The 136,022-nt window shown below is 55.6% G+C and overlaps 9 protein-coding genes across 18 annotated transcripts; 6 read left to right on the plus strand and 3 right to left on the minus strand.

Moving 5' to 3' along the window:
- Window positions 1-4,496: 4,496 nt before the first annotated feature.
- Window positions 4,497-13,699, minus strand: LOC135459041 (basic salivary proline-rich protein 4-like). Its single transcript, XM_064734644.1, has 6 exons — window positions 13,504-13,699; window positions 11,576-11,810; window positions 9,096-9,208; window positions 7,424-7,576; window positions 5,642-6,099; window positions 4,497-4,763 (listed from the first exon to the last, which is right to left on the minus strand). Exons 1-6 carry the CDS (start codon window positions 13,697-13,699, stop codon window positions 4,611-4,613), a joined length of 1,308 nt encoding a protein of 435 aa, XP_064590714.1. The 3' UTR covers window positions 4,497-4,610.
- On the plus strand, window positions 8,377-25,683 carry GALNT6 (polypeptide N-acetylgalactosaminyltransferase 6). 3 transcript variants are annotated; one of them, XM_064734989.1, is made up of 11 exons: window positions 8,377-8,504; window positions 14,600-15,171; window positions 16,066-16,238; window positions 18,136-18,285; window positions 18,890-19,124; window positions 20,465-20,582; window positions 20,682-20,882; window positions 22,498-22,629; window positions 24,109-24,210; window positions 24,307-24,459; window positions 24,835-25,683. In XM_064734989.1, exons 2-11 carry the CDS (start codon window positions 14,684-14,686, stop codon window positions 24,946-24,948), a joined length of 1,866 nt encoding a protein of 621 aa, XP_064591059.1. In that variant the 5' UTR covers window positions 8,377-8,504; window positions 14,600-14,683; the 3' UTR covers window positions 24,949-25,683. The 3 variants fall into 3 exon arrangements, with proteins under 3 accessions (XP_064591059.1, XP_064591057.1, XP_064591058.1); XM_064734987.1 differs by lacking the exon at window positions 8,377-8,504 and adding an exon at window positions 11,467-11,603; XM_064734988.1 differs by lacking the exon at window positions 8,377-8,504 and adding an exon at window positions 11,635-11,772.
- Window positions 25,684-26,631: 948 nt separating this feature from the next.
- CELA1 (chymotrypsin like elastase 1) lies at window positions 26,632-28,505 on the plus strand. The gene is made up of 8 exons (XM_064734990.1): window positions 26,632-26,671; window positions 26,763-26,845; window positions 26,940-27,040; window positions 27,295-27,420; window positions 27,506-27,642; window positions 27,886-28,031; window positions 28,118-28,267; window positions 28,386-28,505. Exons 1-8 carry the CDS (start codon window positions 26,632-26,634, stop codon window positions 28,401-28,403), a joined length of 801 nt encoding a protein of 266 aa, XP_064591060.1. The 3' UTR covers window positions 28,404-28,505.
- Window positions 28,506-33,077: 4,572 nt separating this feature from the next.
- On the minus strand, window positions 33,078-34,952 carry LOC135459188 (chymotrypsin-like elastase family member 1). The gene is made up of 8 exons (XM_064734905.1): window positions 34,913-34,952; window positions 34,739-34,821; window positions 34,544-34,644; window positions 34,163-34,288; window positions 33,941-34,077; window positions 33,552-33,697; window positions 33,316-33,465; window positions 33,078-33,197 (listed from the first exon to the last, which is right to left on the minus strand). The coding sequence occupies exons 1-8, from the start codon at window positions 34,950-34,952 to the stop codon at window positions 33,180-33,182; spliced, it is 801 nt and encodes a 266-aa protein (XP_064590975.1). The 3' UTR covers window positions 33,078-33,179.
- Window positions 34,953-36,366: 1,414 nt separating this feature from the next.
- Window positions 36,367-42,663, plus strand: BIN2 (bridging integrator 2). The gene is made up of 11 exons (XM_064734801.1): window positions 36,367-36,467; window positions 37,819-37,899; window positions 38,003-38,057; window positions 39,170-39,264; window positions 39,350-39,445; window positions 39,525-39,632; window positions 39,718-39,803; window positions 40,597-40,672; window positions 40,957-41,039; window positions 41,297-42,200; window positions 42,475-42,663. The coding sequence occupies exons 1-11, from the start codon at window positions 36,390-36,392 to the stop codon at window positions 42,580-42,582; spliced, it is 1,770 nt and encodes a 589-aa protein (XP_064590871.1). The 5' UTR covers window positions 36,367-36,389; the 3' UTR covers window positions 42,583-42,663.
- Window positions 42,664-43,005: 342 nt separating this feature from the next.
- Window positions 43,006-50,749, plus strand: SMAGP (small cell adhesion glycoprotein). 5 transcript variants are annotated; one of them, XM_064734811.1, is made up of 4 exons: window positions 43,006-43,066; window positions 46,986-47,058; window positions 47,150-47,224; window positions 49,047-50,749. In XM_064734811.1, the coding sequence occupies exons 2-4, from the start codon at window positions 47,028-47,030 to the stop codon at window positions 49,208-49,210; spliced, it is 270 nt and encodes an 89-aa protein (XP_064590881.1). In that variant the 5' UTR covers window positions 43,006-43,066; window positions 46,986-47,027; the 3' UTR covers window positions 49,211-50,749. The 5 variants fall into 5 exon arrangements, with proteins under 5 accessions (XP_064590881.1, XP_064590884.1, XP_064590885.1 ...); XM_064734814.1 differs by lacking the exon at window positions 43,006-43,066 and adding an exon at window positions 44,120-44,260; XM_064734815.1 differs by lacking the exon at window positions 43,006-43,066 and adding an exon at window positions 44,361-44,552.
- A 525-nt stretch (window positions 50,750-51,274) lies between these two features.
- On the minus strand, window positions 51,275-57,291 carry DAZAP2 (DAZ associated protein 2). Its single transcript, XM_064734809.1, has 4 exons — window positions 57,195-57,291; window positions 56,138-56,238; window positions 54,723-54,950; window positions 51,275-52,801 (listed from the first exon to the last, which is right to left on the minus strand). Exons 1-4 carry the CDS (start codon window positions 57,205-57,207, stop codon window positions 52,676-52,678), a joined length of 468 nt encoding a protein of 155 aa, XP_064590879.1. The 5' UTR covers window positions 57,208-57,291; the 3' UTR covers window positions 51,275-52,675.
- An 8,870-nt stretch (window positions 57,292-66,161) lies between these two features.
- Window positions 66,162-98,852, plus strand: POU6F1 (POU class 6 homeobox 1). Its single transcript, XM_064734816.1, is given in 16 exon segments — window positions 66,162-66,291; window positions 67,317-67,401; window positions 67,453-67,488; window positions 68,093-68,179; window positions 68,403-68,446; window positions 68,449-68,481; window positions 69,014-69,108; window positions 82,848-83,016; window positions 85,618-85,712; window positions 86,348-86,573; window positions 88,909-89,081; window positions 90,660-90,785; window positions 91,422-91,664; window positions 92,022-92,151; window positions 94,164-94,335; window positions 96,617-98,852. Coding segments are annotated over 16 exon segments (2,184 nt in total). The 5' UTR covers window positions 66,162-66,227; the 3' UTR covers window positions 97,023-98,852.
- Window positions 98,853-99,233: 381 nt separating this feature from the next.
- Window positions 99,234-120,894, plus strand: TFCP2 (transcription factor CP2). 4 transcript variants are annotated; one of them, XR_010442974.1, is made up of 16 exons: window positions 99,234-100,966; window positions 104,279-104,430; window positions 107,113-107,189; window positions 107,424-107,529; window positions 107,599-107,705; window positions 108,727-108,879; window positions 111,110-111,220; window positions 112,276-112,364; window positions 113,190-113,238; window positions 113,567-113,660; window positions 114,946-115,036; window positions 116,805-116,911; window positions 117,974-118,116; window positions 119,158-119,209; window positions 119,331-120,096; window positions 120,210-120,894. XR_010442974.1 is itself a non-coding variant. In XM_064734803.1 (16 exons), exons 2-16 carry the CDS (start codon window positions 100,845-100,847, stop codon window positions 119,366-119,368), a joined length of 1,491 nt encoding a protein of 496 aa, XP_064590873.1. In that variant the 5' UTR covers window positions 99,234-100,164; window positions 100,212-100,844; the 3' UTR covers window positions 119,369-120,234. The 4 variants fall into 4 exon arrangements, 3 of the variants coding, with proteins under 3 accessions (XP_064590873.1, XP_064590872.1, XP_064590874.1); XM_064734803.1 differs by having other exon boundaries at window positions 99,234-100,164; window positions 100,212-100,966; window positions 119,331-120,234; XM_064734802.1 differs by having other exon boundaries at window positions 119,331-120,234.
- Window positions 120,895-136,022: the final 15,128 nt, after the last annotated feature.

Here is a 136,022-nt window from a genome sequence, read left to right on the forward strand (position 1 = left end):
AAGGTCATTCTGACTCTCCAGATCCATCCTGACCCCCCAGCACCATCCTGATCCCCCCCAAACCATCCTCAATTCCCCAGCACCATCCTGGTCCCCCCAGACCCATCCTGTTTCTCCCAACGCCATCCTGACACCCCCAGCCCATCTCCTCAGGAATCTCCCAAACCCCACAACCTCGCCCTCAGCCCCCCTCATCCCCTCCTGGCCCCCTTCACCACCTCCCACCCCACTTCTCCCCCAGCTGAGGCCAAACCCGGCTCTTTGCTCCCCAAAAATGCCCCTGAGCCTTTTTTCCTCCCTAAAAATCCCCTTGGCCCTTTTTTCTCCCCAAAAATCCCTTTTTTTGCTCCCCAAAAATCCCTCTGAGCCTTTTTTTCTCCCCAAAAATCCCCGTCCCTTTTTTGCTCCCCAAAAATCCCCATCCTTTTTTTGCTCCCCAAAAATCCCCGTCCCTTTTCTGCTCCCCAAAAATCCCCTTAGTCCTTTTTCTCCCCAAAAAATCCTCCTGTCCCTTTTTTTCTTCCCAAAATTCCCCTTGGCCCTTTTTTTCTCCCCAAAAATCCCCTTGGCCCTTTTTTGCTCCCCAAAAATCCCCTTGGCCCTTTTTTTACCCCAAAAATCCCCTTGGCCCTTTTTTTACCCCAAAAATCCCCTTGGACCTTTTTTAACCCCAAAACTCCCCTTGGACCATTTTTTCTCCCCCAAAATCCCCTTGTCCCAGCAGGAAAGGTTCAGAAATTGGGGAGGGTTGAGCTGTCCCCTCCAACTCTTCCCCAAACACCACCTGGAAGTCTCTGACTTCCTTGGAAATTCATTTTTTTTATCCCATTTCCAGTCTCTGCCTCCTGAGTTCGTGTCCAAACACAGCAGGATCACGGAACATTTCCCTTCCCCTAATGAGGGATGAAATCGAGGGGCAGTTATTAATTAACAGAGGCGTTAATGACTCCCCATCCTCGCTGGTGGCACAGATGGGCTCCTGCTGCAGATGATTCCTCCCCTCCCATCCCTCATTTCCAGCAGCTCACAGAAGATTTGGGGCAGCCACAGCAGCCAGAGAGAATTTCCTTAGAGAAATTCTATTCCTGGGCAGGAAATTTCCCTTGTTCCTCACTCTCCCATCAGAGGGATGAAATCCCTGCCTGCCCCACCCTCATTTCTGTTTTCTCCTCTGAAAATGTGGCCCCAAAGGAGTTGGATGTTGGAATTTTGGGCTGTTTGGGCACAGATTTGTACCCAGGGATCAGTGTCAGCACCTGGGCAGCCCCTTCCCCCTCCCACAGCCCAAACCCTGAATTAGAAACCCCCAAAAATGAACTTTTCCCACCCAAAATCCCATTTCCAGCTGCGTTTTTGCTGCTGTGGCTTCCCCAGGAGCACCATCACCATCCCTGAGAACAAGAATGGGGCTCCCTTCCCTGAGTTCTCCTGGCACAGCTTCACCCACTCGTGATTTTCCAGCCCTGACCCAGCTCCAAAACAGCTCCCACCCACCTGGAGGCCAGGCTGGAGCCACAGCCCACCCACGGCCCCACAGCACCCTGCAATTAAAGTTATTTTGGAGCCAGAGGCACCTTCCTGCCCTGCAGATCCAAAAGGGAAGCTCCACATCCCTGGGGAACATCTGGGAGTGGGGGATTAATTACCCCACACTAAAAATGTCCTTGAGGGAGGCTGGGCTGGTGGAGCTTCCACTGCTGACCCTCCCAGAGATGGAAAAACTCAAAAATTCCCTCGTTTCTCAGCCCAAAGGCTCCCAGAGGGATTTTCCACCACATTTTGGGCATTTTGGAGCTGCACCAGCCCCACACCAGCAGCTTTAACTCTGATAAAAACCATCTCTGTTTCTGCTTTGGGAATTCCATTTCCTGGGTGAGGATGGATCCCTCCCCTCCTGGCCAGCTCCAATCCATGGGAATGAATTGGTGGGGTCCTTGCTCCAGCTTTGGGGCTGCAGCTTCCAGGGATTCGCCTGGGAAATGAGGATTTTCCCCCTAAGAAGAGCATCAAACACTCAAATAATTATCAAATAATCCAAATTAATTTGAGGAGCCACAGGACGAAACTTGGAGCAGGAGATGGTGGTGGGAAAGTTCATTGTGGTGTGGAGAAATCCCAGAGAAAATCCATAGAAAACCTTGAGAAAATCGAGAGAAAACCCTGAGAAAATCACAAGGAAATTCCAAGAAATCCCTGAGAAAACCCCAAGAAAACCTCGAGAAAATCAATTTTCAGTGAAATGGAGGCCCTGGTTCTACCCAGGGCTGGAAGCAGCTCCAACATCCACATGGGTGGAGAATCCAAGGTCAAAGCTGCTGATGCAAATAAAATTGTGGGATTTCTCTTGGGAAATGGTTCCAGGGACCCTGGGGACACAGAGGAGTTTGTCATTAATAAATCCATTAATGTGGCTCTGTTTTGGGGAAGAAACTTCACTCCTGGCTTTTCTGGCTGCCAAAGAGGAGATGTTTGAGTTGAAGATTCCAATTCTTCCCAATCCTTGGAATTGGAGGAGGACCTGGCTCTTCATTTCAACACAAGTTTCCTCAAACAGGAGATGTCAAATCCACTTTGGGAGAAACTTGCAAAACAGAAAAGCCTGAGATGAGATTTTTTCCAAAGGAAAAGAAGGATTTGGAGCTGATACTTTGTGCTTCAATTTCATCAGTGTTGCAAGTGAATTCCTTTGGATAATTGGATACCACTGATGGAAATGCTATAAAACACTCAAATTCCTCTTAATGAATTAAAATACCTCTTAGTGATCCCAAAAACCTTGAGATTCTCCCACCCAACCTTCCAAACTCCCAGAAAAAGCCAACGTGCCTTCCCAAGCATCCCTAAATGTTTATGGAAAATTCATTTCCACTCAGTCAAAGGTAAATTTTGAGGAATTCCCTTTTCCCAGCAGTTGCAGCTCCTCCTCACACCTCCAGACCCGAAATGGGATCAGCTTCAATATCCACAGGGATCAATAACAGAACACACCTGGGGTGATCCAAAGCTGGGACCACATTCCCAGGAGAATGGAGAAGGATGGAGAACGCGGAAACTGCTCCCAGGCCAAACAGCAGCAGCACTCCAGAACCCTGATCAGCCCCAGGGCTGCAGGAGCTGCCAAGGCCATCGAGTCCAACTTGGAAATGTCCAGAGTGCGTCCCATGGAAATGGGAAATGTCCAGAATGCCCAGGGTCTGTCCCATGGAAATGGGAAATGTCCAGAGTCTGTCCTGTGAAAACACCCAGAGTCTGTCCCATGGACATGGGAAATATCCAGAGTCTGTTCCATGGAGGTGGGAAATGTCTAGAATGTCCAGGGTCTGTCCTGTGGAGATGTCCGGAGTCTTTCCATGGAAATGTCCAGAGCCTGTCCCATTGGAAATGTCCAGAATCTGTCCCATGGAAATGGGAAATGTCCAGAGTCTGTCCTGTGGAAATGTCCAGAGTCTGTCCTGTGGAAATGAGAAATGTCCAGAGTCTGTCCCGTGGCTCAGGGTGCAGATCCATGGATTTCCCTTTGGGAAGATGAGTCCTACTCGAGGTGGAGCAGCAGGTGGCTCAGATATCCCGTGTGTCCTGCTGCCTCCGAGGGCAGAATCTCCTGGCACAGCTCACAGCCTGGAGCAGTCTCAGTGCTAGGGCTGGTCCATGGAGATGGGAAATGTCCAGAGTCTGTCCCGTGGAGATGTCCAGGGTCTGTCCTGTGGAAACATCCAGGGTCTGTCCCATGGGAAATGTCCAGAGTCTGTCCAGTGGAGATGTCCAGAGTCTGTCCCATGGAAACATCCAGAGTCTGTCCTGTGGAAATGGGAAATGTCCAGAGTCTGTCCAGTGGAAATGTCCAGGGTCTGTCCCGTGGAGATGTCCAGAGTCTGTCCCCCATGCAAATGGGACATGTCCAGATTCTGTCCCATGGCTCAGGATGCAGATCCATGGATTTCCCACTGGGAGGACGAGTCCTACTCGAGGTGGAGCAGCAGGTGGCTCAGATATCCCGTGTGTCCCGCTGCCTCCGAGGGCAGAATCTCCTGGCACAGCTCACAGCCCGGGGCAGCCTCAGCGCTGGGGCCGGTCCATGGAGATGGGAAATGTCCAGAGTCTGTCCTGTGGAAATGTCCAAAGTCTGTCCCATGGAAATGTTCAGAGTCTGTCCCGTGGAAATGGGAAACATCCAGAGTCTGTCCTGTGGAAATGTCCAGAGTCTGTCCCGTGGCTCAGGGTGAAGATCCATGGATTTCCCACTGGGAGGACATGTCCTACTCAAGGTGGGGCAGAAGGTGGCTCAGATATTCCGTGTGTCCTGCTGCCTCAGAGGGCAGAATCTCCTGGCACAGCTCACAGCCTGGGGCAGCCTCAGCACTGGGGTTGGTCCATGGAGATGGGAAATGTCCAGGGTCTGTCCCGTGGAAATGGGAAACATCCAGAGTCTGTCCTGTAGAAATGTCCAAAGTCTGTCCCATGGAAACATCCAGAGTCTGTCCTGTGGAAATGTCCAGAGTCTGTCCTGTGGAAATGTCCAGAGTCTGTCCCCCATGCAAATGGGACATGGCCAGAGTCTGTCTCATGGCTCAGGGTGCAGATCCATGGATTTCCCACTGGGAGGACGTGTCCTACTCGAGGTGGAGCAGCAGGTGGCTCAGATATTCCGTGTGTCCTGCTGCCTCCGAGGGCAGAATCTCCTGGCACAGCTCACAGCCCGGGGCAGCCTCAGCGCTGGGGCTGAGCATTCCCTCCTCCAGCACCCAGCCCGGAGTCCAGCAGGTCTGTGAGGAAAAGGGAGATTTTGGGACAGAGAAGCCCCCAGGAGCGCCCTGGGCCAGCCCCCAGAGCCTGATCCCACCCAAAAAGGGCTGGGCTGGAGCTTGGGGAGCTCGAGCTCACCCCATCCCATAAATCCCACTGGACAATCCCATGTCTGTGTGGCTCCTGAACCTCCCCCAGCACTTCCCATGGGCCAAACCAGCAGGAAAAATGGCTTTGAGCAGCAAACTGGAGCACATTTGTCACCTGTCCCTGTGCCATTGTCATCTGACACTGATGGGGCCCCAACAGGCACAGCCCCACTTCCCCCTTCTCCTTCAAAAACCCCCTCCCAAATCCAGCCCAAAATCAGAGTTACCCCCGGGAATACCCAGCCCCTGAAGCCATTAAAGGGATTTTTAAGGGCTTCATTTGGGAAAAGGAATGAAAGGAATTGGCATCCAGGGACCCTGGGTAGGAAGGCCAGGATTGGGGTGGAGGTTCACCAGGAGGGACCAGAACTCAGGGAGGACTTTAAAAATCCTTTCAGAATGACAGGAATTGTTTGGAATGATTTGGAAATTTGAGATCAGAGAGAATGAAGGAAATACTTTGGAGCTGTTTAATTGGAAGATTCAAAGGAGGTTGAGAGAACTTTCCCCAGCTGACTCCTCCAAGGGATCCCCAAAGCCTCCCTGAGGGTCACGGGAGGGATGTCCTGGCTGGACAGCTGGACCTCAGGGGCTTTTCCATGCCCAAACCCCCTGGGAAACAGAAAATGGGGTGGCCAGAGACTTTTTAAGGAAATAACACCACTTTGCCACCCTTCCCATGTGTCCAGGGCTGATGGAGAGCAGGGTGAAGGGTCCCTGATGCCATGGCTTGAATTCCCCCCCATTACCTTCACAGGCCCTCGGATCTCCACCAGAGCCACATCCCTGGGAGCCTCTTCCCTCTCAAGTGCTTCAGGGGCTTCGTAGAGATCCAGGAGATTTGGGAAGGAGTCCCCAGGCCCTGGGTTTAGTGTCTCCATCTCCTGAGGGCTGTGGGGAGCGCTCCCTCCTTCCCAGGGCACTGGGAGGATCCAGGTTCTCCTCTGGGCGGGCGCTTCCCCCTTGTCCTCCTTGGTGCTGCCAGGACCTGCGGCTCCTGCGGCTGCTGCAGCTCCGGTGCCGTGCCCAGGGCTCAGGGGGAGCCTCTTGGTGGCCCAGGGCTGTCCCATGGGACAGGCAGAGCCCTCCAGGTGGGGTGTGGAGGAGGTCGGAGCTCCTGGGGGGTTTTGGTGGCTCTCAGGTGACCTCTGTCCGTCCCCTGTCCCCACATCCTCCGTGCACTGGACAGGCAGCGACACCGGGATGTCTTTGGGAGAGAGGGAGGCAGAGGGGTCATTGCTGGGGATTCAGAGAGGTTTTTTCTCTTTCCATTGCTCTGTTTTCCCATTGGACTTGGGGAACCCCTGGGCTGGCAGAGCTCTCCAGGGACACCAGAGAAAGGACACTGAGGACAGCCAGGGAGGGCTGAGGGATGGGGGACCATCATCTCCCTCAGGAAACCAGAACATCCCCATGCTCCCAAACTCCAGGTAGATCCCAGAAATGCTTTGGTTTAAATCCTGGCAGGACATAGGTGGAAAGGAGGGAGCCCCCCTGGCTCATTCCTGGAATTCATTCCTGGGAATTCAAAGGGGTTTTTATCTCTCATTCCATTGCTCCATTTTCCTGTTGGGCTTGGGAACCCCTGGGCTGGCAGAGCTCTCCAGGGCCACCTGAGAAAGGACACTGAGGACAGCCAGGAGAGCTGAGGGACCATCATCTCCCTCAGGACACCAGAACATCCCCGTGTCCCCAAACTCCAGGTTCATCCCAGAAAATGCTTTGGTTTAAATCCTGGCAGGACATGGGTGCAAAGGAGGGAGCCCCAGGGTAGGGAGGCTGCAGTTTCCCAGCACACCTTTGTCCAAATCGATCTCTCCCAACCACAAAATTCCCATTTTAGGGTTGGGGAAATGATGCCAGACCCCGTGGGGGTGCTGTGAGTGTCTGGGGGGGGGAGAGGAGAGTACAGAGAGGGAGAATCCTTGGAAAACCAGAGGGTTCCTGGGTATTTTCTGGGCTGTAGATCCTCCCCAGCCCTGCTCCCACCCTCTCCAGGTGATGGTCCCAGGATCAGGAGCATCCCTGAGCAGCAGCACCCAAAGCCATGAGGGGCTCAGGGCACGTTCCTGCTCCAAGCCCCTTTATCCCACCAGAGGAACTTCTGAGGGCACGGGGATAAATGTGGGAATGATCCAGCCAGGATAAAGCTGGGAATGACCCTGCCAGGACAAAAATGGGAATGACCCTGCCAGGATAAGAGTAAGAATGACCCTGCCAAGACCAATGACCCTGCCAGGACCGAGGTGGAAATGATCCTGCCAGGACCAATAACCCTGCCTGGATAAAGCTGGGAATGACCCAGGCAGGATAAAGCTGGGAATGACCCTGCCAGGACCGAGGTCGGAATGACCCGACAAGATAAAAGTGGGAATGACCCAGCCAGGACCAACAACCCTGCCACGACTGAGGAGGGCATGACCCAGCCAGGACGGAGGTGGGAATGACCCTACCAGGACCCGTAACCCTGCCAGGATAAAGATTGGAATGACCCCAATGTGCAGTCTGGGCACCCCGCAGGTCCCACTCACCCAGGACCGGTCCCTTCCTGGCCCTCAGCCTCTGGAGAAGCCGCCCCTGCTCCGAGCACAGCTCCTGCAGCCGGGCCAGCTCCCCCCAGAGCTGCAGGAACACCTCCTGCATCTCCATCGCACCTGGGCAGCGGGAGGAGAGGCCACGAGCACCTGGAACAGCAATAATGATCACATTAATCATCATCCTCTGGTACCTGGGGTTATCCCAGGGCAGGAGGAGCTGCAGGGCCATCCCGAGCTGGTGGCATGGGGAGGATCAGGTGCTGCAGGTGTGTGGGATTGCACAGAGAATATTTCCCAGTTCTCTCATAATTTAGGGAAAAAAAGAAAAGGGAAGAAGTTCTTCCTAAGAGGAGCTGAGCTGGGTTATTTCACCTCTCCCCCACAGCTTCCACGAGCTCCAAACAGCACAAAAATCTTGTTTAAATTAAAAAAAAAAAAAAAAAATCCACCTGGAAAAATTGTCTTTCCAACTCAGTACCAAAGGATCGAATTTTTTGGGCATGAAAGCAAAAAAGTCCCAAGAACAAACCCATCCAAGGAACGATGTCCACGGGTGGGGACGCAATTCCCTTTTTTGAGCTGCTCAGCCCCTTCTCCTCCCAAAAATACCCCAGGAAGCACCACCCAGCATCCATTAACCAAATATTGGCATTATGGAGGAAAATTGTGTTCCCCACACTAGCCCCCTCTTTAACAGCTGTATTATGGATTAAACTTCCCAGTTTTCCCATCTTGCACCAATTATTACCGGGCGAAAAGACAACAAACGAGCCCAAAGCTGGGCACAAATCTGCAAACCATCTGCAGAGGGGATCTGAAAGTTCGCGCCATCCTAATTAGCATAATGAGCAAAAAAAAAATCAGCCTGGCTTCCTGTCAGCTCCTCCAGGTTTGCTGCCGCTCAGCGCCGCGAGTTTCAGCTCGGCTCGGTTAAATTTAAGCTCTGGCTCAAATTGGGGGTTTGGCTGGAGGGTTGGATGGAGCCGCCTCCGACGCTGTGGATTCCCCGGGAGGGATGAAGGGCAGAAATCCCCAAGGAAATGCGCTCGGAGCCAGGAAAAGCCCAGAGGCGATGGTAAGGTTTGCTCCCGGCGCAGGGAATTGCAGTGCTCGCAATTGGGGTGACTTCACCCCAATTTTGGCTCTTTGGGGTCCTCTGCTCCTGAAGACCTTTAAAGTAAACATTTTTCAACCCCCTCCCTCCCGAGGCAGCCAGCTCCACCTCTAATTCAAGTTTTGTTTTGTCTATGAAGACGCCAATTAATTATTAATTGGAGTGTGACACCGAGTCACCTCTCCCTAACAAGCCTGGGAAGATTTTGTTATTGGATTGTTATTTGGATTTCAGTTGGATTTGGTTATGGATTTTGTTATGGATTTCATTCCAGCCCTGCCAGGGTTCTTTGGGTCTCGACTCCTCATTTCCCCAGACTGGTGCCACCAGGACGAAGCTGCAGGAGATTTTTTATGTCCCAAAAACGCTTCTCCTCTCCCAGACTGCGATTAAAAGCAGCAATTTGGGAGCACAAAATTCCCTTTTGCGGGGTTGGCAGAGCGGCTCCGAGGGGCAGAACCCGGCGGAGTGGGGGGAACGGGACCCCCAAAATCCCATCCCCACCACCCAGCCCACCCCAAAACCCTTCTCTTTCCCCCAAAAGTGACTTACCGTGCGGGGACCGCGCTGGCCCTGCCCGGTGGCCGCGGTGGCGCCGAGCTGAGAGCGGCGGGCGCCGAAAGTCGAGCAGCAGCGAATTTGGGGGTGGGAATTTCCCCTTCGGGCTGTGAGCGAAGAGCGAAACCTCCGGAGCAGGAAACGAAAGGGGCGAGAGCGACGGGCTCGAAATGAGCTCGGAAAAGCCCCGGGGAGGGCGATGGAGGCCCCGGGGGGCTCGTGGGGACCGAGGGTTGGCTCCAATCCGTGCCTCAGTTTCCCCTCACACCTTATTCCAGCTCATTAGCGTTTTAATTTGGGGCTGAGGGGTGTTTGTGCCCCCGAGACCTCATCCCTGTGAACCAGTTAATATTCCTGCTAATGTCCCAATAATCCCGATTAATCCTCGCTCTGCTCCAGCTCACATCTCCCAAATCCTCCGCGCAGCGCCGGAGCCAAGGGAAAATCCTGGGCTGGGTGTTGGAGCCCGCCCGGGCCCGTCCCCCCGGGGCTTTCCCGTGCGTGCCCTGCTTCTCCCAGCACGCCCAGTGCCGGGCGCTTACTGGTGCCAGCACAGCTGGAGCCATGGCCTTGGCACCGCCATAAATCCCTGGGACCCCCAGTGACAATTCCTTAACTGGCCCCCAGTACATGTGGGGTCCTACCCGTGCAGCCCCAGTGTCCCCAGTGCCAGTCCCTTACTGGTTCCCAGTGTTCCCAGTGTCCCCAGTGCCAGTCCCTTACTGGTCCCAGCACACCTGAATCCAAATGGACCTTAGCACCCATCAGTCCCCTGGCCACCCCAGTGAATCCTACCGTCCCCAGTGCCAGTCCCTTACTGGACCCCAGCCAGTGGTCCTCAGTGCCCCTTCTCTCTTACTGGTTCCCAGTCTCCCCAGTAGCCAGTCCCTTACTGGTTCCCATGGTTCCCCAAATGGGACCCAGTACCAATCCTTACTGGTCCCCAGTAAATGTGGGGTCCTATCCTGCGGCTCCCAGTATCCCCAGTACCAGTCCCTTGATGGTTCCCAGTATCCCCAAAACCAGTCCCTTACCGGCCTCCAGTACACATGGAATCCTACCCATGCAGCTCCCAGTGTCCCCAGTGTCAGTGCCTTACTGGTCCCCAGTACATGTGGGGTCCTACTCGTGCAGCTCCCTGTGTCCCCAGTACCAATCCCTTACTGGTTCCCAGTGTCCCCAGTATCCCCAGTGCCACTCCCTTACTGGTCCCCAGTACACGTAGGGTCCTACCCTGCAGCTCCCAGTATCCCTAGTGCCTGTCCCTTGATGGTTCCCAGTATCCCTAGTGCCAGTCTCTTACTGGTCCCCAGCACATGTGGGGTCCTACCCTGCAGCCCCCAGTGTCCCCAGTGCCAATCCCTTACTGGTACCAGCACACCTGGAGTCATGATCTTGGCACCTCCATAAATCCCTGCGGCCCGCAGTGACCCTAGTGTCAGTCCCTTACTGGTCCCCAGTACACGTGGGGTCCTACCCTGTGGCTCCCAGTGTCCCCAGTACCAGTCCCTTACTGGTTCCCAGTGTCCCCAGTGCCAGTCCTTTACCGGTCCCAGCACACCTGGAGCCATGACCTTGGCATCTCCATTAATCCCTATGGCCCCCAGCACGCCCAGTGCCAGTCCCTTACAACTCCCAGTACACGTGGAGTCCTACCCTGTGGCTCCCAGTATTCCCAGTACCAGTTCCTTACTGGTCCCCAGTATACGTGGGGTCCTACCCATGTGGCTCCCAGCATCCCCAGAGCCAGTCGCTTGCTGGTTCCCAGTGTCCCCAGTACCAATCCCTTACTGGTTCACAGTACTCGTGGGGTCCTACCCTGCATCTCACAGTGTCTCCAGTGCCAGTCCCTTGATGGTTCCCAGTATCCCCAGTGCCAGTCCCTTACTGGTCCCCAGCACACGTGGGGCCCTACCCGTGCACCTCCCAGTATCGCGAGTACCAGTCCCTTACTGGTTCCCAGAACACATGGGGTCTTACCCTGCAGCTCCCAGTGTCCCCAGTATTAGTTCCTTACTGGTCCCAGCACACCTGGAGCCAAGACCTTGGCACCTCCATGAATCCCTGCGGCTCCCAGCGTCCCCAGTACCAGTCCCTTACTGGTCCCCAGTGTCCCCAGTGCCAGTCCCTTACTGGTCCCAGCACAGCACCTCCGTTTCAGGCTCGGGGCCGGCCGGTGGCTCCAGGACCGGGCGTTATTCCCGAGACGGGCGGGCGATTCCAGGACTCGGCATTTTTCCCGGGCCGGGCACCTTTAAGACCTAGCGTTTTTCCCGGGACGGGCGGCTTTAGGACCCGGGGTTTTTCCCGGGCCGGGCACCTTTAAGACCCGGCCTTTTTCCCGGGCAGGGCGGATTTAGGACCCAGCGTTTTCCCCGGGCCAAGCGGCTTTAGGAGCGCGGCGGCCCCGCCCGTGCACCTGCCCGGGAGGCGGGGACAGGTAGCGCAGGTGGCCCCGCCCCACCCGGACGCACCTGCGGCCCCGCAGCCGCTGTGGAGCCGGTGAGAGGGGAGGGGACGAGCTGGGGGTTCCGTTTTGAGCCCCCCTCTGCTCTAAGGGGGTCCCAGTGCCGAGCTCCTGCCGGGGAAGGGGGTCCCGGTGGGCAGCCCCCGCCCCAGGGAAAGGAGGTCCGGTGGTCCTGGGGGTCGTGGTGCGGCGCCCCTCTCTGCGGTAAGGGGGTCTGGGGTCCTGGTGCGAGGTCTTTGCCCCTGGGGAGGGGGTACGGGGATGCCGGGGGTCCCGGTGTGGAGCCCCCACAACGGTAAGCGGGTCTGGAGGCTCCCAGTGTGGACCCCCCTCACGGTAAGGGGGTCTGGAGGTCCCGGTGTAAAGCCCCCCTCTCGGTAAGGGGCTCTGGAGGTCCCGGTGTGGACCCCCCTCACGGTAAGGGGGTCTGGAGGTCCCGGTGCGGAGCCCCCGGCGCGGGGTAAGGGCGAGCAGGGTGTCCTGGTCAGGGACCCTCCTGGGGTTGGGTGCAGAGACCCCTCCGTGCAGGGGGGTTCAGGTGGTCCTGGGATGGAGCCCCCCGGGCCGGGGGGTCCGGATGGAGCCCCCGGAGCGGCTCCAGGGGCTATGGCGGCTCTGGGCAGGGCACGGGGAGGACCAGGCTCCCATCACCCCCATGGGGTACCCCATGACCTCGGGAGGGGCAGGGACCCTCATAGAGCCCCCATCTCCGGGTGCTCCCATCCCACACCCCGGGAGCGGCTCCGGGACCCTCTGGGCTCATCCCACCTGGACGGGGGGGCCCGGCAGGATCCTGAGCCTGTGAGCTCCCAGCACATGCGGTTCCTCCCGCTGGCACTGAATCCCGCCGGGAGCGATCCCGCTGCACCCCAGCTCCCCGTCCCTGCCCCTCCCGGTGTCATCGTGGCTCGCTGCCACGTGGAGCCGGTGGCCGCCTCACCTGAGGCAGTGTGGGTGTCAATCCGCTTGTATTTTATTTATTTCCCTTTATTTCCTCCACGAGTGTATCTCTATTTCTGCCTCTTCCCCACAATCCCTCCCTCCCACATCACGGGGGACGCTCCTGGAATTCCCACTGAACTTTTCCCCATTCCTCCCCCCCTTTCCCCGCTTTTTTTCCTCCCCATTTTTCTCTTCTTTTCCCCCCTTCTTTTTTCCCCTTCCCCCCCTTTTCCCCCCTTTTTTCTCCCCTTCCCCCCCCTTTAATTCCCCCTTTTCCCCCTTTGTTCCTCTCCCTTTTCCCCCCGTTTTTCCCCCTTTTTTCCAGTTTCTCCCTCCCCTTTTTTCCCCCCCTCTTTTTCCCCTTCCCCCCTCCCCCCCTTTTTTCCCCCTTTTCTGGAATTTTTGGGATGGGACAGAGCAGAATCCACCTGGGAGTTCGCAGGGCAGGTAGCAGAGGGTGCAGATGCACCAGGAGCTCACCCTGGAGCTCCATGCCAAATCCACCCCAGTCCTTCCTTCAGAGGAGAAATTTTTATTTCTATTTGGCTTTTTGGCCCTTTTTGGGAAGCGGTTATGGCCCCCTGGGAGCGGCAGCTCTTGTTGTGCACAACCTGTGCCCCCCCGCACACCTGAGTGTCCCTCTGGTGTTAATTAGCAACGACACCTAACGAGCTTCATTAGCAACGTGGCATGAAGGAAGCTCAGAGTGGTGGGGTTGATGGAAATGGGGTTTTTTCCCCCCAAAATCTGTTTCTTGTCCCTCCCCCTTGTACAGCAGCGCCGTGCAGTGAAAACCTCGGGGGTAGGAGTGAAGCGGGGGCACCTTCGCCCAGCTTGGGGCAGAAATCCCCGGGCAATGGCAGGGAACACCAGGGGATTGATGGGGTTTTTTCCCCCGATTTTGCTTTTCCGCTCTGGATGGGGCCGGGCGCTCTTGGCAGTGAAGCGTGGTCCAGCTTTGATCCCGCGGCGCTCAAAGCGGGGACCCCGAACCCTCCTCCTCCTCCTCCTCCTCCCCAGCCCGAACCTCCTCGCCCTTGAAGTTGTGGCAGGTGCCCTTCCCCGCCCCATTGCCGAGAGAATGAAAAGAAAAGGGGAAAAAGGAGCCGGGGGAAGGGGGGGGACCCCGAAGTGGAGGAGGAGGAGGAGGAGGAGATGGCGGTGAATGGATCCCGCCGGGCTCGTCCATGCTCCGGCGGCCGCGGCTCACAAAGAGGAGCCGCGGGAAGTTTGGGGGTGGTGGAAAGCTCAGAGACTCCGGCGGATCCCGGGGCAAATTCTGGAGCTGGCGCCGAGCTCCCTGCGGCCGTGGCACCGGACACGGCACCGGACACCGAACCTGCTGCTCCAGCTCCGCCGAACCCGGAGCGCTGCATGGTCTGCTCGAGTTTTCTTTCGCAGGCAGGAAAATGCCCAGGAAAAAGCTTTTTTTTTCCCAGCGGCCAAAAATACTTTGGCAAATTTTGGGCTCTATTTTAACTTGGGCGTGCGAGGGGCGGTGGCGGGGGGAGGCTGCAGCCTCCGGATCAGCCCCAGGAGAAATTTTTGGGGATGTCTTGTGTGTGATGCTAGGGGTGGGTGGCGCAGCCTCTGGCATTTTTTGACCTGCAATTTTCCTGGTGTTTTAATTTCGGGATGGATTTAGGGGCTGAAAGTGCTGGGGGGATTGAATTTTACAGGTGTCACTTGTGCCAAACTTTATATTAATATATTGCTAATATTATATTGCTATATTAACATATTACTAACATTGTACTGCAATATTGATATGTTAATATGTTGCTAATATTACTTTACTATGTCGATATAATAATGTGTTGTTTTGCTATTGTATTATTATGTTATTATTTGTTGTTAACCTGGTTTAGTGGGAGGTTCCCTTCCCGGGGCAGGGGGTTGGAGTGGACAATCTTTAAAGTCCTTAACATAACTATTGCATGAGCTGATCATATTTATACATTATATTTTAGGTACAACATGATCTATTTTAAATTCAATATATTATCTCTTCAGTGCAGTATTTCTGTTTTGACAGCAAGGGGATTCATCCAGGCTGGGAATTCACTGCAGGTGTTTCTCCTTCCCCCAGGTCACTGGAGCAAAGCAGGACACCGTGATGCACCCGCAGCCCCCACATTCCTGAACCCTCCAAAAACGCCCCAAACACCCCAAAATGAGGCTGTTCCGCCGCCGCTACAGCGCATTGAAAGTGGCCTTGGCGGGCGCCGTCTTCGTCCTCTTCCTCTTCATCCTCCAGAAGGACGTGGGCAGCAAGGAGCCGGGCGAGGAGCCGTGGCTGCGGAACATCGTGCCGGGCAAGGGCCAGGTGCTGGACCTGATGCTGGGCGCCGTGCGGGACCTGCGGGACTCGATGCCGCGGCTGCAGATCGGGGCCCCGGAGCCGCCGCCGGAGCCGCTGCCCAGCGGCCGCTCCTGCCTGCCCGGCGTCTACACCGCGGCCGAGCTGCGGCCGCTGATGGAGAGGCCGCCCCAGGACCCCGCCAGCCCCGGCGCCGACGGAAAAGCCTTCAAGAAGGATCGCTGGACTCCCGAGGAGACCAAGGAGAAGGAGCGGGGCTATGAGAAGCATTGCTTCAACGCCTTCGCCAGCGACCGCATCTCCCTGCAGCGGGCGCTGGGCCCCGACAGCCGCCCCCCCGAGTGAGAGCCGGGCCCGAAACTCCCCGGGGCCGCTCAATGGCTTTAAAATGGCCACTCACCCCCTTCAATCTGGTCACTCACCCCCTTCAATCTGGCCACTCACCCCCTTCAATCTGGCCCCTTACTCCCCTTAAATCCGGCCACTCACCCCCTTAAATCTGGCCACTTACTCCCTTCGGTCTAGCCACTTAATCCCTTCAACCTGGCCGTTTATTCCCTTAAATTTTAGGGAAAGTTAAAACAGACTGGGGGCAGGATGTCACCCAGCACTGGCAGAGGATTGAATGCAGACAGAGCTAAAAAAAAAAAGGAAATTATTTATTATTTTTCTCCCTAATTTTGGCCCCTTGGGGGCGGGTTTAGTGGCAGCAGGCTCTTTGTGTCTCCCTGTACCTGCTTGGTGGCTCCGGCGCCTCCCCGCCTTTCCCTCCTCTCCCTCCTTTATCCCAGCGGCTCCAGCGGTCAGACTTTTTCTTTTCTTAGCGGAGTGGAACAGCCTCGGACCCCGCTGGGGTCGGGGGCAGGGAAAGAGGGAAACTCCAGAGATTTCCCCGCCTGCCCTCGGCCAGGGGCTGCCGGATTAAAGCGGGGCCCGCGCGGAGGGGTGGGATGGGGGAGACATGGGGGGGAATTCGGGATGGAAAAAGCCTTGAAAGGGATGGAGGAATCCAGCCCCCCGCGCTGGCAGGCGATTATCCGTGCTTAGCAGGTGTGGCGGTGACAAAGGGGGGACACGGAGGCCGGCAATGGGGCTCGCTCAACCAAAATCAATGGGAATCAAAGCAGGGACGAGTCGGCCAGAGCTGCTCCCCTGCCGCTGTGGGGTTTGGGGGTGGGATATCGGGGGTCTCTCCAGTCGTGCCTCCCCCTTCACCCCCCCATTCTGCCCCCCAGGTGCATCGATCAGAAGTTCAAGCGCTGCCCTCCCCTCCCCACCACCAGCGTGGTGATCGTGTTCCACAACGAGGCCTGGTCCACCCTGCTCCGCACGGTCTACAGCGTCCTGCACTCGTCCCCGGCCCGCCTGCTCCGAGAGGTCATCCTGGTGGACGATGCCAGCACGGACGGTGCGTGGGGGACACGGGGACAGAGGGGTGCAGGGAGCACCGTGGGGTGTGGGCCAGAGGGGTTCAGGGAGCACGGTGGAATGTGGGGTCAGAGAGATGCAGGAGTTGTGATGAGATGTGGGTCAGAGGGGTGCAGGAGTTGTGGTGGGATGTGAGGCCAGAGGGACACAGGGAGCATGGTGGGAAGTGGGTCAGAGGGATGTGGAGCCAGAAGGATGTGGGAGCTGTGGTGGGATGTGGGCCAGAAGGATGCAGCAACAATGGTGGGTTGTGGATCAGAGGGATGCAGGAGTTGTGATGGGATGTGGGGTCAGAGGGATGCAGGGAGCATGGTGGGATGTGGGTCAGAGGGATGTGGGGCCAGAAGGATGCAGCAACTATGGTGGGCTGTGACAGAGATGCAGGATTGTGTGGGATGGGGGTCAGAGGATGCAGGTTTGTGGATGTGGTCAGAAAGGTGCAGGGTGCATGGTGAAATGTGGGGTCAGAGAGGTGCAGGAGCTGTGGTGGGATGTGGGTCAGAGAGATGTAGGAGCCCTGGTGGAAAGCAGGAGCCAGAGGGGTGCAGGAGCCATGTGGGATGTGGATGCCAGAGGGAGATAGGATAAGCTGTGGTGGGATGTGGATCAGAGGGATGCAGGAATTGTGGCGGGATGTGGATGCCAGAGGGAGGTAGGACAAGCCGTGGTGGGATGGGGGAGTGACAGGGATGCAGGAGCCACAGGGAGCTGTGAGGGAGCAGTGAGGAGATTCAGGTGCCAGAGGGAAGCAGGATGTGGGATCAGCAGGATGCAGGGGACACCAAGCCCCTTTCCAAGCCTGGGAGCAGCAGCTCTGAGCCACTCACACTCCCAATATCCCGGGATCTCCCAGCAGCCGTTCCCCATTTCACATCCACCCCTGGGATTTTCCCTTTCCCAGCACCGCTGTTATCCCTGCCCTGGGGACAAACCAAGCGCCCCACAAACCTCCACCCTCAGCCAGCTGTAATCCTCGTTAATTAGCACCCAGAGCTAATTGACGCGGAGTTCAGTGTCAGGGCACTGGGAGGAGCGGACTCTGCCCTTGTCCCAGATAAATTCTCCCTTTCCACCCACGGGCTCCCGAGGAGCAGGAACCTCGTGGTGCCCCAGGGTTCCTCTGCCCCAGAGCTCGACTCCCACTGGGGCTGGATGTGGGTTGGACTCATATTCCCTTCCCAGGACACTTTTCTTGGGGTCCCAGCTCCCACCTGGCCATTTCCAGCTCCTGGCTTGGCTGCATCTGCCAAGAAACCCCGGGTTCCTCTGGTCACTCCTTCCCCCAGGACCAGCTTGGTCCTGGTGACACTTCAAGTGCAGGGATGTGACCTCCTCACCCACCCTGCCAACCCCCAGTCCCTCTCCAGAGAGGGATTAGACAGGAGGGGCTTAGACCCTTATAAAACTCATTTTCTTTAGCCAAAAATACACTTGGGTTTGGGGCAAAGGCTCAGGTGTCCCTGAACCCAAACCCAACTGCAGAGTCTGAGCAGCAGGGGATGGGGATGGGATCAATGGGATTTATGGGATCAATGGGATTTATGGGATGGGATTTATGGGATCGATGGGATTTGGGAGATGGGATGGGATTGATGGTATTGATGAGAGAGATGGGATTTGGCATGGGATGGGAGAGATGCAATTTGGAATGGGATTTATGGGATGGAACAAGATGGGATCAATGGGATTGATGGGATGGAATCTGGGAGATGGGATGGGGTGGGATGGGTTTGATGGTATTGATGGGATTTGGAATGGGATTTATGGGATGGGATAAAATGGGATTGATGGGATGGGATCAATGGGATTGATGGGGCAGCAGGATGGGCTGGTGGGATGCAGGGACTGATGGTTCCAAGTGGTTTTCCCACCCTCAGAGTACCTGAAGGAGGAGCTGGATCGCTACGTGGAGCAGCTGCAGATCGTGCGCGTGGTGCGGCAGCGCGAGCGCAAGGGGCTCATCACGGCACGGCTGCTGGGGGCCAGCGTGGCCAGCGGGGAGGTGCTGACCTTCCTGGATGCCCACTGTGAGTGTCCCCCCATGACACCATGAGTGTCCTCCCAGTGACTCCCTGTGGCACTGTGAGTGTCCCCCCGTGACACCCCATGACACTGTGAGTGTCCCCCCATGACACCCTGTGACACTGTGAGTGTCCCCCATGACACCCTGTGACCCTGTCAGTGTCCCCTATGACATCCTGTGACACCGTGAGTGTCCCCCCATGACACCCTCTGAGTGTCCCCCCAAGACCCCTCGTGACACCCTGTGACACTCACTGAGTGTCCCCCCCATGACACTCTGTGACACCCTGTGAGTGTCCCCCCCGTGACACCCTGTGACACCATGAGTGCCCACCATGAGTGCATGAGTGTCCCCCCATGACGCCCTGTGACACCCTGTGTGTCCCTCCATGACACCCTGTGATACCGTGAGTGTACCCTCATGGCACCCTGTGATTGTCCGCCCCGCAACACCCTGTGACACTGTCAGTGTCCCCTTATTCCCCCCGTGACACCCTGTGACCCTGCGAGTGTCCCCCCGTGACACCCTGTGACACCATGAGTGTCACCCATGCGTGCCCCGGGCGCTGTGGATTTCCCCGGCCCCGCTCAGCCCTGCCCGTGTCCCAGGCGAGTGTTTCCACGGCTGGCTGGAGCCGCTCCTGTCGCGCATCGCCGAGGAGCCCACGGCCGTGGTGAGCCCCGACATCGCCACCATCGACCTCAACACCTTCGAGTTCTCCAAGCCCGTGCAGAACGGGAAGCAGCACAGCCGGGGCAACTTCGACTGGAGCCTGACCTTCGGCTGGGAGGTGGTTCCGGCGCGGGAGAGGCAGCGCAGGAAGGATGAGACCTACCCCATCAAGTAAGCCCAGCACAGGATGCTTTATTCAGCTGGGTTTGCTCTATTTTCCAACAAATTGGTGTTTGTGACGGTGTTCACAGGGGTCTCAGGTTGAGGGAAGAGATGAGGATCTGACTCCATGTTTCAGAAGGCTTGATTTATTATTTTATTATATATATTACATTAAAACTATACAAAAGAATAGAAAAAAGGATTTCATCAGAAGGCTGGCTAAGAATAGAATAGTAAAGAATGATAACAAAGGCTCTGTCTTGGACTCTGTCTGAGCCAGATGGGCTGTGAGTGGCCATTAATTAGAAATAACCAACATGGGCCAATCACAGATCCACCTGTTGCATTCCACAGCAGCAGATAATCAATGTTTACATTTTGTTCCTGAGGCCTCTCAGCTTCTCAGGAGGAAAAATCCTAAGGAAAGGATTTTCCATAAAAGATGTCTGCGACAGGTGTTCTTGGTTTTGGTGCCTCTGGGTGGGCAGTGCTGCCCTTTCCCAGCAGGGTTCTCCCCTGGGATTTTGGCATAGGAGATGTTGGGAATTTGTGCCTGAGCACGGTCAGAGCTGGGGGGTTGGTGGAGGACAAACCTCCCTTGGGGCCAAAATGGACCTTAGAGTCTCCTCCAGCTGCCTCTCGCTCCAGCATTTAGGATTTCATTGCTCTCCCTTTGGCATTTAGGATTTCATTGCTCTCGCTCCCATTAAGGATTTAATTGCTGTCTCTGCCTTCTCACCCTCGGTGCCCAGGTGCCCCCGCACAGAACAGGTCACCTGTGGATCAGGCTGTGCCAAAATCCCCCCTCTTATCCCTCTGTTTGACATGCAGACAGAGCCTGGGTGGTTTTCCCACCTCTCCCCGGTGCCCCCACTGGGAGACACCGGACACCCGGCCCCACCCCGGCCGCGGGGCTGGCTTTGTGCTCGGGTCACCTGGGCGACGCTCCTGTCCCCATAAAGGCCCCTTTCACCTCCAGCCGGGCGCTTGGCTCCCGCCGCTGCCTCGTCCCCAGCAGCTCAGCGAGTCCTTGGCGTTCATTATTTTTCCTGAATAAAAGCAAGGTTCTGTTCCAGCCTCAGATGGAAAAGATTAGGGAAGCGGGAGGAGGGATTGGGGCACCGAGCTCTGACCTCCTCCTCTTTTTGGCAACAGGTTTTTGGTAACAATATCCTCTTTTCACTTTGAATCCAGCCGGCGGCGAGGCCCCTCCGTGTCACGCTGTCACCTCTGTCCCCTCCCAGCAGCCCAGCCAAAACCACCACAGCTGGATGGAGGGGCACTTTTATTTCCCAAAACTCGGATTTCTCCTCTTTTATTTGTGTTTTACCCCTTCTTTCCCCCTGCAGATCCCCGACCTTCGCAGGTGGCCTCTTTGCCATCTCCAGGTCCTACTTTGAGCACATCGGCTCCTACGACGACCAGATGGAGATTTGGGGGGGTGAGAACGTGGAAATGTCCTTCAGGGTAAGGACAGGGGTCACCTTCTGAGGGCACCTCCAGGGAGCTCCCTGTTGGGGGGCCAGGGGGCCAGACCCCCCCACCTCAGGTGTGGCTTCCCTGCAGGTGTGGCAGTGCGGGGGACAGGTGGAGATCATCCCCTGCTCCGTCGTGGGCCACGTGTTCCGCTCCAAGAGCCCCCACACCTTCCCCAAGGGCACCCAGGTGATCTCCCGCAACCAGGTGCGCCTGGCCGAGGTCTGGATGGACGATTATAAGGAGATCTTCTACCGCCGCAACCAGCAAGCCTCTCAGATGGCCAGAGAGGTACTGGGCACACTGGGGGCTGCTGCTTCTGCTGGGAGGGTGTCTCGGTTTGGAAAGACAGGTGTCAGCTAAGGGAGGCAGGAGCCTCCCCGGAAATGCAAAATGTAAACCCTCCCCACCCCTCTAAATTGCTATAAATTTTAAATTAAGAGCTCTCAGGCAACAAATATGGGAGCAAGAAATAACAGTTCTTTAATAGGGAAGAAAATAAAAGGATAAAAGAAACAATGCAGTAAACCAAAACAACACTGAGAGAGTCAGAACCAAACCTGACACCCAGTGGGTCAGGGTGTTGGCAGCAGTCCCATTGGAATTGTGGCTCAGCCCTCCTGCAGTGTCAGGGGTGGTTCTGCTGGAGCAAAGGGGTTCTGGAGAAGGGTGGAGTCTTCCTCTAAAGATCCAGTGGAAGAAGCGGCAGCTGCTGTTCCTCTGGGAAATCCCATGGAGAAAGCCATGGTGTTCCAGAGTGCTGGAAGACCAGGTGAAAACCAGGTGGAACACCAGGTGCTGAAACCCATGAAACACCAGGTGCTGGTGTTCCAGAATCTCAGATTATATCCAGGCAGGAATGCTTGGCTCCTCCCTCTGGGCTCACATCTCCCAGTGGGATGCTGTAGCTCTTATCAGCCATGCAGTGACATTCAATGGCTGTTATCAGCAGATGTCCCCTCCCAAGGGAGGAGTGATTGTGGAGGAGATGAGGAAAAAACTGCAAAACTGCCTACTTGACAAAAGACAACTGCCATAGGGATGGTGATAGAACACATCTTGCCTTGCAATCTGGGACAGAGGGCTGGTCCTGCTGGGAGCTCCACCTGAGCAGCAGGAGCGAGTGGGAGACCAGACAGGTGGACAGAAACAGCCAAAAGCTTTATTTTTCTTTCCCTCTCTGACCAGAATGTTTCCTAGTAGGAAAACATCAGAGTTTACTAATTCCTTTTTTTTCATTATTATTGTTTATTTTAATGCCAGTATTGTAAAGCAGGGCACCCCTGATGTAGGGAGTAATTTGTGCCTGACTCTATTGATTCAGAAGGCTGAACAATTGCTTCATTAAAACTATTTTATATTACATTATACTATACTATACAAAATATACACACTAAAGAAAGATTTGCGACTGTCTGAGACAACCAGGACACAGCTTTGAGTGATTGCCTAAGGAATCAAAACAATCCTCAGTAGAATCCAACTGACAAATCACGTCAGGTAATCCTCCTAACACGTTCCACATGTGCAAACCAACAGGAGCAGCAAGTACATAAGAATTGTTTCCTCTTCTTTTCTCTGTGCTTCTCCAGGAAAAAAAGCATGGGAGAGAGAATTGTCTCTCTCTGTTCAGAGAATGTGAATGCACCAAAACTTCTTATTATTTTCTTTTTTCAATATCAGAACTTCTTATTCTTTGCCAAAAGATCTCCAAGCCCTTGGTGGAGCCTGTGGGTACCTGCCAGATGTCCCCCCCACCTTGTCTCGGTGCTGGTCACACCCGGAGGGATGATGACAAAGCTGGGGGTGACTCCAGCTCTGAGCCCCAACCTGGAAAGGGTTTTTTGAGATTTTCCCTATTGTTTTCTGAAGTGAATTTAATTTTCGCCTGTGACTTTGTCGATAGAAGACATTTGGTGACATCACAGAGCGGCGGAGGCTGCGGGAGCGGCTGCACTGCAGGAATTTCACCTGGTACCTGCAGAACGTCTACCCCGAGATGTTCGTGCCCGACCTGACCCCGACGTTCTACGGAGCGGTGAGTGCCGGGAACGGCCCGGGGAGCACCCGGAGGGTGGTTTGGGGGCTTTGAATTGAACTGGGGAGCTGGTGCTGCCACATCTGTCACCGTGTCTGTCTGTCTGTCACCTCATCTGTCACCGGCTGGCGGGGCCGGTTTGGGCTCCGGCCGAGCTGGAATCCGGCAGAGCTGGTTTAGGGTGAGTCCCGGGGTGGGGAATCAGTGGGGATGCGGACTTGGGTTAAATTCGGGGGAAGAGCTGAAAACTTTCTTGAGCCCCAAACACCATCCTGGGACAGGGAGGGCTGGAAAAACTGAGCTGGGGATGGGATGGGATGGGATGGGATGGGATGCTCCATCTCCATTCCGAGGTAATCTGGGCACGGCTGGGAGGCAGGACCCCATCTCCAGCCACCCATCCACAGGGAAATGGAGACAGGCGGGATGTGGAGGGCTGGCTCCGTCCCTGAGGGAGCTCGGGACAGCAGGGCACGGAGCTCTGGCTACGTCCCCGAGGAATTGAGGGCAGGCAGGATGAGGGGCTCCAGCTCCATCCCTGAGGATGGGATTCCCCTGAGGCTGGAAAAGCCTTTTCCCTCAAGCTGGGTGTTGGATCCTGAGCCTGCCCCTCCTCAGCCAGGGCGATGTGACAGCAGCTGGCACGGCCAGCACCCAGCCCAGCGACAGCCGGGTGACAGCCATGTGCTGGGTGCTGGCTCCCATCCAGCTTTTAATTCACCTTCATTTCCTGAAACCTCCGCCCGGTGCCTTTCCCTTTGCTCCGCGTGCCGGAGGCGATGGCTCGGGCGTTCCTCATGTCCTGGAAAGGACACGGGACCCGGAGCCGGCTCTGGGTGCCTAGATGGTGTTTGCACAGCGATAACCCAGAGCCCTGCACGGCCAAACCCGAGCCGGTCCCACCCTGGCTCTTCTGAGCCCTTCTTTCCTCCACTCTCCCAGACTTTTTCCTCATTCCTGCCCCTTTTTCCCCCTACCCCGTCTTTTTGCCCCTCTTCCCCCCTCTCCTCCCCTATACATCCCCGGTCCCGTCGCCTTCCCCCCCATCATCTCTTTTTCCCCCCATCATCTCTTTTTCCCCCCCCCATCTCTTTTTCCCCCCCCCATCTCTTTTTCCCCCCCATCTCTTTTTCCACCCCATCTCTGTTCCCCCCATCATCCCTTTTTCCCCCCCCATCTCTTTTCCCCCCATCATCTCTTTTTTTCCCCCCATCTCTTTTTTTCCCCCCATCTCTTTTTTCCCCCATCCTTTTTCCCCATCTCTTTTTTTCCCCCATCATCCCTTTTTTCCCCCCCCATCATCTCTTTTTCCCCCTTTCCCTCTCCTTTCTCTTTTCTCCCCTCTCCTTTTCCCACCACCACCTCTTTTCCCCTCCCCTTTTCCCCCTATCTCTTTTTCCTCCCCTTTCCCTCTCCTTTTTCTCCCTCATTTTTCTCCCCTCTCCTTTTCCCACCACCACCTCTTTTCCCTTCACACAGATCAAAAACGAGGGCACCAAGAGCTGCCTGGACGTTGGGGAGAACAACCACGGCGGCAAACCTCTCATCATGTACCCCTGCCACGGGCTGGGGGGCAACCAGGTGCGCCCCCCGAACCACCCCCATCGTTTCCCCCTCTCCCACCCCCGGTTTTCCCCCGGGGCCCGGCGGTGACCGCTCCGTTGTCTCTCCCCGCAGTACTTTGAGTACACGAGCCAGCGGGAGCTGCGCCACAACATCGGCAAGGAGCTGTGCCTGCGCGGGGCCGCGGGCACGGCCGAGCTGGGCGAGTGCCAGTTCCGGGGGAAGCCCGGCCGGGTGCCCGCCAGCGAGGAGTGGGACCTGGCGCAGGTGAGGAGCCCCCAGTTGACAGTGAGCTGCGAGCTCATGGATGTGCATCCATTATTAGCTTGTTGGTTAGGGCATGTAGCTGTTAACTACAGCGTCATGGGATCAAAGCCCATCCGTCCAGTAAATTGGAAGGTCCTAGCTTAATTCAAGCATTTAGGGGATGCAGGGTAATGGCCAGCGGATTTTAGCAGAAATTAAGAGGGTTTAACTCTTGTTTAAGGCTTTGAAGGCCTTCGGTTTAGGTAATCCTAAATTTCTTAGGGTCCTTACCATTAGACAATGATAATCGCCCCTGGGCACGGTGCGGCCCCTCCGGTGCTGTTTCCCCTCGCTCGCACCCCACTCTCGCTCATGGTTTGCCTTGTTTCCCCGCAGAACCGGCTGATCAAGAACTTGGCCTCGGGGATGTGTCTGACGGCCCGGGGGAAGCACCCGGCGCTCGTTCCCTGCGACCTCACGGACCCGCACCAGCTCTGGTCCTTCACCTAAACGGGAGCGGAGCCCCCGGCCGCGCTCAGGAAACCAGGATCCAAAAAAACTCCCTTGTTCGCTTTAATTTAAGAACTGAAAGCCTTAAATATGCTGCATTTCGTGGTTGCCTTGAACGGAATCCCGTGCCTTTGGGAGCCGGCCTCGGCCGGGGGCGCCCCAGAGACCCCGAAACGCAGCGAGGAGGGCGGGGACGCTCCTGCCGATGCTCCTCGGAAGCCGCTGCTCGTCCTCCCCATCCCGGCTCCAGCCAGAGCCTGTTCCAGGCTTTAAAAACGTGGATGCGCCTCCCCAGATGGGGAATCCGAGCGGGAAAATCTGGCGAGGAGGAGGATGGTGACCGTGGGGCTGCTCCCGTCGAGGGGGGATCGGGGTTGCGGTGGCCGCTGGCGGGCAATGGGAGAAGTTGGGATCTGTGCCTTAGGAATCACGTGGATTTGGAGGGGGGAGGAAGTTAGATTCTTGCTTTTGTTATTGTTATTATTAAATGATGATGATTCCTGGGTGCGATTCTGCTTGTGCTGAACAGGAGGAGTTTTCCCTGGATGGCACCAGAGAATCCTTCTGAACGGGATCCTGGGTGCCAGATCTCCTCTGTTCCAGATTTTTTGTCTATCCCAACTTCTGTAGCTGCCACTTTTGTTGCCATATCATTTACAGTGGGGAAAAATCCTCCCGAACATGGCAGAAGGGAGGAGAATCTGTCCTAGACACTGAACGTCAAATAAAGAGATGATTTATTTTACACAAATCGTGTCTCTGGCATTCTGAGCTCCCAATGTCCCTCTCACATTGCATCCTTCACACTTCTCGTTCTAGAAACTCCCTATTTAGCCCAAAAATGAGTGTACAGCCCTTTGTGCCACAGCTGGGGGTTCAGCTTGGCCCTGGGGTGTCCCTGTGTGGGGTGGAGCCGTTGCCACTGTCCCTCGCCTTCTGCCCTTGGTGCTGATAGAACAAACACGGGATTATCTGGAGATGGTGTTCCTGTGAAATCTCGTGTTTTCCTTGGAGATAAGTACAGAACTGCAGCAGGTGCTTTTGATTTCCATCACTTTTTTTGACCTGGTTGACCCCATGATCCCAAATCAGAGGGACCGAGGGTCGAGGGCCAATGTTCTCCCCCAAAATAATCTCCATTTGGAGATCAAGGGGCAAAAAATGACAGAGTTTTGGCCAAAACTCCAAGATATCTTTAAACCCTATCTCTGCTTCATTCTACCCTAGGGAGGCCGAGCCCGGCCCTGCTCCAGTGCTGCCTGTGTTGGGGGCTTGGGGACAGGCTGAAGGTCGTGCCCCATTTCTGCCTCGGTTTCCCCATCCCGGTGCCAAAGTGGCTCCATCCACGTGTTGGATCAAGCCCCGGAACCATCCCACGAACCGAGGCCCGGCAGAGCTGCAGCCAAGGCCTGCTGGGGCTGAGAGCGGGAGCCAGCGGTGACACGGCTCGGGGACACGGGGACAGCAGGTGCCAGCGCAGGGCAGCGTCTCCCAGGGCTGCAGCGCCCAGGGGGGCTCGGGGTGTCCCTGGGCTGCCCGGGCACCGAGTGTGCTTTGGCACAGGGGCCAAGGCCGCTCGGCGGGGCCGCGGCACCTGCTGCCCTTCCCGCGCCGCCTCCCGCCGCCCCGTTAAAACGCCCGGGGCCCGGCGCTCGGTCCCACCGCGGACAGCGCTCCACCATGATGCTGCAGCTCGTGCTCCTCGCCGCGCTCGCCCTGTGCGGTGAGTCCCGCCCGGAGCCTTCGGCCTCGGCACCCCCGAAAGCCGCCTTGAGCCAAGCCCGGCGGCACTGACGCCGTCCCTCTGTCCGCAGGGCGCTGCTCCGAGCTGGATCTCGATGGCATGCAGAGGGTGGTCGGCGGCACCGAGGCGCGCTCGCACTCCTGGCCCTCCCAGGTGGGTCGTGCCGGCGTGCCACGGCCGGGCCCGGGGCTCTGCCCGCGCCGGGACCCCGCGCTCAGCCCCGCGCCGTCTCTCGCCCCCTCCCCAGATCTCCCTGCAGTATTACTCCGGGGGCAGCTGGCACCACACCTGCGGGGGCTCCCTCATCCACAGGAACTGGGTGATGACCGCTGCCCACTGCGTCAACAAGTGAGCGCCCCGGGGACCCCTCCTTCCCTTCGCCAAACCTCCTTTCCCCGAAAACCCTTCCGAGCAGAAATTCCGGCTGCCCCAAGCCCCAGAGCAGCCGCCCTTGGGGGGCTTTTGGGCTCCTCCTTTTTGGCCGGGCCCCCGCGGGGCAGCTCCGGGAGCGCCCTGGTCCCGCTCGGAGCCTCCCGGAGCCGCTCCCGCTCGGGCTGCCCGCAGCTCGGCGCTGACGGAGCGTTTGCGCGCCTTGCCGCCAGTAACTTGCAGTACCGTGTGGTGGCCGGCGAGCACAACCTCTACAGCAACGACGGCACCGAGCAGGTCTTCAGCGTCAGCAAGATCGTCGTCCACCCCTACTACAACACCAACAACGTGGCCGCAGGGTAACGCCCGCGGGACGGGCACTTGGCGGGAGCCCGGCCGGGGTTTGGGGGGCTCCTTGTAACATCCTCTCCCTCCCGCCGGCAGCTACGACATCGCCCTGTTCCGCCTGAGCAGCTCGGCCACCCTGAACAGCGCCGTGCAGCTGGCCGTGCTGCCCCGGGAGGGCACCATCCTGTCCAACAACTACCCCTGCTACATCACGGGCTGGGGCCTGACCCGCAGTGAGTGACGGGCTCCCCCCGACCCGAATTGCCCCGGGCAGCGCCCGGAGTCCGGCACGGCCCCGGGAGGCTCCGCTCGGGGCTGCGCTCGGGGCTCGCAGGTGCTCAGAGCCGGCCGCGGCCGTGCCGAGCCTCGGGGGGACGGACGGGGCCGGAGGGGCTCGCAGGGGGCCGCGGGCTCTGCTTTGGCCGGGCCGTTCCGGCGGCTCCGGGCCGGCGCTGACCGGCGCCCGCTCCCCGCAGCCAACGGGCAGCTGTCCAGCGTCCTGCTCCAGGCCTCGCTGCCCGTCGTGGATTACCAGATCTGCTCCAGCGCGTCCTACTGGGGCTCCACCGTCAAGAACACCATGGTGTGCGCCGGCGGCGACGGCGTGCGCTCCGGCTGCCAGGTGCGCCCGCGGCCCCCGCGCTGCCCCCGCCGCCCCCGCCGCTGCTGCCCCCGCAGCCCCGGCTCACGCCGCTCCTCGCTCCGCAGGGCGATTCCGGCGGTCCCCTGAACTGCGCCGTCAACGGCCAGTACCAGGTGCACGGCGTCACCAGCTTCGTCTCCAGCCTGGGCTGCAACGTCGCCCGCAAACCCACCGTGTTCACCCGCGTCTCCGCCTACATCTCCTGGATCAACAGCGTAAGGCGGCCGTGCCGTGCCGTTCCGGGCCGTGCCGGGCTCAGCCCCGGCGCTCTCGGGGCTCCGCTGTGCCCTCCCCGGCCCCGCGCGGCTCAGCCCGGCCCTTCCTCCCTTCCAGGTCATCGCCCAGAACTGAGCCCAGCGGGACAAGCGCTCGCTGCCCCGAGCCCATGGACAACCCCTCGCTGCCCCGCGCCGCGCTCCGGGCTCCTCGCCCCCGAGCCGGCCTCAATAAAATCTTTCCTCCCTAAAGTCTCGGAGCCTCCGCGCTGCCTTTTCTTGCCTCCGCCCATCCTTCCTCCTCCAGCCCGCCATCCTCCTCCTCTTCCCCAGCTCTCACACCGACCCTTCCTCGCCTCCTCCACTTCCTCACTCCTCAGGGAACAGCCCTGCGGAGCAGGAGCTGACTCCGAGCTCTCGGGGCAGCCCCGACGTCCGTGGGATACTGGAAAAGGGGCAAACGCCGCAAATCCCCTTCCTGGGCTCCAAGGCACTCGCCCCTTGGGAGAAAAGGAGGCTCAGGAGGGACCTTCTGGCTCTGCACAACTCCCTGGCAAGAAGGGACAGCCGGGGGGGTCGGGCTTTGCTCCCAGGGAACAGGGACGGGAGGGGAGGGAAGAGTCTCAGGCTGTGCCAGGAGAGGTTCAGGTCGTGTATCAGGACATCCGGACATCTCTGGGTACACAGAGCGTTCGTAGCAATCCCATCGGGATCTCCTCTCACTCTTGCTCCATTTCTCTTCCCCAAATTCCCTCCTTGGCCATGAGAGTGCCGGATTCGGGGACTGCCACCCCCTCGTCCCTCAGCTGCCACAACCTCACCCGTCCCGGGGCTGTGCCACAACCCCCCAGCCTGGGGACACAACACCAGCACCACGTGCCCAAAACACCCGGTTTGCACCCAAACAGACCTTGCTGGGTGGATCCAGTGGCCGCTGGGAGTTCCCCTCACCTCTGGGTCGTGTCCTGCTGAACAAAACACCCACGAGTGACAAGACAAAACCCCAAACACACCCTGGACACATCTGTGTGAGGAGGTGCCCACTCGAACACCTGATTTCAGGGGTCCCCTCTGTGGAGAGGTGGGTTTTGGGGTGAAGGAGCCCATTCAGGACCTGGATCTGTGGGGGGTTGAGCTTGAGGGGGGTCCCACAAAGACAGAGATGGGGGCTGAGGACTCCCTGATCCAGGAACACTTGAGGGGCCGGAAATGTCTGTCTGAGCCCCCAGATTTCGGGGATCCCCTCCAAGGGGAGGTGGGGTTGGAGGAGAAGAAGCCCATTCGTGGATTTGGGCGGTCTGAGCTTGGATGGACCCTCAAGGGGGGGAAATGGGGGTTCAGGTTCCCCAGCAGAAAAATCTGGGGGATTTTGAAACCCCCAAGTCCCCCGGGCCTGACCTCATCCTCAGACACAGGGGGACCCCCAAAGGGCAGGAACCCCCACATTTCCTCCATCAGCCCTCAAGAGGCCCCAGAACCACTCCCAATGGTTCAGCACCCCCAGCCCTGGGGGGGTCGTGAGCAGTGGCTGTGCCTGGCACTGCTGATGCCCCCCAGGGCTGGGTCCAGGTCTGCCCCTCCCAGCAAGAAAAACACCGAGGGGCTGGAGCGTGTTCGGAGAAGGGAACAGAACTGGGAAGGGGCTGGGGCAGCTGAGGGAGCTGGGAAAGGGGCTCAGCCTGGGGAAAAGGAGGCTCGAGGGGGACCTTGTGGTTTGCACAGCTCCTGACTGGAGGGGGCAGCCGGGGGGTCGGGCTGTGCTCCAGGGAACAGGGACAGGAGGGGAGGGAGCGGCCTCAGGCTGGGCCAGGAGAGGCTCAGGTTGGACATCAGGAGATGGACACAATCCCTCCCTTGGCTGGCTGTGGTCCCAGCCCTGGTTTCCCACGGCAATCCCAAATGTCCCATTCCACAAGGATGTTGATTCCCTGTGCAGTGACACCAGCACAGCCCCAGCCGCAGCTGGTGCCTCTGAGGAGGAGCCCTCGGGTTCATCCCCTCACAGTCCAAGAGTGCAAGATTTGCTCTTCCTCCCAAATCTTTGGCTCCTCCTGTCTCTCCCAGTGTCCAAGCAGCTTGTGGGAATCCATAAAATCAGAGGGTTTTGGGAAAGATGCAAAAGACAGGCCTCAGACACAGCAGAACTGTGATTGGACCCATGAGATAGGTCAGCAAAACCTCCAAAGGGTCAGCAGCTCACGGCCTCTTGTAGCACCCAGAGCTCAACCTTCATCTCACCCACAAACTGAGCTCTTCCTCGGCACACCAAGCACAGAATCCCAGAACCCCTGAGGTGGGAAAAGCCCTCCCAGACTATCGAGTCCCAGCTGTGCCCAATCCCCACCTTGTCCCCTGAGCCCTGAGTGCCACATCCAGTCCTTCCTTGGGCACCTCCAGGGATGGGCACTGCAAACCTCCCAGGGCAGCCCCTGTCAGTTGCCAACCACCCTGTCCGTGTGTCTTAGGTGGCAAGATGTGGCTGGAGATGTGCAATTTATTATCACCTGTCAGAGGTCGGGCAGTTATCTTCTGTTAGTTGGGCAGTTTTCTTTATCTCTGCCACAACCAATCCTCCCTCCAGGAGATATCGTCTCTTAATGGGCCATTAATTATCATCTGTTCATGAGCCATAAATTATTAATTATCTTCTCTTCATGGGCCAGTGAGTGTCGCTGCATGGCTGATAAAATTCCATCATCCCATGGGGAGATGCTCTGCCCAGGGGAGGAGCCAAGCATTCCTACCTGGATACAACCTGAGCCTTGGGACACCCCAGCAGCCTTTGCCCCCTGCATTGCCAGAGGAGCAGCTTTCTGCTGCCCTGCATTGCCAGAGGGAGCCCAGGCCCATCTGCAGCAGCCCTGGAGCTGCAGAGGAAACTCCCTGCTTGTACAGGATCCCTGCTGCAGCAGAACCACAGCTGGCACTGCAGGAGGGCTGAGCCCCCATGAATGGGGCTGGGACACCGCCCTGACACACAGGGGGCAGGGTCTGCTCTGACCCTGGTTTTTGTTTGGTATTACTGTTTTTCATTTTAAAAAATTTTCCCTAATAAAGAGCTGTTATTCCTATTTCCACATCTTTGCCTGAGAGCCCATTAATTTCAAAATTATAATAATTTGGAGGGAGAGGGATTGCGATTTCCATTTCAAGAGAGGCGCCTGCCTTCCTCAGCAGAAAGCTTTTCAAACCAAGACACCATGAAGAAATTCCTCCTGATGTCCAACCTGAGCCTCTCTTGGCACAGCCTGAGGCCGCTCCTTCCCCTCTTGTCCCTGTTCCCTGGAGCACAGCCCGACCCCCCGGCTGCCCCCTCCAGTCAGGAGCTGTGCAAACCACAAGGTCCCCCTCGAGCCTCCTTTTCCCCAGGCTGAGCCCCTTTCCCAGCTCCCTCAGCTGCCCCAGCCCCTTCCCAGTTCTGTTCCCTTCTCCGAACACGCTCCAGCCCCTCGGTGTTTTTCTTGCTGGGAGGGGCAGACCTGGACCCAGCCCTGGGGGGCATCAGCAGTGCCAGGCACAGCCACTGCTCACGACCCCCCCAGGGCTGGGGGTGCTGAACCATTGGGAGTGGTTCTGGGGCCTCTTGAGGGCTGATGGAGGAAATGTGGGGGTTCCTGCCCTTTGGGGGTCCCCCTGTGTCTGAGGATGAGGTCAGGCCCGGGGGACTTGGGGATTTGTGTTTCCCCCCAGATTTTTCTGCTGGGGAACCTGAACCCCCATTTCCACCCCTGAGGGTCCATCCAAGCTCAGATGGCCCAAATCCACGAATGGGCTTCTTCTCCTCCAACCCCACCTCCCCATGGAGGGGATCCCCGAAATCTGGGGGCTCAGACAGACATTTCCTGCCCCTCAAGTGTTCCTGGATCAGGGAGTCCTCAGCCCCCATCTCTGTCTTTGTGGGACCCCCCTCAAGCTCAACCCCCCACAGATCCAGGTCCTGAATGGGCTCCTTCACCCCAAAACCCACCTCTCCACAGAGGGGACCCCCGAAATCAGGTGTTCGAGTGGGCACCTCCTCACACAGATGTGTCCAGGGTGTGTTTGGGGTTTTGTCTTGTCACTCGTGGGTGTTTTGTTCAGCAGGACACGACCCAGAGGTGAGGGGAACTCCCAGCGGCCACTGGATCCACCCAGCAAGGTCTGTTTGGGTGCAAACCGGGTGTTTTGGGCACGTGGTGCTGGTGTTGTGTCCCCAGGCTGGGGGGTTGTGGCACAGCCCCGGGACGGGTGAGGTTGTGGCAGCTGAGGGACGAGGGGGTGGCAGTCCCCGAATCCGGCACTCTCATGGCCAAGGAGGGAATTTGGGGAAGAGAAATGGAGCAAGAGTGAGAGGAGATCCCGATGGGATTGCTACGAACGCTCTGTGTACCCACAGATGTCCGGATGTCCTGATATACGACCTGAACCTCTCCTGGCACAGCCTGAGACTCTTCCCTCCCCTCCTGTCCCTGTTCCCTGGGAGCAAAGCCCGACCCCCCCGGCTGTCCCTTCTTGCCAGGGAGTTGTGCAGAGCCAGAAGGTCCCTCCTGAGCCTCCTTTTCTCCCAAGGTGCGATTGCCTTGGAGCCCAGGAAGGGGATTTGCGGCGTTTGCCCCTTTTCCAGTATCCCACGGACGTCGGGGCTGCCCCGAGAGCTCGGAGGCAGCTGCTGCTCCGCAGGGCTGTTCCCTGAGGAGTGAGGAAGTGGAGGAGGCGAGGAAGGGTCGGTGTGAGAGCTGGGGAAGAGGAGGAGGATGGCGGGCTGGAGGAGGAAGGATGGGCGGAGGCAAGAAAAGGCAGCGCGGAGGCTCCGAGACTTTAGGGAGGAAAGATTTTATTGAGGCCGGCTCGGGGGCGAGGAGCCCGGAGCGCGGCGCGGGGCAGCGAGGGGTTGTCCATGGGCTCGGGGCAGCGAGCGCTTGTCCCGCTGGGCTCAGTTCTGGGCGATGACCTGGAAGGGAGGAAGGGCCGGGCTGAGCCGCGCGGGGCCGGGGAGGGCACAGCGGAGCCCCGAGAGCGCCGGGGCTGAGCCCGGCACGGCCCGGAAGGGCACGGCACGGCCGCCTTACGCTGTTGATCCAGGAGATGTAGGCGGAGACGCGGGTGAACACGGTGGGTTTGCGGGCGACGTTGCAGCCCAGGCTGGAGACGAAGCTGGTGACGCCGTGCACCTGGTACTGGCCGTTGACGGCGCAGTTCAGGGGACCGCCGGAATCGCCCTGCGGAGCGAGGAGCGGCGTGAGCCGGGGCTGCGGGGGCAGCAGCGGCGGGGGCGGCGGGGGCAGCGCGGGGGCCGCGGGCGCACCTGGCAGCCGGAGCGCACGCCGTCGCCGCCGGCGCACACCATGGTGTTCTTGACGGTGGAGCCCCAGTAGGACGCGCTGGAGCAGATCTGGTAATCCACGACGGGCAGCGAGGCCTGGAGCAGGACGCTGGACAGCTGCCCGTTGGCTGCGGGGAGCGGGCGCCGGTCAGCGCCGGCCCGGAGCCGCCGGAACGGCCCGGCCAAAGCAGAGCCCGCGGCCCCCTGCGAGCCCCTCCGGCCCCGTCCGTCCCCCCGAGGCTCGGCACGGCCGCGGCCGGCTCTGAGCACCTGCGAGCCCCGAGCGCAGCCCCGAGCGGAGCCTCCCGGGGCCGTGCCGGACTCCGGGCGCTGCCCGGGGCAATTCGGGTCGGGGGGAGCCCGTCACTCACTGCGGGTCAGGCCCCAGCCCGTGATGTAGCAGGGGTAGTTGTTGGACAGGATGGTGCCCTCCCGGGGCAGCACGGCCAGCTGCACGGCGCTGTTCAGGGTGGCCGAGCTGCTCAGGCGGAACAGGGCGATGTCGTAGCTGCCGGCGGGAGGGAGAGGATGTTACAAGGAGCCCCCCAAACCCCGGCCGGCCTCCCGCCAAGTGCCCGTCCCGCGGGCGTTACCCTGCGGCCACGTTGTTGGTGTTGTAGTAGGGGTGGACGACGATCTTGCTGACGCTGAAGACCTGCTCGGTGCCGTCGTTGCTGTAGAGGTTGTGCTCGCCGGCCACCACACGGTACTGCAAGTTACTGGCGGCAAGGCGCACAAACGCTCCGTCAGCGCCGAGCTGCGGGCAGCCCGAGCGGGAGCGGCTCCGGGAGGCTCCGAGCGGGACCAGGGCGCTCCCGGAGCTGCCCCGCGGGGGCCCGGCCAAAAAGGAGGAGCCCAAAAGCCCCCCAAGGGCGGCTGCTCTGGGGCTTGGGGCAGCCGGAATTTCTGCTCGGAAGGGTTTTCGGGGGAAAGGAGGTTTGGCGAGGGGAAGGAGGGGTCCCCGGGGCGCTCACTTGTTGACGCAGTGGGCAGCGGTCATCACCCAGTTCCTGTGGATGAGGGAGCCCCCGCAGGTGTGGTGCCAGCTGCCCCCGGAGTAATACTGCAGGGAGATCTGGGGAGGGGGCGAGAGACGGCGCGGGGCTGAGCGCGGGGTCCCGGCGCGGGCAGAGCCCCGGGCCCGGCCGTGGCACGCCGGCACGACCCACCTGGGAGGGCCAGGAGTGCGAGCGCGCCTCGGTGCCGCCGACCACCCTCTGCATGCCATCGAGATCCAGCTCGGAGCAGCGCCCTGCGGACAGAGGGACGGCGTCAGTGCCGCCGGGCTTGGCTCAAGGCGGCTTTCGGGGGTGCCGAGGCCGAAGGCTCCGGGCGGGACTCACCGCACAGGGCGAGCGCGGCGAGGAGCACGAGCTGCAGCATCATGGTGGAGCGCTGTCCGCGGTGGGACCGAGCGCCGGGCCCCGGGCGCTTTAACGGGGCGGCGGGAGGCGGCGCGGGAAGGGCAGCAGGTGCCGCGGCCCCGCCGAGCGGCCTTGGCCCCTGTGCCAAAGCACACTCGGTGCCCGGGCAGCCCAGGGACACCCCGAGCCCCCCTGGGCGCTGCAGCCCTGGGAGACGCTGCCCTGCGCTGGCACCTGCTGTCCCCGTGTCCCCGAGCCGTGTCACCGCTGGCTCCCGCTCTCAGCCCCAGCAGGCCTTGGCTGCAGCTCTGCCGGGCCTCGGTTCGTGGGATGGTTCCGGGGCTTGATCCAACACGTGGATGGAGCCACTTTGGCACCGGGATGGGGAAACCGAGGCAGAAATGGGGCACGACCTTCAGCCTGTCCCCAAGCCCCCAACACAGGCAGCGCTGGAGCAGGGCCGGGCTCGGCCTCCCTGGGGCGTGAGGTTGGGGCAGGAGGAAGCAGCGATACAATCTGAAAGAAACCCTCGAGTTTTGGCCAAAATTCTGTTATTTTTTGCCCCATTGAACTCCAAATGGAGATTGTTTTGGTGAGGAACATTGGCCCTCGAGCCACAGGCCCTCTGATTTGGGATCACGGGTATCATGGGGTCAACCAGGTCAAAAAAAGTGATAGAAATCAAAAGCACCTGCTGCAGTTCTGTAGTTATTTCCAAGGAAAACACGAAACTTCCCAGGAGCACAATTTCCAAGTAATTCCGTGTTTGTTCTATCAGCACCAAGGGTACACAGCGAGGGACAGTGGCAATGACTCTGCCCCACACAGGGACACCCCAAAGCAAAGCTGAGCCCCCAGCTGTGGCACAAAGGGCTGCACACTCTTAGTTTTGGGCTAAAAAAGTGGGATCTCTGGATTACTGAGATTTTGGGAGTTTCCTGTGTTAGACACAAAACTTGTGTACTGTCCAACTCCAGATGTTCCACAGTTCTTTGTTCCCAGTGGGTCTTTTCTACCTCAGGATATCCATTATTCCCGCAGTCTGGACATCTTGGAGCTCTTGGACAACACTCCTGGATTTTGGGGATCTTTGGGGTTGTCCTTTGCAGAACCAACAGGTTTCCTTTATCATCCTTGTGTGTCCCTTCCACCTCTGGTGATTCCACAACCCGAGAGGTCAGGGACCTTTTGACAACCTTGAACTTTGGGGTTTTGTCGTCAGTGACCTTTTGTCTTGAGCAGGGCCAGGAGCTGTCCCAATGATCCTTTGTGTTTCCCTTCCAGCTGGATCCCCCATGGCCCCCCGGCCCTGTGGCCTGGCCGCGTTCCAGGAGAGCCTTTTGGGGGTTTGGGGGTTCCGGGGTGCGCAGCGGATGCTGCCTGGCCTCGCCTCCAACTTCCTCCCTCGAAGCCTCCAACGGCAGCTGCGGGGCCGCTCTGGGGCCGCGCCGGGGCCATGGCCGAGGGCAGGGGCGGCAGCGCCGGGCTCTTCGCCAGGCAGGTCCAGAAACACTTCAGCCGCGCCCAGGAGAAGGTACGGAGGTGCCACCCACCCCCACACCCCACCTGTGTCTGGGTTTGTCCTTCTGTCCCCCCTCAGCAATCCCGGGGTGGCCCAAAGGGCACAGCCCAGCTCCTTTGGGTGCTCACAGGGTGGGAGTTTGGGGGTTTCTGTGTCAGTGTCATCGTTACTCCAATGCTTTGTGGGATGGCATCTCCCAAAGCTCCCCGAGACACTTTGGCTTCTCTAATGGTGGGGGGTTCTCCACCCAAAATGCTCTGCAGGGGTTATGGGGGGCTGTGGGGTGGTGGCACAGGGTCCCTGGGCTGGCTGGCACTGGGGGTGCCCAGCAGGACCCAGCGTGGCCGGGGGTCCCAGGAAAGTTGGAGAGATCAGCACAGGAAGCGAGGGGGAAGGGCTGCGGAAACGGCACGAGCGGGACAATTCTCAGCTGCTTTTGCGGGGGCCTCCTTCCTTTCCTCTCCCCTAAAAGTAGCTGTGACTCCGCTTTTGGGGGTGACACAAAGACCCCTTTCAAACCCTCACCCTCCCGGGTTTCTTGGCCGGGGCTCGTTGCTAAATTTGGCTTTCCCACGGCTCAATCATCCCAGGCCAGGCTCTGGCTGCTTCCTGCACGCTGCAAATCTCCCTCCCAGCCGGTCCTGGCCTGTTCCCAGGGGGCCCAGCCTCTTCCTGGACATCCCAAATCTCCCTCTGACCCAGCCCCAGCCTCTTCCTGGACATCCCAAATCTCCTCACTCCCAGCCCTGGCCCCTTCCTGTGGGGTTCAAGCTGTTTGTGGGCACCCAAAAAGTCTCTCCTGCCTGGCCCAGGCTGTTCCTGGGGGTTTCAGCCTCTTCCTGGACACCTTAAATTTCTCCTCATCTGGCTTCAGTCCTTTTCCAGAGGGTCACTCTCTTCCTGGGCACCCCAAAACTCCTCCATGCCTGGCCCCAGCCTCTTCCCAGGGGAGCTCAATCTCTTCCTGGGCACCCCAAAGCTGCCCCAGTCCAGACTCAGCCTCTTCCCAGGAGGTTCAGCCTGGACACCCCAAATCTCCCCCACTCAGAGCAGCCTCTCAGCTCTTCTTCGGCCTCCTCATCCTCCTCATGGTGTCCCCTGTGCCCCACAGTTGGGGCTCGGGGTGTTTTGGGGTGCACAGGACTGTACCTGCGGGGTTTAGGGGGGGAGGCAGATTGGCGCCCAAAAATTCACCGTTTTCCTGAAAGAAATAAAAGTGCCAAGGAACACAGTGAGATTTTGCATTTCCACATCAATCCTGCCCCGCTGGCTCCTCGGCCCCCCCTTCAGGGGGGTTTTGGGGGGCACAGCCCGGGGCCCTCGGGGTCTGGCAGGGGCCTCTTCCCCTCTCTCCCCATCACAGGTTTTGCAAAAATTGGGCAAAACGGTGGAAACCAAAGATGAGCAGTTCGAGCAGAGCGCCTACAACTTCCAGCTGCAGCAGGTGACAGGGGGACACTTGGGGACATTGGGGACACCGGGGACACTGGGGACATGTCCTGATCCCCCCGATCCCCCTGATCCTCCCTCACTGCCCTGTTTTGCAGAACGAGGGTCACAAACTCTACAAGGAGCTCAAGGGGTTCGTGGGAGCCGTGAGAGGTGAGGAGCAGACCCGGGATGGACCCGGGAGAGCCGGGAACGGGGAGGGACCCAGGGCAGGACCGGGATAATAAATCAGGAATAGCAGATGAAATAAATCATACTACAATAAATGGATTATTCATTAAAAATCGGTATTAAATCAAAAGAAAGAATAAATAAAAATAAATATTGAGAATAAATAGATTGTAAGGTATGAATGGATAATAAAGAGAAAATAGTTAATAAAAATACTATACATGAGATAATAGATAATATAGATGAGATATATGGCATATATCTTACATATATGACATATGCAATATTTATTTTTATATCTCATTTATTAAAAGCATATGGGAGAATAAAGGGATAAATATGACAGAGAAATAATGAAGAGATAAAAATAATAGATATTAAAACTATAGAAAAGATAAAATAATAACATTAATAATAATAATATATTAATAAATAAATACTATTTACTAATAAATACTATTAATATAATAGTATTAGTAATAAATAAATACTATTACTATTCATAATATTGAATAATAATATAACGATGTTATATAAATTATTATTAATAATGTTAATAAAATAATAAATACTGTATGTGGGATAGTTGATAATAAATATATATGGGATATATATTATATATAGTATATTAAATAGAATAACAGATAATACCTATGTTATATATTGTGTATATATGGGATGATAGGGACAATAAATAATTTATAATAACACACCCGGGCTAATAAACAACAACAGACAGCAGTGAATAAATTAATAACGATCAGGACTAAATGCTAATGACAATGATAATGATCGTGATAATGATAATGATAACGACAATGATAATGATAATGACAATGATCATATCATGATAGTGATAGTGATAGTGATAGTGATAATAATAATATAGTAATGATAATGATAACGATAATGATAACTATAATGATAGTGATAATCATAATTATAATAATGATAATGACAATTATAATGACAATGGTAATGATAATGGTGATTTATCGTGATAGTGATAGTGATAATGATAACGATAATGATGGTGATAATATAATTATAATAATGACAATGATAAGGATCATGCCGGGTGTCTGTGCCCGCAGTGATGCACGAGAGCTCCCGCAGAGTGGCCGAGACGCTGCAGGACATTTACAGCCCTGAGTGGGACGGGCACGAGGAGCTCCGGGCCATCGCCGACGTGAGCCCCGGGTGTCCCCAGGGTCCCCTTGAAGCCCGGGGGGGCTGGAGGGTCCCGGCTGTCACTGCTGTCCCTGTCCCCCCAGAGCAATGACCTCCTGTGGGAGGACTACGAGGCCAAGTTGGTGGACCAAGCCCTGCGGCTCATGGAGAATTACCTGGCTCAGTTCGGCGACTTCAAGGTGCCCCCTTGTGCTGTCGGGCGGGGTTGGGGACAGGGGGCCCCGGGGGGGTCCTGGCTCACCTGTGTCCCCCCACCAGGAGCGCATCGCCAAGCGGGGCCGAAAGCTCGTGGACTACGACAGCGCCCGGCACCACCTGGAGGCTCTGCAGAGCGCCAAGAAAAAGGACGAGGCCAAAATCGCCAAGGTTGGCACTCCCCGGGACAGCTCCCGCTTGGGGACAGTCCCCCGGCCGTGGGGACAACGCCACGACTCCCCCGTGCCTCCCCCAGGCCGAGGAGGAGTTCAGTAGAGCCCAGGCGGTGTTCGAGGAGCTGAACAGGGACCTGCGGGAGGAGCTGCCGGTCCTGTACGGCAGGTACGGGCTGTCACAGGCCTGGGGACACCGCGGGGGCTCGGGGACCTGCGGGGAGCTGCGGGACACTGCGGGGATTTGGGGACATGGCAGGGATGGAGGTGACCGTGAGGGGTGTCAGGGTGGGGATGTCATCAGGCTGGAGGACACCACAAGGGCTTGGGGACATCACGGACTGAGGGGTGGGGGACACTATGGGGATGGGGGACATGGCAGGGGTGGAGGACATCACGGGGCAAGGGGACACTGCAAGGGCTTGGCGACGTCATGGACCAGGGGGTCGGGCGACATCGTGGGGGCTGGGGGACATCATGGGGCTGGGGGACACAGCAGGGACAGGGGGACATATGAGGCTGGGGACATCGTGGGGCTGGGGGACACGGCAGAGATGGGGGACACGGCAGGGATAGGGGACATCGTGGGGCTGGGGGACATTGTGGGGCTGGGGGGACATCGTGGGGCTGGGGGACACGGGCTGGGCATGGGTGCCATTGGGTGGGTGAAGTCCCCCCATGCAGGGAAGGACTTGCGTGGGTCTCTCCTCAAAGTCCGCCCTGGGGACACATCGGGGGTCCTGGGGGGACATCGCCCACGGGGTCCTGTGACAGTGGGAGGTGACAGCTCTGTGACATCCATGGGGTGGCCCTGAGGGGACATTCCCTTTCCGTGTGGGGCCCACAGAGTTGAGGACTCAGGGGGAGGGACGGGTGGGAGGTGGCTGAGCACCCCCAGACCCCTCCCTGTCCTCTCGGTGGACACCGTGGGGCACCCCCAGACCCCTCCCTGTCCCCCACAGCCGCCTCGCCTGTTACGTCACCGTTTTCCAGAACATTTCCAACCTCCGTGACGTCTTCTACAAAGAGATGAGCAAGGTGGGGAAGGCACCCCAAAACACGTCCCCCGCCACCTGGCATCCCCAGGTGTCCCCAGGCATCCCCGGGTGTCCCCCCGGCATCCTCAGGTGTCCCCAGGTGTCCCCAGGTGTCCATGCCTGTGCTGTTCCCCGCCCCTCTGGAGTCCTTGCTCCTCATTTCATTCATTCATTCAGAGCAGCCCGAGGATGTCCCCAGGTGTTGGGGGCCCTGCTGAGCCCCCGGGTGATGGGGAGCACTTGGGGGGACCCCCTGAAGTGTTTCTGTGTCCTCCCCCTCCCCAGCTCAACCGGGACCTGTATGAGGTGATGAGCAAACTGGAGAAGCAGCACTCGAGCAAGGTGTTCATCATCAAAGGCGTCCCCAGGTAACACCCGCGGAGATGAGGGGACGGGGGGGTTAAGGGGACATTTTGCCCCGCAGCCCCCACAAATGTGATGGAGGCTCCGGTCCCACAGTCCTGGGGTGGGCGGGCGCCTGCCAAAGATGGGCTGGAGGTGCTTCTTGGTGGGCCTGGGGCATTATCGGGGTCCTGCTGGATGGGGAAGCGCCCCCTGCAAGCTGGGACGGTGACACCCCAAGGATGAACCCCAAGCTGAACCCCTCTGTCCCCCCCGCCCCCAGCAATCGCCGCTCTCTGGTCATCTCCGCCCCCGTGAGCCCCCCGGCCATGTTCCCCTGCCCGGACAAGGCGCCCGTGCTGGACGCGGAGGTGACACCGGGGTCCCCCGGCGGGGACAGCGCCGCCACCGACACCGACAGCGCCGCCCCCGCGGAGCCGGGGGCTGTGTCCCCCGGGCCCCCCCCGGCTTCGCCCGCCAGCTGCGGCTCCCTGGACACGGCCTCGGTGTCCAGCGAGGAGAGCGCGGAGCAGGCGACAGCGGTGACAGGGTCGGTGTCCAGCGAGGGGACCCCGGAGGAGGCGACAGCGGTGACAGGGTCGGTGTCCAGCGAGGGGACCCCAGAGGAGGCGACAGTGGTGACGGGGTCGGTGTCCAGCGAGGAGAGCGCGGAGCTCGGTCCCGGCCGCGACAAGGAGCCCTCGGAGGAGGCGACGTTGGTGACAGGGTCGGCGTCCATCAAGGAGCCCCCGGAGGAGGTGACATCGGTGACAGGGTCGGTGCCCAGCGAGGAGCCCCCGGAGCCCATCTCCGACCCCGACTCTCTGTCCCCTGATCCAGAGCCACCGGCGACAGCCGCGGAGCCCGGGGGTGACAGCGGGGCGCGGGGAGGGGTAGAGGGCATCGCCACCTCGCTGGCGTCACTGATTTTATCCGAGGCCATCGCCCAGGCCGCTGGCGTCCTGTCAGCAGCGCCGGGGACAGCGGCGGGCACGGCAGGGGACAGCGGGGCCACCAGCGCCGAGGGTCGGGCGCGGCCCGCGGTGTCGCCGTCCCCAGCCTCAGCTGTCCCCTGCCGTGTCCCCGGCCCCGCGGAGTGTCCCCGGGAGCCGTGCCAGCTCGGCGGAGAGCGCGGAGAGCGCGGGGACAGCGGGGACAGCGCGGAGGCGGCGGATGCCGAGCCAGAGGTGCGCAGGGCTCAGGGGGGAAAGTTCTGGGGGACGCCGGGGTGGGAGCGAGGAACGCACCCAGGGCTGGGGACACCCGGGAGGGATGTGGGGACACGGGGACAAAGCCAGCCCGTGGGGCACCCTGTGCCGCAGGTGGGGCCGGACCTGCCCCTCCCGCGGCGGCCGGAGCCCCCCTGGACCCCCAACCCAGGGTGGGGGGCTCGGTCCCTTTTGGGTGGGATTCAACAGAACCACAAGGTGACAGCGTCCCCCCCCACCGTGTCTCTCCCAGGGCTGTTCCGGGACACCGGAGCAGGACACGAGCCAGGACACGAACCGGGACCCCTCAGGTGCTGCAGACCCCCCCCAGGATCCCCCCGAGTTCCTCAGCGCCCTCTGATCCCAGGGAAATGCGGCTTCTCCCCCAGATTCATTCCCCACAAAGTATTTTCCAGCCCCCATCCCGTCCCAAATAAAGATGGAAAAGGCAGGAAAAGCCCAAATCTCCATCTGGGATTGCGGAGGGGTCCGGGGGGATCCCACCGGTGGATTTGGGGTGGCTGAGGAATGTAGGGGAGGGAGATTGGGAGGTGTCGCTCTCTGCCCCGCTCCAGCACCCGTGACTCAGGGAAAAGGCGTCGAACCTGTTCCACCAGCTCCCGGAAAATGCGCTGTCATGCCAAAAAACCCCAAAACACCCCAATTTTCCCCTCCCGTGATGCATAATTCCCCCAATCTCCGGGATGATGAGTTTATCCCGCAGCCAGCGAGGGGTTAAACGGGGGAGGGATCCTGGGGAGGTTGATCCTCATTCCAGCCGAACTGGAAAGGTGAGGTAGGAACAGGGCAACGCCTTCACCTGGAGCCGCACATGGTGCCGGCAGGTAAGAGCTGCAGGAGTGGGATCTTGATCCCGGGATGTCCCTTCCCCCGAAATTCCCGATCCTGGGGGGCTTCAGGGGGCAAATCCCCGGCAACAGGGATCCGGACACGGCGGCACCGCAGCCCTGCAGTGAGGGACGGGCTGTGCGGCCGGTCCGGGGTGAAGCCGGAATGTCGGGGCTCGGCCGGGCGTTTTCCAGCTGGATTTGGGGTGGGAGGGGAGGGAAAGGCCGGATCCTGCCACAGGGAGAGGCTGAAAGCAGGAAATCCGGCAGGAAAGCTGAGGGGGAAACAGCGGGAGCAAAGTGCTGCTCCCAGGGGATCATCCCGAGGTGAGGGACAAGAAACGAGGGCGAGCAGCAAATCCCGCAATCCACCCGCTGGGGAGGGGAGGGGGCGGCTATAAAGGGGCTGCGGAGCATCCCGAAAGAAGCCTGGGGGGATGGTTTGGTGATCCCATCCTCCATCCGCCGGGAATGGGAATGGAGGGGCTGGAAATGCGCTGCCGAGCACACCTAAAATTCTGTAGGGACGGTTTGTTCCTCTCCCCTCATCCAGGCACCGGGAACGGGAATGGGGATAGGGATCGGAATGGAGGGGCTGTAAAAGCGCTGCCGAGCAGCCCCAAAAATCTGTAAGGACAGTTTGCTCCTCTCCCATCATCCAGGCTCTGGGAACAGGCACGGGAAAGGGAATGGAGCGGCTGTAAAAGCGCTGCCAAGCACCCCAAAAAATCCGTAGGGACAGTTTTCTCCTCTCCCGTCATCCAAGAACCGGGAAAGGAAATGGGGATAGGGATGGAGGAGCTGCATCCCCGGCGCTCCTGGAAGGAGGTTTTGGGATCAGAGCAGCCGCGCGGGGCAGGGTTTCCCTTGGGAACGGCTCTGGAGCCGCTCGGCCGGAGCGCAGGAATGAGGAAGATGAGTTTTTCACAAGCCTGCTGTAAAAACACATTTAAATGCATTCGGATGGGAATGATTCACTGTGGCTGCCAGCCCCCTCCTTCCGGGCTGGATCCCGGCCTGGCACTGCCAGAAATTCCGGGGTTTTGGGAAGCACCGGGGCCTTCCCGCAGGGAGGGATCCGTGGGGAGCATCCCTGTCCTGGAGAGAGCAGGAGGAGCTCCCCTTCCACCACCACGCGTGGTTGGATGGAAATCAAACCCTTCCCTCAGATAAATTCGGGTTAAACCTTTGGTGAGTCCCAGCACTCCAATCCTCGGGTGCTGTGGGTCCTAGGGTTGCGTTTTTGGGGTGCTGGGGCCCAGAACTGGTTTGTGCTCCTCACTGGCAATGCCAAACTCTTCCCAAAAAACCTTTCCCAAAGCTCAGCCCAGCCCCTGTTCCACCCAGCAGCGCCTTTTTCTATTATTTTCTTAAACCCCAGTTTATTTTTGGGGGATTTAATCCCGGTTTTTGCTCCGAAGCCGCCCGGGAGCAGCAGCTGCTCCGTGGGAAGGTCGAGGTTGGCTTTGGAGAGCTCTGTTGGGTAAGCTCGACAGCAAAACTGGGCTTAATGAGGGGCTGGGTTAAAGCAAAACGGGATTTAAAGCAAAACTGGACTGAAAACGAAACTGTTTAAAGCAAAACTTGGTGTCATTCAAAGTTGGGTTTAAAGCAAAACCGGGTTTAAAGCAAAACTGAATTGAAAATGAAACTGTTTAAAGCAAAATTTGGTGTAATTCAAAGGTGGATTTAAAGCAAAACCGAGTTTAAAACAAAGCTGGGATTAAAGCAGCTCTGGATCTAATGCAAATCTGTGTTTAAAGCAAAATCGTGTCCAAAGCAAACTCGGTTTAAAGGAAAGCTGGTTTTAAGGTAAAATCAGCTTTAATTCAAAGCTGGGTTTAATGAAAAGCTGGACCTTAAAGTGAAATTGAGTTTAAAGCAAAACTGAGTTTAAAGCAAAACTAAGTTTAAAGAAAAGCTGGGTTTAACATAGGACTAGACTAAAGTAAAGTCAGGCTTAAAGAAAAATTGTGCTGGAAATAAAATTGTGTTTAATGCAGAGCTGGGTTTAAAGCAAAGGTGGGTTTAAGAAAAAAAAATCAGGTTTAAAACGAAATTGGGATTAAAGCAGAGTTTGGTTTCAAGCAAAACTGGGTTTAAAGCAAAACAAGGTTTAAAGTGAAACAAGCTTAAAACAAAGCAAGGTTTTAAAGCAGGACTGTTCTTACAGCAAAACCGGGTTTAAAGCAAAGCTGGGTTTAAAGTACAGCTGGGTTTAAAGCGGAGCTGATTTAAGTAAGACCGAGTTTAAGGAGCGGCTGCTGCCGGCCCGAGCCGGGCTCTGCCTGCTCGGGTCCCGCCCTCCCTGAGCCCTGCGGGAGGGAACGGGCACGGCCCGAGCTCCCGGGGACCCCAGACCCGATTCCCATCGCCCCCAGCCTCAATTCCCGGCGCCCCCAGATCCAATTCCTGCCTCCCCCAGCCCCAACTCCCTGTGCTCCCCCAGCCCCAATTCCCGGGGCTCCTCCAACCCCGACTCCCGGAGCTTCCCAATCCCAATTCCTGGGGCTCCCCCAGACCCAATTCCTGCCTCCCCCAGCCCCAGTTCCCGGCTCTCCCAGCCCCAATTCCCAGCTGGCCCCCAGCCCCAATTCCTGGCCCCCCCCCAGCCCCGATTCCCAGTCCACCCCCCACCCAGACCCAACTCCCGGGGCTCCCCCAGACCCAATTCCCCATGGTCCCCCACACCCAATTCCCAGCTCCCCTAAACCAAATTCCCGCCTCCCACAGCTCCAACTCCCGGCGCTCCCCTAAACCAAATTCAGGGTACCCCAGGCCCAATTTCCGGCTGGCACCCAGCCGCAGTTCCCGGGGCTCCCTCAGCCCCCAGACCCAATTCCCGGGGCCCTCTCAGCCCAAATTCCTGCCTCCCCCAGCCCCAAATCCCGGGGTTCCCCCAAACTAAATTCCTGGCACCCCCAGCCCCAATTCCCTCCTCCCCCAATCCCAATTCCCGGGGCTCCCCCAAACCAAATTCCTACCGCCCCCCAACCTTAACTCCCGGCGCCCCCAGCCCCAGTTCCCGCCTCCCCCAATCCCAATTCCCGGAGCTCCCTCAGACCAAATTCCCGGCGCCCCCAGACCCAATTCCTGCCTCTTCCCAGTCCCAATTCCCTGCTCCTCCAGCCCAAACTCACAGGGGTCCCCTAATCCAAATTCGGGATGCCCCAGTTCCCGGTGCGCCCCCAGCCCCAACTCCCGGGGCTCCCCCAGACCCAATTCCCCCAGCCCCAATTCGCCCTCCCGGCCCGGCCGTGGCCCCGCCCCGCTCCTGCCCCGCTCCCGCCGCTCGATTTCCTCTTTTTTTAAAAAAAACCCCAAACAAACGGGATCGGATTCGCTCCGACCGCGCTGAGTCACGGAACCCCCGCGCCCCGGAGCCGCCCGGCCCCGAGCCCCGGAGCCACCGCCGGGACATTCGGGGGGCCCGGGGGTCCCCATCGGGCGCGGCCAAGGTGGGGCGGGCAATTCCCTAGCTCCGCATTTTGGGGCATTTTCAAGGACTTTCAGGCACTTTGAAGCTCTCAAAATTTGGGAGTGTATCCAGCCAGGGGCTGGTTCTTCCCTGTCCTGGCTGCGACCCCAGCCCCAGTAATTCCAGTGCTTTACTGGTGCTGCGACTTTTGGGGTGGTTTGGGGGGAAATCGCGACTTTTATCGCTATTTTTGGTAATTCCGAAGGAATCCCGAGCCTCACCTGGAAGGAGGCACTGGAAGGAGGGATCTCATCCCCACCTGAGCACAGGTGATGGGGCACTGAGTGGGAATTCACCCAAAAATAGCTTTTATCGCTATTTTTGGCAGCTCTGAAGGAACACGGAGCCTCACCTGGAAGAAAAGATCTCATCCCCACCTGAGCACAGGTGATGGGGCACTGAGCGGGAATTCACCGCTTTTATCGCTATTTTTGGCAGCTCCGAAGGACCCCAACCCTTCCCCTGGAAGGCGCCGATGCGATGGAGGGAGATCGGCCCCACCTGAGCTCAGGTGAGCACCTGGAGCGGCTCCTCCGGGCCCTCCCCGCCTTCTCCACCCGCTCCGCCCTCCCTGACCCCCCTCTCTCCCTGTGCCGAGGAAGACCCGACCACGCCGTACCTGAGGAAGGCTCCGACCCCTCCTGGCCATGAGGACGCCGACACCGCCGTGATCGCAGGTGAGGCCGGGCTGCACCGGCTGTGCTATGAATTAATTAAACAATTTGATTAATAAGGAGAATTTATCTCAGAATTAAAATACAATGGTAAAAAGGCCACAAGCAAAGCTCAGATCGGGGCTGAACCAGGTTGGGTGACACCGGGGAGGCACTTTGGCTCCTCTCCTCTGGGCATCACGAGAGAAAACTCTCACAAAATCTTTTTATAAATTTCCAAGGTCCCAGGGTTTCTTACTTTCTTATCATTGATCTTATCTTTTCAGCATCTTCATGTAGTTTTTCCTTTCCCACTGAGTTTTCCAAAACTGGTAAATAATTCACCTTGTTAGAGGGAAATCTCCTGCAAAATACATTCTAGGAGACACGGATTTATCTTATTGATGGTGCACAATGAATGGGGTTTAGTCAGAGGAATAATCCTATGGAATCAACATTTCATTCAGGCTGGGATTTTGGTGCATATCGCTGTAACCTCATCAGAGGGAATTTTCTCACCCTTCCTTTGGTGTGCCAGGATTTTCATCAGGTGACATTACTGTAGCCTGTAATGGATGATATGTGTAAATTCCTGCTGAGGCTACAGTAATCTCCCCTGATGAAAATCCTGGCACACCAAAGGAGGGTTTGGGCAATTCCCTGTGTTAGGAAAATTCATCCACAAACACCAGAGGTTTATGTCCAAAAAGGAGCCAGAGGAACCCTTTTGCTTTATTCCAATAAAGGGAGAGGCCATGGGGCATTGCCCTGGGTCTCTCAGATTTTTGGAGGACACAGCCTCATTTTTATCCCAGCTTCCCTCTCTTTTCCCCATTTCTGAGGTACTTGAGAGGTTCAGACTTCCCAGAACACCTGATACCAAAGATTCCCCTCTGATGTATAACCCTCCCTTTTAATTTTTAATTCTTATGGAATTTAGGGTTTTTTCTTCCCTGTTGTTTCTTTCATCTCTCAATGTCTAATTTCATTTATCAGCAAAACTGAAGTTTATTTGTAAAAGCAAATATCCTTTTCCATTCATCAGTCAGTGGAATCCTTCCCATTGTTTCTTTTATCTCCCAGCTCTGGTTTTATCCACCACCAGACTCACAGCTTGTTTGGAAAGACAAATCCACTATTTCTCTCACCTCTGATGAGATTACAGCGATATGCACCAAAATCCCAGCCTGAATGACCAAACGTTTCCCCTCTTGGAGCCTTTCTAGGCTGGGATGGAGCTGTGGGATGTGGAGTTGGGACTCCAAGGCTCCTGCCCAGGCTGGGCAGCAGAGCCCTGGGCTGTGACCGTGCTCACAGGGGTCTGAGGGTGAGGGAAGAGATGAGGATCTGACTCCAGGTTTCAGAAGGCTTGATTTATTATGTTATTATATATATTATATTAAAACTATAGTAAAAGAATAGAAGAAAAGGTTCTCATCAGAAGGCTGGCTAAGAATAGAATAAGAAAATATGATAACAAAGGTTTGTGCCTCGGACAGAGAGTCCAAGCCAGCTGGGCTGTGATTGGCCATTAATTAGAAACAACCACATGAGACCAAACACAGATGCACCTGTTGCATTCCACAGCAGCAGATAATCAATGTTTACATTTTGTTCCTGAGGCCTCTCAGCTTCTCAAGAGGAAAAATCCTAAAGAAAGGATTTTTCATAAAAGATGTCTGCGACACACCACACATCTACATGGCCAAAGGTGTCTCTGGGGTGAAATCACCACAGTTGCCACTTTTTGGTTCAGCACCCAGGGCCAGACAAGCTCAGGCACATCCCATGGGGCAATATTGGTAATTATTCCAATTCACCTGTCACACCTGTGCTTGCCCTGCAGTGGTGATCACCCTGGTGTTCCTGACCCTGCTGACCGTGCTGGTGGTGATTGGGATTTACCTGTACCGGAACCAGGGCTCCTACCTCACCTACGAGCAGCCCGAGTCCGACGCCACCCCGAGGGAGGAGCCTCCGGCCAAGGACAAGGAGGAATATTTCATCTAAGGACACGCCTGGGATCCACACAGATCCCGAAATCCCCTGGAGATGGAGGCCTATGTGGATTTTCAGGAGTTAGGATGCTACCTGAATTCCCTGTCATCAGGGATCTGCCCAAATTTCCTGGAGTTGAAATATCCCGGAGCTGAGGATCTGCTGACATTTGCTGCAGGTGGAGGATTTTCCTAAGTGGGAATCTTCCTCAATCCCCCAGAGGGATTTAGGGGCTTTACCTGCATTTCCTGGCTTTGGGGCTCTCCCTGAATTCCCTGGATTTGGGGATCCACCTAAATTGGAAACCTGCCTGAATTCCCTGGGGTTCTGCCTAAATATCCTGGAGCTGGGATCTACCTGAATGCCCTGGAGCTTGTGATCTCCCTAAATCCCCTGGAGCTGGGGCTCTACCTGCATTTCCTGCATTTGGGGTTCTCCCTGAACTCCCTGGATTTGGGGATCCACCTAAATTGGAAACCTGCCTAAATCCCCTGGGGTTCTGCCTAAATATCCTGGAACTTGCCATCTACCTAAATTCCCTGGAGCTGAGGGCCTATGTGAATTTTCAGGAGTTAGGATGCTGTCTGAATCCCCTGGAATCAGGGATCTGCTCAAATTTCCTGGAGCTGAAATATCCCAGAGCTGAGGATCTGCTGACATTTTTTGGAGGTGCAGGTAGTGGGATTGCTAATTACCTAGACGGAAGGGCTTACCTCATTCTACTGGCTAGCCCGAGGACCGCCAAATCCGGAGGGAGCCTCACCAAACAGGGAATATTCTCTAGGAATTCCCTGGGTTAGATCTGCCAAATCCCTGGAGATGGGGTCTAGTGGATTTTCAGGAGTTAGGATGCTACCTGAATTCCCTGGCATCAGGGATCTGCCCAAATTTCCTGGAGTTGGGGATGCACTGAAATATCCCAGAGCTGAGGATCTGCTGAAATGTTTTGGAGGTTGGGGATCTTCCTAAGTGGGATCTGCCTCATTCCCCTGGGGCTCTGCCTGCATTTCCTGGCTTTGGGGCTCTCCCTAAATTCCCTGGATTTGGGGATCCACCTAAATTGGAAACTGCATAAATTCCCTGGGGCTGAGGTTCTGCCTAAATACCCTGGAGCTGGGATCTACCTCAATCTCATGGAACTTGTGATCTCTCTAAATTCCATGGAGCTGGGGCTCTACCTGCATTTCCTGCATTTGGGGTTCTGCCTAAATTCCCTGGATTTGGGGATACACCTAAATTGGAAACCTGCCTGAATTCCCTGGGGTTGAAATTCTGCCTAAATATCCTGGAACTTGCCATCTACCAAAATTCCCTTGAGCTGGGGGTCTACGTGAATTTTCAGAATTGGTTGCTACCTGATTTCCTGGTATCGGGATCTCCCAAATTTCCTGGGCTGAAATATCCAGATGAGGACTGCTGAAATTTTTGAGTGGGATCTGCTAATCCTGGATCTGGCTTTACCTGCATTATGCTTGGGTTCTCCTAAATTCCCTGGATTTGGGATCCCCTAAATGAACTGCTAATCCCTTTTGGGTTCTGCTAATTCCTGGACTTGCCTCTACCAAAATTCCACTGGAGCATTTTGGGGATGCTATCTGAATTTTCAGGAATTAGGATGCCCTACCATGATATCTCCCTGGGGTGAGGGATCTCCTAATATTAATCCTGGATTGGGCTCTACCTGCATTCTGCTTTGGGTTCTGCTTAAATCCCTGGATTAGGGTCACTAAATGGAAACTGCCTAATTCCTGGGTGTTCTGCCAAAATGCTGGAGTTGTGATTCCTAATCGTCCTGGAGTTGTGATATACTGAATCTGTCAGGATCTCCAACTGAGCTCTACTGATTTTGTTTGGTGTTTGGATTTATTTTATTGCTCCTATAATTTATGAAGGTCCAAACCCTGGAAGCTGAATACTGGGGGCCCTGAAAGAGCAGGAGAAACCCAAATTCTTCCTTAAAAAAAAATGAAGGAAGTTCCCAAGCAGCAGGAAAAATACCAAAAATAATAGAGGAATCCCCAGCGTGGGCAGCAGCCAAAGGGGTTCTCAGAGGCCCAACAGAAATTTGTTACTTCGTTTAAATTTTCAAAATAATCTTTATTTTTGGTTTTTAGTATAAAAATCCACAAGTTCAGTGCAGCACAGAGAGTCCGAGAGCCGAGCTCGGGAACAGTCAGGGATGGTCACACACACACAGAACACAGATTCAGATTAAAGTGAAATATTTAAGATAAAATAAAATCGAATCTGAGCTCTTTCTTCATCAAGTAACAATCAAAAGGAAGAACAACATCCGACCGAGGATCCCTGAAGTGTCCCTCCCAAGCTTGTGGAGGTTTGGTTATCAATGCATTGATAAACCCATCGATAAACCCATTCACAAATACCCCATTCATAAAACCCACCTACAATCACCCCATTCATAAAAATCCATTTACAACGACCCCATTCATAAAAATCCATCTACAAACATCCCATTCACAAAAAATTCCTCCATAAACCACCAATTTACACTTCTTTGATAATCCCATTGATAACCCCCAAATCATCCCGACCCTAAAGAGGGAACCCAAGGGATTTGGGCGCTCCCTGACAGTTCCCACCCCGGCACAGATGCAAACAGCCTCTCGGATTTAAGGAATTCGGGTGATAAAAGACCAGGTTCGAGTTAAACCCAAGCGTTTGCTAATGAAGCATTAATTAAACCCGGCTCTAGCTGGAAGGGGGAGGATCCCACGGGAGCGGCAGCGCGGCCCTGGCACCGCTCATGGCTTTGATTGGAGCTGAAGTGCAAAAAATCCAAAATTACTGGGAGGGGGTTCAAAAAAACCCCAGGACAGAGTTCCTGGAGGAAAAGGTGGGAGAGGGTGAGGGGGAAACCTCGGGGGAGGCCAGGAGGGGCTCAGGTTTTGCCTCTGGAAAAGGAATTTTGCCTCTAAGGAGGAGATTTTCCCTGTAGGGGGAAGATTTTTGCCTCTGGGGAAGATTTTTGCCTCTGGGGAGGGAATTTTGCCTGTGGGAAAGGAATTTTGCCTCTGAGGATGAGATTTTTGGCTCTGGGAAAGCGATTTTGCTTCTGGGAAGGGAATTTTGCCTCTGGGGAGGAGATTTTGCTTCTGGGGAGATTTTTTGCCTCTGGGGAGGAGATTTTTTTTTGTTTCCTACCCAAAACCCACCTTTCCCAAAAAGAAGAAAACCCCGGATGGCTCCAGCAGAGGGATGTGGGTGGCAGAAGAGGAAACCCTTCCCCAAGGCTTAATTAGGCCATTCATTAATTAGAGCTGCATATAAATGAGTAAAGGGCGGGGCTGAGCTCGCCCCTATTTGTGAATGAACCCCCCAAGTGACCAAACCCCTCCCCGCTGTCACCCCCTTGTGTCACCTGTGGGGGGGGGGGGGGCCGTCCCACCTTTGGGGTCCCCAGGCAGGTACCGGGGGGGAGGGGCTGACGGGGGGGACCCCAGCCCCGGCCCCCCCTCACCAGAGGCCGAAGCCGCCCCCGTTTCCCCCCGGGACGCGCCCCTTGCGCGGGGGCAGCAGGACGGCGGCTCCGGGCGGCACCGGCACCGGGGCGGCAACCGGGGGGCACCCGGCGGGCGGCGGCTGCAAGGAAACAGCGACGGGTCACTATCGCGATAGGGGAGGGGTCAGTGTCGCGATAGGGGAGGGGTCAGTGTCGTGACAGGGAACGGGGTCATTGTCGCGATAGGGGAGGGGTCACTGTCACAACAGGGGATGGGTCACTGTCGCGATAGGGGAGGGGTCACTGTCACGATAGGGGATGGGTCACTGTCATGACAGGGGAGGGGTCACTGTCATGACATGGGATGGGTCACTGTTGTGATAGGGGACTGATCACTGTCATGATAGGAGACAGGTCACTGTCATGACATTGGGACAGGTCACTGTCATGACAGGGTGACAGCCAAGGTCAGGATCACAACAGGAGCAGGGACACGGCTGTGTGACAGGAGGGACACGAGGCCACTGTCACGATAGGGGACAGTCGAGGCCGGTGTCACACCCCAGGCGCGCTCTGGGCACACAGCGATGTCCCCAACCCCGCTGAGGGGACAGTGACAGGGCTGGGACACAGCCCTGAGCCACCCCTGAGGGCTGTGACACCTGGGCCAGGTGAGGGACACCTGTGCTGTCACCTGGGGACATCTGTCACCTGTGCTGTGACATGGGGACAGTGTCACCTGTGCTGCCACATGGGGGACACAGTGTCACCTGTCCCCAGGCTCCAGGTGGGATTTCCAGAGGAGCAGGAACCTCTGAGGCTCCAGGAGAGGGGAGCCAAGGGGGCCCAGGTGAGCAGGGCCAGGTGAGCAGGAGCCTCCTCCAGCTCACAGGAAGTGCCAGCCCAGGTGAGAGGTCAGGTGGGGTCAGGTGAGGTCAGGTGAGGTCAGGTGGGGTCAGGTGGGGTCAGGTGAGGTCAGGTGAGCTCAGTGGCCCAAGGCCCCCCTTGCCCATCTCCCCCCAGGCCACGCCCAGCCCGGCTGCGACCCAGAGCCACCTGTGATCCCAAATCCCACCTGGAAGTGCCCAAAGCCACCTGGATGGGGCTGGGACTCACCTGGGCCAGGGCCAGGCGATCTTCTGGTCCCTCGCCACCCAAATCCCCAAACCCCAAAGATCCACCTGCCCTCACCTGGATCCTGACAGTCCCACCTGTCCCAAACCCTCCGACCTGCCCTAATCCTTCCCACCTGTCCCAAACCCAACAGATCCCCCTGCCCTCACCTGGATAGTGCCAGTGCCACCCCAAAATTTCCCACCCCATCCCAAATCCCACAGATCCATCTGGTATCACCTGGATCCTGACAGTCCCACCTGTCCCAACCCTTCCCACCTGCCCCAAACCTTCCCACCCAAATCCTCAAATCCCCCAGATCCACCTGCACTCCCTGGGATGCTGGCAGTGCCACCTGTCCCAAACCCCCCCACCTGTCCCAGTCCCACAGACCCACCTGCACTCACCTGGATAGTGCCAGTGCCACCCCAAAATTTCCCACCCCATCTCAAATCCCACAGGTCCATCTGGTATCACCTGGATCCTGCCAGTGCCACCTGTCCCAAACCCCACAGACCCACCTGGTATCACCTGGATGCTGGCAGTGTCACCTGTCCCAAACCCCCCCACCTGTCCCAGTCCCAAAGATCCACCTGCCCTGACCCGGATGCTGGCAGTGCCACCTGTCCCAACCCTTCTCACCTGTCCCAAATCCCACAGATCCACCTGCACTCACCTGGATAGTGCCAGTGCCACCCCAAAATTTCCCACCCCATCCCAAATCCCACAGATCCACCTGGTATCACCTGGATCCTGACAATCCCACCTGTCCCAACCCTTCCCACCCAAATCCCACAGATCCACCTGCACTCCCTGGCATGCTGCCATTGTCACCTGTCCCAAAGCTTCCCACCTCTCCCACCCCCAGAGATCCACCTGGTATCACCTGGATCCTGGCAGTGCCACCTGTCCCAACCCTTCCCACCCCCCAGCTGCCCCTGCCCTCACCTGGACGCCGGCGGTGCCACCTGTGCCCAGCCTGGCCGCGCTGCCCACGCCCCCCTCCAGCAGCAGGGCGGGTCCTGCCGGGTACACCTGGCCCAGGGGCAGGAAGGCCACGGGGGAGCCCAGGGGCAGGGGCGGGGCCAGGGGCAGGTACAGGGACGCACCTGGGCACGCTGGGGACACGGGGGGGACACCAGCAGCGCCCAGGGGGACGAAGCTGAGGCGGTAGAGCTGCGAAAACAGCGAGGGCACACAGGTGTCACACAGGTGTCACTCCACCCAGACAGGTGTCACCCATACCCAGACAGCTGTCACCCACCCAGTCAGGTGTCACCCTCACCCATAGAGGTGTCACCCTCACCAGACAGGTGTCACCCCCTCAGACAGGTGTCACCCATACCCACACAGGTGTCACCCACCCAGACAGGTGTCACACCCCCAGATAGGTGTCACACCCACCCAGACAGGTGTCACCCATACCCAGACAGGTGTCACCTCCACCCAGACAGGTGTCACCCTCAACAGACAGGTGTCACCCCCTATACAGGTGTCACCCATACCCACACAGGTGTCACCTCCCCTATACAGGTGTCACCTCCCCTCAGACAGGTGTCACCCCCTCAGACAGGTGTCACCCATACCCAGACAGGTGTCACCCCCACAGACAGGTGTCACCCTCACCAGACAGGTGTCACCCCCTCAGACAGGTGTCACCCATACCCACACAGGTGTCACCCCCCCTGTACAGGTGTCACCCCCTCCAGACAGGTGTCACCCTCACCAGACGGGTGTCACCCTCACCAGACAGGTGTCACCCATACCCAGACAGCTGTCACCCCCTCTAGACAGGTGTCACCCCCAGACAGGTGTCACCCATACCCACACAGGTGCCACCTCCCCACCCAGGTGTCACCCCCTCCAGACAGGTGTCACCCATACCCAGACAGGTGTCACCCATACCCAGACAGGTGTCCCCCCCCCCATACAGGTGCCACCTCCCCAGACAGGTGTCACCCCACAGACAGGTGTGCACCCCTACCCAGACAGGTGTCACCTTACCCAGACAGGTGTGCACCCCCTCAGACAGGTGCCACTCCCCCCACACAGGTGTCACCCCCCCAGACAGGTGTCCCATGTGTCCTGATATTCTCTATCCCATGTGTGCCATGTGCGCCATGTGTCACACGTGTCCCGTGTGTGCCATGATTCCCATGTACCCCATATGTCCCACGTGTCCCATATGTCCCACATGTGCCGTGTGTGTGTCCCGTGTGTCCCATGTGTGTGTCCCGTGTGTGTGTCCCCATGTGTCCCATCTGTGTGTCCCGTGTGTCCCATGTGTCCCATGTGTGTGTCCCATGTGTGTGTCCCCATGTGTCCCATGTGTGTGTCCCCTGTGTCCCGTGTGTCCCACGTACCTCGGGGTAGGCGGGCTCAGGGCAGGGGGGCGGCTGCAGCAGAGGCAGAGCCGGGGGGTACCCGGGGGGGGCCGGGAACAGGGGCTGGGCTGGGAACGGCCCTGGGGGGACACGAACGGGTCAGGAGAGCCGGGAGCGAGGGCTGGGGCTGGGACTGAGCCCAAAACTGCCCTGACAGGAAAAGGCACCAACCCCGTGATCCCCCGAGGGCATCGGTGCCATCAGTGCCCACCCTGTGCCCCCCCAGGCAGCGCCCCCACGGCATCAGCCCGGCCTCAGTGTCCCCCCAATGCTGGCATCCCCCCCCACGCCTCCCCTATGGTATCACCCCCCCCCGCCCCAGGGCCTCACAGCCCCCCTCCTTCTCCCGTGGTATTTCCCCCCCAAATCCTCACATCCCCCCATCACCCCCCCATGGTATCTCCCCCCCAAAATCCTCAGCCCCCCCGCGCCCCCTCCCAAGGAAACTCCCCACAAATCCTCAGACACCCCCCTCCCCCTCACCATGGTATCTCCCTCACAAATCCTCAGCCGCCCCCCCCATGGTATCTTTCCCCCCAAAAACCCTCACAGCCCCCCGTGCCCCCCCCCAAATCCTCACACCCCCCTGTGCCCCCTCCCATGGTATCTCCCTCCCAAAAAACCCTCACACCCCCTCACGTCCCCCCCATAGTATTTCCCCCCAGCACCTGACACCCCTCATTCGCCCCGCCCATAGTATCTGTCCCCCAAAAACCTCAGATCCCCTCATCCCCCCCCCATGGTATCTCCCCCCCCCAAAAGAAAACCCTCACACCCCCCTGTGCCCCCTCCCATGATATCTCCCCCCAGGGTCTCACACCCCCCCGGGGCCCCCTCCCCATGGTATCTCCCTCAGCCCCGCCTCCCGGCTCAAAGCGAAGCTGAGCACGCGTCTCCATGGCAACGCTGGCCCCGCCCCTTCGGCCCGCACGGCCCCGCCCCTCACGGGCCCTTAAAGGCGCCGCTGCCCCGGGCGGCTCTCCCGGGCGGGCCTGGCGGCTCCGCTGAGGGCACCGAGGGCCCGGCCCGGCCTTGCCTTTGCCGTTCATGGCGGCGGCGGCTCCCGCGGGCACGGCGGGGAGCGAGGAGGAGGAGGAGGAGGAGGAGGAGGCGGGGGCGGCCCGTGGGGGAGGGTGAGGGACGGGGCAGGAAGCGGGACAGGAAGCAAACGTCGTGACGTCATCGCGTTCGGGGCGGGGCCACACCATCTTAAAGGGACCGCGGGAAAATTTGGAGGGGTGGAATGAGGGCGGGCCCCATAGGGGGCGGGGTCACGGCGTGGGGGGAGGGGCTGGACGGGAGGGGTCCCTAAACGGGGTCTGGGGGCCCTAAATAGGTCTGGAGTTCCATATTTGAGCATTACTAAGAATTTATTAATAAGAATAAGAATTTAATAAGAATTTATTATTAAAAATATAACATAGCATTAGAATTTAATATAAATTGCAGTTAAAATAAATATTTATAAAGTATTTCTAAAATATCTGTAAAACCTGTAAAGGTATATAATACATACTAGAATAATATCTAAAAATAGTAAATAAGATTAAAAATTATAATTTAATAATAGTTGTTTTGTAGTTGAATATTCTATATAATAAATACAATATTAACTATTAATCATAATATATAAATATATGTATATAAAATTAAAATATGAATATAATAATATTTCCTATATAAATATTAATTTATGCATTAATATATAACTATTTTAATGCATAATATATAAATATATGTATATAAAATATAATATGAAATATAAAATATATAAAATATTATATGCATAACAGTATAATATATTTTTAATAATTAAAAAAATCTGATAAAATAATGGAATATATAGTACATAAAATAAATATAATATGTATCACACCCTTATAATATGTATATACTATATATAAATAATCCATAAATCTCTGTACCCTTAAAGACCCCCTTAGGTTGTGAAATACCCCCAAAAGTCTCAAATTCCCATCATATAAAATACATAGATATATTATACTATATATATATGTATTTTATCTATTTTATTAAGTTGTTTAATATAATTTCTTGAGTATGTATAATGCATAGATTATATATTTGTGAATATAAATATATATTCGATATAGTCTATACATTCTATATATTATATATAAATATATAAATATATAAAATGTATAAATATATAAAATGTATAAATATATAGTATAATATTAATATATGCTAATAAATATATATATAAATGCCCAATATATAGCATAAGTATAATGTATTAAAAATATTCATTAAATCCTGATAAAATAAGAGAATATATAGTACAGAAATATATATAATATATATAACACCTATAAAAATATTACAATATTATATTATTATATATCAATAATATATAATACTATATATTATTATATATTTTACTATACATTATATTTATATCATATCATATCATATCATATCATATCATATCATATCATTTTTATCTATAAATGATCCCTAAATCTCTGTATGATTAAAGAGCCCCCTTAGGTTGTGAAATGCCCCCGAAAGTCCCAAATTCCCATTTTTTGGGGGGATTTTTCTCCTCTCATTCCGCCCCCACTGTCAGGACTCGATTCTCTCCTTTTCCTCCCGCTCATGAATAATGCAGCAGCTGCGGCATGAATATGCAAATGAGCCTGCTGGCCGTGGGGTGTGCTCATGAATAATTCATGAGGGGAAATGTTCCTCACCCTCAGAAGGCGCAGAAATGGAAAAAAAAATCGGATTTATCGTTAAAGGGGGAGGGGGCTGCCGGGGGACCCCGAGCTGCTCTTAGACCCCGCCTGGGGACCCCAGACCCATTTAGGGACCCCAGACCCAGCTTAGGGATCCCAGATTCCGCTTAGAGACCCTCAGAACCTTTTAGGGACCCCAGACCCATTTAAAGACCCCCCAGACCCATTTGGGGACCTTTAGACCATTTAAGGACCCCCACACCTGTTTAGGAACCCCAGACACATTTATGGCCCCCAGACCCATTTAGGAACCCTTCTCCCCCTCCTCCCAGTCCCCCAGACCCAATTAGGAACCCCAGACCAAATTTAGGGACCCCCAAACTTATTTAGGGACCCCCAGACCCTTTTAGGGACCCCCAGACCCATTTAGAGACCCATCTCCCCCCCTACCCAGTCCCCCAAACCTATTTAAAGACCCCCCAGACCCAGCTTAGGGACCCCAGACGCATTTAGGAACCCCAGTCCCATTTAGGGACCCCCAGTAAAATTTAGGGACCCCAGACCCCTCCCAGGAACCCCCCGACCCGCTTATGGACCCCCACTCCCTTTTATGGACCCCCAGACCCATTTAAAGACCCCCAGACCTATTTAGGAACCCCTCTCCGCTCTTCTCCAGTCCCCCAACCCGCTTAGGGACCCCAGACCGATTTAGGGGCGCCCCTCCCTCCATCCCCCCCAATCCCCCCCTCTGAGTCTTTGTTAATTAAAATCCGCCCCCCCACCCGAGCTGTTTTCCTCTCCCCGTACGCAAAAACCATTCGCGCTATGCAAATGTATGCAAATGAGCCCGGCATTTAACTAGCTGTAGGTATTTAACGATTCGGATTAAATATTCATAATCACGGCAGCGCGTATGCAAATGAGCCCTGCAGAACCGGGCCGCGGCCGCCAATAACAGGTGCACCTGGGCTAATTAGAATATTAATGAATATTAATGATATTCATGAGGAGGGGTCGGGCTGGCTCTGGGGTCATTAACGTTGGGTCCTGTCCCCTTTGTCCCCTCTCGTCTGGGGGGGCTGGGGGGCTCCGGGATTGGGGGTTCAGGGGTTTGGGGGGTCCTGGATTGGGGATTTGGGGGTCTGGGGGGGTTCCGGCACTTTGTGGTTTGGGGTTTTGGGGGGTCTGGAATTGGGGATTTGGGGTTTTGAGGGTCCTGGATTGGGGATCCAGAGTATGGGGGGGTTCTGGCACTTTGAGGTTTGGGGTTTTGGGGGGTCCTGGATTGGGGATTTGGGGTTTGGGGAGTCCTGGCACTCCGGAGTGTGGGGTTTGGGGGGCTCCAAGATTGGGGGTTCAGGGCTTTTGGGGGTCCTGGTTTTGGGATCTGGTGTTTGGGGATCCGGGGTTTGAGGGGTCTTGGCACTCTGGGGCTGAGGTTTGGGGAGGTCCTGGATTGGGGATTCAGGGTTTGGGGGGTCCTGGAGTGGGGATCCGGGGTTTGGGGGCTCCTGGCACTTCAGGGTCTGGCATTTGGGAGGTCCTGGATTGGGGATCTGGGATTTGGGGGGTCTGGAATTGGGGATTTGGGGTTTGGGGGGTCCTGGATTGGGGTTTCAGGGTTTTGGGGGTCCTGGCACTTCGGGTCTGGGATTTTGAGGGGTCTGGAATTGGCGGTCTGGGGTTTTGTGGGGGTCCTGGATTGGGGATCCAGGGTCTGGGGGGCCCTGACCCTTTGTGGTTTGGGGCTTGGGTGGGTCCTGGATTGGGGATTTGGGGTTTTGGGGGTTCTGGCACTCTGGGTCTGGGGTATTGGGGGGTCTGGAATTGGGGATTCGGGGTTTGGGGGGTCCTGGACTGGGGATCCGAGGTTTGAGGGTCCTGGCACTTCGGGTCTGGGATTTGGGGGGGGGGGGTGGGTCCTGGATTAGGGATCCAGGTTTTGGGGGGGTCTCAACACTCTGGGTCTGGGGTTTTGAGGGGTCTGGAATTGGCGGTCTGGGGTTTTGAGTGGGTCTGGGATTGGGGATTTGGGGTTTGGGGGTCTGGAATTGGCGGTCTGGGATTTGAGGGGTCCTGGCACTTCGGGGTCATGGATTTGGGAGGTCCTGGACTGGGAATTTGGGGTGTGGAAGGTCCTTGATTGGGGATCCAGGGTTTTGGGAGGTCTGGAACTGGTGGTCTGGGGCTTTGGGGGTCCTAGATTGGGGATCTGGGGTTTGGGGGGTCCTGGCACTCTGAGTCTGGGGTTTTGGGGGGTCTGGAATTGGCGGTCTGGGGTTTGGATGGTCCTGGATTGGGGCACTTCAGGGTCTGGGATTTGGGGAATCCTGGATTAGGGATTCAGGGTTTTGGGGGTCCTGGATTGGGGATCTGGGGTTTGGGTGGTCCTGGATTGAGGATCCAGGGTCTGGGGGGTCTTGGCACTTCGGGGTCCAAGGTTTGGGGGTCGTGGATTAGCGATTCAGGGTTTTGGGGGTCCTGGCACTTCGGGGCTGGGTTTGGGGGTTTCTGGGCTGGGAACCTCTGATTTGGGGGTCTTGGGGCTGGAGGTGGTTCAGGTGCTGGGGAGGGTCTCTGGTTTTGGGGTTCCATGGCTGAGGAGGCCTCTGCAGCTCGGGGGTCTCTGGTTTCGGGGTTTCTGGTTCTGGGGGCATCCCTGGTGCCTCAGACCCTGGGGGGGCTCTGGGGTGTCCCTCTGTTGTGGGGGGGTATCGCTGGTTCGGGGGGGTCTTTGGGCCCGGGGACATCTCGGGAGCCTCTGGATTTTGGGGGTTTCCGGAGGGGTCTCCAGCTCTGGGGTCTCTCTGGGGGTGTCTGGCTCGGGGGTTTCCAGAGGGTGTCCAGGGGGATCTCGGGGGTCTCTATCCAATTGTGAGGGCGTCTCTGAATGGTCTCGGGCGGTCTCTGTCCCGAGGATCTCTGGGGTCTTGGGGTCTCTGTCCCAGTGGGGGTCTCTGGATGGACTCCGGAGTCTCCCAGGGGTCACAGGGTCCCTGTCCCGGGGGTCTCTGGGGTGTCTATCCCGGGATTTCAGTCCTGGGGTCCCTGTCCCGGGGTCCCTCTCCCAGGGGTCTCTGGGGTCTCTTTGCCGGGAGTCTCTGTCCCGAGGGTCTCTGGGGTCCCTCTCCCGATGATCTCCGTTGCGGGTTCCTCTCCCGGGGGTCCCTGACCCGGAGGTCTCCGGGATCCCTGTCCCGGGTTCCTCTCCCGGTGATCTCTGTCCCGGGTCCCTCTCCCCGGGGTCCTTGTCCCGGGTCCCTGTTCCGCGGTCCCTGTCCCGGGGTTCTCTGCTCCTGTCTCGAGGGTCCCTCTCCCGGGGCTCTCAGAGGTCTCTGTCCCGGGTCCCTCTACCGGGTTCCTGCCCGGGGGTCCCTGTCCCGGGTTCCTCTCCCGGTGGTCCCGGGGCTCCCGGGCTCTCTGCGGCGTAGCTCTCTGTCCCGGGGTCCCGGTCCCGGGGGTCTCTGGGGTCCTTCTCCCGGGATCCCCTTCCCGGGGTCCCTGTCCCGGGTTCCTTTCCTGAGGGTCTCAGGGGTCTCTATCCCGGCTCCCTCTCCCGGGGGTTCCGGGGGTCTCAGGCGTCTCTGTCCCGGGTCTCTGCCCCGGGCTCCTCTCCCAGGGGTCTCTGGGGCCTCTGTCCCGAGTCCCTCTGCCGGGTCCCTCTTCCGGGGCTCTCAGGGGTCCCTGTCCCGGGGGTCTCTGGGGTCCTTCTCCCGGGATCCCCTTCCCGGGGTCCCTGTCCCGTGTCCCTCTCCCGGTGCTCCCGGTGCTCCCGGCTGTCGCTCGCAGCGCCCCCAGCGGCGGCGGCCGGCACGGCGCCTGCGGCAGCGGCCTGCGCATAAATTATGTTCATGACGCAGCAGCCCCGAAAGCCCGGGCAGCGCCGCCGCTCCCCCGGCGGGACCCCCCGGGCGGCACCGAGCCCCCCGTGACCCCCCCCCGTGGGCACCGAGCCCCCCGTGACCGCCCCCCGGGGCCCGCAGCCGGCCCGCGCTGCCGGGGCCGCCGCCGCCCCCCGCCCCTTTGTGCCGCCGCCTCCGTGGCCGCCGCGGCGATCGCGGGAGCGGCGAGAGCGCCGGGGACCCCCCCGACCCCCCCGGGGCTCCCCCGGACCCCCGACCCCCGGCTCGGTGAGTGCGGGGCCGGGGCGGGCGGGGGGCGGCGGGCCCGGCGCGGTGAATATGCAATGGCGTAATTAGCATAATTTATATATTTATGATAAAGAGCGCTGGGGGGGGCGGGGAACGGGAAAAAACGGCGGAAAACGGGGGGACAGCGGGGTGGGGAAGCGGGATTTGGGGGGGAAAGGGGGGCAGGGGGGCTCGGAGAGGGGCGGGGGGGCCGGGAGGGGAACTGGGGAGAACTGGGAGGAACTGGGGAGAAACGCGAAGGAACTGGGGGGGGGGGGCGCGGTGGGGACTGGGGGGGATCGGGGGGTGCCGGGGGGGACCCCGGATTAGGGGACACCCCTGGGGGAACCCCGGAATTGGGGGGGCAGGAAAGGGGGACTGGAGAGCCCCGGGGCAGTGAAAGGGGGGGATGTCCGGGGGGGCAGGAGGGTTTGGGGACACGGGGCGGGTTTGGGGCAGTTTTGGGGTCCTGCCCTGGGGTGGGGGGCAAGTGACCCAGCAGGATTTGGGGGGAGGGGGGGAACTGGGCAGAACTGGGGGGACACGAAGGCTCCGAGTGGGGGCAGGTGGGAGCGGGAGGCACCTCGCACAATTGGGGTCCCTGGGGGCACCCCGGAATTGAGGGGGGGTCCGTGAAGGGGGGAATGGAGAACTGGGGGGGCAGAGAATGGAGGTGACAGCCCTGAGCGGGGCATGAGGAATTTGGGGGTGCCGGGGGTGGATTTTGGGGTGTAGGAGAGGAGAAGCAGTGCTGAGGGGGGCAGGACATTGTCGGGGGGTCCAAGGGGGATTTGGGGGAGTAAGACAGATTGGGGGGGGGCTGTGGGGTTTGGAGGGGGCGCTGGGTTTGTGGGGGACACCACGTGTTGGGGGGCACAGAAATGGGGGGGAAGGGGGGTCCCCGGGGTCTCCCCTCAAATTTGGGGTTCAGGAAGGGGAGGAGGGGCTGCAGAGCACCGGCACAGGGAAAGGGGGATCGGGGGGGTGCAGGAGAGGACCCCTCAAACCCCGGATCCCCAATCTGGGACCCCTCAAACGGGGTGAGGGGTTGGGGACAATTTTGGGGTCCTGCCGAGGAGGGATCATGGGGATTTAGGGGGCAAAGGCAGTTTGGGGGTGAGAGAGGCTTGGGGGGGGGTCTGGAGGGGAATTGGGGGAACACGAAGGCTCCGAGTGGGGGCAGAGGGGGGTGGTGAGGATTTAGGGGGGTCTTTGGGTTAGTGAGGGTCACCCCGGAATTGGGGGGGGGGGCAGGGAAATTGAGAGGAGGGGGCTGGAGACCCCTGGGACAGGGAAGGGGGTGTGAATGCCCAGCTGGGGGAAGCAGGAGGAGTTCGGGGCTGAGTTTTGGGGTGCAGAAGAGAAATAGGGCAGAGGGGGGCAGGACGTTGTTGGGGTCCTGTTGGGACCCCCAGAAGGGAGGCAGTGGGATTTGGGGGGAAAGGCAGGGCAGGAGAATTGCAGGGGGGTACTGAGGTTTGAGGGGGGTCCAAGGACATTTTGGGGTGCTGCAGAGCAGTGGGGGGGGACTGTGAGGGTTTGGGGGGACTGAGCACCCCATAGAGGGGGGCACTGCCCCCACAGCCACCCCAAGCCCCTCCTTTGGTGGTTTTGGGGTGGGGCGACCTTCCCTGGGAGCTGCACAGGGATGGGGACCATGGGGGGTCCTCACTTTGGGGGGGAAGGGGGTGGGGCTGGGTTGTCCTGTGCCCCCCAAACCTGTCCTACCTGTCCTCAGCCCCTCCATCCGTGGCCATCCCAGGGTGACTGTTGTGCTTCAGCCCCTGCACCCCACATGAGCCCCCCAAAGGAACAGTGGGGGCACAGCACTGACCCCCATCCCATCCCATCCCATCCCATCCCATCCCATCCCATCCCATCCCATCCCATCCCATCCCATCCCATCCCATCCCATCCCATCTATCCTATCGATCTCATTGATCCTATTGATCCCATTCCATTGATCCCGTCTCATTGATCCCATTAATCCTGTTGATCCTATTGATCCGTTCCCATTGATCCCATCCCATGGATCCCATTGATTCCATTGATCACATTGATCACATTGATCCCATCCCATCGATCCCATTGATCCCACTGATCCTGTTTATCCTATTGATCCCATCAATCCCACTGATCCCATCAATCCCATTGATCCCATCCCATCTCATTGATCCCATTGATCACTTGCTGTCCCATTGATCCCATCACATTCCATTCATCCCTTCCCATTGATCCCATTGATCCCATTGATCCCATGGATCCCATCCCATCCCATCCCATCCCATCGATCCTGTTGGTCCAGTTGATCCCATCCCATTGATCCCATCGATCCCTTTGATGCCATCCCACCCCATTGATTCCATTGATCTCATTGGTCCCCTCCCACTGATCCCATTGATCCTGCTGATCCTATTGATCTAATCCCCTTGATCCCATTGATCCCATTGATCCCATCGATCCCATTGATCCCATAAATCCCATTGATCCCATTAACCCCGCGGGATGCAGTCCCAGGCGTTCCCGTGCCCCCACCCCCGTGCTGCCCCCCAGGCTGTCCCGTGCCCTCGGGGCACTCAGGCCCTGGCATCGCTCTCCAGGTTCTGTTTGGGGGCACCAAACTCTGCCCTGGCTTGGCGGGGATCCCAATCCTGGGAATGGAAACTCTGGGGTGCCCCTGTGGGGTTGTGTTTGGGGGGGTCCCAGGACCAGGGGAGAGATGAGAATCTTCACTCCATGTTTCAGGAGGCTGATTTATTATTTTATTATATGTATTATATTAAATATATATCATAAAATAATAAATAATATATGACATATAAATAATATCTTATATATTATATAAATATTCTATTATATATATAATAGAATTAATAATAAATGATATATGATAAATAATATATTATGGTAATAAATAATATATGATATATAAATCATATGTTATATATATATATCATAAAATAATAAATATACTAAAAGAAAGAGAAAGGAGACATCAGAGGCCTAGACAAGAATGAATAATAAAAACTTGTGACTGCTCAGAGGCTCAACACAGCTGGGCTGGGATTGGTCATCAAATAAAAACAATTCACATGGGACCAATCAAAGATTCACCTGTAGCTAAACCATCTCCAGACCACATTCCAAGCAATCAGATAATTCTTGTTTACATTTATTTTCTGAGGCTCCTCAGCTTCTCAGGAGAAAATCCTAGGGAAAGGATTTTCATAAAATATCCCAATGACAGCACTGCAGGCTGCTCCTGCTGCCAGGGGCTCCAGAAATGCTGCAGCTTCCTTTTGGGGTCAGGATCCTGCCCCCTGTTTAGTATTAGTATTAGTATTAGTATTAGTATTAGTATTAGTATTAGTATTATTATGCTATTTTATTATTTATTATTTTATTATTATTTTACTAATATTATCACTATTATGTTTTGTTTTGCTATTATTATTATCATTATTGTAACCATCATCATTATCATCATCATTATCGTGTTTTGGGATTATTATTATTATTATTATTATTATCATCATCGTCATCATTATTATCATGTTTTGGGTTTATTATTATTATCATCATCATTATGTTTTGGTTTTATTGTTATTTGTTTTTATTTTAAATTATTATCGTTATTAATAATAATAATAATAATAATAATAATAATAATAATAATAATAATAATAATAATAATAATAATAATAATAATAATTCCCAAAACATAGTAATGATGGGTCCAACTTTTGGACCTATCTCTGCCTCATCAACACTTAATTAACATGGAAATTAAATCCACATGGAGACTGGGAGCATCCTAAATATCCTTCTCTCACCTTTTCCCCCCCTCTTTCTTTATTTTTTAATATTTTTGTTAATATTTTATGCATTTTATGCCTTCCCTCCATCTGTTGCTCCGTGCCTGCTCCTCCCTGCCTGCCCTCACCACCATCTGCATAAATGATTTGTCACATGAAATGCCAAAAAATGCCCCAAAAAGTGTGAAAATCGGGATGTGTGATGGGGAAAGGATCTGGAGCTGGATGCCCACCTGCATCCAGCCTGGAATCACAAATGTCTGATTAATTGGCTCGTTAATTAGTCTTCTCTCCCGGGTTATTTGTGTCTCCTCCCAGCAGCAGCAGCAGAGAGAAATCCAAGGATTTCTCCTTGAAACTTTTCTGTTTCTCCTGAATGAGTCACCTTTGCCCAAACTCCTCCATCTTTTGGGGGGATCTTTTGGGGGGATCCTGGGGCTCCCAGGTTTTTGGGGAGCACGGGAGCAGCCAAAGCTCAGCACGGGAACATCTCCAATGTTTTGTGTCCCTCCAGGCCAAAGCCAGGCACCCCAAAACTCGGAGGAGCCCCAGGAGCTGGAGCCCCAAAACCAGGAGGGGCAGAACCCCAGAGAGCCAGAGCCAGAGACCCCCAAAACCGGAGCCCAGAGACCCCAAAGAACGGAACCCAGACACCCCAAAACCCAGAGAGCTGGAGCCCAGAGACTCCAAATCCTGCAGAGCCAAAGCCAGAGACCCCAACTCCTGCAGAGTCGGAGAACAGAGACCCCAAATCCTGCAGAACCAGTGCCCAGAGACCTGAAAACCAGAGAGCTGGAGCCCAGAGACCCCAAAACCTGCACAGCTGGAGCCTAGAGACCCCAACTTCTGCAGAGTTGGAGCCCAGAGACCCTAAAGCCCAGACAGCCAGAGCTCAGAGACCCCAAAAACCGGAGAACCAGAGACCCCAAATCCTGAGGAGCCGGAGAACAGACACCCCAAAACCAGAGAGCCAGGGCTCAGAGACCCCAAAACCTGCAGAGCCGGAGCACAGAGACCCTAAAAACCCTGCAGAGCCGGAGCCCAGGCACCCCAAAAGCAGGAGAGCTGGAGCCCAGAGACCCCAGATCCTGAAGAGCCAGAAAACAGACACCCCAAAACCCGGAGACCCCAAAACCTGCAGAGTCAGAGCCCAGAGACCCCAAAAAACAGAGCCCACAGACCCCAAAACCCAGAGAGCCGGAACCTAGAGACCCCAAATCCTACACAACTGGAGCACAGAGACCCCAAAACCTGGAGCTTGGACACCCCAAAACCTGCAGAGTCAGAGCCCAGAGACCCTAAGAGCCAGAGAGCCAGAGACCTCAAAAACAGAGAGCCTGGGCCTGGAGACCCCAAAACCCAGAGAGCTGGAGCCCAGAGACCCTAAAACCCAGAGCCCAGAGACCCCAAATCCTGGAAAGTCGGAGCGCAGAGACCTCAAAACCCAGAGAGCCAGAACCCAGATTTCCTGAGAGCTGCAGCCAGGACAGGAGAAAGCCGGAGCCCTGAAACCCTGGGAGCCCTGAAACCGCGGGAACCCCAAAACCCCAGGAACCCTGAAACCCCAGGAACCCTGAAACCTGGGAGTCCCCAGGCGCCCCCAGCCCAGGCCAGGGGTCAGGAGCCCCATCCAGCCCCGTGTGCAGAGGGAGGGTCCCTCACCCCAGAACGAGCAGTGGGTGAGTACCTGGGACCCCCAAAATCCGTGGGATTCCCTTCCTTTCCCCCTTCCATTCCCCCTTTTCCCTTTTCCCTTCCCTGTCTGACAGGACTGGGGGCTGGGGAGGGGATGGTCCTACCTGGGACAGGAGGAGCAGAAGCTTTCCCACCTTTTCCCACCTTTTCCAGCCTCGGGAGGAGGAAGAAGCTGCCCCAGGACTTTGGGGTGTTCCCCCCGATCCTGGCAGCTCTGTGGGGCAGTTGAACCCACCTGGGGGATGAATCCAGAGCCCACCCCCCCCCGTGACTCCTGTCACCTGCTGAACAAGTGTCCCCAACAGTTTGGGTCCCCCTCAGGGACCACCAAGGGCTTGGGGGGACAGCCAGGTGTCACCTGGAGATTTGGGGAGCTCTGTGGGCTCCAGAGAGGTGATTTCACCTGGCCCATCCTGGGTTTTTAGGGTTTCAAAGGGGGTGAGAGGAATCCCAGAACCCCAAATCCCCCCGGGGACCCCCAGGTCGGTGACAGCCCCTCGTTGTCCCCTCATGCAGCATGTGGCAGGTGTGACCCTCCCCACCTGTGCCAGCCCGCCATGGAGCCGTGCCCGGGGCAGCCCCAGGAGGCCCTGCTGACGGTCAACGAGCAGGTATGGACCCCAAAACGGGCTGGGACCCCAAAATCGGGCTGGGACCCCAAAATGGGCTGGGACCCCAAAACGGGCTGGGACCCCAAAACGGGCTGGGACCCCAAAATGGGCTGGGACCCCAAAACGAGCTGGGACCCCAAAATGGGCTGGGACCCCAAAACTGGGCTGGGACCTCAAAACCGGGATGGGACTCCAAAACGGGCTAGGACCCCAAAAGGGGCTGGGACCCCAAAACTGGACTGGGGTGGGACCCCAAAATGAGGCTAGAGAGGAGGACCCCAAAACCGGCCAGGCTGGGCCGCCAAAACCGGGCCTGGACTGGGACCCCCACCCCAAAACTGGGCTGGAGATGGGACCCCAAAAGTGGCCATGGGTGGGACCCTAAAATCGGGCTGGGAGTGGGACCCCAAAACCGAGCGTGGACTGGGACACCCACCCCAAAACCAGGCTGGGGTGGGACCCTAAAACCAGACTGGGGAGGGGAACCCCAAAACTGGCCACGGCTGGGATCCCAAAACCAGCCAGGGATGGAGCCCCCTAAAACCGGGCTGGGGGTAGAACCCCAAAATCGGGATGGAGAGGGGCACCCCAAAACCAGGCCTGGACTGGGACCCCCACTCCAAAACCAGGCTGGAGATGGGATCCCAAAACCAGCCATGGGTGGGACCCTAAAATCGGCCAGGGGTGGGACCCCAAAACCGGCTGTGAGTGGGACCCCTCCTGTGTGCCCTGGGATGGGCTGGAACACCTGCAGGAGATTTGGGGGGCTCACCTGGCCCTGCACCCCGCCTGTGGGGCTGGAGGGGACACTGCAGTGGGATTTTGGGGTGCTGTTTTGGGGGGCTGTTAGTTTGGGGTGCTGTGAGTGGGGTGATGCAGATGGGGGAGTACCCACTGTGTTTTGGGGTGCTGCAGGTTTAGGGTGCTGCAGGTTTGGGTGCTGCAGGTTTGGGGTGCTGCAGGTTTTGGGTGCTGCAGGTTTTGGGTGCTGCAGGTTTGGGGTGCTGCAGGTTTTGGGGCTGCAGGTTTTGGGGCTGCAGGTTTAGGGTGCTGCAGGTTTTGGGGCTGCAGGTTTGGGGTGCTGCAGGTTTTGGGGCTGCAGGTTTCGGGGCTGCAAGTTTTGGGGCTGCAGGTTTTGAGTGCTGCAGGTTTTGAGTGCTGCAGGTTTTGGGGCTGCAGGTTTGGGGTGCTGCAGGTTTTGGGGCTGCAGGTTTTGGGGGCGTTTTGGGGTGCTGTGGGTGGGGTTGCAGTTGGGTGTGCAGGTTTTGGGTGCGTGCAGGTTTGGGGTGCTGCAGGTTTGGGTGCTGCAGGTTTGGGTGCTGCAGGTTTAGGGTGCTGCAGGTTTTGGGTGCTGCAGGTTTGGGGTGCTGCAGGTTTAGGGTGCTGCAGGTTTTGGGGTGCTGCAGGTTTGGGGTGCTGCAGGTTTTGGGCTGCAGGTTTTGGGTGCTGCAGTTTGGGCTGCAGGTTTGGGCTGCAGGTTTGGGGCTGCAGGTTTGGGTGCTGCAGGTTTGGGTGCTGCAGGTTTGGGTGCGGTTTGGGGCGCAGGTTGGGGCGAGTTTGGGGCTGCAGGTTTGGCTGCAGGTTTGGGTGAGTTGCCAGTTTGCTCGATGGGTTCATACAGGCTCAGGTGGAACAGCCAGGTTTAATAAATCAGTAATTAATCCCCAGTTTAATAAAGGACGATAGGAGACAAGGAGAACAGAGCAAAGGTGTGAAGAACACGGTCACTCTCATGTGAAAATTTAAAATTTTAGTAAAGGACAATAGGAGACAAGGACCACAGAGCAAAGGTGATGTGGAAAACAGGTTCATTGTCCTGTGAAAGTGTAAAAAGTTTAATAAAAGACAAAAGGAGACAAAGAGAACAGAGCAAAGGTTATGTGAAAAACACGGTCACTCTCTTGTGAACATGTAAAAAGTTTAGTAAAGGATGATAGGAGACAAGGACTATAGAGCAGAGGTGGAAAAACACAGTCACTCTCATGTGAAAATTTTAAAGTTTTATAATGGACAGTAGTAGACAAGGACCACAGATCAAAAGTTATGTGAAAAACACGTTCAGTGTCCTGTGAACATTTAAAAAGTTTAGTAAAGGGCAATAGGAGACAATAGGAGACAAGGACCATAGAGCAAAGGTGTGAAAAATACAGTAACTTTCAGGTGAAAATTTAAAAGTTTTATAAAAGACCATAGGAGAAAAAGAACCACAGAGCAAAGGTGGTGTGAAAAACACATTCACTGTCCTGTGAAAATGTAAAAAAGTTTAATAAAGAACAATAGGAGACAAAGAGAGCAGAGCAAAGGTTATGTAAAAATCCACGGTAAGTGTCCTGTGAACATGTAAAAAGTTCAATAAAGGACAATAGGAGACAATAGGAGACAAGGACTATAGAGCAAAGTTCATGTGAAAAACACATTCACTCTCCTGATAAAATGTAAAAAGTTTAATAAAGGACGATGGGAGATAAGGACCACAGAGCAGAGGTTATTATGGCATCAGCCAAGCCCGCACTGTTATCTGCAGGGACACCCCTTAAATGCCTTTTCCCTTACATCATCTATTTGCATATTCATAGACCATTATGCATATGCATAGATAGTTTGCATATTCATGACCTATTTTGCGTGGCCCCTCCTCGGGGCCGCCTTTTAGAGCCGGCTGTTTCTTGGCTTGGTTTTGGCTCCTTCCCTTTATCAACTCCAGTTTTGGGCCTGGCCCTCACTGCCCTCAGGGGTGAGCGCTGTGAAAAACGCCAATCACTTGGTTTTAAAATTTTTAAAAGTTTAACGATAATAAAATCGTTATAAAAATAGCAATATAATTAGAGTAATAAAAATTTGGACAATTTGGATTAGGACAATATGAGACAATAAGAACAAAGAGTTACGGGTGTCCGGGTACCTTTTCTGGGCAAAATAAGCCCAAAAAGGACCCACGTTAACAGAGGATTAACCCTTAAAAGCAACAGCCTGTTGCATATTCATACCCTCATCCATGATGCATAAATTCCATTCAAACACAGGATTCTGTCTGATCAACTTCTTCCTCATAATCCTAACGACATCATCCTCTCTGAGTGAGGCAGGAAGTAGTTCATTTCTTCTAATAATGGAGCAATAAATTCTCTTTCTCTGAAAGATTCAGGTGTCCTGTGGCTGCTATCTCAGTGGGAGTACCTAATTCTTTTGTATAAAAAAATATCCCGCATACATAGTTTGTATTTTAGCTACAAAAGTGACATTTTAACTGCAAAATTACATTTACCATCTTATTAAAATGCTAATACAGCGCCACTGATCAATACAACATAATGCATACAGTATATACAAATATACAAATATACAAATATACAAATATACAAATATACAAATATCTGTGTAGAGCCATCCAATATGCACTTTTCACAGTGCTGGTGGTTGGCAGATCTGCACAGGTGTGCTCATTGTGTGTCCTCACGTGCACAGGTGTGCTCATTGTGTGTCCCCGTGTGCACAGGTGTGCTCATTGTGTGTCCTCACGTGCACAGGTGTGCTCATTGTGTGTCCTTGTGTGCACAGGTGTGCTCATTGTGTGTCCCCATGTGCACAGGTGTGCTCATTGTTTGTCCCCGTGTGCACAGGTGTGCTCATTGTGTGTCCTCACGTGCACAGGTGTGCTCATTGTGTGTCCCCGTGTGCACAGGTGTGCTCATTGTGTGTCCTCGTGTGCACAGGTGTGCTCATTGTGTCTCCCTTGTGCACAGGTGTGCTCATTGTGTGTCCCCATGTGCACAGGTGTGCTCATTGTGTGTCCTTGTGTGCACAGGTGTGCTCATTGTGTGTCCCTTGTGCACAGGTGTGCTCATTGTGTGTCCCCATGTGCACAGGTGTGCTCATTGTGTGTCCTCATGTGCACAGGTGTGCTCATTGTGTGTCCCTGTGTGCACAGGTGTGCTCATTGTGTCTCCCTTGTGCACAGGTGTGCTCATTGTGTGTCCCCGTGTGTACAGGTGTGCTCATTGTGTGTCCTCACGTGCACAGGTGTGCTCATTGTGTGTCCCCGTGTGCACAGGTGTGCTCATTGTGTGTCCCCGTGTGCACAGGTGTGCTCATTGTGTGTCCTCACGTGCACAGGTGTGCTCATTGTGTGTCCCCGTGTGTACAGGTGTGCTCATTGTGTGTCCTCACGTGCACAGGTGTGCTCATTGTGTGTCCTCATGTGTACAGGTGTGCTCATTGTGTGTCCCCGTGTGCACAGGTGTGCTCATTGTGTGTCCTCATGTGCACAGGTGTGCTCATTGTGTGTCCTCACGTGTACAGGTGTGCTCATTGTTTGTCCCCATGTGCACAGGTGTGCTCATTGTGTGTCCCCATGTGCACAGGTGTGCTCATTGTGTGTCCTTGTGCACAGGTGTGCTCATTGTGTGTACATTGGGTGTTATCCCATCCAAACAGGCATTTTAACACAAGCACACTGATATCAGTATTGCTCTACTATGTTTTAGCTAAATTAATAACAGAAATAAAAATTATATAACAAAGTTACTTTAAAACAACTCACATAAAATTCCCTTTTAATATTTGCCAATAACAGCCAGTATTATAATGTGTATCTATATCAGCTATTGCACTGAGCTTAATTAACAAATACAAACTATATCTTTATAACAAAGTTATTATAACAGAGACTCCAAAACCTGCACAGCCACATATAAAATTCGTTAAATATTTGCAAAAAGCCAATATTATAATACGTATCCATATCAGCTATTGCACTCAACTTAATAACAAATATAAACTCTATTAACAAAGTTACTTTAACACCACACATAGAGAATCCATTTCAATATTTGCAAAAAGCTAATATTATAATATGTATCTCTATCAGCTATTGCACTGAGCTTAACACCAGAAATTCAATCTATATAGCAAATTTACTTTAACACCACACATATACAATCCATTTTAATATTTGCAAAAAGTCAATATTATAGTATGTGTATACATCAGCTATTTCACTGAGCTTAATTAACAAATACAAACTATATCTTTATAACAAAGTTTCTTTAACACATATACAATCCATTTGAATATTTGCAAAAAGCCAATATTATAATATGTATCTATATCAGCCATTGCACTGAGCTTAATTAGCAACAGAAACACAAACTATATCTTTATAGCAAAGTTACTTTAACACCATACACATATACAATTCATTTTAATATTTACAAAAAGCCAGTATTATAATATGTATAAATATATATGTGTATCTATATCAGCTATTTCACTCAGCTTAATTGACACGTACAAACTACATCTTTATAACAAACTTACTTTAACACCACACACATAAAATCCATTTAATATTTGCAAAAAGCCAGTATTATAATGTGTATCTATATCAGCTATTGCACTGAGCTTAACACCAGAAATACTAACTATATAACAAAGTTACTTTAACACCACACATATACAATCCATTTTAATATTTGCAAAAAGCCAGTATTATAGTGTGTATCTATATCACCAACTGCACGGAGCTTAATTAGCCACAGAAGTACAAATTATATCTTAATAGCAAAGTTACTTTAATGCATACACATAAATTCCATTTATTATTTGCAAAATGCCAATATTATAGTATGTATCTATATCACTGTGGAGAGCTTTATTAATAGTTGGTTAGCTGAGAAAGGCCATACTGACATAATGCCGCTGGTTAAGCTGAGAGAGGGAAGTCAGCAGTCAGCAAGCTGAAAGGAGATGTCAGCAATTAGCAATCAGTGACCTTGCTGCAACATGAGGAGAGGGAGTAGAGATTATTCCTGAATATATCCTGAGAATATGTAGAAAGTATCAAAAGTAGAACCATAGGAATGCAGAAGTAGGTGTAGTTGCTGATATGTAACTAACCAATCCTGAGCTCAGCTTTTGCAATATGCATGAAGCTCATTATGAACTGTATTTAACCCGCCGTACTGATCAATAAAATTGGGCCTGTGATGATCAATTGATGTCCTGGTCTCCTTCCGTCGACATATCACCTATTTCATGGGGCTTAATTAGCAACAGAAACACAAACTATATCTTTATAGCAAAGTTATTTCAACATCCCACACATAAAATCCATTTAATATTTGCAAAAAATCAGTATTATAATGTGTATCTATATCAGCTCTTTCACTCAGCGTAATTAACAAATACAGACTATATCTTTATAACAAAGTTACTTTAACACATATAAAATCCATTTTAATATTTGCAAAAAGCCAATATTACAGTATGTATCTATATCACCTATTGCACTGAGCTTAATTAGCAACAGAAACACAAACTATATCTTTATAGCAAAGTTATTTCAACATCCCATACATAAAATCCATTTTAATATTTGCAAAAAGCCAGTATTGCAGTGTGTATCTATAACACTGGGTGGGGCTGATTTTCAGCAGGGGAGAGGAAGAGGAAGAAGAGAAGGGAGGGAAGAGGATGGGAGATCCCCAGAGCTGCAGGAGCCTCTAAAACCACAAACCAGGGTGCAATGACAATTCCCACTCACCCTGAGCCCCAAAACAGGAAAACTGAGAGCCTGGAACATTGATAATTTAGGGATTTTTCCCATTGTTTCTTTCATCTTTTAGTATCCAGTTTCATTTATCAGCAAACCCGAAGTTTATTTGTGAAAGCAAATCTCTTTTTCCAATTATCAATCAGGGGAATCCTTTTTAATTTTAAACTTCTTCAGCTTGCTCTGCTCACCACACACTTCCAACACTTTTCACCATTTCTACATTTTAGCCGACAAAAAAAATTCATGCCCATTGGCTATAAATTACAGAATTGTCATTAATTAGCAGTTCATCCTCTGTTGATTATTGATTTCTCTTCTTGTGCTGTTTCATTCCCGTTTTCAGTCTCTTTATTGCCTTTTTCCCAGCCAGGGAGAGTTCCAGCACAGCTGTGGGCTGCCTGTGTCTCTCCTTTATCTCTGGGCTCTGCAGAATGTCCTTGGGCTCCATAAATTCTGCATTCCTCACGTCCAATCCCAGCAAAAACATCTCCCTGTCCCAGGCTTTGTTTGTTGAAAACCATCGAGGTTTTCCAGCACAGCTCCAAGGCTCGGCCACGTCCCCAAACTCCCAAAATCCCATTTGGTGGCAAACCTTGCTGCACTGCTGGAAAACTTAATTAAAACAATTAATTAGGACAGTTGTTAGGAAAGTTTTATCATTTCCAGTGCAAGTTTGTGAGTGGTTCAGGAAAAATAATCTATAAACGCCAGAGGTTGTGTCCAAAGAGGAGCCAGAGGAATCCTTTTGCTTTATTCCAATAAAGGGAGAGGCCATGGGGCATTCTCTGGGGTCTCTCAGATTTTTGGAGGTTGCAGCCTCCTTTATATCCCATTTCCCTCTCTTTTTCCCCATTTCTGAGGTGCCTGAGAGGTTCAGACTCCCCAAAATGCCTGATACCAAAGATTCCCCTCTATTGTATAACCCTGCCCTTTAAATTTTAATTCTTATAGAATTTAGGGGTTTTTCCCCATTTCTGAGGTACTTTAGAGGTACAGACTCCCCCAAATACCAAAGATTCCCCTCTAATGTATAACCCTGCCCTTTTAATTTTTAATTCTTATGGAATTTAGGGGTTTTTTCCCCATTTCTGAGGTACTTGAGAGGTTCAGACTTCCCAGAACACCTGATACTGAAGACTCCCCTCTAACATATAACCCTGTCCTTTAAATTTTAATTCTTATGGAATCTGGGGGGGTTTTCCCATTTCTGAGGTGCTTTAGAAGTACAGGCTCCCCAAAATACCAAAGATTTCCCTCTAATGTATAACCTTCCCTTTTATTTTTTAATTCTTAGAGAGAGGGTTTTCATTTCTGAGGTATTGGGGTTAATTCCCAGAACTCCTGATACTGAAGATTTTTCTCTAATGTATAACCCTCCTTTTTAATTTTTAATTCTTATGGAATTCGAGGGGTTTTCCCCATTTCTGAAGTACTTTGGAGGTACAGACTCCCCAGAATACCAAAGACTCCCCTCTAATGTACAACCCTGCCCTTTAATTTTTAATTCTTACGGAATTTGGGGGTTTTCCCCATTGTTTCTCTCATCTTTTAATAATCCAATTTCATTTTTCAGACATTTTATTTCAATGTCTAATTTTCATTTATCAGCAAACCTAAAGTTTATTTGTAAAAGTTTGTGTTTTTCCTTTCATCAATCAGTGGAATCCTTCCCATTGTTTCTTTTTTTCTCCCACTTTTATCCCCCAGCAGACCCAGAGGTGGTTTGGAAACACAAATCCCTCATTCCTCCCAGGTGGGAACAGAGAAGAAATTTCGTTGTGTTTGATCCCTGTTCCCTCTGCAGTCCTGTCTGGGATGGGCCCTGGGGACATTTCCTTGTGTTTTTCCAAGGTCATTTCATTCCCTTGTCCATAACTCTGAAAAACTCAGAAAAACCAACCCCAATCTAAAGCCTTCCAAGGCAAAACTGATATTATAATAACATTCATTAATGTACCAACTCCCAGGCTTAATTTGGTTCAATTCCCTGATTTTCAATTAGTTGAGACAAATTTATACATAAGATAAATGTACATTTAACCTAAGAGAAAAATAAAAGCTTTTCCCACAACATTCTTTTTTTTTCCCAGTGAAAAAAGACAAAAACAACTTAGCAAACAAAAAAAAAAAAAAAAAAAAAAAAACCAAGCTGACAGCACATGAAATAATCTGCTTTAGATAATCCCAGCAATATTTAGTTGCCCAGCAAGCTGCTCACAATAAAAATTACTAAAATTGTTAAATTGATAATACAGGCAGTGGTTTTGGGGACAGTTAAAAATCTCATTGGTCACAAATAGCTCGATGAGGTCCTAGAAAAGGGAAAATTCAGCCCAGGTTATTGAAAAGCAGGAAAAGGAGAAATCAGCTGAGGGTTGATTGAATTCCCAGCTCATTTTCTGCTCTGGCAGCTGTGGGGTGAAATTCTGGCATTGGTGGAGGGACCACACCAAATCCTGGGGTAACCTGGGAGCCTTCCCAGCAAACCAGTGCCCTCCCCACTCAGGACTGGTCAGACTGGTGGGGCTGGGAGGGTGAGACCCCGCAGTGCCCAGGGAGCTGCGGGAATCTCGTCCTTTCCCTCCAGGAATTGTGAATTTCGCTCGTTTTGTGCTGCCCCACCCCCTGGCATTGCCCCCCTGTGCCAGGCTCTGTCCTGCAGGAATTGGAACCCCAAAACCCCGGGGGGGTCAGGAATGGTGAGAGCCAGAGGGGAAAGTGACCTTTGGTGACAGGGGACAGTGAGTGACCCTCGGGGACAGTGAGCACTGAGTGACCCTCGGGGACAGTGACCTCTGAGTGACCTTCAGGGTGCCACCCTCAGTGAGCACTGAGTGACCCTCAGGTGCCACCCTCAGTGAGGGGACAGTGAGCACTGAGTGACCCTCAGGTGCCACCCTCAGTGAGGGGACAGCACTGAGTGACCCTCGGGGACAGTGAACACTGAGTGACCCTTGGGGTGCCACCCTCAGACAGGGGACAGCGAGCACTGAGTGACCCTCGGGGACAGTGACCCTCAGGGTGACCCTCGGGTGCCACTCTCAGGGGACAGTGAGCACTGAGTGACCCTCGGGTGCCACCCTCAGTGAGCGCTGAGTGACCTTCAGGGTGCCACCCTCAGTGAGCACTGAGTGACCCTCGGGTGCCACCCTCGGTCGGGGGACAGTGGGCACTGGATGACCCTCAGGTGCCACCCTCAGTGAGGGGACAGTGAGCACTGAGTGACCCTTGGGGACAGTGACCCTCGGGGTGCCACCCTCAGTGAGGGGACAGTGAGCACTGAGTGACTCTCGGGTGCCACCCTCAGTCCCCACCCTGGGTCAGTGTCCCCTCCCTGAGGGTCAGCTGGGCTTGGTGCCAGAGGAGACCCCACAGAGACCTGGGTGACACTGGGGACCCCAACACCAGCACTGACCACTGACCTCTGACCACTGACCACATCCGAGGGACCCTCACTGACCAATGACTACTGACCACTGCACCTTATCTGAGACCTTCACTGACCTCACTGACCACATCTGAGACCCTCACTGACCACTAAACCCCACCCCAGAGACCCTCACTGACCACTGCACCCCATCTGAGGGACCCTTATGTCGACGGAAGGAGACCAGGACATCAATTGATCATCACAGGCCCAATTTTATTGATCAGTACGGCGGGTTAAATACAGTTCATAATGAGCTTCATGCATATTGCAAAAGTTGAGCTCAGGATTGGTTAGTTACATATCAGCAGCTACACCTACTTCTGCATTCCTATGGTTCTACTTTTGATACTTTCTACATATTCTCAGGATATATTCAGGAATAATCTCTACTCCCTCTCCTCATGTTGCAGCAAGGTCACTGATTGCTAATTGCTGACATCTCCTTTCAGCTTGCTGACTGCTGACTTCCCTCTCTCAGCTTAACCAGCGGCATTATGTCAGTATGGCCTTTCTCAGCTAACCAACTATTAATAAAACTCTCCACACCCTCACTGACCACTGACCACATCCAAGGGACCCTCACTGACCACTGACCCCATCTGAGACCCTCAGTGACCTCACTGACCACATCTGAGGGACCCTCACTGACCACTTGTGTTAAAATTTTAGAAGTTTAATGAATGAGTTTAGAAGTTTAATGAGTTTAGTAATGAAAACAGTAATAAAAATTAGGACAATAACAATTTGGACAATCAAAGTCATGACAATAAAAGACAATAAAAAGCAAAGAATTACGGATGTCCGGGTGCTTTGCACTGTGCCCCAAAGCACCCCTTGCTACCAAAGGATTAGCCCTTAAAAGCAATAACCTATTGCATATTCACAGATCTCATGCATGATTCAAACATTCTTTTCGCACCAGAGTTTCTGAAGTTTCCTGAAGTTTCTGCTCCATTTTAGCTGCCCCCATCTTGTAAATCAGCCTTGGTTCCTTGCAGTCTGAGCTGTCCTGATAAGGAGCAGTAATTCTTCTCGGGGATCTCGGTGTCTGTGCTGTTATCTCTGTCCAGATAGGACAATGTAAAAAATTCCTTGATTATCTTATCCATTCCTTGAGCTAGTTGCAAAAAGTTTCTTACATCACATAGTTTTTATTTTGATGTTATGTTATAGGTTAAAAACTGTATTTACTACACTACTTAAAAGAAATTAACACAGCATAACTTTCCAACATAACACATATAATATTAATTAGAATATTTGTGAGGAGCCAATAATAAAATATGCATTTTTCACAATTACTATATCAGCTATTTCAGTACTGTGTCTAAGTTTAGTTAACAACAAAAAAGTTAATATTTAATATTATATTAATTATATTATATTATATTATATTATATTATATTATTATATTATATTATATTATATTATATTATATTATATTATATTATATTATATTATATTATACTATACTATACTATACTATACTATACTATATTATATTAATATGCAACTTTAATATTATACATACAGTATATAATGTTAAAATTTGTTTAAAGCTGATATTATAAAATGTATTTATAATGGGAGGGAGGGAGGAAGAAAAAGGAAGGAAAAAGGAGGAAAATTAAAGAAAATGAAGGAAAAGGGAGGAGGAAAAGGGGGCAGGAAAGGGAGAAGGAAAAGGGAAGGAAGGAAGGAAGGAAGGAAGGAAGGAAGGAAGGAAGGAAGGAAGGAAGGAAGGAAGGAAGGAAGGAAGGAAGGAAGGAAGGAAGGAAGGAAGGAAGGAAGGAAGGAAGAAGGAAGGAAGGAAGGAAGGAAGGAAGGAAGGAAGGAAGGAAGGAAGGAAGGAAGGAAGGAAGGAAGGAAGGAAGGAAGGAAGGGGAAGGAAGGAAGGAAGGGGGAAGGAAGGAAGGAAGGGAAGGAAGGAAGGAAGTGAGGAAGGAAGGAAGGAAGGGGCGAAGGAAGGAAGGAAGTGGCGGAAGGAAGGAAGGAAGTGCGGAAGGAAGGGAAGGAAGTGGCGAAGGAAGGGAAGGAAGGAAGGAAGGAGGAAGGAAGGAAGGAAGGAAGGAAGGAAGGAAGGAAGGAAGGAAGGAAGGAAGGAAGGAAGGAAGGAAGGAAGGAAGGAAGGAAGGAAGGAAGGAAGGAAGGAAGGAAGGAAGGAAGGAAGGAAGGAAGGAAGGAAGGAAGGAAGGAAGGAAGGAAGGGAAGGAAAGGAAGGAAGGAAGGAAGGAAGGAAGGAAGGAAGGAAGGAAGGAAGGAAGGAAGGAAGGAAGGAATGTTTTAACACCGGGGTCACCCCCAGTCCTTGGGGAGGGCCCAGAAATGACTCTGGGTGCACTTTGGGGCACTTTGGGGTCTCTGCTGGTTCTGGCCCTGCTGGGACCCCCCACTCCAAATGAGGGGCTGGGCCAGTGGGGACTGGGGACGTCCCTGGGACTGGGAATGCCCCAGAGATTGGGAATGTCCTTTGGGACCGGGGATGTCCCTGGGACTAGGAACGTCCTCAGGACTGGGAGTGTCCTTTTGGTCTGGGGATGTCCCTCAGCACTGGGGACGTCCTTCGGGACCGGCACCGTCCCAGCCCCCGGGGTGTGTGTGTGGCGCTGTCGCCGCCGTGCAGGGCCGGACCCGCTGATATCGGCTCTGCCGGGCGGGATAAGGAGCTCGGTCCCTCCCGCCCGGGCCGCCGCTCTCGGCTCGGAGCCCGGGCGGTCCCGGCCCGCTCCCGGCCATGGACGCGGGGCTCGGGTCCCTCATCGTGTACGTTCCTGTCCCCGCCACGCTCCTGCAGGTACGGGGGGAGGCCCGGCACGGGGGACTGTGGGTGTGCAGAGCTCTACAGGTTTGGGGTGCTTTAGGTTTGGGGTGCTTTAGGTTTGGGGTGCCGGCTCTGTTTGGGGATGCTGGCTCTGTTTGGGGATGCCGGCTGTGTTTGGAGGAGCTGGTTCTGTTTGGGGGTGCTTGTTCTGCTCAGGGGGTGCCGGCTCTGTTCAGGAGGTGCTGGTTCTGTTTTGGGATGCCGGCTCTGTTTGGGGGTGCTGATCCTGTTTTGGGGGGTGCTGCAGCTGTGAAGGTTTTGCTGTAGGTATTGGGGTGCTTTATGTTTGAGGGTGCTGGTTCTGTTTGGGGGTGCTGATTCTGTTCAGGGGATGGCGGTTCTGTTTGGGGGTGCCGGCCCTGATCGGGAGGTGCTCGTTCCGTTTAAGGGTACCGGCTCTGTTTGGGGGCGCTGGTTCCGTTTGGGGGTGCCGGTTCTGTTTGGAGGTGCCGGTTCTGTTCAGGGGGTGCTGCAGCTGTGGAGGTTTTGCTGTAGGTATCGGGGGGCTTTAGGTTTGAGGGTGCCGGTTCTGTTTTGGGGTGCTCGTTCTGTTCAGGGCCTGCCGGTTCTGTTTGGGGGTGCTGGTTCTGATTTGGGGCTGCTGGTTCTGTTTGGGGGGTACTGCAGCTGTGGGGGCTTTGCTGTAGCTTTGGGGGTGCTGCAGGTAAGGGCGTGCTTTAGCTGTAGGGGTGCTGTGAGTTTGGGGGTGCCGCTGGCAGCGTTTCACCCACCCGAGGTGTCGGCCGGGGGTGCCCCTGGAGTTGGGGCGCTGACAGCAAAGCTCTGAGCTGTTGAGGGGCTGGGACTCCCCCACCGTTCCTCGATCCCGCGGGGTCCAGGTGGGCTCTGCACCCCAAAACCAGGGAGGCGGGGGGGCCCTGGGGGGCATGGCCGGGGGTGACGCACCCGGAGCTAATTTTGGGGTTCGTTTGCAGGTTATTGTCATGTCCAGCCACGAGACCATCCGGGTGCTGGAGGTGGGGGTGGATGGGGACCCCAAAACGGCCGGGGAGGGAGCGGGGGGGTCCCCGGCACAGGGGGGCCCCCCAGGTGTGGAGGACGCTCCCGCCAGCACCCCGAGCTCGTCCGGCGGGGAGGCGGCAGGTGAGAAACCCCCCCTTCCCTTCCCTTCCCTTCCCTTCCCTTCCCTTCCCTTCCTTCCCTTCCCTTCCCTTCCCTTCCCTTCCCTTCCCTTCCCTTCCCTTCCCTTCCCTTCCCTTCCCTTCCCTTCCTTCCCTTCCCTTCCCTTCCCTTCCCTTCCTTCCCTTCCCTTCCCTTCCCTTCCCTTCCCTTCCTTCCCTTCCTTCCCTTCCCTTCCCTTCCCTTCCCTTCCCTTCCCGGGATCGTTCCCGGTTCCCCCCGGGTCTGCCATTCCCGGGATCGTTCCCCGCAGTTCCCCGTGATTTATTTAAAAAATATGAATATTGATTTAGTGCCGATATCCAATTGTGATGGTCAAAAACTCTCTAACAGTTTAAAGTTAGAAAGTGAATGTTTATTGTGGGATAGATCCCAAAAGCACACTGCAATTTACAGGTGATTACAGAGTCCTCTTATCTATACGAGTATTGAACACCCAAAACACAAATACATATTGATAACTTTGGTACATCCCATTCCCAATATGGATATTGATCTAGTACCAATATCCAAAAACTCTCTGATAGTTTAGAGTTACAAAGTGGATGTTTGTTGTGGGATAACTCCCAAAAACACCCTGCAATTTACAGGTGATTACAGAGTCCTTTTATCTATACAACTATTGAATACTGAAAATACAAATGCATATTCATAAATTTGGTACACCCCATTCCCCGCTTCCCATGGTAATTAGTTCAAAAGCCATTAAGCATGCACAGTTTGTTCCTTGAAATGAGTCTGTGGTCCTTTCATGGGGAAGGGTCCCAAAATGAGGAAGCAAATGAAGTCTTCCTCATTCTGACCTTTCTACCTTTTCAATGCAAATATGACAAATGAACCCTTGGTAGAACTCCCACTCTCTGTCCTCAATTGGTTTCAGAACAGAGGAGCCCTACAATTGTCTTATGTTCCTAAAAGCCATTTATCAGTTTCTATATTCTTCATTATAAACCCAGCTAACCCAACATCGTGCTGACAAGCAATCAATTATTAGTTAACTACTGACTCTTAACCTCATCAAAGCCTACCCATTTATTTTAATTAACTCCAATAAAGCTTATCTCTGACTGAAATCTTAGCTCCTCTAAAATCTCTAAATTCCTTGAAGTTCATGCCTCACCCGGGTCTCCCATTCCCGAGATCATTCCCGGCCGTTCCCCGGCTCTCTCCCTCCCGGGATCATTCCCGGTGGCCCCCGTGTCTTTCCCATCCCGGGATCGCTCCCGGCAGTTCCCTGGGTCTCCCCTGGATCGTTCCCCGGGATTATTCCCGGTGCCCCCCGGCTCTCTCCTTCCCGGGATCGTTCCCGGTTCCCTCTGGGTCTCTCGTTCCGTGCGGTTCCCCGACTCTCCCATTCCCGGGATCGTTGCCAGTTCCCCCTGGGTCTCTCCCTCCCGGGATCATTCCCTGTGCCTCTCGGGTCTCCCGTTCCCCCCGGGATCGTTCCCGGCGCTTCCCCCGGGTCTCTCCCTCTCAGGATCGTTCCCGGCAGTTCCCCGGGTCTCTCCTTCCCTGGATCGTTCCCCCCGGGTCTCTGCTTTCCGGGATCGTCCCCGGTTCCCCGGTTCTCTCCATCCCGGGATCGTTCCCGGTGCTCCCCGGGTCTCCCATTCCCGGCGGTTCCCTGTGTCTCTCCCATTCCGGGATCGTTCCCAGCAGTTCCCTGGGTCTTTCCTTCCCTGGATCGTTCCCCCCGGCTCTCTCTCGCTCCCGGATCGTTCCCCACGGTTCCCCCAGATCTCTCCCTCCCGGGATCGTTCCCGGTGCTCCCCTGGTCTCCCATTCCCGGGATCGTTCCCGGCAGTTCCCCGGGTCTGCCCTGGATCGTTCCCCCCGGGTCTCTCCCTCCGGGATCATTCCCGATGTCTCCCGGCTCTCCCACTCCCGGGATTGTTCCCGATGCCCCACGGGTCTCTCCTTCCCGGGATCATTCCCTGCGGTTCCCCGGTTCTCTCCTTCCCGAGATCGTTCCCGGTTCCCCCCGGGTCTCTCACATCTAGGATCATTCCCGGCGGTTCCCTGTGTCTCTACTTCTCGGGATCGTTCCCGGCAGTTCCCCGGGTCTCCCCTGGATCGTTCCCCCCGGGTCTCCCATCCTGGGATCGTTCCCGGTGCCCCCCGTGTCTCTCCCATTCCCGGGATCGTTCCCGGGTCCCTCCCTGGTAGCCAAGGCTGTGTCTGGTTTGTGTCACCTGGGCTGCTCCGCGGTCCTGCTGCGGGTCCTTCCCCCGGCAGCTCCCGTTTTGCGGAGATCCCGCTTTATCCCTCACTGCTTGCTGGCCTGTACCCAAATCCAGCAGGACACACGCCTGTCCCCTGTCCGTGTCCCCTGTCCCCTGTCCCATCACCTGTCCCTGTCCCCTGTCACCTGTCCCATCCTCTCTCCTGCCGGGGGGAGGAGGATGCCACTCCCGGGTGTTGGTGGCTGTCACCGCCCTGGTCACCCTGTCGGGGCCCTGCCCCTCCTGCGTCCCCTCCCCGGGCTCTGAGCGCACCTGAGCACACCTGGGGGAGGCCGTGCAGAGTTTGGGTGTCTCCCCCTGACCCCCACCCGTTCTCCCCCAGGTAAAGCCAAAGCAGCGTCGCCCGCCCCGGTGGCCTCGAGCCCCGCCCCGAGCCAGCCCGGCGTGACACACCTGGCCGTGCAGGCCGCGCCACAGGTAACTGTCCCCCGGGGCTGGGGGGCATGGGGGACCCCGGGGGAGGTGGCCGCAGGCAGGGGGTGGCCAGGTAAGGGGGACCCCTTTTGTCCCCCCACGCAGATCTCGGGGAGAAGGGAGGCCCTGGGTGCCCCTCATGTCCCTATGGAGAAGGGGTTCAGAGTTAGGGGGGACCCCGACCTAAAGGGGAGCGAGGTCAGCAGTAATGGGGGGACCCCTTAATCCCCTCCAGAGGGGCTCCACAGCCCCCCAGTGCCCCCCAGTTCACAGAGCTGCCCCCATCTCCCCACGGAGAGGGGTTCCCAGTTCAGGGGGCTCCCCATTTGCTTCCCCCTTCCCAGAGATTCACTAGGGAGCCCCCCGGTTCCCCCAGTGGTTCCCAATTCAGGGGGGTTCCCCCTTTGCCCCCCCCCCAGAGGGATTCCCCGGGGATTTCCCCCTTTGCCCCCCCCCAGAGGGATTCCCCGGGGATTTCCCCCTTTGCCCCCCCCCAGAGGGATTCCCCGGGGGTTCCCCCTTTGCCCCCTCCCCCGAGGGGTGTCCCAGGCGGGGCGGGGGGGCCCCGCGGGGGTTTCCCTGATGCTGAGCAGGGCGTTGATTTGTGTTTCTCTTTCAAATCTCATTTATCTCCGCAGGTGTTGGCTCAGGAAAGCTTAGCCACAGGTGTGACAGGAGTAATGGTTCCGGCAGGGACAGTTACTCAACCTCTTCTTATCCCCATCAGTATTGCAGGTCAGGTGACAGGCCAGCAGGCGCTGGCCCTGGTGACAATTCCCACAGCAACGCTCGCCGCGCTCCCGGGACTGACGCCGGCGGCACCTGCGGGGGCGATTTTCAAACCGCCCGTAGCCAATCTCACAGGTAACCCCGCCCGGAGCGGCCGGACCGCGGCAGCGGCACCGGGATCTGACAGAGAACGGGAAGAGTTGGGGCTCCAGGTGCTACCGGGGTCTGAGAGGAGAACGGGAAGAGTTGGGGCTCCAGGTGTGAAACCTGGTGTAGATTTGGGGCTCCAGGTATGGCTGGGAAAGCCCAGTGGGCTTGGGCTTGGAGGATTTGAGTATCAAGGTGTAACTTTGAAGCTCCACCTGTGGGATCTGGTGCAGATTTGGGGCTCCAGGTGTGGCTGCAGGAGCCCGATGGGCTTGGGGGATTTGAGTATCAAGGTGTAGCTTTGAGGCTCCAGGTGTGGCACTTGGTGGAGATTTGGGGCTCCAGGTGTGGCTGGAGGAACCAAATAGGCTTGTGCTTGGGGAATTTGAGTATCAAAGGTGTAGCTTTGAAGCTCCAGGCATAGCACCTGGTGTAGATTTGGGGTTCCATATGAGGTACCTGGTGCAGATCTGGGGCTCCAGGTGTGGCATCTAGTGTAGATATGGGGCTCCACTTGTGAGACCTGGTGTAGGTTTGGGACTCCAGGTGTGGCTGCATGAGCCAAATGGGCTTGGATTTGGGAGATTTAAGTATCAAAGGTGTAGCTTTGAGGCTCCAAGTGTGGCATCTGGTGTAGATTTCCACATGTGACACCTGGTATAGCTTTGGGGCTCCAGGTGTGGCTGCAGGAGCCAAATGGGCTTGGATTTAGGGGATTTGAGTATCAAAGGTGTAGCTTTGAGGCTCTGCATGTGACACCTGGTGTAGATTTGGGGTTCCACATGTGGCACATGCTTACAACAGATGAGGTCCGGGTAGTTTTGGTGCTCCAGGTGTGGCTGCAGGAGCCCAATGGGCTTGGGGAATTTGAGTATGGAAGCTTTCAGGCTCCAGATGTGCCACCTGGTTTAGATTTAGGGCTCCGGGTGTGGCACCTGGTGTAGATTTTCAGGTGTAGCACCTGGAGTAGATTTAGGGCTCCAGATGTAGCACCTGGTGTAGACTTGAGGCTCCAGATGTGGCACCTGGTGTAGATTTGAGGCTCCAGATGTGGCACCTGGTGTAGATTTTCAGATGTAGCACCTGGTGCAGATTTGGGGCTCCAGGTGCAGCTGCAGCTTCAGGAGCCAAATGGGCTTGGATTTGGGGGATTTGAGTGTCGAAGGTGTAGCTTTGAGGCTCTACATGTGGCACCTGGTGTAAACTTGGGGCTCTAGAAGTGGCACCTGGTGGAGATTTGCGCTCCAGATGTGGCACCTGGTGTAGATTTGGAGCTCCAGGTGTGGCTCCAGGAGGGCTCTGAAATGGGCATGAATTTGGGGGATGTGAGTATCAAAAAAGGTGTAGCTTTCAGGCTCCAGGTGTGGCACCTGGTGGCAATTTTCAGATGTAGCACCTGGTGTAGATTTGGGACTCTGGGTGTGGCACATCCTTGCAACAGGTGAGGTCCAGGTAGATTTTGGGGCTCCAGTTGTGGCTGCAGGAGCCCAATGGGCTTGGATTTGGGGGATTTGAGTATTAAGGTGTAGATATGAGGCTCCAGATGTGGCACCTGGTATAGATTTCCAGGTGTAGCACCTGGTGTAGATTTGGGACTCCAGGTGTGGCTGCGGGATGTGTCTCAAATGGACTTGAATTTGGGGCATTTGAGTATTAAAGGTGTAGCTTTTAGGGTCCAGGTGTGGCACCTGGTGTAGATATGGGGTTCCAGATGTGGCACCAGATGGAGATTTGGGGCTCCAGGTGCGGCTGCAGGAGAGCTCTGAAGTGAGCTTGGATTTGGGGGATTTGAGTATCGCAGGTGTATGCTCCAGATGTGGCACCAGGTGCAGATTTGGAGCTCCAGGTGTAGTTCCAGGCGTAGTTTCAGGCGTAGATTTGGGGTTCCAGGTGCAGATTTGGGGCTCTAGCTGTGACTCCAGGTGCAGATTTTTGACTCCAGGTGTGGCACCTGGTGCAGATTTGGGGTTTCAGGTGCAGCTCCAGATGCAGATTTAGGGCTCCAGGTGCAGATTTGGGGTTCCAGGTGTGGCACCAGGTGCAGATTTTTGGCTCCAGGTCCAGGTTTGAGGTTCCAGGTGTGCCCCCTCCGCCACACGAGTGTGAGCACCTCCAGGTGGGGACGGGGAGGGATCGACCCCAGCTCTGGGTGGCTTTAGTGACCCCTCACCTGTGCCAGGTGTGTCGGGGCCATTTCGGGCAGCAGCGCCGGGTGCAGGTGACACCCCCGGGAGGGAGGGGACACCCGGGGCTGGGCGGGGGGACACGGGCGCGTTGTGGCGGTGCCGGTGCCATCACTGACGGTGTCTCCGTCTCTCCGCAGCCGCCGCCGTGCTCAGCCCCGCCGTCCCGGCCGTGCCCGCGGTGCCGGCGCCGCGCCCGCCCCCGGGGCAGCCCCCGCTGCTGCCCCAGCCCCCCCCGGCGCCCACGCCCCCAAAGGAGCCCCCGGTGGCCGCGCAGCCCCAGATCGCCGGACTGGCCTTTAACCCCGGCATTGTAAGGAGCGAGCCCGGCCCGGGCCGGGAATGGCGGGGCCGGGGCCGTGCCTCAGTTTCCCCAGGCAGGATCCCAGCCCCGGGGCCCAGAACGAGATCCCTGCCTCAGTTTCCCTAGCGAGGAATCCAGCCCCCGCGTCCCAGTATAGGATTCCAGCCTCAGTTTCCCAAGGCAGGATCCCTGCCTCAGTTTCCCCAGGCAATGTTCAGTTTCCCTGAACACAATCCCAGCCTGATTTTATGTGCAAGATCCCTGCCTCAGTTTCCCCAGGCAGGATCCCAGCCCCCATTTCCAAGAATGAGATCCCAGCCTCAGTTTCCCTGTGCAGGAACCCTGCCTCAGTTTCCCCAAGCAGGATTCTGGTCTCAGTTTCCCCAGAACACGATCCCTGCCTCAGTTTCCCCAGGCAGGATCCCAGCCCCGGGGCCCAGAATGGGATCCCTGCCTCAGTTTCCCCAGTGCAGGATCCCTGCCTTAGTTTCCCAGGTGGGATCCCTGCCTCAGTTTCCCCAGTGCAGGATTCCAGTCCCCCTGTCCCAGAATGAGATCCCAGCCTCAGTTTCCCCAAGCAGGATTGCAGCCCCCGTTTCCAAGAGCAAGATCCCAGCCTCAGTTTCTCCAGGCAGTATTCCACCCCCTGTGTCCTAGAACTGGATCACAGCCTCAGTTTCCCCAGGCAGGATCACAGCCTCGTGTCCCAGAACGGGATTCCTGCCTCAGTTTCTCAGGCAGGATCCCAGCCCCAGGGCCCAGAATGAGATCCCAGCCTCAGTTTCTCAAGAACAGGATTTCTGCCTCAGTTTCCCCAGGCAGGATCCCAGCCTCAGTTTCCCCAAGCAGGATTCTGGTCTCAGTTTCCCCAGAACACGATCCCAGCCTCAGTTTCCCTGTTCAGGATCCCTGCCTCAGTTTCCCTAAGCAGGATCCCACTCTCACTTTCCACATGGCCCTAGAGAGAATCCCTGCCTCAGTTTCCCAATATAAGATCCCAGTTCCCCCTGTCCCAGAATGAGATCCCTGCCTCAGTTTCCCAGGATAGGATCCTTGCCTCAGTTTCCCAGGTGGGATCTGTGCCTCAGTTTCCCCAGGCAGGATCCTACTCTCAGTTTCCATGTGGCAGGTTGTGACCTCAGTGTCCCTGCCGAGGATCCCTGCCTCAGTTTCCCCAGGCAATGTTCAATTTCCCTGTGCACAATCCCAGCCTGGTTTTACATGAAAGATCCCTGCCTCAGTTTCCCCAGGCAGGATCCCAGCCTCAGTTTCCCCGAACTCAATCCCAGCCTCAGTTTCTCTGAATTCAATCCCTGCCTCAGTTTCCCCAGTGCAGGATTCCAGCTTCAGTTTCCCCAGACACAATCCCTGCCTCAGTTTCCCTGAACACAATCCCTGCCTCAGTTTCCCCACCCCAAGAAGCTGCAGCTCTGCTTTGGGCAGCTCCCTGCAGATGGATTTATGGATTTATGGATTTTTGGATTTAGGGACCCCCAGGGACTCCAGCGGGCACTGGGAGGTGGGGGGACGCTCCCCTGGGGTCCCGGTGCCCCCCGGCCCCGCTCTGACCCCGTTTCCATCCCGCAGCTCACGGCGGCTCTGGGGGCGCAGCCGCAGATCCTGGGGTCCCTCAGCGCCCCCCCCGTGATCGCCACCCCCCTGCCCAGCGTGCAGGGGATCCCGGGGCAGCTCCTGAGCACCGCCCAGGGCCAGGTACGCGGGGTCCCCTGTCCGTGCCCCCCCCGGGGCGGTGACACCTGGGGCGGGGGTCCCGACTGCTCCCGGGGCCGTGTCCCCCATCGGGGCGGTGTTTTGGGGTCCCCCATCGCTGTGTCCCCCCCAGGTGATCGGGACCCTGCCATGGGTCCTGTCCCCCCCTCAGGGCTGCCACACCTGGGGCGGGGGTCCCAGCAGCTCCGGTGTATCCCCCTCGGGGTGGTATTGTCCCCAATGCTTCCCCCCCAGGTGATCGGGACCCTGCCGTGGGTCGTGGCCCCCCCTCGGGTCTGTGTCACCTGGGGCGGGGTCCCAGCAGCTCCCGGGGTTGTATCCCCCCCTTGGGGCAGGTTTTTAGGGTCCCCCATCACTGTGTCCCCCCCAGGTGATCGGGACCCTGCATGTCCTGTCCCGTAGGTGCCACACTGGCGGTCCGGGTTGTATCCCCCTCGGGGTGTGTGTTTTGGGGTCCCCCAGCTCTCTGTGTCCCCCCCCAGGTGATCGGGACCCTGCCGTGGCCTGGCCCCCCCTGGGTGCGGGTTGGGGTCCCCCACGGTGATCGGACCTCCGTGGGCGTTTTTCCCCCCCTCGGGGTGTGTGTTTTGGGGTCCCCCATCTCTGTGTCCCCCCCAGGTGATCGGGACCCTGCCGTGGGTCGTGGCCCCCCCCGGGGTGGCCGCGGCCGCCCCCGCGCCGGCCCCGGCCAGCCTGCAGGTGACAGCGGTGACCCCGCAGCTGCTGCTGAACGCGCAGGGCCAGGTGATCGCCACGCTGGGCGCCACGTTGGCCACGGGGACAGCCCTGGCCACCGCGCCCCCCGCGCCCGCCCCCGGCAAGAAAAACGGCCCCGCTGAGCAGCCCCCCATCAAGAGCGAGGTGAGGCCGCAGCCTGAGAACCCCTGAACCCCTCCGAGACCCCCAGAGCCCCCCCCAAGTCACCCTGGTTCCCCCAGCCCCCCCCAGCCCGCCCTGTCACCCCCAGCCCCCCCCCATGTCACCCCCATGTTACTTCTTGGTCCCCACAGGTCCAGCCCATCCACCCGGCCCCGAGTCCCCCCAGGTCCCCCCCATATCCCCCCATGTCACCCCAGCCCCCCCATGCCACCCCGGTCCCCCCATCTGAACCCCGGGTCACCCCCAGCCCCCACACCCCAAGTCATCCTGGTTCCCCCAGCCCCCCAGCCCGCCCTGTCACCCCCAGCCCCCCCCCATGTCACCCCTGGGTCCCCCCAGGTCCAGCCCATCCAGCCGGCCCCCGCGGGGGTGGGGCCGAGCCCCCCGGCCGTGCCCAAGGTGTCGGTGCCGCCATCGCCGGGGCCCGGCCCGGGCTCCGAGACCCCGACCGTGAGCCAGCTGGTGGCCAGTGAGTGCTGGGGGTGCTGGGGGGGACTGGGGGGAACTGGGGGGGAACTGGGGGCACTGGTTGCCAGTGAGTGCTGGGGGTGCTGGGGGGAACTGGGGGGACGGGCCAGTGATGTGGGGGGAATTGGGGGCACTGGGAGGGGTGCCAGTGAGTGCTGGGGCGCTGGGACTGGGGACGGGGCATGGAGAATAGAGTTGGGGACTGGAAGCACTGGAGTGCTGGGGGACTGGGGCTGGGAGCTCTGGGCAGGGAGCACTGGTGGCCAGTGAGTGCTGGGCACTGGGGGCATTGGGGATGGGAGCATGGGAGCTGAGGCACTGGGGAATGGGGGACTGGGAGAACTGGGGCTGGGGGCTACTGGAAGGACTGGGAGCTGGAGGCACTGGGGGCACTGGGAGAAATGGGAGAACTGGGGGCACTGGGAGCACTGGTGGCCAGTGAGTGCTGGGGGCACTGGGAGCAATGGGAGAACTGGGAGCACTGGGAGCGCTGGGGGGACTGGGGACACTGGGGGCACTGAGGGCACTGGGAGCATTGGATACTGGGAGTGGGACTGGGAGAATTGGGGCACTGGAGCAGGGGGACTGGGAGGGGGGTGGCAGAGCTGGCACGGGGGGGTGGGCTCAGGGGTGATAGTGGGAAGGGGCATGGCAAGAACTGGGATCGCGTGGGGAGAGGGATTAATGGGATCTGGGGTCCCCTGGTAATAGTGGGGTCTGGAAAGTGTTGGGAAGATCAGAGTGTGGGATCCCTGGGAAGAGATAAGATGGACTGTGGGAAAAAGGGATAATGGAGTCTGGGGTCCCTGGGAGGAGGATAATGGGGTCTGGGGTCCCCTGGCGATAGTGGGGTCTGGAAAGTTTTGGGAAGAGAGAGATCAGAATGTGGGATCCCTGGGAAGAGAATAACAAAGTGTGGGAGGAGATAAGAAGAACTGGGGGAGGAGATAAGTGGGACTGTGGGAAAAAGGGATAATGGGGTCTGGGATTCCTGGGCAGAGAGAGAAGGGGAACTGGGAAGAGGGATAACAGGGACTGGGATCCCCTGGTAATTACAGGGACTTTCCCCTGGAAAGGGTTGGTGTTGCGGTGAGATGTCAGTCTGGGATCCCTGGGAGGAGAATAACAAAGTGTGGGATCCCTGGGCAGAGATAAGAGGGACTGTGGGAAAAAGCGATAATTGGGTCTGGGGTCCCTGGGAAGAGGGATTATGAGGTCTGAAGTCCCTGGGGAAAGGGGCAATGGGGGTCTGGGGTCACGGGGCAGAGGAATAAGGGGAACTGGGAGGAGAGATAACAGGGCCTGGGGTCTTTGGGATTACCAGAGTCAGGGAACCACGGGGAGGAGGAAGCGCTGGGTCTGGGGTCCAGGGGAAAAGGGATAACAGGGACTGAGGTCCCTGGGCACTGCAGGCTCTGGGATCTGGGCACAGCAGATTCTGAGGTCCCTGGGCACAGCAGGTGTGGGCTCTGGACACAGCCGGTTCTGGAGTCTGGGGGCACTGCAGGCTCTGGGTTCCTGGGCACTGAAGGCTCTGGGGTCCCCTGGGCGTGTTCCCCTGGGCACAGCGGGCTCTGGGTTCCTGGGCACAGCAGATTCTGGGGTCCCCTGGGCACAGTGGGCTCTGGGATATGGGGGCACAGCAGGTTCTGGGGTCCCCTGGCACTGCAGACTCTGGGCTCCCTGGGCACTGAAGACTCTGGGGTCCCCTGGGCATGTTCCCCTGGGCACAGCGGGCTCTGGGTTCCTGGGCACTGAAGGCTCTGGGGTCCCCTGGGCACAGTGGGCTCTGGGATATGGGGGCACAGCAGGTTCTGGGGTCCCCTGGCACAGCAGGCTCTGGGCTCCCTGGGCACTGCAGGCTCTGGGATCTGGGGGCACAGTGGGCTCTGGGCACAGCAGGCTCTGGGTCCCTGGGCACAGCAGGTTCTGGGGTCCCTGGGCAGGTTCCCCTGGCCACTGCAGGTTCTGGGGTCCCCAACCCCAGGCTCACCCCCGCCCCGTGCCCCCCAGAGCCCCCCGCCCCGCCCAGCGCCGAGGAGGACGGGATCAACCTGGAGGAAATCCGGGAATTCGCCAAGAACTTCAAACTGCGGCGCCTCTCGCTGGGGCTGACCCAGACCCAGGTGGGGCAGGCGCTGACGGCCACCGAGGGCCCCGCCTACAGCCAGTCTGCCATCTGCAGGTAATGGCACCTGGGGACAGGTAATGGCACCTGGGGACAGGGACAGGGCCAGGGACAGGACCATCTGCAGGTACTGTCACCTGAGGGGACAGGTAATGGCACCTGGGGGACAGGGACAGGACCATCTGCAGGTACTGTCACCTGAGGGGACAGGTAATGGCACCTGGGGGACAGGGACAGGGCCATCTGCAAGTATTGTCACCTGAGGGGACATCTGCAGGTAATGGCACCTGAGGGGACAGGTAATGGCACCTAGGGACAGGGCCATCTGCAGGTATTGGCACCTGAGGGGACAGGTAATGGCACCTAGGGACAGGGCCATCTGCAGGTAATGGCACCTGAGGGGACAGGGACAGGGCCATCTGCAGGTATTGTCACCAGTGGACAGGGACAGGGCCATCTGCAGGTAATGGCACCTGGGGGGACAGGGACAGGTATTGTCACCTGAGGGGACATCTGCAGGTATTGTCACCTGGGGGGACAGGTAATGGCACCTGGGGACAGGTAATGGCACCTGAGGGGACATCTGCAGGTAATGGCATCTGGGGGACAGGTAATGTCACCTGGGGGGACAGGGACAGGGTCATCTGCAGGTAATGGCACCTGAGGGGATGGGAACAGGGACAGGGCCATTTGCAGGTAATGTCACCTGGGGGGACAGGGACAGGTAATGGCACCTGAGGGGACATCTGCAGGTAATGTGACCTGGGGGGACAGGGATAGGGACGGGACAGGGACAAGGCCATCTGCAGGTAATGTCACCTGAGGGGACAGAGACAGGGACAGGTAATGTCACCTGAGGGGATAGAGACAGGGACAGGGCCATCTGCAGGTAATGTCACCTGGGAGACAGGTAATGGCACCTGGGGGGACAGGGCCAGGACAGGGCCAGCTGCAGGTGAGGGGACAGGATGGTCACACGGGGCAGGCCCAGGGACAGGGACAGGAGGAGGAAAGGAGAAAAGATGGAAAACTGGGGGAAGGGAGAGGTGGAGAATGGGGGGAAAACTGGAGGAAATTGGAGAGAAGGAGGAAAAGTCTGGGAAAGGAGGAAAAGCTGAGAATGGGGAAAGAGAGGAAAAGGAAAATTGGGAAAGGAGGAGAGGGGGAGGGAGGGGAACTGGAGAAGAAAATGAGCAAAGGGGGAAAATGGGACAGAGGAGAAAACTGAGAAAAGGGAAAATGGGCAAAGGAGGGGGGGGGAAAGGAGGAAAACGGGCAAAGGAGGAAAGTGAGAAAAGGAAGGAGATGGAGCAAAGGAGGAAAGTGGGCAAAGGAGGAAAATGGGACAGAGGAGGAAACTGAGAGAAAAGGAAGGAAATGGGCAAAGGAGGAAAATGAGAAAAGGAAGGGAATGGGCAAAGGAAGAAAGTGAGAGAAAGGGAAGGAATGGGCAAAGGAAGAAAATGGGACAGAGAAGAAACTGAGAAAAGGGAAAATGGGCAAAGGAGGAAACTGAAAGGGGAGGAAATGGGGCCAAGGAGGAAAGTGAGAAAAGGAAGGAAATGGGCAAAGGAAGAAAGTGAGAAAGGGAAGGAAATGGGCAAAGGAGGAAACTGAGAGGAAAGGAAGGAAATGGGCTGAGGAGGAAAGTGAGAAATCAAAGGAAATGGGGCAAAGGAGGAGGGTGAGAGAAAAGGAAGGAGGGTGAGAAAGGGAAAGAATGGGCCAAGGGGGTGCTGGGCATTCCTCCCCCTCACTGTCACCCCCAGTCCCAGCCTGCTGTCCCCTTGTCCCCATCCCTGAGGGTCTCCTGTGGCCTCCACATCCCCTCAGGTTTGACAAGGTGGACGTCAGCCCCAAGATATCCCTGCCCAGTGTCCCCTGTGTCCCCTCTGAGTGTCCCCTGTGTCCCTCATGTGTCCTCAGGTTTGAGAAGCTGGACATCCCCCCTGTGTCCCCTAAGTGTCCCCTGAGTGCCCGCCCTGAGTGTCCCCTGAGTGTCCCCATGTCCCCGCAGGTTTGAGAAGCTGGACATCACTCTGAGTGTCCCCTGAGTGTTCCCTGAGTAGTGTGCCCTGAGTGTCCCGTGTCCCTCCCGTGTCCCCCCAGGTTTGAGAAGCTGGACATCACACCTAAGTGTCCCCTGAATGTCCCCTGTGTGTCTCCTGAGTGTCCCCATGTCCTCTTAGGAGAAGCTGAACATCACTCTGAGTGTTCCCTGTGTGTCCCCTGAGTAGTGTGTCCTGAGTGTCCCTTGCATGTCCCCATGTCCCCGCAGGTTTGAGAAGCTGGACATCACGCTGAGTGTCCCCCCTGAGTGTCCCCTCTGTGTCCCCAGGTTCGAGAAGCTGGACATCACGCTGAGTGTCCCCCCTGAGTGTCCCCTCTGTGTCCCCAGGTTCGAGAAGCTGGACATCACGCCCAAGAGCGCGCAGAAGCTGAAGCCGGTGCTGGAGAAGTGGCTGCGGGAGGCGGAGCAGCGGCAGCGCGAGGGGCAGCAGCACCTGCTGGAGTTCGTGGGCGGCGAGCCGGGCAAGAAGCGCAAGCGCCGCACCTCGTTCACGCCGCAGGCGCTGGAGGCGCTCAACGCGCACTTCGAGCGCAACGCGCTGCCCACGGGCGCGGAGATCACGCGCATCGCGCAGGAGCTGCGCTACGAGCGGGAGGTGGTGCGGGTGTGGTTCTGCAACCGCCGCCAGACGCTCAAGAACACCAGCAAGCTGAACGTGTTCCACGTGCCCTGAGGGCCGCGCCCGGCCCGGCTCTGCCCCGCCGACACCGACACCGGGACCGGACCGGACCGGGTACAGCAGCGCCCGGGGCGCCGGGCTGGGAGCGCTGGGAGCGCCCGCGGGTCCGTCCCGGCTCCTGCCACAGCACTTTGGGCACTGCTCTGTCCCTCTGCAGCCTGGTTCTGTCACTGCACCTGTCCCTGTGCCACCTGGTTCTGTCACCGCACCTGTCCCTGTGTCACCTGGTTCTGTCACCACATCTGTACCTGTGTCAGGTGGTTCCACCACCACACCTGCACCTGTGTCACCTGGTTCTGTCACTGCACCTGTCCCTGTGTCACCTGTTCCACCACCACACCTGTCCCTGTGTCACCTGTTCCAGCACCACACCTGTACCCATGTCCACCATGACTGTATCTGTGTCCATCCCCACTCTGCCCCCTCAGCAAATACCAGTGCCCCAAGCTGGGAGCGCCCCCGGCTCCTGCCACAGCACTTTGGGCACTGCTCTGTCCCTCTGCCACCTGGTTCTGTCACCGCACCTGTCCCTGTGTCACCTGTTCCACCACCACAGCTGTCCCTGTGCCACCTGGTTCCATCACCACACCTGTGCCTGTGTCCACCATGCCTGTACCCATGTCCAGCACACCTGTAGCTGTGCCCAGGTCCTTACCTGTGTCCACCATGCCCATGCCTGTGTCCATCACACCTGTACCCATGTCCACCATGCCTGTAGCTGCGTCTACCACACCTGTACCTGTGTCCAGCACACCTGTGCTTGTGTTCATCCCCACTCTGCCCCTCAGAGACTCCCACATGCCCTAAACTGGGAGCGCTGGGAGCGCCCCTGTGTCCTCGCAGGCTCCTGCCAGCAGCACTTTGGGCACTGTTCTGTCCCTCTGCCACCTGTTCCACCCCCACACCTGTCCCTGTGCCACCTGGTTCTACCACCACACCTTCACCTGTGTCCAACCTTCAATGTCTTCCACAAGCTCTGAACTGGGAGCACTGGGAACATCCCAGTTCCCAATCACATTTCCCCTCTGACCACCTACCATCATTCCTTTGGCCACTGATTTTGTCCCTTTGGCCACCCCTGTGTCCCTCCAGCCCTGTGCCCGTACCTGTGCCCACCCCCCTGTGCCCTCAGCGCCCTGAACTGGGAGCACTGGGAATCCCTCTGTGTGTCCCACCAGTCACAGCCCCCTGACCTCCAGCCATCAGCACTTTGGCCACTGGATTTGTCCCTTTGGCCATGGATTTGTCCTTTTGGCCACAGATTTTGTCCCTTTGGCCATGGATTTGTCCCTTTGGCCACAGATTTGTCCCTTTGGCCACCGGATTTGTCCCTTTGGCTATGGATTTGTCCCTCTGTCCCGTGCCTGTGCCTGTGCCCACCTGTGCCCACCTGTGCCTGTGTGTCCCCCCCGCTCCCTCCTCTCACACACGACCCCACCTGTGACACATATGGTGACAGATCCCCCCCGAGTGTCACCCACCCACCCACAATCAGCGATTTCCATTTTCCTGGGTTTTGCCCTTTTCCCTGTGTTTCTGAGGCGATGTTACGGCTCACCGGGGGTGACCCCAAATTTATGTCACCCCCACGTTGAGGGTCCCCCGCCTCGTGAGGGGCTTCTGGGGGTGATCCCCCACCTTGGGGACGTCCCGTGGGTGGATTTTGGGGACATCTCCGCCGGGTTTGGGGGGCGTGAACCCCACAGCAGAGGCAGCGCCCCCTCCCCAGCTCCCCCTGCCCTGAGCGATTGGGGGGGACACGGGGGCGCCCGCTGGGGCCGCGGCAGACTGATGCACTTGATGTAGTGGTGTGAAATAAACAGTATTTTTCTTTTTTCTTTTCCTTTCCCCTTTTTTCAGGATTTGGGGGGCCGGGGGGGGGGGTCCCCTCCTCCTTCTCGCCCCCCGTCCGTGGCCGGGCAGAGGCAGCAGCGGGAATCGAACCCGCGCTCCCACAGGAGGCGCCGCGCACAGCCCAGCGCCTCACAGAGCCCAGCGCCGCACGCCGCCGCGGCCACGCCCCCCAGCCAATCCCCGAGCTGCCTGCCCGGCGCGCAGCTCTCTATTGGTTACTGTGGCCGCCCGTCACGCGGCGAAGCCTATTCCCATTGGCTGAGCGGGCCGGAGGGGCGGGGCCGCCCTCCCAGCGGCGGGGGTGGGGCCGCCGCCTCCATCTTGGCGGAGCGGCGCGTTCGGGGGTCCCGGCCCGGAGCGGGGGGGCGGGCCCGGACTGGACTGGGGGGTCCCGGTCGGACTGGGGAGGGGTCCCGGTGTCGTCTGGGGGGTCCCGGCCCGGAGCGGGGGGGCGGGCCCGGTTTGGGAGGTTTGGGGGGTCCAGGCGAAAATTTGGGGTCCTGGCCTGGTTTGGGAGGTCCTGGCCTGGACTGGGGAGTCCCTGTGGGTGCAGCCCCTAGCGGGGAGTGCAGAATTTTGGGGAGGTCCCCTTGGGCACAGACCCTAGAGGGGAGTGCAGGATTTTGGGGTCCCCTTGTGTGTAGCCCCTTCAGGGCAGTGCAGAATTTTGGGGGGGTCTCCTTGGGTGCTGCCCTTAGAGGAGAGTGCAGGATTTTGGGGTCCTCTTGGGTGCAGCCCATAGAAAGGAGTGCAGAATTTTGGCAGGTCCCTACGGGTGCAGCCCCTGCAGGGCAGTGCAAGATTTTGGGGTCCCCTTGGGTGCAGCCCCTGCAGGGCAGTGCAAGATTTTGGGGTCCCCTTGGGTGCAAGGCAGTGCAGGATTTTGGGGGAGTCCCTTTGAGTGCAGCCCCTGCAAGGCAGTGCAGGATTTTGGGGGGTCCCTTTAGGTGCAGCCCTTAGAAGGGAGTGCTGGATTTTGGGGTTCCCTTGGGTGCAGGGCAGTGCAGGATTTGGGGTCCCCTTGGGTGCAGTGCAGTGCAAGATTTTGGGGCATCCTTTTAGCTGAAGCCCTTAGAGGGCAGTGCAGGACTTTGGGGGTCCCAGCCTTTAGAAGGGTGTGCAGGATTTTGGGGTGTCCCTTTGAGTGCAGTCCCTTGAAGGCAGTGCAGGATTTTGGGGGGGTCCCTTTAGGTGCAGCCCTTAGAAGGGAGTGCTGGATTTTGGGGTCCCCTTGGGTGCAGCCCCTTCAGGGCAGTGCAGGATTTTGGGGGGGTCTCCTTGGGTGCAGCCCTTAGAAGGGAGTGCTGGATTTTGGGGGGGTCCCTTTAGGTGCAGCCCTTAGAAGGGAGTGCTGGATTTTGGGGTCCCCTTGGGTGCAGGGCAGTGCAGGATTTTGGGGTCCCCTTGGGTGCAGCCCTTGGGGTTGCTCTGTAGAACTCGGGGCCCCCCAGGGTGTCGCCTCTCGCAGGTTTTGGGGGTCCCCCGAGGTGTTCCCTTTGAGGGGGGCTTTTGCTGCGTTTTGGGGTTCATTCGCCTGTGCTAGCAGGGTTTGGGGGTAATTAATCACTGCAGGAGAGGGTCCTCAAGAGGTTTGGGGGGCTTTGGTACCCCCAGAAATCAGGGGGAGGTGTTGGGGTGCCCCGAGGAGCCCCTGGCTTGGGGTGACTCAGGAACCTCATTTTTGGGGTGACATTGAAGACCCTGTTTTGGGGTAACTCTGAGCCCCACCGGTTTGGGGGTGACCCCGAGGCCTCCTGGTTTTGGGGGTGACCCCTGCAAGCCCCTTTTCGGGGTGCCCCCAAGCACCCCCACATTTGGGAGTGCCCCAAACCCCGCTTTTGCCGTATCCCCAAGACACCCCCATTTCTGAGTACCCCCTGACCCCGCCCCCGTTTTTGGGGTGACCCTGAGGACCCCCCGTTTTTGGGGGTGACCCGGTGGCCGTTTCGGGGTGCCGGGGCCATGGCGTGGGCGCTGAAGCTGCCGCTGGCGGACGAGGTGATCGAGTCGGGGCTGGTGCAGGATTTCGACGCCAGCCTCTCGGGCATCGGGCAGGAGCTGGGTGCTGGCGCCTACAGCATGAGGTACAGGGACCCCAAAACCTACAGGGCACCCCAAAACCCACAGGGCAACCCAAAACAGGGCACCCCAAAAGATCCCAGGGAAGGCAGGGGCTGTGCGGGGAGTGGGGGGCCCCAAAAGGAGCTGGAGGTTGGAGGTGTCACTTCAGCAGTGGTACCCAAAGCAGGAGGAGACCCTGAAATGTCCAGAGGCACCCCAAAATCATGGATCCCCAAAATCCCCAAGGGAAACCCTAAAATCTTCATTGATCCCCAAGGGAAACCCCAAAATCTCCATGGGTCCCCAAGGGAAACCCCAGAATCTCCATGGGTCCCCCGAACCCCCAAGGAAAATCCCAAAATCTCTGGGGGTCCCCAGAATCTCCATGGATCCTCAGAAGCCCCAAGGGAAACCCCAAAATCTTCATGGATCCCCAAGGGAAACCCCAAAATCTCAGAGGGTCCCCAAAATCCCCAAGGAAAATCCCAAAATCTCCATGGGTCCCCAAGGGAAACCCTAAAATCTCATAGGGAGTCCCCAAGATCTCTGTGAATCCCCAAAATCCTTCAGGGAAACCTCAAAATCTCCATGGATCCCCAAGGGAAATCCCAAAATATCCATGGATCCCCAAAATCCCCAAGGGAAACCCTGAAATGTCCAAGGGTCCCCAAAATCCCCAAGGGAAACCCCAGAATCTCAAGGGGAGTCCCCAAAACCTCAGTGAATCCCAGAACCCCCAAGGGAAACCCTTAAATCTCTGGGGGTCCCCAAATTCCCCAAAGGAAGCCCCAAAATCTCCATGGGTCCCCAAAATCCCCAAGAAATCAACCTGGTCCAGAATCCCCAGGAAACCTCAAATCTCCATGATCCAGGAACGCACAATCTCCCACGCCCAAAATCCTGTGACCCAAACCAGGGAATCCCCATATCCCATGGATCCAAATCCCAGGAAACCAATCTCAAGGGTCCCCAGAACCCCCAAGGGAAACCTCAAAATTTCCATGGATCTCGAAGAGAAACCCCAAAATCTCTGTGGATCCCCAGAACCCCCAAGGGAATCCCCAGAATCTCTGGGGGTCCCAGAATTCCCAAGGGAAGTCCCAGAATCTCAGGGGGTCCCCAGAATAGCCAGAGGAATCCCCAGAATCTCTGGAGGTCCCCCAAAATCCCCAAGGGAAACCCCAAAATCTTCGGGGGTCCCCAGAACCCTCAAGGGAAACCCCAAAATCCCTGGGGGTCCTCAGAATCTTTGGGGGTCCCCAGCATGGCAGGGGGTGCCAGGGACGTGGGAACCCTGAACTGCGCCAGAGTGGGGGCGCCAAGGGGGGAAATGGGGGCGTGGGGTGGAATTGGGATGGAGTAGAGATGGAATTGGGGTTGGAGCTGGGATGGAGTTGGGAAGGAGTAGAGATGGAGTTGGGATGGAGTAGGATGGAGCTGGGATGGAGTTAGGATGGAGTTGGGATGAGTTTGAGATGGAGTTGGGTTGGAGTAGGGATGGAGTGGGCGTTGGGGCTGGGATGGAATTGGGGTGGAGCTGGGATGGAGTAGCGATGGAGTTGGGTTGGAGTTGTAATTGCAATTATGGCTGAAGTAATGCATGGAGCTGTGTTTGGGGCTGGGATGGATTTAGGTTGGATTTGGGATGCGGTAGGGATGGGTTTGGGATGGATTAAGGATGGATTTGGGATGGATTTAGGGCGTGGGATGGTTGAGATGGATTTCAGGATGGAGATGGATGGATCTTGGGATGGATTTGGGTGGATCGGGATGGATTCGGGATGCAGAAGGAACAGATTCAGGATGAATTTGGGATGGATTTGGAATGGTTTTGGGATGCAGTAGGAACAGATTCAGGATAAATTTGGGATGCAGTAGGGATGGATTTGGGATGGATTTAGGGTGCAGTAGGGATGGATTCAGGGTACGTTTGGGATGGATTTGAGGTGCAGGTGGGATGGAGCTGGGATGCTGTTGGGATGGACTCAGGATGGATTTGGGATGAATTTGGGATGCAGTAGCAATTGATTCAGGATGAATTTGGGATGCAATTGGGATGGATTTGGGGTGCATCCCTCCAGGTGAGGGATGGGTTTGGGATGGATTCAGGATAGATTCGGGATGGATTTGGGATGGGTTTGGGATGCAGTAGGAATTGATTCAGGATGAATTTGGGATGTAATACGGATGGAGCTGGGATGCCATTGAGATGGATTTGGGATGGAGCTGGGATGGATTCGGGATGCAGTTGGGATGGATTCGGGAAGGATTTGGGGTGCAGTTGGGATGGGTTTGGGATGGATTCGGGATGAATTTGGGATGAATTCCGGATGCAGTAGAGATGAATTCAGGATGCAGTTAGGATAGATTCAGGATGGATTTGGGATGCCATTGGGATGGATTTGGGGTGCAGTTGGGATGGATTCAGGATGGATTTGGGATTAATTCGGGATGCAGTAGGAACAGATTCAGGATGAATTTGGGATGCAGTAGGGATGGATTCAGGGTACATTTGGGATGGATTTGAGGTGCAGGTGGGATGGGTTTGGGACGCAGTAGAGATGAATTCAGGATGGACAGATTCAGGATGGATTAAGGATGGATTTGGGATGGGTTTTGGATGGATTTGGGGTGCAGTAGGGATGAATTCAGGATGCATTTGGGATGCCATTGGGATGGATTCAGGATGCCATTGGGCTGGAGCTGCGCTTAGAGCAGGGAAGGAGCAGGGCTGGAGTTACAGCTGGAATTGTGGTTGTAGTGATGGGAGTCAGGATCAGGAGTGCTCACAGGTGTAATCAGATGTACCACAGGTGACAGGTGTGCCTCAGGTGAGCTCCTGAGGGCGGGCAGGGTCTGGAAGCAGAGCCAGGTGGGGCTCATCCTCCAGGTACCAAGATTGGATTGAAGGCATCCCTGACCCCCCACCACCAGCTCACCTGTCTCAGGTGACTCTCCCGTGCTCACAGGTGTATTCAGATGGCCACAGGTGTGGCCCAGGTGAGCCCCTGAGGCCAGGCAGGGTTCAGAGGCACAACCAAGGGGGCCTCTTCCTCCTGTCACCAAGGCCAAGGTTGGATTGAAGGCATCCCTGCCCCCCCAGCTCACCTGTCTCAGGTGACTCTCTCCCATGCTGACAGGTGTATTCAGATGGCCACAGGTGTATTTCCTTGAGGCCAAGCGTTCAGGGCACACCTGCAGCCCTGAGCTCAGGCAGGCTCTGGGGACAGAGCCAAGTTCCAGGTGGGGCTCATCCTCCAGGTACCAAGGCTGGATTGAAGGAATCCCTGCCCCCCCCAGCTCACCTGTCTCAGGTGACTCTCCCCTGTCCACAGCGACGTCCTGGCCCTGCCCATCTTCAAGCAGGAGGAGTCCAGCCTGCCTCCCGAGAGCCAGGACAAGCTGCTGCCCTTCCAGTACGTGCTGTGCGCCGCCACCTCGCCCGCCGTCAAGCTGCACGACGAGACCCTCACCTACCTCAACCAAGGTGAGCCCCACCTGTCCTGCACAGGTGCCTGGATGGCTGGGGGTTCTGCTGTGGAAGGTGTTGTTGTGGTGTTGTTTCCTGCAGGAGTTGCTGAGTTTTGGGGTGTTCCTGATGGGAGAGGGCAGTGCCTGCACCTGGCTGTGCTCGGCACAGGTGGAGCAGGAGTCACCTGGGGGGTTCAGCAGGTTGGGGAGGGGCTGGAGGATGGTAACAGGGGTGGGCAGAGGTATGCAGGGTGTGTGTAAGGTGTATCTGTACAGGTGTGTGCAGGGTGCTTACAGGTGTGTGTAAGGTGTATCCGTACAGGTGTGTATAGAGGATTACTGGTGTGTGCAGTGTGGTTACAGTGTGGTGTAAGGTGTATCTGTACAGGTGTGTGCAGGGTGCTTACAGGTGTGTGTAAGGTGTATCTGTACAGGTGTGTATAGAGGATTACTGGTGTGTGCAGTGTGGTTACAGTGTGGTGTAAGGTGTATCTGTACAGGTGTGTGTAAGGTGTATCTGTGCAGGTGTGTGCAGAGGACGTACAGGTGTGTGTAGGGTCGATGCAGGTGTACAGGATGGTCACAGGTGTATGTAAAGTATATCTGTACAGGTGTATTTACAGGTGTGCCAGGGTGGTTGCAGGTGTGTGTAAAGTGTATCTGCACAGGTGTGTTCAGAGTGGATACAGGTGTGTGTAAGGTGTATCTGTGCAAGTGTGTGCAGAGATGTGTGCAGGGTGGATACAGGTGTGTGTAAGGTAACTGTACAGGCGTGTGCAGAGGATTACAGGTGTGTGCAGGGTGGTTACAGGTGTGCAAGGTGGTTACAGGTGTGTGTAAGGTGTATCTGTGAAGGTGTGTGCAGGGTGCTTACAGGTGTGTGTAAGGTATATCTGTGTGTGTAAGGTAACTGTACAGGCGTGTGCAGAAGATTACAGGTGTGTGCATGGTGGTTACAGGTGTGCAAGGTGGTTACAGGTGTGTGTAAGGTGTATCTGTACAGGTGTGTGCAGGGTAGATGCAGGTGTGTGTAAGATGTATCTGTGAAGGTGTGTGCAGGGTGCTTACAGGTGTGTGTAAGGTATATCTGTCTGTGTAAGGTGTGTCTGTGCAGGTGTGTGCAGAGGATTACAGGTGTGTGCAGGGTAGTTACAGATGTACAAGATGGTTACAGGTGTGTGTAAGGTGTATCTGTACAGGTGTGTTTCAGGTGTATTTGTATAGGTGTGTGTAGAGTGGAAACAGGTCTGTGTAAGGTGTATCTCTACAGGTGTGTGCAGGATGGATGCAGGTGTGTGTAAGGTGTGTCTGTACAGGTGTGTGCGGTGGATGTACAGGTGTGTGCAGGGTAATTGTAGGTGTGTGTAAGGTGTACTGTGCAGGTGTGTGTAAGGTGTATCTGTGTGTATAAGGTGTGTCTGTACAAGTGTGTGTAAGGTGTATCTGTACAGGTGTGTGCAGGGTGGTTACAGGTGTGTGTAAGGTTTATCTGTACATGTGTGTGTAAGGTCTGTCTGTACAGGTGTGTGCAGAGGTCGATGCAGATGTGCAAGATGATTACAGGTGTATGTAAATTATATCTGTACAGGTGTGTTTACAGGTGTGTGCAGGGTGGTTACAGGTGTGTGTAAGGTGTATCTGTACAGGTGTGTGCAGAGGTGTGTGTAAGGTGTATCTGTACAGGTGTGTGCAGGGTGGATGCAGGTGTACAAGGTGGTTGAAGGTGTATGTAGGGTGTGTTTGTACATGTGTGAGTGACGCGTATCTGTGCAGGTGTGTGCAGGATGGATACAGGTGTGTGTAAGGTGTATCTGTGTGTGTAAGATGTATTTGTACACGTGTGTGTAGTGTGGATGCAGGTGTACAACGTGGCTACAGGTGTATGTAAAGTATGTCTGCAGGTGTGTCTACAGGTGTGTGTGCAGGGTGGCTACACGTGTGTGTAAGGTGTATCTGTACAGGTGTATGTAAGGTGTCCAGGTGTGTGTAAGTTGTATCTGTACAGGTGTGTGTAAGGTGTGTCTGTACAGGTATGTGCACTGTGGTTACAGGTGTGTGTAAGGTGTACTGTACAGGTGTGTGTAAGGTGTATCTGTACAAGTGCGTGTAAGTTGTATCTGTACAGGTGTGTGTAAGGTGTGTCTGTACAGGTATGTGCACTGTGGTTACAGGTGTGTGTAAGGTGTACTGTACAGGTGTGTGTAAGGTGTATCTGTACAGGTTTGTGCAGGGTGGTTACAGGTGTGTGTGAGGTGTGTCTGTACAGGTGTGTGTAAGGTGTGTCTGTACAGGTATGTGCACTGTGGTTACAGGTGTGTGTAAGGTGTATCTGTGTGTATAAGGTGTATCTGTACAAGTGTGTGTAAGGTGTATCTGTACAGGTGTGTGCAGGGTGGTTACAGGTGTGTGTAAGGTGTCCAGGTGTGTGTAAGGTGTGTCTGTACAGGTGTGTGTAAGGTGTATCTGTACAGGTTTGTGCAGGGTGGTTACAGGTGTGTGTAAGGTGTCCAGGTGTGTGTAAGGCGTATCTGTACAGGTGTGTGCTGGGCAGCTCTGCAGGATGGCAGTGACAGGTTCAGGTGTACCTGCTGCTTTCAGGTACAGCTGGAAGGTCTGGGTTGGTGGGACCCCAAATGAAGGAGGAGCTCAGGTGACAGGTACAGGTGACAGAAACCCTCAGGTGCCCTCCTGCCCCCAGGTCAATCCTATGAGATCCGGATGTTGGACAACAGGAAACTCGGGGAGCTGCCCGAGATCAACGGGAAGCTGGTCAAGGTGAGCAGAGAGCTCAGGTACCCCTGGCCAGGTGTGCCCGTGCCCGGGGTACCTGGGCCAGGTGTGCCCGTGCCAGCCAGGTGCCCTCCAAGGCCCTACAGCTGGGTGGGGCTGGGAGATTTACCTGTGTGGGGGAGGAGGGTGGTTCCCTTTGCCCCTTTCTGGCACAGGGAGGGGCTGCACACCTGGCCAGGTGTGTCAGGGCAGCTCCAGGTGATGTTCCCCCGTTCCCAGAGCATCTTCCGGGTGGTTTTCCACGACCGGCGGCTGCAGTACACGGAGCACCAGCAGCTGGAGGGCTGGAGGTGGAACAGACCTGGCGACAGGATCCTGGACATAGGTGAGTCTCACCTGGCTGGGGCGGCTGGGAGGTCCCAGGTGGGCCTCACCTGTGCCCCCTCCCCCGCAGATATCCCGATGTCCGTGGGCATCATCGACCCCCGCGCGAACCCGACCCAGCTCAACACCGTGGAGTTCCTGTGGGACCCCTCCAAGAGGACCTCGGTGTTCATCCAGGTGAGCACAGGTGGGCACTGCCCCACATGCAGGTGAGGGACAGGTGGGCACTGCCTCACATCCAGGTGAGCACAGGTGGGCTCTGTCCCCCTATCCAGGTGAGGCACAGTGTGTTCTGTCCTGCATCCAGGTGAGGGAAAGGTGGGCTCTGTCCCGCACCTAGGCAAGGGACAGGTGGACTCTCTTCCACATGCAGGTGAGGCACAGGTGAGGCACGGCCTCACATCCAGGTAAGGGACAGTTGGGCTCTGTCCCACACCCAGGTGAGGCTCAGGTGGGCTGTGTCCAACATCAGGGTAAGGGACAGGTGGGCTCTGTTCCACACCCAGGTAAGGGAAAGGTGGGCACTGCCTCACATCCAGGTGAGGACAGTTGGGCTGTGTCCCACATCCAGGTGAGGCACAGTGGGCTCTGTCCTGCATCCAGGTGAGGACAGGTAGGGTCTGTCCTGCATCCAGGTGAGGACAGGTGGGCACTGCCTCACATCCAGGTGAGACACAGGTGGGCTCTGTCCTGCATCCAGGTGAGGACAGGTGGGCACTGCCTCACATCCAGGTGAGACACAGGTGGGCTCTGTCCCACATCCAGGTAAGGGTCAGGTGGGCACTGCCTCACGTCCAGGTGGGGCACAGATGGGCAGTGCCTCATACTCAGGTGAGGGACAGGTGGGCTCTGTTCTGTATCCGAGTGGGCTCTGTCCCATACTCAGGCAAGGGACAGGTGGGCTCTGTCCACACCCAGGTGAGGCACAGTGGGCTGTATCTCACAGCCAGGTGAGGGATGCTGGGATCTGTCCCACACCCAGGTGGGGCCCAGCTGGGCCCTGTCCTATATCCAGGTGGGCTCAATCCCACACCCAGGTGAGGCCCAGCTGGGCCCTGTCCCACAGCCAGGTGAAGCACATGTGGGCCCTGTCCCACACTCAGGTGAGGCCTAGCTGGGCTCTGTCCCACACCCAGGTGGGGCCCAGCCGGGCCCTGTCCCTCGCTGGCCGCCCCACAGCAGGCTCACCTGTCCGCAGGTGCACTGCATCAGCACGGAGTTCACGCTGCGCAAGCACGGCGGCGAGAAGGGCGTTCCCTTCCGCGTGCAGATCGACACCTTCCGCGAGAACGAGAGCGGCGAGTACACCGAGCACCTGCACTCCGCCAGCTGCCAGATCAAGGTGTTCAAGGTACCTGAGCGCCCACCTGGGCTCTGTCATGCTTTGTACCGGTGCCTCTGGAACCTCCCACCTGTAGGAATAATGGCTCCAGTGGTGCAGGTAGTGCAGGTGGTGCAGATGGTTTAGGTGGTGTAGGTGGTGCAGGTGGTGTAGGTGATGCAGGTGGTGTAGGTGATGCAGGTGATGGAGGTGATGGAGGTGGTGCAGGTGGTGTAGGTGATGCAGGTGATGTAGGTGATGGAGGTGGTGCAGGGTGCACAGGTGATGCAGGTGGCCCAGGTGGTGCAGGTGATGCAGGTAGTGCAGATGGTGTAGGTGGCGCAGGTGGCCCAGCGGGTGTAGGTGGTGCAGGTGGCACAGGTGATGTAGATGCTGCAGGTGGTGCAGGTGCAGGTGGTACAGGTGGTGTAGGTGCAGGTGATGTAGGTGGTGCAGGTGACACAGGTGGTGCAGGGTGCAGGTGATGTGGGTGGTGCAGGTATTTAGGTGATGCAGGTGGGGTGGATGGTGAAGGTGATGTAGGTTGCACAGGTGGTGCCAGTGGTGCATGTGACGCAGGTGATGCAGGGTGCAGGTGATGCAGGTGGTGTAGATGGTGCAGGTGGAGCAGGTGGTGCAGATGATGTAGGTGCTGCAGGGTGCAAGTGGTGCAGGTGATGCAGGTGGCACAGGTGGAGCAGGTGGTGTAGGTGATGCAGGTGGTGTAGATGGAGTGGGTGATGCAGGTGGTGCAGGTGGCTCACGTGGTATAGGTAGTGTAGGTGATGCAGGTGGTACAGGTATGTAGCTGATGCAGGTGGTGTAGGTGATGAAGGTGATGCAGGGTGCAGGTGGAGCAGGTGATGCAGGTGGTGTAGATGGAGTGGGTGATGCAGCCTGATGCAGGTGGTGCAGGTGGCTCACGTGGTATAGGTAGTGTAGGTGATGCAGGTGATGTAGGTGATGCAGGTGGTGCAGGTATGTAGCTGATGCAGGTGGTGTAGGTGGTGTAGGTGATGAAGGTGATGTAGGTGGTGTAGGTGATGAAGGTGATGCAGGTGGTGCAGGTGGTACAGGTAGTGCAGGTGCAGGGAGGGGTCGTTCCCGCTCTGGTCACACCTTGGGGTGCCCGTGACTCCACCCCACCTGCAGCACCCCCAGAATCTCACCTTGACTCCTCTTTTCTCACCTGTTCACCTGAGGGGTCAGTGGGGTTTGGGGTCCTGCTCTGCCCTCCCCTGGTCCACCTGGGCCAGATTCCATCACCTGTGAGTGCAGGTATAGCCGAGTTCAAGGGAATTTCTGCAGGAATCTGCCAAGGGGCACACCTGGATACCTGTGGAGGGTCCACACTGTGCTTCCAGTGGGATTTGAGTTACAGGTGTATTCAGGTGGTTACAGGTGTCTCCAGGTGGTTATGGCTGTCTCCAGGGAGTTACAGCTGTATTCAGGGGGTTACAGGTGTATTTAGATGGTTACAGGTGTCTCCGGGTGGTTACAGGTGTGTTCAGATGGTTACAGGTGTATTCAGGAAGTTACAGTGTCTGTAGGTGGTTACTGGTATCTCCAGGTGGTTACAGATGATTTCAAGTGGTTCCAGGTGTCTCCAGGTGTATTCAAGTGGTTACAGATGTCTCCAGGTGGTTACAAGTGTATTTCAGGTGTTACAGGTGTATTCAAGTGGTTTCAGGTGTCTCCAGGTGGTCACACCCCTGTCCCTGCAGACACCCGCAGGACAAGCTTCTCCCCAAACTCTTTTTTCCTGTGCCAAGCACCAGGAGGGCTGAGTCACCTGCACAACCTGTGGGTGTCGCACACACCTGTGACACCTATGGGTGTCCCACACACCTGTGAGTGTCCCTACACCTGTTCCATCTGTGGGTGTCGCACACCTGTGTCACCTGTGAGTGTCCCACACACCTGTGAGTGTCCCCACACACCTGTGTGTGTCCCCACACCTGTGAGTGTCCCATACTCCTGTGGGTGTCCCCACACCTGTGAGTGTCCCATACTCCTGTGGGTGTCCCACACACCTGTGGGTGTCCCCACACCTGTGAGTGTCCCATACTCCTGTGGGTGTGCCCACACCTGTGGGTGTCCCCACACCTGTGGGTGTCCCACACACCTGTGGGTGTCCCACACACCTGTGAGTGTCCCCACACACCTGTGTGTGTCCCACACACCTGTGAGTGTCCCACACCTGTGAGTGTCCCACACACCTGTGGGTGTCCCCACACCTGTCACACCTGTCCCTCGGCAGCCCAAAGGAGCGGACCGGAAGCAGAAGACGGACCGGGAGAAGATGGAGAAGCGAACGCCGCACGAGAAGGAGAAGTACCAGCCCTCGTACGAGACCACCATCCTGACCGAGGTGAGCTCACCTGCCTCACCTGCTCACCTGGCTGCAGGCAGCAGGGCTGTGCTGCTGCCAGACCCCGGCTCAAGGTGTTCGTACCTGCCAGGCAGAACTGGGGCGGACGAGGTGCTCTGTACCTGCAGAAGGGCTCTGGGGACATTACTGACCTGAGCTGGGCAGGTGTGTGCAGGGCCAGGTGTGTGGGGTTGAAGGTGTGTGCAGGGCAAGGTGTGTGCAAGGCCAGGTGTGTACAGGTGTGTGTGTGCATTGCAGCTGTGTGCAGTTACAGTCCCAGGTGCGTGCAGGTGTAGACCAGGAGTGTTCAGGTGTGTGCAGGTGCAGTCCCAGGTGTGTACAGTTGCAGACCAGCTGTGTATAGGTGTGTGTGTAGTGCAGGTGTGTGCAGGTACAGTCCCAGGTGTTCAGGTGCAGCCCAGGTGTGCTCAGGTGTGTGTGTGGTGCAGGTGTGTGCAGGTGCAGTCCCAGGTGTGCAGGTGCAGCCCAGGTGTGCTCAGGTGTGCTCAGGTGTGCAGGTGCAGCCCGGGTGTGTGCAGGTGTGTGTGTGCAGTGTAGATGTGTGCAGGTGTGCTCAGGTGTGCAGGGGCAGCCCAGGTGTGCTCAGGTGTGTGTGTGCAGTGCAGGTGTGTGCAGGTGCAGCCCAGGTGTGTGCAGGTGTGTGTGTGCACAGTGTAGATGTGCTCAGGTGTGCAGGTGCAGCCCAGGTGTGCTCAGGTGTGCAGGGGCAGCCCAGGTGTGCTCAGGTGTGTGTGTGCAGTGCAGGTGTGTGCAGGTGCAGTCCCAGGTGTGCAGGTGCAGTCCCAGGTGTGCTCAGGTGTGCAGGTGCAGCCCGGGTGTGTTCAGGTGTGTGTGTGCACAGTGCAGGTGTGCTCAGGTGTGCAGGTGCAGCCCAGGTGTGCTCAGGTGTGTGTGTGCAGTGCAGGTGTGTGCAGGTGCAGCCCATGTGTGCTCAGGTGTGCTCAGGTGTGCAGGTGCAGCCCAGGTGTGCTCAGGTGTGCTCAGGTGTGCAGGTGCAGCCCGGGTTGCCCTGAGCTCACCTGCCATGCCCGCAGTGCTCGCCCTGGCCCGAGGTCACCTACGTGCCCAACGCGCCCTCGCCCGGCTTCAACAGCTCCCACAGCAGCTTCTCCATCGGGGACGGGTGAGCGGGACTGGGAATACTGGGAGCGCTGGAGTGCCAGACTGGGAGTACTGGGAGTACTGGGAGTGCTGGGAGTGCTGGAACTGGGAATACTGGGAGGACTGGGAATGCTGGGAGTGCTGGGAATGCCAGACTGGGAGTACTGGGAGTACTGGGAGTGCTGGGAGTGCTGGAACTGGGAATACTGGGAGGACTGGGAATGCTGGGAGTGCCAGACTGGGAGTGCTGGGAGCATCGGGAGTGCTGGAACTGGGAGTACTGGGAGTGCAGAACTGGGAATTCTGGGAGTGCTGGGACTGGGAATACTGGGGGTGCTGGGAGTGCTGGGAGTGCCAGACTGGGAGTGCTGGGAGTACTGGACTGGGAACTGGGTGTGCTGGAAATTGGGTGTACTGGGAATTGGAACTGGGAGTGCTGGGAGCTGGGGGGTGGGTCAGACTGGGGGGATGGCACCAATGACACCCCAGTGACACCCCAGTGACACCCCAGTACATCCCAGCGACCCCAGTATCATATCACTGTCATCCCAGTAACCCCAGTGCCATCCCACTATCACCCCTGTGCCACGCCAGTGACCCCACTGCCACCCCAGTGTCATCCCTGTGCCACCCCAGTGACACCAGTGCCATCACAGCGTCCCCAGTGACACCAGTGCCATCACAGTGTCCCTAGTACCCCAGTGATCCGTGTCTCGGTATCCCAGTGATCCCAGTATCCCAGTGTCCCCTGTGTCCCTCTGTCCCTCTGTCCCAGTGTCCCCAGTGTCCCTCTGTCCCAGTACCCCAGTGACTGTGTCCCTCTGTCCCTCTGTCCCTCTGTCCCCAGCAGCGGGTCCCCGAGCCACCAGCCAGACCCCCCTGCGCCCCTGGCTGACGTAAGTACCTGCCCAGGTACCTGCCCAGGTACACCTGGGGCTCCACAGGGGACACTTGGGGTCACCTGCACACACCTGGGAGACCTGGGGGGGAAATCCCACCTGTGCTGGCCCACCCTGGGCTCACCTGAGCTCACCTGTGTCCTACATCCAGGTGAGGGACAGGTGGGTTCTGTGGGAACACTTCCACATCACCTGGAGACATTTCCAGTCCCACCTGCCCAGGGTTTCAATTCCCACCTGTGCTGGCCCACCCTGGGCTCACCTGAGCTCACCTGTGCCCCTGGCTGGCCAGCCGGGTCACCTGGCAGCACCTGTGTCCCCCCAGACGCTGCTGCCCACCTGGAGCCCGCAGGAGGCTCAGCAGTGGCTGCACCGCAACCGCTTCTCCACCTTCTCACGGCTCTTCAGGAACTTCTCAGGTGAGTTCTGCCCTCACCTGGGCAGGGGCACCTCCCCTCCCCTCACCTGGCCTGGGGCACCTCCCCTGGGTTGGGTCACTTGCCCTCACCTTGGCCCGGTCTCTTCTCCTCACCTGGGCCAGGTCACCCCCTCTCACCTGGGCTGGGTCACCTCACCATTTGGGGTGAATTTAGGGCAAATTTGAGGTGAATTTGGGATGAATTTTGGGGTGAATTTCAGCTGAAGTTGGGGTAAATTTAGGGTGAATTAGGGGTGAATCTGGAGTGACTCTGGGGTGAATTTGGGATTAATCTAAGGGGAATTTTGGGGTGAATCTGGGGTGAATTTGTGGTGAATCTGGGATGAATCTGGGATGAATTTGGGATGAATTTTGGGGTGAATTTGGGATGAATTTTGGGGTGAATCTGGAGTGACTGTAGTGAATTTTGGGGTGAATCTGGGGTGAATTTGGGTTGAATTTGTGGTGAATTTGGGATGAATTTTGGGGTGAATCTAGGGTTGACTCTGGGGTGAATTTGGGATGAATTTTAGAGTGAATCTAGGGCGACTTTGGGGTGAATCTGGGGTGAATTTGTGGTGACTGGGTGAATTTAGGATGAATTTTAGGGTGAATCTGTGTGAATTTGGGGTGAGTTTGGGGTTGAATTTGGGGTGAATCAGGTGAATTTTGGGGTAAATCTGGGGTGAATTTGGGGGTGAATCTAGGGCAACTCTGGGGTGAATTTGAGGTGAAAATGGGGTGAATTTGGGATGAATTTCGAAGTGACTTTGGGGTGAATTTTGGAGTGAATCTGAGTGAATTTGAGGGGTGAATCTGGGGTGAATTTGGGATGAATTTTGGGGTGAATCTGGGTGAATTTGGGGTGAATTTTGAGGTGAATTTTGGGATGAATTTTGGGGTGAATCTGGGTGAATTTGGGGGTGAATCTAGGGCAACTCTGGGGTGAATCAGGGTGAATCTGGGGTGAATTTGGGGGGTGAATCTAGGGTGAATTTTGGGATGAATCGAGTGAATTTTGAGGTGAATTTGGGGTTGAATTTTTGGTGAATCTGGGGTGAATTTTGGGGTGAAGTTTGGGTAAATTTAGGGTCAGTTTGGGGTGAATCCGGAGTGACTCTGGGGTGAATCGGGTGAATTTTGGGCTGAATCTGGGATGAATTTGGGGTGGATTTTGGCGTGAATCTAGTGCAACTCGGGTGAATTTGGGATGAATCTGGGGTGAATTTTGGGGTGAATCTGGGTGAATTTTGGGGTGACTCTGGGTGAATTTGGGGCTTTGGCAGGGGCAGACCTGTTGAAGCTGACACGGGAGGACGTGATCCAGATCTGCGGCCCCGCCGATGGCATCCGGCTCTTCAACGCCCTCAAGGGCAGGTGGGGCTCACCTGGGGGGGCTGGGACACACCTGGGGGGGCCAGGATTGACCTGGGGGGGTGGTTGGGGTCACCTGGGGGGCTGGGACACACCTGGGGGGGGTCAGGACTCACCTGGGGGGGATCAGGACACACCTGGGGAAGCTGGGGTCACCTAGGGGAGCTGGGACTCACCTGGCCCAGCCTTTCCCCATCCGAGTCAGGAATTCAGAAGAATTTTGGGGATGGAAGTCCAGATTGGAGAGAGAAATTGGGAATTGGGAATTAGGAATTAGGGATTAAGGATTGGGGATTGGGAATTAGGAATTAAGGATTAGGAATTGGGAATTAGGGATTGGGAATTAGGGGTTCTTTGAGTTTGAGAGTCCAGGCCAGGAGCTCCTGCTGCTCCAGGTGCTGTCTCCACCTGGGACCTGCCCAGGAGGTTCCCAAAGGGGCTGGGTGTTCCTCACACCTTGCCCTAAAATCAGGGGTTGGACACACCTGGAGCATTTTGGGAGGATGAGAGGGACAGAGAGCCCAGGTGGGAATTCCAGAGGTACCTGGATCCTCAGGTACCTGACAGGGCCAGGGGAGCACCTGCAGGTGAGAATTCCAGGGAGGCATCATCAGGTACCTGCCAGGGAAGAGGGCCCAGATGGGAATGGCTGGGAATCATCATCAGACACCTGATAGGGAGAGAATGTCCAGGTGGGAATTCCAGGGAGGCATCATCAAACACCTGCCAGGGGCAGGGGAGCCTTTCCAGGTGGGAATTCCAGAGGCTCATCCTCAGGCACCTGCCAGGGACAGAGTGTCCAGATGGGAATTCCACAGGAGCATAATGAGACACCTGACAGGGACAGGGGAGTGCCTGCAGGTGGGAATTCCAGGGGAATCATCATCAGACACCTGACAGGGACAGAGTGTCCAGGTGGGAATGGCTGAGGAGCATCTCAGGTACCTGACAGGGACAGGGGAGCCCCTCCAGGTGGGAATTCCAGGGAAGCACCATCAGACACCTGACAGGGACAGGGAGCTTCTCCAGGTGGGAATGTCTGAGGAGCATCATTAGATACTTGACAGAGTGTCCAGGTGGGAATTCCAGGGAAGCATCCTCAGGTACCTGACAGGGACAGGGGTTAGGGTGGGAATTCTCAGGTGGGAATTCCAGAAGAGCATCCTCAGGTACCTGCCAGGGACAGAGTGTCCAGGTGGGAATGGCTGAGGAGCATCCTCAGGTACCTGACAGGGACAGAGGAGCCCCTCCAGGTGAGAATAGTTGGGAGTCATCCTCAGGTGCCTGACAGGGACAGGGGTTAGGGTGGGAATTCCCAGGTGGCAATTCCAGAGGAGGATCCTCAGGTGCCTGACAGGGACAGGGGAGCACCTGCAGGTGGGAATTCCAGGGAAGCACCATCAGACACCTGCCAGGGACAGAGTGTCCAGGTGGGAGTTCCAGAGGAGCACAGTGAGACACCTGAGAGGGACAGGGAGCTTCTCCAGGTGGGAATGGCTGAGGAGCATCTCAGGTGCCTGACAGGGACAGGGAATCCCCCCTGGATTCCAGGTGGGAATTCCAGGGAAGGCTGACCAGGGTCACTGAGGGCACACCTGGGGCTCAGGTGGGAGCTCACAGGGGTTGAGATGGGCTCACCCAGCTGCTCCAGGGCACACCTGGGGCTCAGGTGGGCACAGCCCAGGGGTCGGGATGGGCTCCCCCTGGGGACACCTGGCAGGGGAGGGCAGGGCAGGCAGGGGCAGCCCCAGGTGACCCTCACCTGTCCCAGGATGGTGCGGCCCCGCCTGACCATCTACGTGTGCCAGGAGTCACAGCAGGTGAGGGAGCCCCAGCACGAGCACGAGGACGGCGATGGAGGCAGCGGCACCTTCTTTGGTGAGGGGGGCAGGGGGGCACCTGGGGAGTGGGACACACCTGGGGGGGCAGGGAGCACACCTGGGAGGTCTGAGAGCTCACCTGAGGGGATTGGGAATCTGGGATCACACCTGGGGGGCTTGAAGCTCACCTGGAGAGCAGGAACCTCACCTGTGGAATTGGGAATCGGATCACTGCTGGGGGAGCAGGGACCTCACCTGGGGGGGCTGGGACTCACCTGGGGGTTGGGGGAGGGGCTGGTTTGCAGCATTCCTGTTTTCCTTGGCACAAACGCACCTGAACAGTGCAGGTGCTGCTGCTCAGGGACACGGGGAGGTTTGTGGGGACAGGGGTGGAAATGCCACACAGGACACGGTGACAGGGCATGGTGACAGACAGGACAGGGGTGACAGGACATAGTGCCAGGACGCGGGTGACAGACAGGACAGGGGTGACAGGACAGGGGTGACAGGACACAGTGCCAGGCAGGTCACTGTGATGGATCACGGTGACAGACAGGACAGGGGTGACAGGCAGGTCACAGGTGACAGGACACAGTGCCAGGCAGGTCACTCTGATGGATCACAGTGACAGACAGGACAGGGGTGACAGGATGTGGTGGCAGGCAGGTCACAGGTGACAGACAGAACACAGTGACAGGACACGGGTAATGGGCAGGACACGGTGCCAGGCAGGTCCCTGTTAGGAGCACAGCAGTGCCCAGCCCAGGTGGCCATGGTGGCACACCTGGGCAGGTGTGGCTGTGCTGTCAGGAGTCCTGTGCCCGCAGTGTGCCACGCCGTGTACCTGGAGGAGCTGGCACACCTGGCAGATGTAGCTGTGCCGGCACACCTGGGCACACCTGTCAGGTGTAGCGGTGCTGTGCTGGCACAGCTGGGCAGGTGTAGCTGTGCCATGATGGCACATTGGGGCACGTGTGGCCATGCTGGCGCACCTGGGCTCACCTGCCGGGTGCCGTGCCCGCAGTGTACCACGCCATGTACCTGGAGAAGCTGGCACACCTGGCAGGTGTAGCTGTGCTGGCACACCTGGGCTCACCTGGCAGGTGCCCTGTGCCCGCAGTGTACCACGCCGTGTACCTGGAGGAGCTGACGGCGGCCGAGCTGGCAGAGAAGCTGGCACAGCTGTTCCGGGTGCCCGCCCAGCACATCCAGCACATCTACAAACAGGGCCCCACGGGCATCCACGTGCTGGTCAGCGACCAGGTAACCCCACCTGCCCAGGTAACCTCATCTGGCCCAGGTAACCCTCACCACCTGCCCCAGGGAATGCCCACCTGGCAGTGCCAGGTAACCCCCACCTGCCCCACGGGCATCCACGTGCTGGTCAGCGATCAGGTAACCCCACCTGCCCCAGGTAACCCCCACCTACCCCACAGGCACACCTGGCACCAACCTGCCCCCTCCCCCACGGGCATCCACATGCTAGTCAGCGACCAGGTAACCCCACCTGGCCCAGGTAATGCCCACCTGCCTCACAAGCACACTTGGCAGCACCAGGTAATACCTACCTGCCCCAGAGCACACCTGGCAGTGCCAGGTAACCCCACCTGCCCCAGGGAATGCCCTCCTGGCAGTGCCAGGTAACCCCCACCTGCCCCATGGGCATCCATGTGTTGGTCAGCGACCAGGTAACCCCACCTGGCTCAGGTAACCTCCACCTACCCCAGGGAATGCCCACCTGCCCCAGGGCACACCTGGCATCAACCAGGTAATGCCCACCTGCCTCACAAGCACACTTAGCACCAGGTAATGCCCACCTGCCCCAGAGCACACCTGGCAGTGCCAGGTAACCCCACCTGCCCCAGGTAATGCCCCCCTGCCTCACAAGCACACCTGGCAGCACCAGGTAATGCCCCCCTGTCCCAGGGCACACCTGGCACCAACCAGGTAACCTTCACCTGCCCCAGGTAACCCCACCTGCCCCACAGGAACACCTGGCACACCTGGCACCAACCAGGTAACCCCCATCTGCCCCAGGGCACCCCTGGCAGCAACCCCCCTTCCCCAGGGCACACCTGGCAGTGCCAGGTAATGCCCACCTGCCCCAGGTAATGCCCACCTGCCCCAGGGCACACCTGGGCACACCCTGGGGGCAGCATCACCTGTGCAGGTGCTGGGAAGGGCCCAAATCAATGAAATGTTCCTGGCTGGTGCTCCCAGAGCTCCCACCTGGCACCTCCCGCCCTCTGGAACGCAGATTTTCCCCAAAAAGCCCTAAATTGGAGCTGTTTGGGTTTGTTTCAGATGATCCAGAACTTCCAGGATGAATCCTGCTTCGTCCTGGACACCCTGAAAGGTGTGTGAGTACCTGGGCTCTGCAGGGCCACACCTGAGTCACAGCTGTGACTCCTCACCCACCTGTGTGCCACCCCTGGCCCCTCCCAGCTCCCCTCACCTGTCCTGGCCTTCCCTTGCAGCCGAGACCAACGACAGCTACCACATCATCCTGAAATAGGGACAGGTGAGGGGCAGGTGAGGAGCACCTGCGGCCTCTCAGCACACCTGGACACCCTCCACGCCCAGCACGAGGACACAGCAGAGAGCTGGGAACCCCCAGGTGTGCTCACCTGGCCATCCCCCCTCGCAATGAACTCCTGGACATCTTCTGGAGACCCCCCAGGTGTGGCCACCTGGCCACACCCCCTCATAATGAACACCTGGAGAGCCCCCAGGTGTTGTTACCTGGCCACCACCCTTGAAAGGAACACCTGGACACCTTCTGGAGATCCCCCAGGTGTGGCCCACCACCCTCCAAAGGAACACCTGGAGAGGCCCCAGGTGTGCTCACCTGGCCACCCCCCCTTCGAAAAGAACACCTGGAAAGCTTCTGGAGACCCCCCAGGTGTTTCTACCTGGTCGCCCCCTCTCGCAGTGAACACCTGGAGAGCCCCCAGGTGTGGTCACCTGGCCACCCCCCCCCCTTGCAATGAACACCTGGAGAGCCCCCCAGGTGTTGTTACCTGGACACTCTCCTTGGAATGGAACACCTGGAAAGCCTCTGGAGACCCCTCAGATGGGGTCACCTGGCCACCCAACCTCAAAAGGAACACCTGGACACCTTCTGGAGCCCCCCCCCCCCAGGGGTGGTCACCTGGCCAACCTCCTCACAGGGAACACCTGGAGCAGCCCCAGGTGTGGTGACCTGGTCACACCCCTCAAAAGGAACACCTGGAGACCCCCCAGGTGTGGTCACCTGGCCACTCCCTTCACAGGGTACACCTGGAGACCTCCCAGGTGTGGTCACCTGGCCACTGCCCTTGAAAGAAGCACTTGGAGAGCCTCTGGAGACCCCCCAGGTGTGGTCACCTGGCCACTCCCCTCCCTGGGAACACCTGGAGCAGCCCCAGGTGTGGTGGCCTGGCAGCCCTGCCCTCAGGTGCCTCCTGGCATGGACAGGGGGCTGCTCCTCTGCTGCAGCTCTGGGGCACCAGGTGTGCTCCCACCTGGCCCAGGTGTTGCCTCCAGGTGGGTGCAGGTGTGGTCTCGTGAGGTCATCAAGAATTCCGGATTTAATTATGGAAAATTGGAGGATAAAGGGATAACTGGGGATGGGGGGAGGGCAGGGGGCATTGCTGGGTGGTTTTGGGGAGAAAAGCAAAGATTTGGCTCTTTCTGCTGAATGTGTGCAGTGATTGAAGCGGCTCTGGGCAGGTGTGCAGGTGAGGGATGTGCCCAGGGGTGGGAGGTGACCCCAGGTCCCCCAGACCTGGATGCTCCAGGTGACACCAGCTCAGCCCATCAGGTGTTTCAGGCAAACAAAAAACAGGAGAAAAGACAATAAACCCCAAGGATTTGATTCAATAAAGCCGGGGTGGGATCCAGGTGTGGCAGGTGATGGCTCAGGTGACACCTGGGACAGTCTGACAGTGCAGGGGGGCAGCACCACCCCAGGACTGAGCAGCACCCCCAGAATCACCCCAAACATCTCCCCAGAACCATCCCCAGGACCACACAAAAATCACTCAAAACCACCCCCAAGAAATCCCCAAAATCAGCCCCAAACCACCTCCAAACTACCCCAAAATCACCTCCAAAAATCCCCCAAGACCACACAAAAATCACTGAAAACCACCCCCAAATAATCCCCAAAATCATCTCCAAAAACCCCCCAAGACCACACAAAAATCACTGAAAACCACCCCCAAATAATCCCCAAAATCACCTGCAAAAATCCCCCAAGACCTCACAAAAATCACTTAAAACCACCCCCAAGAAATGCCCAAAATCAGCCCCAAACCACCCCCAAATAATCCCCAAAATCACCCCCAAACCACCCCAAAAATCACCTCCAAAAATCCCCCAGGACCACTTGAAAATCACCCAAAACCACTCCCAAGAAATCCCCAAAATCACCTCCAAAAATCCCCCAAGACCACACAAAAATCACTTAAAACCACCCCCAAGAAATCCCCAAAATCACCCCCAAAAATCCCCAAGACCACACAAAAATCAGCCCAAAACCACCCTCAAGAAATCCCAAAAATCACCCCCAAACCATCCCAAAATAATCCCCCAAATCAGCCCCAAACCACCCCAAAATCTCCCAGATCGCCTCAGGATGGTCCCACAATCACCTTGAAATATCCCTGAATCTTTCCTCTAAATTACCCTCTCACCACCCAAAATTACCCAAAAATCATCCACGGATCACCCCAAATAATCTCAAATTCATCCCCAAACTACCTCAAATTCATTCCCAAACTACCCCAAATAATCTCAAATTCATCCCCAAATCACCTCAAATTCATCCCGAAATTACCCCAAATCACCTCAGATTCATTCCCAAATCCCCCCAGATTACCCCAAATTCATCTCCAAGTCCCCCAAAATTACCCCAAATCCCCCCCATTACCCCAAATTCATCCCTAAATCCCCAATCCTGCAGGGGGTGTCAGGGCTGGAGCACCCCAGGGCTGCTCCTGGCTCAGGGGGGACACACCTGACACACCTGACACACCTGGAGGAGGGGGAGCGCCCTCGTTTGCAGGTTGTACCTGGGATTTCACCTGGAAAAGGTGAGGGGTGGACACGGGGGGGTGTTTGATCCTTTAATTCCCTTTCTTTGGATCCTTTAATTCCTTTTTCCTTGGATCCTTTAATTTGCTTTCCTTGGATCCTTTATTTTCCCTTTCCTTGGATCCTTCGATTCCTCTTTCCTTGGATCCTTCAATTCCCCTTTTGATCCTTCAATTCCCTTTCCTTGGATCCTTTAATTCCCCTTCCTTGGATCCTTTAATTCCCCTTTCCTTGGATCCTTCGATTCCCCTTTCCTTGGATCCTTCAATTCCCCTTTTTGATCCTTTAATTCCCTTAACTTGGATCCTTTAATTCCTCTTTCCTTGGATCCTTTAATTCCCCTTTTGATCCTTCAATTCCCTTTCCTTGGATCCTTTAATTCCCTTTCCTTGGATCCTTTAATTTTTCCTTGGATCCTTTAATTCCCCTTCCTTGGATCCTTCGATTCCCTTTCCTTGGATCCTTTAATTCCCCTTCCTTGGATCCTTCGATTCCCTTTCCTTGGATCCTTTAATTCCCCTTTCCTTGGATCCTTTAATTCCCCTTTTGATCCTTGAATTCCCCTTTCCTTGGATCCTTTGATTCCCCTTTCCTTGGATCCTTTAATTCCCTTTCCTTGGATCCTTCAATTCCCTTTTTGATCCTTTAATTCCTCTTTCCTTGGATCCTTTAATTCCCCTTTTGATCCTTCAGTTCCCTTTCCTTGGATCCTTCAATTCCCTTTCCTTGGATCCTTTAATTTTTCCTTGGATCCTTCGATTCCCTTTCCTCGGTCAGTGACTCCCAGGTGTGTTCTCACTTCTGCCCCCAGACTCCATCCACACCATTCCTGATCCCTTGCACTCATCTTTATACCATCCATGTCATTCCTCATCCCACACCTTGCATTCACCCTTTGTTCTGCATCATCCACACCATTCCTTATCCCAAACTTGCACTGGTTCTTTATTCTGCACCATCCATTTCATTCCTTATCCCAAACCTTGCACTCACCCTTTACTCCATCCACACCATCCATTATCCCAGACCTTGCATTCACCCTTTATTCCACATTGTCCACGTCATTCCATATCCTAAACCTTCCACTCATCCTTTTTTCTGCACCATCCACACCATTCCTTATCCCACAGCTTGCACTCACCCTTTACTCTGCACCATCCCTTATCTCACACCTTGCATTCACTCTTTACACCATCCATGTAATTTCTTATCCCACACCTTGCATTTACCCTTTATTCTACACTGTCCACATTAATTCCTTATCCCACACCTTGCACTCACTCTTTATTCCACACAGTCTATGTCATTCCTTATCTCACATCTTGTATTTACCCTTTATTTTACTCCATCCACACCATTCTTTATCCCACACCTTGCATTTACCCTTTATTCTGCACCATCCGTGTAATTTCTTATCCCAAACCTTGCACTCACCCTTTATTCTACACCATCCATGTCATTCCTTATCCCTTGCACTCACTCTTTAGTCCATCCACACCATTCTTTATCCCAAACTTTGCATTTACTCTTTATTCTACACTGCCCACACCATTCCTTATCCCACACCTTGCACTCACCCTTTATTCTAAACCATCCATACCATTCCTTATCTCACACCTTCCATTTACCCTTTTTTCTGCACCATCCATGTCATTCCTTATCCCAAACCTTGCACTCACCCTTTACACCATCCATGTCATTTCTGATCCCACACCTTGCACTCATCCTTTATTCTACACCATCCACACTATTCCTTATCCCACACCTTGCACTGGTCCTTTATTCTGCACCATTGTCCTGGTTTATGGCAAATTTGGGAGAAAACCTCCAAAGGGGCCCCTCCAGCAAGCAAACCCACACAGCCCCTCTGCCCAGCCAGTTTGGGAAGGATTCCCTGGAGAGAAGTGGAAAGAACCTGTTTATTTAACAGGCACAGCATCCCCAACACTCAAAATGAACAATACCAGATGACACCACTCTGAAAAAGATGATAAATTCAGAAAGTCTCTCGGGAGGGTGGTCACTCTGCTCTCAGTCCCTCCAGTGCTGGGGCAGCTGCTGCAGCCACAAGGTGCAAACTCTCGGTGTTTCCCAGGTCCCAGCCCAGAGCAGGTTTGGGTAAGTTGTCCTCTTATTGTAAATCTTCCACACCTTCTCGGTGATTTCTCATGGGCAGTTCCTCACAACACTGACTCCTTCTTCATCACAGCACAGCCAACAAACTCCAACTCTCTTCACAGCCAAAAACTCCAACCCTCTTCACAGCACTCATCCTCATCAGACACAGCTGTGGCTCCTGATCTCTGGTAATTAGTACAGCTGCAACTCCTCAGGGTTTTTTGAGATTACCTTCTGCACTATCTTTATTTTCTCACATTCTATCCCCCCACCATGGGTAGGTCCAGAAAAGGGAAAGGAGAAACAGTCCAGGGAAAATTTGGACTGCTTAGCTAAACTAACTAATGAGCAGAAGCAAAAAGCAAGAGCAAAGCAGAAGCAAGAGCAAAGCGAAAAGCAAAGCAAAAAGCAAAAGCAGCACCCGTCCTGTCTCTGTGTCCTGCCAGCCATGGGGGAGCGGCTGAGAGCAAAACCAAAACAAACCATTCGCTCTTCAGAGCCAGTCTTGAAGGCACAGAACATGATATCCAGCATGAACAGAACAAAAACTGGGGATACAAACATCACAACGTCACCCTAGGAGAACCACCCACATCATTCCTCATCTTACACCTTGCACTCGTCCTTTACACCATCCACACCATCCCTTATCCCACACCTTGCATTTACCCTTTATTCTGCACCATCCACACCATTCCTCATCCCAAACCTTGGCATTTACCTTTTATTCTACACTGTCCACATAATTCCTTATCCCAAACCTTGCACTCACCCTTTACACCATCCACATCATTCATTATCCCACACCTTGCATTTACCCTTTTTTTTTTGCACCATCCGTGTCATTCCTTATTCCAAACCTTGCATTTACCCTTTATTTTACTCCATCCACACCATTCTTTATCCCAAACCTTGCACTCACCCTTTATTCTACACTGTCCACATCATTCCTTGTCCTAAGCATTGCACTCATCCTTTACACCATCCACATAATTCCTTATCCCACACCTTGCACTCATCCTTTATTCTACACCATCCATGTCATTCCTTATCCCAAACCTTGCACTCACCTTTTACACCATCCACACCATTCCTTATCCTAAACTTTGCATTTACCCTTTATTTTACTCCTCCCACACCTTGCACTCATCCTTTACTCCATCCACACCATTCCTTATGCTACAGCTTGTACTCATTCTCTATTCTGCGCCATCCACACCATCCCTTATCCTAAACTTTGCATTTACCCTTTATTTTACACCATCCACACCATTCCTCATCCCAAACCTTGGCATGTACCCTTTATTTTACACCATCCATTCTATTCCATTCCATTCCATTCCATTCCATTCCATTCCATTCCATTCCATTCCATTCCATTCCTTATCCCAAACTTTGCATTTACCCTTTATTTTGCTCCATCCACACCATTCCTTATCCCACAGCTTGTACTCATCCTGTATTCTGCATCATCCACACCATTCATTATTTCACACCTTGCATTTACCTTTTATTCTGCACCATCCATGTCATTCTTTATCCTAAACCTTGCACTCACCCTTTACACCATCCACACCATCCCTTATCCCAAACTTTGCATTTTCCTTTTATTTTACACCATCCACATCATTCCTCATCCCACACCTCGCCCTCACCCAATTCCTGCACCACCCACCCCTGCCCAGGTTCCCCCACGTTCCAGCTGTACCCACATTTCACACACATCTGGAGTTCCACCTCCTCAGTCCCCCACTGTCCCAGGTGTGCATTGAGGCCAGTCAGTCCTGGCTGTCCGTGTGTCCATCCTGGATCTCCTGGGACACAAGGGCTCATCCTCATCCTCACAGCAGGGTCACCCCCAGCCAGCGGTGTCAGAAATCCAGGCAACCCCGACACAGGGGACAAAGAGGATGAGGAGAACTCCATGTTATCAGAAGGCTAATTAATTTGTCTTGGTTTGGAAAGCCAGGTGCCTGCTAAGGAAGGCAGGAACCTCCCCTGAAATGGAGAATGTAAACCCTCCCCACCCCTCTGAATTGCTATAAAATTTAAATTAAGGGGCTCTCAGGCAAAAAAAAAAAAAATAGGAGCAGGAAATAATCAAGTTCTTTAATAGGGAAAAGGAAAAAAAAAGATAAAATGAACAATGCAGTGCACCAGAACAACACTGACAGGGTCAGAACCCAACCTGACACCCTGTGGGGTGTTGGCAGCAGTGCCATTGGAATTGTGGCTCAGCCCTCCTGCAGTGTCAGGGGTGGTTCTGCTGGAGCAGGGATCCTGTAGAGAAGGATTTATTCTTCCTCTGAAGATCCAGGGGAAGAAGAGGCAGCTGCTGCTCCTCTGGGGAATCCAGTGGAGAAGCTGTGCTGGTGTTCCAGAATCTCCAGATTATATCTGGGTAGGAATGTTTGAAACCTCAGATTGTATCCAGGTAGGAATGTTTGAAATCTCACATTGTATCCAGGCAGGAATGTTTGAAACCTCAGATTGTATCCAGGTAGGAATGTTTGAAATCTCAGATTGTATCCAGGTAGGAATGTTTGAAACCTCAGATTGTATCCAGGTAGGAATGTTTGAAATCTCAGATTGTATCCAGGTAGGAATGTTTGAAACCTCAGATTGTATCTGGGTAGGAATGTTTGAAACCTCAGATTGTATCCAGGTAGGAATGTTTGAAATCTCAGATTGTATCCAGGTAGGAATGTTTGGCTCCTCCCTGGGCTCACATCTCCCACTGGGATGATGGAATTTTATCAGCCACGCAGGGACACTCACTGGCCCATGAACAGAAGGTAATTCATAATGGCCCATGAACAGGAGATAATTAATAATTAATGGCCCATGAACAGGAGATGTCTCCCGGAGGGAGGATTGGTTGTGGAACAGATAAAGAAAACTGCCCAAAGAACAGAAGATAACTGCCCCACCTCTGACAGATGGGAATTGAACACCTGAGACACTTCTGTGAGCACCAGCCTGCGCGGGGGCGTGAACGGCCCTGGAATCCGGCTATCTGGTGAGGGGCGAAGGCCAGGGCTCCTGCGCATCAGAAAACAGCCCCCCTTGGCGTCTTTTGGCCTCGGGCTGAGCTGGGGGATAGCTCGGAGCAGCGCGGTGAGAGACGAATTAGGAGGCGACCACTTGCTGGGGGTAAACTGTCGGTTTATTACAGAAGAACCAACAAGGAGGGGAACCACCCAGCAAATGGCCCCGAACAAGGGGCAGGAGAGGGTTTTAAGGGAAAAGGGGGGAAGAAGGCAGGGAAACCCGGCTATCCAATAGAAATACATATTTGGAGGTACGAAACATAACTGATATACTAAAGTAGCCAACTGTTATAAATCATAGGAAGGGCTCAGGGGCTACAGCCAACCATACCTCCCAGAGAAAAGAAAATTCTCGAAACCTGGGAGGAGAAAAAGAGTGATTGACTGACCCCAAGGAGGAAACAACTTTCACTTTATAAGAGAAACCAAGGGAGGAGCAGTTTCATTTCCATAGCAACCTAACTGGCAGGGTAGCAGCAGGAAGTAATACAGAAAATGGGGGGAGCAAACTAACGAACTTAAGAACACACCACAGCACCAGCCGAGGTCCCAGTCCCTCCAGCCCTGTCTGTGCCATCCAGGTGACACCACAGGTGACACCACAGGTGACACCACAGGTGAGCTCTGGGGTGTCCCCTCTCTCTGGAGCTACTCCCAACAGCAGAGACTGGCCCATACTGGTGGGGCAGGGGACATTTCCTAATCTGGGTGAGACTTGTGACTCTGCCCAAGGTCTTGGATCGTCCTCCCTCAGCCGAGGTCAGTGGGGAGGAACAAGGATGGTCCCCGTGGTGCCGGGGCTGGGGACTCACCTGAGGCAGTGTCTGCTCTGCTGCCTCCATTGGCACCACTGACAGGGAGCTGGGCACGGTGACAGAGCTCTGGAAACTTCCAGAGAACCTTCCAGAGCCTGGATCCTGGCCTCCAGCCTGGGAACTGCTCCAGAGAACCTTCCAGAGCCTGGATCTTGGACTTGGGAGGGCCCTGCTTCCTCTTCATCCCACACTGAGTGACCTGCTCTGCTCTTGGATTTCTTCTTGTGAAAAATGTGTATTTTATGATTGGCTTTTTGCAAATATTAAAATGAATATTATATGTGTTGTGTTAGAAAGTGATGCTGTAATCATTTTCTTAAGTAGTGTGTTAAATAGAGTTTAGGTTATAACATAATGTGAAGATAGAAACTGTGCTGATTAAGGTATTTTTTTAGAGAGGAATGAGGTACTTGCACTGAGATAGCAGCCACAGGACACTGAAATCTTTCAGAGAAAAAGAATTTATTGCTCTCTTCTCGAGTTCTTCCCACCTTGACCATCAGGATCCAGAGGAAGAAGCTGACACTGCCCAGACAGAATCCTGTGTTTGAATGGAATTTATGCATCATGGATGAGGTGTATGAATATGCAACAGGCTGTTGCTTTTAAGGGTTAATCCTCTGTTAACGTGGGTCCTTTTTGGGTGTATTTTGCCCAGAAAAGGTACCCGGACTGTCTGAAACTCTTTGTTTTTATTGTCTCATATTGTCCTAATCTCAGTTGTCCAAATTTCTATTACTCAAATTTTGAGACTATTTTTAAAACCATTTTATTACCATTAAACGTTTAACATTTTAAAACCAAGTGATTTGGGTTTTGACAGTGGGCAGGGATTCCTGGCTGCGAGGGTGGGCAGGCCCTGGGATGGATTTCCCTGGGAGCTGTGGGTGCCCAGTCCCCGGCAGTGCCCTAGGCCAGGCTGGGCAGGGTTTGGAACACCCTGGGGCACAGGGAGGTGTCCCTGCCATGGCACGGGTGGCACAGGACGATCTTTGAGGTCCTTTCTACCCCAAACCCTTCCTGAGCCCGCGATCTCCCTCAGCCCTCCATCTTCCGCACTTCCGGACTCCATTTCCCATCACACCCCGCGCCAGCGCGGCCCTGCGGAGAGTCCCCAGGGAACTCGCTTTCCCACAGTGCCTCGCGGCGGCGCAGCGCCGGCGCGAGAATCACGTGATGCGGGGCGGTATAAAAGCGGCGGCGCAGCGGCCGCGGCCCCATTGTTGTCGGCGCGCGCGGCGGGGCGGGAGCGGCCCCGGACCCCCCCGGGAGCGGCCCCGGGGCCCCCCCCAGCGCCCCCCGCCCCTAACCGGCCCCCAAAACCCCCCTCGGGCACCGGTGAGTGCGGGGAACGGCGGCAGCGGCAGGGCTGGAGGGAGCGTGGGGGGGCGGCCCCGCCTGCGGGGGGCGGGGAGGACTCTGAGGGATGGGGGGGGCTCTGAGGGATGGGGGGGGCTCTGAGGGATTGAGCGTTCCAAGGGATGGGGGGGGCTGTGAGGGATGGGAGGTCCAGGAGATATGGGGACTGTGAGGGATTTGGGATTCCAAGGGATGGGGGGCTGTAGGGGATGGAGGGCTGTGAGAAATTTGGGGTTCCAACGGTTATGGAGGCTGTGAGCAGTGGGGGATTCTGAGAGATGGGGAGGCTGTGAGGGATTTGGAGCTCAAATGGATTGGGGGGCTGTGAGGGATTGGGGGTACCAGGGGATATGGGAGTCTCTGAGGGACTGAGGAGCTGTAGGGGATGGGGGGTGGGCTGTGAGGGAATGGGGGTTCCAAGAGATGGGGGGTTCCAAGAGATGGGGGGCTGTGAGGGATTTTGGGTTCCAAGGGGTGGAGGGCCTATGAGGGATGGGGGGGTGTGAGGGATTTGGGGTTCCAAGGGGTGGGGAGGCTGTAGAGGATGGGGGACTATGAGGAATTTGGGGTTCCAAGGGATATGGGAGCCGTGAGGGAGGGGGGGTTCCAAGGAATTCGGGTGTACTGAGGAATGGGGGGGCTGTAGGGGCTGGGGGCCATTCCAGCGCTATCAGGGATGGGGGTGAAGGGGTCTGGGGGCTTCACAGCTGGGGCAGCCACAGGGGATGTGGGGGTGTTATGGATGGGGGGCTGTAGGGCAGGGGGAGCCATGGGGGATGTGTGGGGAGGGGCTCAGAGCTTGAGGACAAGGGGGTGCCCTACAGCTGGGGGGCTTGTAGGGGATGTGGGAGGGCTATAGGGGATATGGGGGAGCCTTATACAAGAGTCTGTAGGAGATGGGAGCCTCTAGAGGGTATGGGGGGTGAGGGAGGTCCCTGATACTGGGGATCCATGGGAAATGGGGGGGCTGTATGAAATGTGGGGCTGCCCCTGCTGGAAACATCTGGGGGTGCCTATAGGGGCTGGGCTCCTGTAGAGGGTGTGGGGGATCCTTACAGCCACCCGTTATATTTGGGGAGGGGCTGTTGGGGGGTCCTGCCAGGTGAGGTGTCCCCTCTGTGTACCATGGAGAGGCACTGGAGGTGCTCAGGGTGCCCTTGGGGACCTCATGGGGGCACTGGGGTTGTGTTGGGGGGTCCTCAGGATGCTGCCTGTGATGATGATGGGGAGGTGACACCTGGGAGGGTTAGGTGTCCCCAGAGGTGGGGGAGGGGCTGTTCTGGTGTTCCTCTCCAGGCCTCACCTTCCCCCCCAAAGGTGATTTTGGGGGTCCCAGGTGACCCTGGGACAGGTGAGACACCTGGGAAGGGCTCCTGCTGCCCCCCCTCACCTGTCCAGGGCTGCTCTGGGCTCTCCTCCACCTCCATCCCTTGGCTGCAGCCCCAGGGAGTTTTGTGGGATCACCTTTTCCATCCCCCCCAGGTACTCATGGAGCACTTTTGGGGGTCCCCTTCCCCTCCTGGGCCTCTGGATCCAGGTGTTGATGGACCCCCCTGGATCTCCGAGTTCCAGTGATGGACACAGGGCCCAAGGAGGGGTTTTTGGGGGTCACCTTTCTGTCCCCCAACACCTGGGGACACTTGGCCCTCCCAGATCAGCTCCAGGAATCCCAAACTCTCCTGATCCCTTCCCTGCTCCTAAAATGATTCCAGAACATGGGGAAAAAAATGATATATTTAATTTAACTCCTTTTGGTGAGGTTTAATCCCTGAAATTCCCCATTCTCGTGGCTCCTCCCTCAGGATTTGAACCCATTTTTCCTTCCTCACCCCATATGGATCCTCCTTGGGATGCTGCTTGCAGAAATGCTGGAAGCTCTGTGGGAGCTGATTTCCTTGAGGAACCCAAATTTCCCATATTTCATCCTAAAAGCCAGAGCTGGGAATGTCAGCAGTGACCTGGGATGGGCTCAGATCCATGGGAAATCCATTTCTTGGGGAAAACATTGGGAAACTTCACCCATTCCTTACAGATCCAGACTGCTCAAATCTTCCTGGTGATCATCCCAAAAATCCCAATTTTTGGCTGGAACAACACCTGGATTGGATTCATTGGTGTTCCCAGAGCCTTTCTGGGTGGGTTCCACCAGAGCTGCTCATGGATCATTCCCAATTTCACCCTGGAATATCCTGGATCCCTCAAATCCATCCAGAGAATCCATTTTTTGGCTCTGGATTTTTATGGGAATCTTATATGGATTTTTATGGGAATCTTATATGGATTTTTATGGGAATCTTATATGGATTTTTATGGGAATTTTATATGGATTTTTATGGGAATTTTCTATGGATTTTTATGGGAATTTTCTATGGATTTTTATGGGAATCTTATTTGGATTTTTATGGGAATCTTATTTGGATTTTTATGGGAATTTTATATGGATTTTTATGGGAATCTTATATGGATTTTTATGGGAATTTTATATGGATTTTTATGGAAATCTTGTTATCCTGAGCAGAAGAATGGGTGCTGGAAGTTTTATAAATTTTATATAATTTTGGGAGTGCAAGCAGGAATTCTTGAGGATCCCCCTGATCCATGGGGGATTTGGGAGCCATCCCAGAACACACGGGATGCTCAGAGGGTTGGAAAATCAGAAAATAATTCCCAATTTCTTGGGATAGCTGGAAATAAAAGGGTTTGGTGCTCACCTGGCCAGGTGGGATGACAATTCCTGGTGGTCCCAGCTTGTCCAACCCTGCTTGGATCAGCTCCTGTGTTCCAGGAATCCCAAACTCTCCTGATCCCTTCCCTGCTCCTAAAGTGATTCCAGAACATGGGAAAAAAATTATATTTTAAATTTAACTCCTTTTGGTGAGGTTTAATCATTAAAATTTCCCAGTTTCTCAGCTTTTGAACCCATTTTTTCTTCCTAATTTCAAATTCCTCCCAATTTAAAAATGTGTAAAAATGGAACCTTAATATTTTCATTTGTTTGGTTTTTTTTCCTCATTTATTCTGACTCTTCCAGGAGTTTTTTTTACATCATAGAAAGGATAATTTGGAATAATTTGGATTTTTATGTGAGGAATGAGAACCCCATCCTGCCAGATCCATCAGGTGGGATCCCACCCAGACTGCAGCTCTGATTTTCTATGGAAATTCAGTTTTAGGGAATAATTTGAGGATTTTCAGCAATTTTAGGCAGCTGGAAAAGTTGGGGGGTGATGTTTTCCACCTCTGCTCCTCCTGGGATTTGGATTGATCAGTTCCTTCCTCTTTCCCCCCTCTCCCACCAGCATTCCCCACTTTTCCTCCCAAAAAACTCCAAAAAACCAGGATTTCACCCTGAACTGGTGCATGGGTTGGGAATTTCTGTTTTTCCTGTGGGACCCCAACGTTCCCTTCTGGAAGGATCCAGATTGACAAATCCCACCCAAAACCCAACCCCAAAAGGGCTCCCAAATTCATCCTGGAACTTTCCCAATGGGAATCAGGTCCAAAAATTCCCTTTTCCAACCCAGAGCTGGAAATTTCCCCAAATTTCAAATATGGCCATGGGTTATTTGGGATTTTTTTCGAGTTTTTTGGGGTTAGGGGGTGTGGGGCAGGAAAATCCCAGAGAGGATTGTTCCCAACCTGTGATGGGCTGGGAATTGTTGGAGCATTTGATGGTTTTTCTGAACTTTAGGGGATTTTAGGAGTGATCTGGATGTTCCAGGGGTGAATCTGGAAAAAAAAAAACCCCCCCCAAAAATACCCAACCAAAAAAACTTTTGCTTTGGTTTGGGTGAATTGCCTTCAAAAAACCACAAAAACAATTGTGAATCATCCCAACAATCCCAATTTTTTTGGGTGAAAACCAAAGCTTTTGCTTTGGTTTTGAGTGAATCTGGCAGTGCCTTTACAAAAAAAAAACCCAACAAAAATCACTTTTCATTAGGTTTGGGGTGAATTCACCCAAATCAATCAAATCTCATTTTGGTGAAAACAAAGCTTTCCTGAGTGAATCATCCCAATCAATCTGGATGAGACCTGTGAATTTTTGTGTGGAGATCTTTAGGATTTTAGGGTGATCAGAATTCAGGGATCGCAGTGCCTCAAAAAAACCAACAAATCATTCTTTGTTGTGGGAATTCCATCCCAAATCAATCCTGAATGGGAATGCACACAGGAATTCTTGAAGCTGAGGTGAATGGTTGTGTGGAGATCTTTAGGGGATTTTAGGGGGTGATCAGGATATTCCAGGGGTGAATCTGGCAGTGCCTTTCCAAAAAAAAAAAAAAAAAAAAAAAAAACCAAAAAATCACTTTTCCTTTGGTTTGGGATTAATTCCATCCCAAATCAATCCCGAGTGGAAAAGCTGGGATGAGTGTTTGTGTGGAGATCTTTAGGGTTTTTAAGTGGTGATTGGGATGTTCTAGGGGTGAATCTGGCAGTGCCTTTCCAAAAAAAAAAAAAAACCCAAAAAAACCAACAAAAAATCACTTTTCCTTTGGTTTGGGATTAATTCCATCCCAAATCAATCCCGAGTGGAAAAGCTGGGATGGAGGAACCGGGGTGAATGTTTGTGTGGAGATTCCCGTGTGGAGAAGCTGGGATGGAGCAAACTGGGGTGAGCGTTTGTGTGGAGATCCCGGGTGGGAAAGCTGGGATGAAGGAAGTTGTGGTGAGTGTTTGTGTGGAGATTGCCGTGTGGAGAAGCTGGGGTGAATGTTTGTGTGGAGATCCCGGGTCTGGAAGTTGGGGTGAGCGTTTGTGTGGAGATTCCCGTGTGGAGAAGCTGGGGTGAATGTTTGTGTGGAGAAGCTGGGGTGAATGTTTGTGTGGAGATTCCCGTGTGGAGAAGCTGGGGTGAATGTTTGTGTGGAGAAGCTGGGGTGAATGTTTGTGTGGAGAAGCTGGGGTGAATGTTTGTGTGGAGATTCCCGTGTGGAGAAGCTGGGGTGAGTGTTTGTGTGGAGAAGCTGGGGTGAATGTTTGTGTGGAGAAGCTGGGGTGAATGTTTGTGTGGAGATTCCCGTGTGGAGAAGCTGGGGTGAGTGTTTGTGTGGAGAAGCTGGGGTGAGTGTTTGTGTGGAGATTCCCGTGTGGAGAAGCTGGGGTGAGTGTTTGTGTGGACATCCCCCTCATGGGCCGGCACGGGGAGGGAGCTCCCGTGGGCCCGGCAATTCTCCGGCATGGGCAGAGCAGAACCCTCGGAGAACCCCGAGCATCTCCTGCCCATCCCGAGCCAGCCATGACTCCTGAAACACAAACACCAGGGCTGGACCCGCAGTTGGACCGGGGGATTTACCCGGGGATTTACCGGGGCCTGACCCACCGCGTCCTGCCGCTCTCCCTCCGCAGGCCGCTCCGGGCCCGTCCGGTCCCCGCCGGGCTCTCCATGCGAGCCGAGCCCCGATGGCCGCGCTCCCGAGCGCCGGGATCAAGCGCAAACAGGAGGATGCGGGACCGGGATCGGGATCGGTCGCCTCGGACGACGAGATCGCCACGAGCGACAGCGGCGACAGCTGCGACAGCGGCGGCAGCACCGGCAGCGCCGCCCGTGAGCCGGGGCCGGCTGTGGGCGGGGTTCCGGGAGAATTTTTCATTTATTTTTGGGAATTCTAGGGTTTTTTTTTTAATGGGTTTCAGGAATTTGGGTGGTGTGGGGGATTTTTTTGGGGAGTGGTAGGGAATGGTGTGGGATTTATTTGAATTGTGGGGGGATTTCGTAGCAATTTTTGGGTGGAGAACTTTTGGGTTTTCAGTTTTAGAAAATAGTAATTTTGGGTTTGGGGATTTTTAATTTTGGGGAATTTGGGGATTTTTAATTTCAGGGAATTTGGGGGTTTTAATTTTGGGGATTTTTTTTTAATTTGGTGATTTTTTTTTATTTTTTTTTTTAAATTTCTGATGAGTCTTTAGAATTTGAGGAACAACCCTGAGATTGTCTTTAGAATTTGAGGAACAACCCTGAGATTTTTTTTATATTTCAGGGAAATTCAGAGGAATTTTTTTACTTTTTGGGGCCTGGGGGAATTTCTTAGGTTTTTTGAAAGTTTGGGGAATTGGGGCATTCATGGGGAATTAGTTGGGTAGTTCATGGCACTCGAATTTCCTTTGAAAATTGGGAAACTTCAGAGAAGTTGAGGAAGGATTTTTGGGGGAACCTGGAGGGGAATTCTGAGCATTTGCAGGGGGGAATTAGAGGGTAATTTTAAATTTTGGAGGGAAATAGAGGGAAAATACGTGAATTTAATGTAATTTTGGGGGTGATCTTGTGTTGACCCGTGCTGTGCCCACAGCCCCGTCCATCCTGCAGTGCTTTGCCCAGCATGAATTTCTTTTGAATTTTGGGAAATTTAAGAGGAGCTGGGGAGGGATTTTGAGGGAATTTTGACTGGGTGAGTTTGGAAGGAAATTCTGAGCACATACAGGGGAAGAATTAAGGAGAAATAAAGGGGATTTTTAAATTTTGGAGGGAAAATGGGTGAATTTTTTATAATTTTGGGGGTGATGTTGTGCTGGCCAGCTCTGACCCGCCCATCCTGTGGCACTTTGCCCAGCACGAATTTCCTTTGAATTTTGGGACATTTTAGAGAAGTTGAGGAGGGATTTTGAGGGAGTTTTGATGGGGTGAGTTTGTAGGGAACCTGGAGCGGAATTCTGACCTTTTGCACTGGGGAATTACAGGGTAATTTTAAATTTTGGAGGGAAATGGAGGGAAAAGGGGTGAATTTCGTGTAATTTTGGGGATGTGTTTTCA

Source organism: Zonotrichia leucophrys, chromosome 29 (assembly GCF_028769735.1).
Source record: "Zonotrichia leucophrys gambelii isolate GWCS_2022_RI chromosome 29, RI_Zleu_2.0, whole genome shotgun sequence".
NCBI classification, from domain to species: Eukaryota; Metazoa; Chordata; class Aves; order Passeriformes; family Passerellidae; genus Zonotrichia; species Zonotrichia leucophrys.

Coding starts and splice junctions, on each gene's coding strand:
- LOC135459041 (XM_064734644.1), bottom strand. CDS start 13,699: ATGGACGAGCCCGGCGGGATCCATTCACCGCCATCTCCTCCTCCTCCT. Junction 11,811..13,503: donor GGAGGAGGAGGAGGAGGAGG/GTTCGGGGTCCC, acceptor CCCCCTCCCCAG/GGGCAAAGACCTCGCACCAG. Junction 6,100..7,423: donor CAGGAAGGGACCGGTCCTGG/GTGAGTGGGACC, acceptor TCTCTCCCAAAG/ACATCCCGGTGTCGCTGCCT.
- GALNT6 (XM_064734989.1), top strand. CDS start 14,684: ATGAGGCTGTTCCGCCGCCGCTACAGCGCATTGAAAGTGGCCTTGGCG. Junction 15,172..16,065: donor CCCGACAGCCGCCCCCCCGA/GTGAGAGCCGGG, acceptor TCTGCCCCCCAG/GTGCATCGATCAGAAGTTCA. Junction 24,460..24,834: donor AGGAGTGGGACCTGGCGCAG/GTGAGGAGCCCC, acceptor GTTTCCCCGCAG/AACCGGCTGATCAAGAACTT.
- CELA1 (XM_064734990.1), top strand. CDS start 26,632: ATGCTGCAGCTCGTGCTCCTCGCCGCGCTCGCCCTGTGCG. Junction 26,672..26,762: donor CGCCGCGCTCGCCCTGTGCG/GTGAGTCCCGCC, acceptor CTCTGTCCGCAG/GGCGCTGCTCCGAGCTGGAT. Junction 27,041..27,294: donor GCTGCCCACTGCGTCAACAA/GTGAGCGCCCCG, acceptor CCTTGCCGCCAG/TAACTTGCAGTACCGTGTGG.
- LOC135459188 (XM_064734905.1), bottom strand. CDS start 34,952: ATGCTGCAGCTCGTGCTCCTCGCCGCGCTCGCCCTGTGCG. Junction 34,289..34,543: donor GCTGCCCACTGCGTCAACAA/GTGAGCGCCCCG, acceptor CCTTGCCGCCAG/TAACTTGCAGTACCGTGTGG. Junction 33,466..33,551: donor GCGTGCGCTCCGGCTGCCAG/GTGCGCCCGCGG, acceptor CTCGCTCCGCAG/GGCGATTCCGGCGGTCCCCT.
- BIN2 (XM_064734801.1), top strand. CDS start 36,390: ATGGCCGAGGGCAGGGGCGGCAGCGCCGGGCTCTTCGCCAGGCAGGTC. Junction 38,058..39,169: donor GTTCGTGGGAGCCGTGAGAG/GTGAGGAGCAGA, acceptor CTGTGCCCGCAG/TGATGCACGAGAGCTCCCGC. Junction 39,446..39,524: donor CTCAGTTCGGCGACTTCAAG/GTGCCCCCTTGT, acceptor TCCCCCCACCAG/GAGCGCATCGCCAAGCGGGG.
- SMAGP (XM_064734811.1), top strand. CDS start 47,028: ATGGAGGGAGATCGGCCCCACCTGAGCTCAG. Junction 47,059..47,149: donor TCGGCCCCACCTGAGCTCAG/GTGAGCACCTGG, acceptor GTGCCGAGGAAG/ACCCGACCACGCCGTACCTG. Junction 47,225..49,046: donor CGACACCGCCGTGATCGCAG/GTGAGGCCGGGC, acceptor CTTGCCCTGCAG/TGGTGATCACCCTGGTGTTC.
- DAZAP2 (XM_064734809.1), bottom strand. Junction 54,951..56,137: donor CTGAGCCCGCCTACCCCGAG/GTACGTGGGACA, acceptor CTGTTTTCGCAG/CTCTACCGCCTCAGCTTCGT. Junction 52,802..54,722: donor GTGGCACCGCCGGCGTCCAG/GTGAGGGCAGGG, acceptor GTTTCCTTGCAG/CCGCCGCCCGCCGGGTGCCC.
- TFCP2 (XM_064734802.1), top strand. CDS start 100,845: ATGGCGTGGGCGCTGAAGCTGCCGCTGGCGGACGAGGTGATCGAGTCG. Junction 100,967..104,278: donor GCTGGCGCCTACAGCATGAG/GTACAGGGACCC, acceptor CCCTGTCCACAG/CGACGTCCTGGCCCTGCCCA. Junction 104,431..107,112: donor CCTCACCTACCTCAACCAAG/GTGAGCCCCACC, acceptor TCCTGCCCCCAG/GTCAATCCTATGAGATCCGG.